The sequence below is a fragment of the Styela clava genome, chromosome 7 (assembly GCF_964204865.1).
Source record: "Styela clava chromosome 7, kaStyClav1.hap1.2, whole genome shotgun sequence".
NCBI lineage: Eukaryota > Metazoa > Chordata > Ascidiacea > Stolidobranchia > Styelidae > Styela > Styela clava.
In genome coordinates, this window is record NC_135256.1 from 2,091,487 (window position 1) to 2,235,665 (window position 144,179).

Below are 144,179 nucleotides of genomic sequence, written 5' to 3' on the forward strand. Positions count from 1 at the left end.
ATTTTTGCATTAGTCGTGGGGGCTTTGTACAAAACATCCGGATATTTTATTGTAAACCGAATATAGTTATGAAAAAGTCGAATACAAATAGAAGTATCTTCTAAAAGCGCGTAGCATATTCTCTCGTCTGGTAAGAGATAAAGCATTATTACTTATCGATCTTTAGATCGGTAAGTATGTTGATAGGTGTTTGTCTGTTTGTCTGTTAGATGCACGCGATATCTCACGAACGCGTGGTTGATTCTGCTCCAAATTCTGTATGCGCATTCATCATATCTCGGACCAGAAGCCTATTGATTTTGGATAAATTATGTCGTATAATTAGCGAGTTATTAATTAATTAGTGATGGGACACGCGGTGTCACTATAGAGTCATGAATCGGAACCGCAGTTTCGATCGATAAGTCTTCGGTCTCCGACCGATATTCTCGTTATTCTATTACAAGCAAATACCTATTCAGATTATATCTGTCTTACTGATACATTGTATTCAAATTGACAACTGGTAAGAGGCAAAGAATATAGCAGAACAAAATATTTCTTTCTCTGCCTAACGACTGCAGTTTGATGAAAACTTGCTCTTCAAATATCGGTTGAATAAATCGTTAACAGTTCTCGTATGGAACCCGGACTTCCGAACGAGACTATTGCCAGGATGAACCAAATACCCCCGGTGGCAAAATTTTCGCCGCTTTCTAAACGTCACTTACGTGAAATTCACAATCTCACGGCTTTTTTCCTGATTGTTTTGACTTTAATTAGAGTTTGCGTTAGGCGCTATTTTCTAGCGCGCAATTCTACGCTTTAATTCTTTATAGTCTCAGTCGCTCGTTTATTTCTGAGCTAGTGGCCTTGAGTCCTTGACTTGAGCTAAGTTTCCCTAAAAATGTATCTGGAATAAATTACTGATATTACTATCACCATATTACTATTCATATGGTGTAGGCCGTCTTGTCGGCGTTCCTTTCCCCGGGACAATTAAGAAAATCGTATCTTATCGTAATGATAACCTTGGAAGCACGCTGACCACGCTTTATACATACTGAACGTCTACCCTCTTGTAATTATAAAATACACTGCTCTATTCCCACTGTCAGTTTCAACTCTTTGAACGCACAGAACAATACTACAGTGTGGCAACTCATAGACAAGACACAAGCGGAAATTTCATCGATTAACGCAACCGCGTTGTAAAAACCTGTCGAATTTATTACCATTTTGGAGTTATTAAGTAAGAGCGATGCTCGAATATATATTGCCTTACGTTCCGAATAAAGCCACATACAAGCCCCCACTGATATCTAACCAGCGGTGGAATTTAAATTTTTTGTCAGCCGGTTCTATCACAAAATTCATATTTTTTAGCCGGTTCTGTTACAAACCGAATATTGACAGTAACCAGTAATGCTAACCGGTTCGCTTATCTCCTAAAATGAAATATGTGTGTTTTTAGTAGTCTTGGGGTCTAAAAAGCATTTCAAGCTACGGAAAATTGCTATCTATGACACGGAAAATTGATTTTTTTTTACATTACAAAGGGGGGTGGGTCGACCCGCAAAACCACCTCCTGGCTACGCCACTGGCCCTTGGCTCTGAAATATTTCTGGTACACGTGCCGGTTTCCTCTAAACAGCGAACAAAATCATGACGAAACACTTGTTAATTGAGAATATATGAAGAATGTTTGAACATTCAATTTGAACTAAAAAATATGATGAAGTGTTTGAACATTTAATTTGATCTAAAAATGTTGTTGCATAATAAATTGACGATCGCGCACCGACCCGCTGATAAGACGACTTAATAAATAATAGGGCGAACCACGGCCTCTCGCCCGGTTACCATCTCATGTCGGGTATATAATTTAGTTAACCAGCTAATTGTGCTGGTATGACGGCGCTTTTATATGACAAGTCACGGACTGTCGTCTCTGATACACGGACTTGCTGGTAGGAGGAAGCCGTAATCAACCAGCCCTTACGCGGCAAACCCAGCAATCTTCTCGCACATAATGATCCTTCCACGGGATTTGAACCCACGCAGGGTAATCAGAAGTGCCGCCTATTTTTAGCACATAGCACGGTGAGCCAACCCCCTAGCTCCGTGCTCTTCAACAGGGGTTCCGCGGAACACTAGGGTTTAGCAATACATGCAGTGGGGTTCCGTGTTTATATGTAAAACCTTTAGATTCTGATAAGCAAGTAAAAACGGAACTACAAAGCGTTTTGGATGTAGTTGTGAAAACTGTAAATTGCATAAAATGTGGTGGTAAAGGAAAATCCGCCAGAGTTTTTGAAAAACTGTGTAATGAAATGGATGCTGATAATGTCACTCTCTTGTTACAATGTACAATCTTGTTAATTGGGGTTCCATAATAACAAAAAGGTTGAAAAGCACTGTCCTAGCTTCACTAAACCCGCACAATTTGCCGTTCCTATCCAACTTCTGCGACCTTTGACCCCGCTCCCATCTCTGGCTCCGCACCACTGACAAAGCTGTTTGAACAATACATTTAAATTTTAAATATATATAATTAAAGGCAAACAAAGCCAAGATTGCATAGGATGTAAAAATTATGATACGAAAAATAGAAACAAGTCATTTGAGCGAAGAAAGTCATTTCCTGCCAGAGTGTGGGGAAAGCTAACCAGTTAGGATGGGATTTACTGACATATGTACGATTGGCCAATTTTTGTAAATTTGAATAAAAATCAAGGCATTTCTTCTGCGCAAGGCTTTGCAAAAGTTGCCACTTGAGAATATGTCAATGATATATTGACTTTGAACCGCTTCTAGGCTCACATCAATAGGCGTTTATTAGCACGAAATCACGTGGTATTGCGGTAACTTATTAAGCGGCTCTTGGAATTTCAGTGTGCCTGCAACAGTGCTCAGAGACGAGTCTCCTTTATTTATGAGCAAGTGAGCATTAACTTTTGGTTTTTCAGCCCAGATCTTTGCTTAGAGAGGAGTCTCCTTTACTTCTGAGTGAGTCCGTATAATGCATCACCACAATTCTATACAGTTTCAGTAACCATTGGCATTTCAGCGATTGCTCATTTTGTTATGGCCATAATTTTTAATCATTTGCAAGTTGAAAATCGAAATGGCAGACATTTTTATACTTGAAAACGTCTCCAGAACATGATAGTTAAATTTAAAGCACAAATGAACATAGGAATGTCATAAGGAAAGCGGTTAAGGCGGTATATCTAATCAAAATCAAGAGAGGTGATAAAACTGATTATTAGCAATTTTGCAAAAATGAAGACAAGCTAGGTGAATAATTGAACAGTGCAACCGACCCCCCCCCCCCCCCCTCCATATTTGGGGACAGATATATATTTGCCCCACAAGATTTCGGTCCTTTTCACTCATTGATATATATCAATGGCAGCTTGTACTTCTCTAGAATTTAGGAGAGCAAGCAAATCTTTTGAAAAAAACAAAAGTCTTGAGGAATATCATGCGCCAGCTCACTAGCACAGAGAATGAAGCAAAAAAACACAACCCGAGTTTGTGGTTGCCAACCTTTTTTCAAGCAACCAAAATTTAAAAAAATAAAAGAATTTTGTAAAATCTCGCGACACGAGAATAGCCACGTAGTTGCTTAGCTTTACATAAGCGAAATCGATGTTGCCACAAATACAATTACTACTGAGCAACACTACAATACAAACAATAGAATTTACCTGGAAATAAACTGAATAACTTTTAATTCTTTGTTTGAAACGAAGCAACCTAAGAGGAAACATCGATCCAGACAAACAGGAGATGGGACAGAAATAAATACAGCAAAGTTCGTTACTGTTAAACCACAACTCCTAGTTACCATTCCAGATACTTGAGGACTTGGATGAAAATACTATGAAGATAGCAGTATCAATAGCAATAACACTGTTACTAACTTCTATAGGATGTCCAATATCAAAAAGAAAAGATGGTAGAAATTAATGAGAACCTCAATCCATATTCTACAAGTTGTTAGTTCAAAAACTAAAATCCCACGCAGAATGTGTAAGTTATTCCATATCTTTCAAAAACTTAGATATTGAAGCCGTAAATCAGGGTGTGAAAGATTATTTGTCGTTGGGTCATATAACCAACTTCAGACATCTAGCTGGCCTGGGCCATACAAAAAATTCAGTTTTTCCATATTCACGGGTATTTCTACCCATGTGAGTACCTTCATGAATACAAACTGTCTAATAAGGATTTTAAGTTTGATTGAGGAAAATCTGAGTTTTGACAAGGGCCACACCAAATGGCTTGCCTGGCCGGGTTGTGGCCCACTGCCCGCCTGTTGCATACCCCTGCAGTAAAAAATAGGTATCCATAATCAGCATTATTGGATTAAATGTAATGACTCATAAATCAATTAACCGTTAATGAGACTTAGCTCAATGACAGACTCTACTTGGCTCACAACTTGGGATACCATTTCTGTGTGGCCTTCCACCTATCTCTATGAAAAAAACTTCCATAATTTGTTCGTTCCGCACCTTCCCTGCTTAACAAGGATTCCTACAAATTTTGGTACTCCTGAAGTGAGTGAACTAAAATGGCGGACACCGAAACGTAGGATGTGTACCAGGTTAGGGTTAGGCCCTAATTTCAGGTACAAATACTACGAGAGTCACTTGGCTAGTCCTCGAACTCGTAATAGAACTAAAATAGGGAGAATTGGAATAAAATTATGCCCTAACCTGATACACATATTACATTCCGGTGTCGGCCATCTTGGTTCACATATTACTAGAGTATCCAAATTTTTATCAGGAAAGCACATATATCGTCCCAAATTCAAGCAGACTTTAGTCTGTATTTCGAAATTGTTCACCAGACTGACAAATTATGGAAGTGCTCGATATAGCGTTAGGTGGGATTCACAACTTTGGGTTTCAGGGCTTCTACTTAACATTATGAAAATACGTTCCAAAGCATAGTGCAGGCATAAAACAGAACAGAACCCAGGGACAAGACAAATCTAATAAACACTATTATAAACTTGTATAGGATGTCTAATATCAATAATAAAACATGAAAGAAATTAGCGACAACATCAGGGCCGGATTTTACAACGGTATCCCAGACTCTTTCACACGCAACTAGTACATTGATGAAAGCGTCATATGCCCTGGGCGCGATTGCAATCACAATATCAGATATGTTCTCCCAAAGGTATGAGCATATGGACAAAAAATTATTTGCCAGAATAGAAGGAAACTGGGCAACCCTTGCAATGACCTTTGACCCTATTGTGATGAAATAATCGTAAATCACTGGAGCATAAACAGTGGTTATATCATTATAAATATTCATAGAAAAATTGTAAATATAACTAAACATTGAATAAAAAAAATTACAAATAAAATACATGATTTCATGAATACTTGGTAAATATGATAATAATTTTACACAAAGTGAAGAAAATTCATCAAGAAATAATTCCAAATATTCGATCATTGGATTGGTAATCGGTTTATCATCTATTGGATAGATGCCATGGTCTTCTTGATTTAAATTTTGATTTTTCGGAAGATGATAATTATTTAATAAAAAATATATGAAAAATGCTATAATTATAGAAAAAAGTACCCCCATTAATATGAAGAAATATCTATCAATAAAAGCAGCGACTCTGTTTAAGTTAATTCCATTTGGAACTTGCCTTGCAAGCTCTGGATTACCCTGCGGTTGTGGGTTAGTTGCTGGGTTTGCTGCTTCCGTCAGCTTTTGTGCTGGCACTCTTCTTCTTGTTGGATCACTTTCATAAGACTGTGTCAAAAGGAAAGTTGTGATTAGATTTATAGTTATCGTGGGGAGAGGAAAATTGATCCACATCCATATTACAGGCTAGGACAGGGATGGGCAACATACGGCCCGCGGGCCGGGTCCGACCCGGGACGAGATTTCGACCGGCCCACTGACTGTATCCAACCACACTCTGTAATGTCGTCCGACGCATCATTTCTGAAAGTTGCCGATCGCTCTACTCACACCACACTGTCAGTGCGAGCTGGTGAAATAAACAATAGCCTTAGTGAACAAACAATTGCGTTAGCACACTTGTTAAACAAACAATATAAGGTCAAAGCAGAGAGCGCTGTAAACATTCCCCGCTACTGTTATCAGTTATATTTGAATTCTAAATATAAATAGATTTTAGAAATTACATTTCGTATTAATATTAGGTTTTATTACCCATAAAATATTCCAAGAAACGTAAAGTTGTCAGAGAGTGTCGAGCATTTAACAGAGATTGGATACCGAGGTATTTTTTGTAATGATCCGGCCCGCCGAGGACTTCATTTTCCCACATCTGGCCCGCCGACTAGAGAAGTTGCCCACCCCTGGGCTAGGACCTTAATTTAGATTACCTGTCAGCTGCTGTTATTATATAATGCTATTATCGCGTGAAGCCAGGGATGGCCATTTCCGAATACTAAACTATTCCGAATACATTCTAAAATAATGTTTTCGAATTTGGAATTCCGAATACATTCTAAAATCAAAAATAACACATTTTTGTTTTAGTTGATTAAAACCCAGTAAATTAGGAAATAAGCTTCAATAAAAATATCAGAATGGAGCCACAGACCAACAGTATATGTACACAAAGTAATTGATAGTTTATAGCTATTAATAAAAAATAATAGCAACTTGTGACACAGTCAGTTTATTAAATTTATTCACTTTGTACAAATGACCATATGAAAAGATAGCCAAGGAGTTGTCTGACGCTTTCTATCATTGGTACCATGATATTACGATAATAGTCGAGTCTATTGACAAAAATACTACTTGTATTTAGATAATTGCCTTTAAAAATTCTAATATTTAAGCCTAGAGTATTCTACTACCTACCAGTATATTTGTATATAAATTTATGTGAACCCCATTGTTATTATGTGTAACATATTGTTGTGTTTGGAGTTAGAAATAAATTAGTAGAGAATAGATGACCACCACTGCCAGCGCGCAGCCAGGATTTTCGAAATCGGAAATTCTCATTGCCGCCTGTAACACCCACCGCGATTCCGCGCTCGTTAAAAGGGCCGTCTTGTCAGCGTATAAGGATCATTCTGTTACGTAAAATATTCAATTCATGACAACTACGAGATTCTAAAATATCTTTCGCGGTTGCTTCTTCTTACGCCAAAAAAAAAAAAACATTACTATTCGGTCCACGGCAATCTGTGACCTAAAATTACAAGATAAACTGCTTGATGTATTTAATTTTAATATGTATTTTTGCAATCTTCCCAACTCGTTATCGCCGTTAGAAAAATCTCAAATAATTATATAAAATCCTGTTGTGTGTAGATAATAATTAATTTCATACCATGAATATACATATAAAGTTTAGCAGTAAATTAAAAATACATATTCATCGCCACCTGTTAAAAGAGTTGACTTTTACAACAAATAATATAACAACGAATATATATTTTTCTGTTGTGCAAAGTGATGAATTCGTGACCGACACGGGCATATTTAAAATGTCTTGCTCTTATTAATTTAATTGTCTTCAATTTAACCTGCGGTTGCGTCGACAAAATAAAATCCTCACCACTCTTATATACCATTGCAATTCGCGGCCATGAAAATAAAAACGTGAGGTAAACTGTCCGATTAAATATTGTTCTTATCCGTATTTTGCGAATTCGGCAAATATTTAGTTGTACTTGTTATCAGTGACTCCGCTCGATCGAAATGCTAAGAGAAAAATTTATTTCATCACAATAAAATTGATTGAATATACTTTAGATTAATTATATTATATACATCCTCACAACCAGGGAAAAAGTCGCGTTTCAAACCTTGTATTGTGTTGACCCGAAAATATTTGACGGCATATTAAAGTAATGGATAATCAGGCAAATCCCGCCCTCAATTAGTGACGATATGTTTCTAAACGCCGACCAAACATAATTCACTGCCTAGAAGAGCGTTTTTTTAATTTTCGCGGGCCTCAATAAAACTTATGTTGTTTACGGTTTTATTTTCAGTATTTTAAATTGCCGCTTTTCAATCAAAAAGTTGCGTTGTCTTTAGAAATTCGCCGCCGATGAACGTATTTACCAGATTCTCAATTCCGTGCGCGTACAAAAATAAAATAAATGTTATCGTTATCGTGGAACAAATTTGTGGAAAATTTTCGTTTTAGAGAAAATAACACAATCGTAAAGGCGTTTGCGGGCCTAAATAACACGTTACGCTGACGAGTGATAAAACAATCACGCGCAAGTTTCTATCGAGAATGTTTTCATTCAACGGAAACGTCTTGAAAGCGGCGTCGAAAATGTGTGACGTCACACAAATATCCGATATTCTTATGAACGTGAATTCCGATATTCGAATGACGAGATATTCGAATACATTCGAATACTTTATTCGAATTGGCCATCCCTGCGTGAAGCCATAAAGGAGTACTTGCTTTTTAATCCGCATCAGACCTACTGCTGTTATAAACTCCAGCTTGAGCTCGCTATTGACAACGAGTTCCATTCTTTTTTTGCTTATTCATATTAATAAACAATTTTTTGATATGGTTCATGAATGCACAGTTCATATATTTTGGCCATTTCCCTCTAAATAATCAGGCTACAGGTGTCGCTGACCCAGAGACTTGTCACTGGCCTTCGTGACCTCTTATTGATTGCAATGAATCTTTGACGTTATTTGTTATGCGTATATCTACATTTTTAAATGCTGTTATACGCTCTTGTCACTTTTTCAAGCATTGATTTATGCATGATAGAATTGAAATACCTGAATCCGAGCCCAGCAAATATAACCAATTCAAATTTGTCAAGTACGTCTCATAGGTGACCGTACATTTGAACCCATGCGTATATCCACGGGTTCAATCTATATGCGGGTGCTAAAACCCATGGGTTAGGGTTAGTATGGGTTTAACTATCCGTGAAACAAAAAAAATTCCATAGGTGCAATAGCATACAGGTGCAATTGTCATGGGTTCAAATGTACGTGGGTTCAAATGTAATGGAACCGTCTCATAGCCTTGTTTAGAGCTGATAGATATATACATAGTATCTCACCTGTGTCAATGATATCGCTTTAGCAAGTTCTCTGTTTACAATCTCATCAATACATTTCTTGCAATAACTTCTCGGGTCATCTTTCTGTCTGTGACAAATCTGAAGAGTTGAATGATATTAAAGTGGCGCTTATTCACACTTTGGAGTGCGTTATCTCATTCACAGTTGTGCTAAAGCAGGAGTTCTCAACCTGGGGTTCGCAAACCTCCAGGGGTTCACACTAAGATTACCAGGGATACTTGGAAGGCAGTCGAGTTTTTGTGTGTTGCTGTTTTTCATTTCTTTTATTACTATCAGCGGAAAATGCGTGCCAATCGAAACGTACATTTTCACTGATCTTGCGTTGTTGTGATTGTGACGCAACAATGTGAAATTCAGGGCTTTGCAGACAAACTGAAATTTCTAAGACAGCGTTCTTATTCTTATTGAAACTTGGGAAATATTTTAAAATTCATTAGCTGGTGTTAGTCAATATTTCGCAACTTTGTTCGATGCCTGATTACGGGGGTTCCTGTTGATTGTTTCGTGACTCGGGGGGTACTTGAAGGAAAAAAGATTGAGAACCCCTGTGCTAGAGTATTCAAACACAGAGTACCGCATCATTTTTGACTAGAATTGTTTGAGTTGACTATCACTGTATGTACATGAGGATTGCTGGACTCATCATAGAGTGGTTCATGCAACCGTTGTTCAGATATGACTTTCTCCACCATCAAGTCCATGCATATGAAAATAAATAATCCCATACCTGACCTGACTGCTAACCGGACAAGAGGTCGTGGTTAGTCATATTATGAACCTGAAAACCTAATTCTAAATAACATTATCACGCTCATACATTTTATCTTATATGATGTAGGAGACCTACAAGATCATCTCACCTCACATTTTCTTTCACATCTTCCTTGTCTTCCCAGGAGTTGAATGAGAATCAAACTGTTTGGAATGTCATCAATGGCTTTGTAGTGGACTGCTCGACATGTTGGACAAACCAGACTGGGAAAAATAAATTACAAGATTATTATATTATAATTTGCTATTCTGAGTCATTGTTACTCAAGAAACTATTTTTTGCAAAGACCAGATTATTGTCCACCCAATTCACTTATTAATAATGGTTTATTACAAGGCTTTATAAAAGCAGCCAATGACATGCAATAGATATAGAAAGGACATAAATATCCACGATTCCTAATTGCTCACCGAAATTATTACATCTTGGCTGGTATTAAAACCGAGCACTTTAACATGTGTCATCAACAGTGCCCTAACAACCAACTAGGTCATCGTGTTCATAGTAGAAAGCATTTCAGACCACTGTAGGGTGGTTCACTTATCTTGCAAATAATTATCAAGCGACAAGTGGTTACGTAACCAACCATAGGACAGCGAGATGTCCAGCAATCCGAATTAAATTTGAATGGTAATTAAAGGCACCATGGAAAGAAGGTTCCTAATTCTTAGCACAATGCAACAACAGCCAAAGTAGACTATAAATTACAAAATAGTTTATCACCTACCGCCTTCTTTCGGCAATATTTTTGATACAATCCAAACAAAATACATGTTGGCAAGGAAGCATCTTTGGTGTCCTGGGACCAGATGCCTCGTAAGGATTCATACAGATTGTACATTCCAACAAGTCTTCCACTGCTTCCTGTGCTTGGACTAAATTCATTATCAAACTCTTGTGGATAACAGTTAATTTAACTGGAGAAGAAAAAAATTTTGAAGGCATAAAAGGATGCGACTGGGGGTAAATATATTGAGGGGATCGGTGTATAATGAGAAATTGGGTGTTGTGTAGTTTCGTACCTAAAGTACTTCTAGTGGGTGCACTACAACAATTATTGCATATGTTAATCCTAACCCCCACCTGACTGGGTCATCCAAAAAAACACTGCAACGTGAGAGTGACGTAATACAGCTCTTCAAACTATACGGACTGTCATCCAAGCCTTGCAGACGATTACCCAAAATTGAGCAATCTATTTCTATTGTTTTCTCGTCGCAACTATCGCAATATGAAAGAGAGATGGACAGTGCTGCTGCTGGTCAGTTCAATATCATTGACACAGATGCCATTTCGAGTGATCGTATGTATGCTTTGGCAAGCTCTATGACATGATTGTGACCTCATAACAGTCATAGTGACGGAAATTTTGGATTTTGGTCAGGTGGGGTTAGGATTATTATGTGAAAAAATTGTTATGCTACGCCCACTAGAAGTATGTTAGGTTCAAAACTACACAAGACCTGAGGAATTATATCCACATCCTGTGATGAAATTTAAAATATTAAGAACAGGTTCTGTGGTTTGAAAAAACTTGTAAATCGTTCTATAACAACAACAGAGCAACAAGCATAATCCAATATATAGATCTTGAAACTCTAAATACTGAAATACAAAAATGTCCGATGTCAGCTTTTGTGCAGTTTGACTTTTGGTCTAAAGTTTAAGATAAAAAAAAACAAGGAGGATGCATTCACCAATTAATCGGTGGAACTTTAATGAAATAATGTGGCGAGTACAAGGTAATAAGAATAGGATTTAGGATTTACATATTTATCCCGGGGGAGAGGAAAGTCGATAAGATGGCTTATCCATATGGCGAACCACGGCCTCTCGTCTGGTTACCATTCCAAGTCGGGTATGGGATTAGTTTTACTGTATTGTTTGTTTTCGGAAGCATGGACTTGGTGGTGGAGGAAGCCGTAACCGACCAGCGGTTATGTGAACCACCCAACGACGGCGAGGAGTCCAGCAATCCTCTCGCACATAACCATCCCTGCATGGGATTCGAACCTGCGAACCCACGCAGAGTAGTCAGAGGTGCGGTGGCGAGCGTATTACTAACGCTTAGCCCGTTGAGCCACACCGCCGCGAATATGCAAAGGACCAGTGCCAACAGGCCAAGGGAGCACTAGCACTAAAAACCTCAATTTATCTTACATGTTTATAATCAATGAACTAATGCTGTAATGATGATTGACACGAAATGCAGCGGTGGGCTGTGATTCTGTGAACATGGCCCGATTAATCGGACCTACTGAATTCGAGGACTGCTTATATCACATTACTCAAATGAACGAGAAGTCTTATCCACTCTACCCTTATTCAAGATATGACGTTATACTGGTCCCCTGTGGAACCGGCAATCCAGCAGTCGGCAATAAATGCAGAACTATTTCCGTCTTTCTGCTGTTTTCTCCCGATTACTTTACTGTCGGTACTCGCAGATTTATGCCAATTAACGCTGGACTAGGCTATACCTTATTTTAATTCCCAGTAACCCAAGTATTGCTTTTGCGCTAGCTACGGTAACTCAGTTTAATTACAAAAAGCAGCAACAATGCTAAGAGCAAAATCACGAAAAATACCGTATGACCTGGCTAATTATTGGTTATGTCGTCTCGGAGGGGATTTCCCCCTTTAGTAGTCTCGAAACAGAAAGCACTAGTATAAAATTAGAGAGGGTGGATGGGATAGGATTTACATATTTATCCCAGGGCAGAGGAAAGCCGATAAGACGGCTTATCCATATGGCATACCACGGCCTTGCTGGGACTTGATGGTGAAGAAAGCCGTAACCGACCAGCGGTTACGTGAACCACCCTACGGCGGCGAAGAGTTCAGCAATCCTCTCGCACATACCCATTCCTACATGAGATTTGAACCTGCGAACCCACGCAGAGTAATCAGAGGTGCGGTGGCGAGGGTATTTCTAACGCTTAGTCCGATGAGCCACACCGCCGCGCCAACATCCAATGATTAATAGGACTCTACGTAGAATAAGATTCTCTGTTTATTTGTATGAATTCTCTGCTATGATTACTCTTTTAAATGTACAGTACAAGAGATGGAAGCAGTTTCACTGAATTCACAAGAAAATGCCAGCTGAATCGTCATAGCTTGTGGAGGAAATTGGCCAACACGCCCAGTATTCATCTTAAAACAAATTAATATATATTATGAATATTAAATCATTAAAGATAAAATTAATATTCATCTCACCTGGCTTCGGATCTTCTTTTACAATCTACACTATTCTTCTAAAGGTGGGTTCAAACCACTCTGCATCTGAAAAATGGTGATATATCACCAGCGACCGGTCCTTAGTATCAAGCAACATGCGGCACTCGTACAACATAGCAACACGCTAGTCAGAGGGTTGTTTTTATTCGATGTTTTATTGAGAATGCTAATATACCTTGTTTCCCCTAAAATAAGACCTATCCCAAATTTTAAAAATGTTTCCAATATGGTCCCTCCACTTAAAATAGTTGACAGCGCGACCTAGTCCAGGGATGGCCAACCATTCAGAGACCAAGAGCCACAAATCTTACTTTATTACCGCGAAGAGCCACATTATAAACAACAACACACATGAACATCAGTTTACCTTTATTCAGCTCTGCTAGAATGCTAAACCCTATAATGCCTGGATGACACTATTTTGTAATATAAATATGGCTATAATATGATTGGTCAGTGAGAGTTAACATTCCCTATGTATACGTCTTATTCTGGACGTAACTCAAAACAAATGCAATAAGACATTTTCGCGCTGTTTTCAAGCATGATATAGGCTTGTCCGAGTGTTTGTGTTCCCGGTTGCGCGTCACTCCTTTTTGGCATATTTTCAATTCTACGAATTTTACATCTGTAAGTATTTGAAAGCTAGGAAATATACAGAGGAATATTTTATTACTTGAAAGAAAGTAATTTGAGCGACCGAGCCATCCTTTTCGGTCCGTAAACACGCTTGTAATCATCACCCGCACAATAATAAACAAACATAATTGCGCACGCTAGCGAAAACATGCTCTCTTTGTTTCTTCAATATTTCGCGCTGCGTTTCATTCCAGATGGCCATTCTTATCTCGTTTTGAAGATGACGTAAATGTCTAATTCTGTGATATTTGATGTCGAGTCCAACTGGCTTGTGTATATAGCTACGGTTTGAAATACAAAACTTTTTTCAAATTTTTTTTACATCTCTTGTTTAAACGCAACGGGGTCGATACATTCGTGCTGGTGTATCGAGAAACGGCTTGTATGAAGCGGCATAGATATTCTTTTAAAAGAAATATCAGTGAAGTCTTTCGCACGTTTGAAAAAAAAAGTTATGACATTTTTTTTTGAAGGAGTGTAGGTTCTGTAGGGTTTTAATGTAAAGGCCACGTACCAACATGATTATGACGGAAATTTTTTAGCCATTTATTGTAATGTTGGATACTCAGTGGAGTTCTTTGGATTGAAAAATCTTCTTCAAATTTGGCTTGTATGTCGCTGTTGCTAATCGAAGCACATGGGTTTTAGTCAGAACAGATCAATGCTATATTTTCACGTGTCTTAGGGTAGACACATCAGGCAGACCATGAACCAAATTTTGGGAAGACGCAACGCAATATGGAGGTAAACTTCCAGAAGTTGGACTGCAAACATTTATTAAAAGAAAATATTTATTTTAAATAAATTAATAATTTTGTATTAGTAAGGGATGCCAAACAAGTTTTACCAAAAGTCCTACTGAAAGATTATTATTCATATGGCGAGCCACGGCCTCTCGTCCAATTACCAGTCCATGTACCGTTGTGCCGTATGTTAGAACATCAATAGCACAAGAATCGATCACATTCTTTGGGCCTAAAGTATGGAACCCATTGTCTAATAGTATTAAAAGCTCGAAAACGACGTCCAAATTTAGATCCAAGCTTAAGAGACATTTATTGGAATTCTATTAGATTTAGTGAGTTAAGGACATCCTACTTTTCAGACATTATTTTTCAGATACAAAGGGTACAAGAACTGAGAAAAGAACTACAGAGATGAAAAATACCCGCAATCGATCAACAATGTCATCATGCAACAAACCTCCATTGATCGGAAAACAAGTTTCGAGACCCGCACGGATCTATTGTCTCTCTTTCCCGCGTAGATTCTGTTTATTTACTTCCTTCGCTGGATCGTCAATTATGCAAACTAGATCATTCAATAAAAATTTATAATTATCATGCTGAGACATGGCGACAATAAATTTCACACAATAGCGCTTATGAAAGTGGCCGCATTTTATGCTAGACTCTCTATAGTTCCCATATCTTTGGTCCAGTGCAAACTATGATTAATAACTCAAGTTTAAACAAAGGTTTTCCACATTTACCGTATCTTTTACAAATATTCTTTCGTGTCGTGGCCCCATTCAACGTTGGTTTCTGGCAAGTTTATATCCCGAACAAATCTTTACGTGTTTCGTGAAACATAGTGTAAAAACATATCAATTCAGCGACTCATACCCTATCTCCATCTTTTCACACCGAAACCTGGGATATGGACGTGCCCTATACTGACTAGTGTACATATTGTCGTTGTGCCGTACCTCTTTGTCTTGTGTATTTTACTAGAGTTTTATTTGTATATTTCATGTCTGTTGTCCTAGGGAGGGATCTTTTTTGAGTAATCTTAAGAACCCTATAAAAAAATCTCTTTTTCTTAGACCGACAACTGTTAATGAAATATATACCACTATAGCGAGCTTATCTGATGATAAAGCAGTTGGTTATGATAACATACCAGCAAAATTCTTAAAATATGCTGCTGATATAGTTTCTCCCATGATGTGTAAACTATTTAATGCTTCCATAGACTATGGTATATTCCCAAATTGTTTAAAAATTGCCAAAGTCTCACCTGTGTACAAGACAGGAGATAAAGAATGTGCATCAAATTATCGCCCAATATCGGTTCTTTCTACGATGACTATAGTTTTTGAAAAAATTATACATAGTAGGCTAATCCAATTTATAGACCAACATAGCATCATAAACAAATCACAGTTTGGATTTCAAAAAAAGCATTCTACTAACCATGCAATGCTCGATATGGTGACTCATATTTATGACAAGATAGAGAGAAAGGAATACATTAGTGCTATTTTCCTTGACCTCAAAAAGGCGTTCGACACTGTCGACCATAACATTCTAATAAGAAAGATGAGCCACTATGGTATTCGCGGTCACGCGTTGACTTTTTTCAGGAGCTATTTGAGTTCACGTCAGCAATGTGTTAAATTTGGTTCGAATTGCTCCAAACTCTCTACTGTACAATGCGGAATTCCACAAGGATCGATCATTGGACCGATAATGTTTATTCTATTTGTCAATGACCTTCCTCATGCCACTAAATTACTTGTCAAACTCTTCGCTGACGATACCGGTTTGTTTGGAAGTTCAGCTTCGCCAAACGACTTGGAATTGCGGATGAATTCTGAAATGCAAAAAATTGCAACCTGGATGACCATAAATAAACTCACCATAAATATTGAAAAATCAAAATGCTTATTAATTAGTCCCAGAATAAATGAAAAAAATAAAATTCGACTTCAAATTAATATTGACAAGGTTCCACTTGAAAATGTCAACTCATACAAATACCTAGGTATCCACATTGATGACCAATTGAAATGGACATCACACATTAATTACATTGCTGGAAAGTTGTCAAGTGCAACAGGTTTATTATTTAAACTAAGAAAATTCCTCACCATGCCAGCTCTCCGATTGGTTTATTTTTCTCTTTTCCAGTCGTATCTGCAGTATGGCATTATAACTTGGGGTAGTGCGTCATCGACTCTACTCCTCAGATTAGAAGTTTTGCAAAACAAAGCAATTAGAGCCATATGTAGTGCACCTTTCCGATCTAGACTAGATCCTTTGTACCACAGGTGTCGAATTATTAGGCTTGGTCATATCCATGAATTTGAGACACTGAAACTCATGCACCAGTACTTCGATAACAAGCTTCCCATGGCATTCGCGGGAATTTTCAGAATGCAGAGTAATATCCATTCATACTCTACTAGATCAGCTTCGTCAAGTTCATATTATGTCCCAAGATATTCATCAAGCAGGACACAGAAATCCATAAAATACACGGGTGTGAAACTGTGGAATGCCTTACCAAGTACCATTAAATCTTTAGGCTATTACGGTTTCAAATTATATCTAAAAAGTAAATATATTAGTTATTATCTCCCTTCCATCAGCCATTGATTGGAGTATTCAGTATGATTCGCCATCTTCTGTCCATAGCTCAGCAGTCGCATTTGTAGACTGTCGCCATGGCTACCCAAAAAGCCAGAGGAACTATAGGTGTAAGGAGTCTATTTCTAAAGTACCCGGTACTTTAACTTTACCAACCTTGGAGCAACCTCTACACTAAAATGCCAAAATTCGTTATATTTTAATTTATTGAGCAAGCATATGCCTACCATTCTTTCGTAAATTTTATGCCCACTTGCTGTGGAGCGTATTGTATATATATATATATATATATACATATCAACGTTTTATGATTTATTAGAGCTTACCAACTTCTATTCAATTAATCACTTACAATTTTGTCTTTGGTCTAACCATTTTCCCCTCGCTTGTCGTTTGTCTTTTATGTAACTTATATACATTTATTCAAATATGCCTTTTTTATAAATTTATAGTTGAGTTGTTTTTCTTTTTTTTTCTCTATTATATGATTTTAGTAAAGTTGCGTTTGCTGCGAATTTTTTCAATGATTCAAAATAGTTCATCATAACGACTATTGCATAGTCAATGTTTGTAGCAAATGTAGTTATTTTTTTACACTGAACCAGTAACAGCGCTTTAGGTGTCGCTGCTTGAAGACCTAATATGGTCCCTCGCGACTCCTGTCGCACAAATATCATTATTATTATATTTATTTATTGTACCAATTTTTTGTGCATTTGATGTTTTTGTGACGACGAATAAATGATTGATTGATTGATTGATAGTCCTAAACTGCTGTTATAATAGTGACGGGTACATGTCGCACACCTGTGTCTTAGGCCAGTAAGGTCTTGAACATGTATCTCGTCCCTGTTTTACTGTTTAATTATTATGCAGATACTGTTACATGTTTGAGGTAAATAAACATACATACATGTTGGGTATGGGATTAGCCAGTTATTTGTTTTGAATGCATGAACTTAATGATGGATGAGTTCGACCAACAACAGACAATTTATATGTTCATACAAAAACAGTTGTAAAATCTATTCAAATGGGCAACTATGTAAACGCCTTTGTAGCAGCGTCTCGATAACCAGTAACGCAGTTTAGTTTTCAACTTCTGGGATGCATTCCTTACAGTCAGAATATAATATGGAGTGAAGAATGATTTTCCAAGGCGAAGAAATGGACGAAAAACTATTATGGTTATTGAGCAGGGACACCAGTAATAAGGTATAGCAGTAATAAATACAAGGAGAAACTTTTTTAACAATATGCTCGCAAGAAATTTACATCAAAGACAAAGTTCGCTGAGGCGGCCTGATATATCCGGAAGATGCCCAACGCAGAAAAATAAAATCGACTCCGAGCACCAACAATCGAAATAACCACGGCAACAGAGATGCAGGTATGTACTGCCCGCTACCAACTTTTCAAGGACACGGTTTCGTTTGCTACTGTGCTAGTCTAGCGCATTTTTATCAACATTTAAGTTTCTTCTTAAGTTATTGTAATGAAAAATTTCATTTTATCTCATAACTCGATTTATTTTCAAAGTATACTTGAATGTTTCATAAGTACGGGTACCGGTAATCAGCACAACAGGTAATAAAATGATTGATAAAAACAAATAAATGAAAACTGATTATGAAATTAGAAGAGCATCATGGGTAAATATAATTCATATAATCTGCTCCGGGCCATCGCATACCGTGTCAATCATCGTTTAGTTCGTTAATTATTAACAGATAGACAAATTGTGTTTTTTTCTAACTCATAACCGTGGCACAGATTAGACCAGTACCGGTAGTTCCCAACCGCCGGTCCGCGGCCCAGTGCCGGTTGAATATTGAATATATTTTACCCATTTCAATTTTTGGCCAGCACATTATTTGATAGCTTTTCTCCGTGTGAAATGTTTTTAAGTGTGCCCTTTCTCGGCATTGCAATATATTACGCAAATATATGTTATTTTTTTCTGTTCTGGTCATTTCAATTTTTGCCGGTCCGCGAGTACATTTAATCTAAGTTTACCGGTTCACAAGGGTAGAAAGGTTGGGAAACACTGGATTAGACTACCTGGAACCCACCATTATTTTAAAAGATAAATGTATTTATTGAAATTGCGCCCCTTTTTCTGTGTCAGGGTTGCCATATTGGCTTTTTTACCGCCAAATTTGCCATTTTTGGCCTTTTACAAATGCGTTTGGCGTCAGAATTTCTGTTTGGCTTTTTGGCGTTTTTTTTTAGCTTTTTTTAAGTCTATTCCAGTGTCTATTATTAAAATCATATGGAATACAATATTTAGTGTGTAACAACGTACTTAGCTACTTAACATTAGGATTTCCTGGAGCATCGATTTCCTTGTTTGTTACATCAACTCTTAACCATATCCTACCCAATAAGAAATAATTGCAGTTTCTGCAGCTGCTCAGACAGATGTTCAAGCAGGGTTGTAAACATTGCCTCGTTTTTATAGTTCTGCCTGTTTGTCAGTTTTACATTCTGTTTCCAAAAAATAGTTGTATAACTTAATTTTCATTATGCCTGATATGGTTTATGTGAGCTTCAGTTTAATTTTGCAATTGCAGTAACGATGTGATTAAATACGCTAAAATCACTGAATTAGATATCAGTGGTCCAACTGTGAGCGGCAGGGGGTTAGATAATTTTTTAATAAAATTGGTTTATAAATTTTAAAAGTGAAAAAATTTTCAATAGTAAAGCATGATATACTGATATAGGGAGAATTTTTTTAAGGTATATCACAAGTTTAAGTAGAAGCATGTAGGTATATAACATACTGACATTGAATGGTAAAATGATGCTGTCCGCTTGATATTTATTCTACTTTCTACAGTTCTATAGGAACTTTACTTTCTATTTGTGTGCCTCATCGAATGAACTGATGGCTCTACATCATCATCAGTATGTTGCCAAGCGCTTAAAATCTGACAAATCATGAGACTTTTGTACTTAGTAAAATTGTTGGCCTTTTCTGGATTTTTTTATGTCTTGATTTGGCTTTTTTTGATCGCTGGGGTCTGGCAACCTTGTTCTGTGTAGTCTATACCGATAGGATACAGGGCATCGTCGCTGAGGCTGTGAAACATCATTTATTCTAGTTTTTGAACTTTCTCTTTCATTCTCAGTTTGATTAATAAACATAAAAGTCCACGTGCTGACCGAAACTAAATCCTCTGAAACACTTGAAGTGTTGAAGTTCCATTTCATCGCAATTGATGGTGAGTAATATATTCTGGAATTGTTTACTCAATGAGTTTATTTTTTTTATAAACAATTTTCTGAAAATTATAGGATTTTAGGGATTATGGTAATCTAATATTTTATCTGGAGAGAGAATAGAGAAGTTGTCTCGGCGGTATGGCAATCATGCTAAGCGTTAAGAATATGATCGCCACCGCACCTCTGATTACCCCACATCTGTCCGTGGGTTTGCAGGTTCAAATTCCATGTAAATTATGCGCTAGAGCAGGCCTGGGCAAGTTGTGGCCCGCGGCAACGTTTTATCCGGCCCGCGACCAGATTTCTAGATCTAGAAAAACGAGTTATTATATATTTATGAGCGACGACATGCTAAAGGTAAATGAAGGAGGGAAGCTGTAACCAACCTAAATCTAGATTAAAGAGCGACTATATAACATATATACTAAAAAATAAACAGAAGCAATATAGGTTTTGATCTAGGAGGCTTGCAACAGATTAAAAACGCTGTTGTAGATATTAGAAACTGAAAAATTTCATGTGCCCTCGAAACCATACTATGACTGAAATTAAAAGACAGTCAGTTGCACGCGTGATGTATCTTTTGACCCATTTTAAAACTATCAATTCTATCTATCTAAATTCTAAAATCACCGACGGGGCCTTACATATAAGATAATTAATGTGAATTGAATTCAATCGATGTTTATGGTAGCCTACTAAAATGAATTTTCATCGGCGTGGTTTTATCACAGACGTAAGAATTTTCCTAGCGGTAAAATTTTTAAAACAAAGCGAAGTCGGTTTTGTAAGAACAAATCAGATTTGGCAAATTCACGAAATCACAAAACACGAATAAAAATGATCTGGCAATTTTCGTCACATTATTATGTCCGCGGATTGCGGTGGTATTTTAGAGCAGTAATGCTTATACTTTATCAAAGCAGTCGCGGTTAAGTTGAGAATAATAAAGCAAGACATTATAAATGAGCCGTATAGCAAAAAAAAGGCATCCAAACCAAGTATATTCCGGTAGTCTATCTCACATTTTTATATCTGCAGATAGCCGCAGTACAATAGATATAGTACTTTGTTTTATTTAAATATGTAATAAAATACAACAAAAATGCGCAATCTATGTTGACTTTACTTAGTCTGGCCCGCTACTGCATTTTGAACATTCAATGTGGCCCGATACCAAAAATAATTGCTCGGCCCTGTGCTGGAGGATTGCTGGACTTTTTACTGTCGTAAGTTATTTCACGTAACCGCTTGCCGGTTACGACTTCCTCCAACATCAATCCCATGAATATTAATAACTGGCTAACTAACTAATTCCATACTTGACATAGACTGGTAACCGGACGAGAGGCTTTCCATATGATTGAGCTATCTTATCGACTTTTCTTCTGCCCCCAGTCAGTGATCAGTAGTTTATTTTCTCACCGTACTGAAAGCACACTTGATATACAAATTGCAATAAATAATTGAAAAGTTTGATTATCGAGCAGCGAGGCCCCCAAGAATGTCTAACAAGAAAATATTTAATTAATAAGAAAATAACAAAAGTCGAATTGTATATGTTATTTGAAAAAAAAAATGTGAACCAAGATGGCAGACACCGGAATGTAGTATGTGTACCAGGTTAGGGTTAGGCCATAATTTTAGTCTAATTTTCCTCATTTTAGTTCTATTACAAGTTCGGGGACTAGCCAAGTGGCTCACATGTATTGGTACCTGAAATTATGGCATCTTATTACTGGCAACACTATTTCCAATACATCTTGTTTTGTGACTTCATCGATAACTTTAGCAATGGATCAAAATGACCATTGTCTTAACATAGTTACGCTGTCTTATCACATGGATAGGAATTTTGAAAGTACCATATATACGCACATGATATAAGCCTTAAACGGCAAATGTTTGAATATTTAAAAAAAGGCCGACTCTACAAATCGTATAAGGCCATACGCACCTATCAAGGACAGGGATGTTCAATTTAAATCTAATATTCAAAATCGCTAGTCACTAGCCTACCTTCAGAATAGTGTTTTTAGTATATCAATATCGCGCACACATCCTAGCTCCCCTCCTCGGTCCACGTTTTGATTGAAAACATTTTTCGATTAGTATATTTTATGTTTTAACGTAATCGAAGACAGTCCATTGCGGCGTGACAAGTGACAATTAATTACTGCTGACATGAAAAGAAAACAGTGTCGACTTGAAGTGCTTATCACTCTTCAAAGATTTTTTTGATTGAAAATATTTAACAAATAATATTGTATACCGTATTTTTACATATTCGAGATATCCTGGGCGACAATGGCAATAAATCTAAAAGCAAATTATGTCGTAATTGTCTTCATACTTGGTTTTCGATAGTGACCGAAAATAACGGGGAATTTTTGCATTTCCAGCAATTTACAGAGCTCTTAAATATTATTTAGTATAATATCGCGGATTTTATTGTTAGACTCGTGTCGTTAATGATAAAATCGTTCAGTTTGGGTTTGTGGTATATGTCATTTTGTTCAAGTGCAATCAGGGGTATACGCATATGAGCCGAACCTTTATTATGATCATAATTATGCATGTATAAGCCGACCCCATTGTTTGGCAACTTTTTTTTAGTTTCAAACCCGGCATATATGCGAAGATATACGGTAATCAGGGATGGCCTTTTCCGAATACTGAACTATTCCGAATACATTCTAAAATCAGACATACACATTTTTGTTTTAGTATATTAATATCCAGTAAAATAGAGAATAAGCTTTAACAGAAATATTAGAATAAAGCCACAAATCAACAGTACACAAAGTATATGATAGTTTATAGCTTTCATTGGAAATGTTAGCAACTTGTGACAAAGTAAATTTATTGAAATTGTATACTTTGTATAATTGGCCACATGAAAAGATAGTCAAGGGTTTCTTTGATGCCCATTGTCCTTGGTACCATGATATTACCCAAGGGGGGCAGCCAGCGGGGGGGTTACATGGGTCTCATGTAGTTTCATACCTAATGTCCTTCTAGTGGGCATAGAATAACAATTTTTCCATGTGTCAATCCTAACCCCCACCTGACTACGCCATTCAAAAATTACGTCACAGTGACGTAATAGAGCCCTTCAAACTGTCAGCCAAGGCACGCAGACAATCACCCGAAATTGAACAGCTATTTCTCTCGTTTTCTCGTCGCAACAATCCTAGAGAGATCACTGACATTAGCCAGTTCTTTATCATCGCCACAAATGCCATTTCGGGCGATCATTAGTATAATTGGAGTCACAGTTTTTGCCACCTCATGACAGCTCCTGCCGAACGAACTGATGGCGACTCTTGCCATGTTCAAGATGCTATACCTGCTGACTGGTATATTCACAATGTCATGTACCAGATTTTAGTTTATCATGCGGAATCATATCTACTTAAACCTAACCCCAAATCAGTGGCGTAGCAAGACTCTCCCCCCCCCCCCCCCCCACAAAAATATTTCGTGGAAATGACCCTAAAACTCTCGGACATAACCTAAAACAACGTTTTTTTTATTTTGTCAAAAAGCATAACATGACGCTATAAAAAGGCTATGGTAACCTTTGGTTTTGGAAGAAAATTCATTCGCGCTGGCGTCATCACTTTTGGAGATTGAACACGCATCTGGTTTTCTACCGATACCACCGGTGCTAGGCTTAATTCATCCTCAGTTACGTTCGGTATTCCCAAGTCTACTTGTTTCAATTTTGGTTTAAATATTTCGTTTATCTTGGTTACTTTAATTTTTTTCAAACGTTCTTCCTCTTTTGCCCTTTTACTTCGTTTCTGTGCGCCACTGAGAGGTTTTTCTTTCGACATCATTCTGACAGCCTTCGTAATTGTGCCGGCGTGATCAAACCCCACGATGCCGAAAATCGGCGACTCCGGCATTGTGAAGTAACAAAACAATTTGAGCAGAACTAACATCAACGTTATAAGATGTGCATAACTGGTTTTGCAATGCAGCTTTTGGTTTTGCGGCTTAAATTTCCAAATTCTAACCGCTTGAGGCCCCTTTGCGCTGTGGGCCCCCCCGCGACCGAGGGGGTGGATGCCACGCCACTGCCCCAAATCCATCAAAACTGTAACCATAAGAAAAATGTTCCAACTTACCCAATATCTGTCACCATCAGGGGCAGCTTTGTTATTACTGCCAACAAGACTTGGTTACCGCAGTAAAATTTCATCCGCCATTAGTTCTCAATTTGCTGCCGTTACTCGCCATGGGTTTGTGGGAGCTAAAAAGTCAGTCGCCATGGGGTTTGGCCATAGTGGCCATGGTTTGGAAATCCCGCCATGGTTTTGCGGAAGCTTCAGACAAAGTATTTAAAATAGCCCTTGTTATCTAGCAAGCTCTATGGCCTGCTTGTGATGTCATAGTGACATAATTTTTGGATGGCGTAGTCAAATGGAAGTTAGGATTGAAATGTCAAAAAATTGTTATGCTCACTACTACAAGTACGTTAGGTAGGAAACTACAAGCCCCCCTAACACAAGTATTTCCAAAAAACTTGACTTCAACTTCTTGTTTACAAAGCATAATGAAACATATAGAGCTTAAGTACATTAATAAGATTTTAAAAATTTTTTTGAGCAATGTGAATAACATCATCCACAAGACCACAAATAATTACTAAATTTTCCGTGTATCAAATCTACCCGGCAAATAGGATGAAGTCCATTTTTTGCACCGAAATTTATTTTTTTTTGCTGGTTAGCAGAGCGCTCATAATTTTATATCGTTTCTCAAGTTAGGAATCATATTCACAGAAGAATCATACTCAAAGAATTAACTATTTTGAATATAAAAGCGCTAATTTAGGGTTAAAAAGGTAGCATTAATAATTTTGTACAACCCATTAACTGGAACATTAGAATACCCTTAAATATGGCGTGATTAGTAAATTGGGTTCAGAAAAGTGACCGAATAGTCAGAAATTATAACATGTTTGTCAAAACCAGGGTTGACGAACCCATTTGCTATTGTGGGCCATTTTTTAAGCCACCGCTGAGTGAGCGGGTCGCACAACTTTTAGTCATACTATGATACCAAAAACGAACAACTGCATCCATACAGCTGTATTTATTTAATGATAGCATAAAAATATAATTCAATGTATTTTATGCTCATTGAGATGGTATCACTGTACAATCAATTTATATTGCACTACTAATCTGCAGTCTTTGATATTTTATCACAGATCTAGGAATTTTTCTAACGTTGATACCTTGATATCTTGGGTGGTAGCATTTTGATGAATCAGTGTTGAAGGACACATCAAATTTGTATAAATCGTAACATCACAAAAATACGAATGAAAACTAAATATAATCACAGCTCACATTGAACACACAATTAAATTAATAAAGTGAGGCACTATAAATAGACTCGGATTAGTCGCCAATTGAATACTATGCGTACCTGCAAAAACATTACCTGACAACATACCAGAAAATCGTTATCCGTCGAAAAAGTGGGCTATTTTACAAGTCGCCTGCCTAATTGCGGTTCCATGGAAATTTTCGGATTTTTCCCGATTTACACCCCCTCCCTCAACCTAGGTCTTTTTGAACTTTCCATTATGACAATTTGTGACAGGTTACTATGCAAAATTCTAGGCAATAATGTTTCAGATAAGTATTTTGGGATCCTTTTTAAAAGAAAAATGCCAACGCCTCCGCTCAAAGATAAAAAAAAAATTAGAAATAACAGTTACGGTTTTAGGGCCAGGGTTAGGAATGCAGATTGCGCAGAAAATCCAAATTCTCAAAGCTTTTCTAACCCGAACCTGAACGGCAGCTAGATAATTACTAATTCAATATTTCAGAACGCGGTGTTCTTCTCAAATATCACATTAGTGGCGAGGGCTTCGTACAAAAAATCCATATTACGCCTCCGGATACATAAATTATAAATGAATCCATCCTTTGACAATTATCCGATTTTACAAACATTGGCATTTTACAAGATCTTTCATTATTTTAATCATTGAGCTGAAGTTATAAACTTTTTATTACTTTTATATGCCCCGTGTATCATGCACCGAAACAATACATTTTCACGAAGTAAGGTTATCTCTTCTCCATTAATGCTTATGCCCATGCGTTTGTCGATAAGACAGCGTGACTAGGCTTGGACAATGGTTATTTTTATCCATTGTTAAAGGTATCGATGATCAAACAAAACAAGATTTATTGGGAATAGCGTTGCCAGTAACCTAAGTAATACTGGCGCTCCCGTTTTCTCTGTATAGTCCCTAAAGGTTTACAACGAAGTCAAACATACACCGAAACGGCTGAATGCTGCGCGGGCCGCACGAAATTCCTTGGCGGGCCGCAGGTTTGTCATCTCTGGTCTAAACATATTGTTTTTGTATCAGGTGGTTTGTTGAATCTCAAACATGGCAGATCAAGGTCAACAACAAGAGGGAGCTAATATTGTGAACATCCAAGGTGAGATTTCATTCAAGGTATTACTTATCGATCTTGAGATCGGTAAGTATGTTGATAGGTATTTGTCTGTCTGTCTGTTAGATGCACGCCATATCTCACGAAAGCGAGGTTTAATCTCCACCAAATTTTGCATGTGCGTTCATCATATCTAGGACCAGATGGGTATTGATTTTGGATGAATTATGTCGTATAATTAGCGAGTTATCAATTAATTAGTGATTGGACACGCGGTGTCACTATGAAGTAAGACCACTGTTTCGGGGATCCCCCTATCCTTCGATCGATAAGTCTTTGGTTTCCAACCGATATTCCAGTTTCAGTATTATTCGGTGTCTACAAATTTGAAAATATGATAATGTAAAGAACTTTTGATAGTTATTGGGAATATTGAATCACTGTGCGAGATGCTAAATGCCTTGAAGTCCGATTTAAATTCACTTAGTTCATTTTGCTCATCAATAAAATTTCTGTTTCATTGAAAATTATAATTTGAATCAAGAATGTTCACATATTGTTTTAAAATATAGGAACTCTAGAGTTATGCAGAGATTGAACAACATTTTTGGGTACTCCCGTAGTATGTGAACCAAGATGGCAGACATGGGGACGTAGTATGTTTACCAGGTTAGGGTTAGGTCATAATTTCAAGTACAAATACTACGGGAGTCACTTGGCTAGTACTCAAACTTGTAATAGAACTAAAATTGAAATAAAGAAAATTGGTATAAAATTATGGCCAAACTCTAACCTGGTACACATACTACATTCCCATGTTCGCCATTTTGGTACGCATACTTCCAAAGGCATAAGTACCAAAATATATTTCTGGCAGGAAACCAGATTTCATAATATATGTAGATATTTATGATTCGAACAATAATTTTTCATGAAACAAATTAAAAAATTGTAGTTTATTCTTCATTTAAAGAAGATTGATTTGACTTTTTTCAGGCTCAAATATAAATGAAGTTCGTGGCGAAGTGATCCAAATCGATAACATTCAGCAAGCTCAGGCAGGAGTAATTCACACAGACAATATTCAGCACTTCCATGCGCATTATGACATTCATGGTATGTTTATTTTAGTTTCTCGGGCAATTTGCAACAACTATTTCTGTTGAAGGCAATTTGTTTGACTTTGTGACATGGCGAGAAAAAATAGGGGTTTGGTTATTATTTTATTAATTTTTCATTAAATCTTACTAATTAATTATTTCTAGCTGCTCCACCTCCGGTCGCACAACAACCTCAAGTACAAGCTGATGCAGGGTCTCCTGGGAATATGCAAGAAGAAATGCCGTCGACATCAGGTTAGAATCAAGGACGATATCAATTATTTTATATGAGAAATGAATTAAAAGCATTCATCCAGAAGTCATTCAAACAGCAATTGATTTAGTGTTTAGCTGTTTAAAAAACAACTCCTGAAGCTCAGATTAACCCACCATGCTTGTCTTATTAAAGGTCTCTTTGGAAAGTCAAATCCTGTTATCCTTTATACACGCTTTATGACCATAATAAATATGTTATGACCACTCACATAGTTTCGAAAATACCTGGAGCTTTGGACAGTTGTGTACGGTGTTTCTTTCATTGGGACAGTGTGAAACTTTGTTTTAACACTTGTTATATTTTTATCGGCCACATTTTTTGACATCTATATGTAGTTTCTGACAGTTTTGAATTGGCTTACTTCGATTTGAATATTTTCAAATGTAAAAGGGGTTGCACTTTAAAAACTTTGGGAGGAGCTGTCCTGGTTAAAAAGTTATTCAATCACCCTCACAATTCATTCGAAAAAATCAATCGTTAACTAAAATGACCTATTTTCAGTTGCTGCCACCTGGTGGCGGTGCTCTTCTTTTCTTCTGCTCTCGTAAAAAAGAATTGAAGAGAAACACTTTACAAAGCAATTAAATTATATTTAGAGTTGCCAAACAAAAAATTTCAGACTGGCAAAACCACCTGGTTGCAGACAAGGGTGGCTTTGTACATTTTTGTACCAACGGCAATGAAAGGAAATTCATCTTTTTTAATGATCATTTTTGTTCAAATAAACCCAATTTATTTGGGAAAATCAAAATAAACTAAGTTTAACGCTTTAACCATCGCGCACACCCATTATCGTATCCCCCTCTCTTACAGGATAGGTTTATTCGCATTCTATGAAAACTACTTTGTTAGCATATATTGCCGACCAAAATAATAGGAAGTTTAGCTAACAATTTAGGCTATGCAAGCACATTATTCAACTTTGCCAGTTGCCTCAGCTAACCATAACACTAGTCAATATAGTAACACTAGTGATGTAACAATTATGTCAAAAGTTTTTCTAGTTATTTCCATGACGAAACAACACCAAATACGATTTTTTGTTTACCCTCCAAAAAATGCAACGCGGGCCACGGATAATGAAGCTGCGTCCACATGTGGCCCACGGGCATGGGTTTGGACCACACTGATATAGGCAATGCCTTCCATATATTATGTTTATTATGTTTCTGTGCATTGATTATCTGTCCTGCAACAAAATGTTTTCATTCAAATGCAGGTTCTGCATCTCGTTTACAAACCAGAGAACGACTCAACGAAAGCAGAAAACGACGCAACGTTAACTTAGAAATTAGCAATCAAGATTTGCTTATGGCAGGTGAGTGTATTTATAATTTGTCCTGATATAATCAATGATTTCCATTTATTTGAAGTCTCGAATGTTTTTATACAACGCTTACTGGCGTCTTTCGCTCTGAACATGGCCACTGTATACACCACGGTACTCCAGTGGTATGTGTACCAGGTTACGGTTAGGACATAATTCTATTCGGATTTTCCTTTTTTTAGCTCTATTACGAGTTCGGGGGCTGTCCGTGTTATTCAAGAGAATACAGCCCCTGCCTATAGTCTTCCGTCTCTTTACACAACTTGATGTGAAGTAGGCAAACAAAATTAGTTATCTCCATATTGGTACACATACTACTCTGGTGACCAAGCAGCCACTGAAATATTATTTGGAAGGACTGGAATCTTTCTGGTTCTTCATTTCCTGCCCAATTTCTTTCACCCTGGGTAAGGTGGGGGCATGGGGGCTTGAACCCGAAATGAATAATTTGAGATGCAAACACAGTCGCACCTAACACTTCAATCGCTAAACCAGGTGTTTGCAACCCGCGTCCCACGAGTAAAAATCGTGCAGTCCGTCAAAATGTCCCAATTTTTATTAGTGTGCGGACTGCAAAATGAGTTTTTAGTGTAGTTCAATCCGGTATGAGCAAATAATTTCAATCTCTTTGTGTTGCAAAGACTATACATGAGTCCTAATTGGTAACTATGCCTATGACGTTACAATGCCCTGACAGGTAGCTTGTGCGAAGCAAACAACGCATGTCATAAGATCTATATCCAAAATTTTTAATGTACCGTATTTTCCCGAAATTACGCCTATATCGAGAATAGGCCGAATCCCTAAAAACGGCCTTAAAACAACGATTTTATAAAAAATCACACATAAGCCGGTCCTACGAATTGTGACACGCCGGACACCTCAAGAAAAACGTAAAAAGAGAACAAAATTACTGTAACGCAAACATTTCTCACGTTTATCATTTCTGCGTGTTAGCGAGGGCCGTAGGTGGAATATTACCGGTAATTTATGTTAAATAAAGTCTATATTGCTTTTCAGTGTGTCGTGATTGTGTCGGGAGTTTAAAATAGAGTTCCTGAATTAGCATAAAAGGGCGATTAATTTCGTATTGTCCGTTTCAAGGAAAGAAATAACGCTGTATTAACACATTCTTATAAATCGCTACGAATCTTAACACGCCAGACGCCTTATGAAAGGCGCAGAAAGAAAACAAAATTGCTGTAACACAAATATTTCTCAAGTTTATCATTTCTGTTTGTTAGCGACGGCCGTAGATTCTTATTCATAACTCTTACTTGTAAATTCATGTTAATAAAGTCTATATTGCTTTTCATGCGTCGTGATTCGTAATAATGGAAGGGATTGTTGTCGGGAGTTTAAGAGAGTCCCTGAGTCAGCATAAAAAAAAAATTTCCTTTGATCGTCCACAACGCGGTTAATTTTGATAAGAGTCTTTATCACCGCCCCTTAACGGATAACATATCGTATAGCTATTAAAAGTCGCGCGCCGTTAATTGCCTCTAGGGGCGATAGCGCACCAAATTATAACGTTTTCACCACGAAACAACTGGCTGTAAATCGACACTGTTGCTGTTATGTAAAAAAAACAAAATTCAAATTTAAAACTGGACTGAACAATAAATGACAAGACTATTTAATAGCGCAAACACGCAAGCGAAAGCGGTCAAGTGTGTGACAACCAATCACAGACTGTACAAGCGATCATGTGGGATCAGACAAGCACAAGCGAGCGACAATCAACCAATCACACACCGTACAAGCGGCATGTGCCGAACAAGCGATCAGCTGTATGATAAGACAATCACACCTGCACAAGCGAGCGAAAACAAACCAATCACAGACTGTACAAGCTATCAGCTGTATGATAAGACAATCCACCTTCACAAGCAATCGTGTGTGTGCGTGCACGCTTGTTATCGTGAGAACTTGGTATGGTTTGAAGCTTTTGGAATTACCGGCAAGTCAGCATAATATCATCTCGTTGCGTGATCAAATTCAGATGCGCGAATGAGCTGATTTTTTGGTGCAATCTGAGTTATACGCAGATAAGACGGTCCCTTAGTTTGGCAACTTTTTTTTTGAGTTTTAAACTCGGCCTATTTGCGATCATATACGGTAGTTCAATCTGGTACGTGCAAGTTAATCCAATTCCTTAGTGTCGCAAAGACTATACATTGGTCCAATTTTGTATTTATACCAATGACGTTACAATGTCCTAACAGCTAGCTTGTGCGAATCGAACAACATGTCATACAATCTTTTTCCAAAAATTTTTGTGTTTACAACTACTAGAAAGCCTATAATAAATCAAGGTGCGGCCCGCAGTTTCACCCACTTATTTGCATCTGGTCGTCCTGTATTGAAGGTTGCACACTCCTGCGCCAAGCCATTTTGTCGCCCAATTGCTACGTTTAGTTGCAGTGAAAGCAAATCTCTAAACTGTGTTGTGGCGTCTTTTTATATTGACCCATGTCATGATTTTTACATTACTACAACTTTTGATCGCAATGTTTTTTTTTTTTGTATAATCCTTCAAACTTAGAACATAAGGTATGTAATAGATTAAGTGTAACTATCTAGTCTGCCTATCTTTCAATATTAGATTTGAGTCTACTGGTTTTAGCTTTTGTTACTAGCAATAAATTGTTACTTATGCGTACATCTCTCTTCTATTAAGGTTCTGCATCATTATTACAAACAGAGAAACCTACGAATGTAAAAATTAAAGACTCAAGCATTGCTATTATGGGAGGTAAACTTGAAATTTATGTCTCATTGTATTGTAACCTAATTTTAATATCATTACTTTGCAAGCAAATGCATGAGTTCCACAAGTACTAGGCTTTAACTCACTTAAACGTTAGCAGCATCTCAAAGCAGTGCACGAACAAAACATGACTCAGCTAAAATCATGCCATGACTCAGCAGAAAATTACTGTTGCTAAACAAAGAATATGGAAATAAGCAGTATTGATTACATGAAATATACAATATAAATTACCACAAATGGTATTTGTAATGGCTTTGTTATTTCAGTTTTATACCATCATTGAAGTTTTATTAAACTTTGTAGTCATTTCAGCTTACTTGCCTTCTACAGTCTGTAGCATTGTTACATCTTGCTTATTCTGGCCAGATAATCACTGTCTCACGCCAGCTCCACTTATTGGGAAAAAAATTTTGATGACAAAAACTTTGACATTTGCAAGCTTTCTATTATTTTCTTATGAAAATGCAAGCTAGTGCTGAGTTTCCTTCAGAAATCATACCTTCAATTAATATCGTTTGAGTACTGACAGATTTGGCTCAACTCCAAGACTAATTTCGTTTCCAAGTGCAAGAGGCGCTTTTAAACAAGTTTGGTTATGCCCCTTCAGCAAAATTGGTATGCCCCTTTCTAAACAAGCCTTAGAAAAGGTTTTGTTCCTACTAATTAAGCCATGCCGATGCCCTAGAAAAAGGGTTTTGCCGTCCTAGGCAAGCTATGGCTCTAGGGCAGGCCTGGGCAAGTTGCGGCCCGCGGCAATGTTTCATCCAGCCCGCGAGCAGGTTTCTAGATTTAGACACTTTTTTTATTTGCTTATAAAATATACTTGAACTGTAAACAAAAGAAATTTTTAGGACAATGAAAAAGTCGGTAATAACGTTTGACTAAATTTGTTTTTAAAAAATCATTGTTTTCGTCATCGTGAGGTGTTATTTACACCGTGAACACCTTTAAGTCGGTGATTATTGTTCTCAAATCACAATTTTCTCGAAACATATATATGTCTTGTATTTATTAATATTTAATATTTTAAATATTAATAATATTTTAATATTTTAAACCAAGCTAAATATTGAGTAAAGAGCGGCAACACAAAATACTAAAAATTGAACATAAGCCAGTTTTAATTTAGAAGTCTCGATTAAAAACGATGTTGTAGAAATTGGGAGCTGAAAATTTTCATATGCCCTCGACACATTGGATGGCTTTCGAAACCATAGTCTGGCTGAATTCGAAACACTGTCAATTGTGCGTGCTATGTACCTTTTGATCAATTCTAAATCTAGCGACCAGGCCTGATATATAAGATAATTAATGTAAAGTAAATTCAATCAATTTTTATGGTACTAAAATGAATTTTACTTGATGATGTTTTATCGCAGACGTAGGGATTTTTCTAACGGTAAAATCTTTAAAACAGAGGGAAGTCAGTGTTGAACGAACAAATTTGTCGAATTTGCAAAATCGCAATAATATAGTAATCACATTTTTATATCCGCAGATAGCTGTAGTATTTTAGAGTAGTGCTTCCCAAACTTTTAAGCTCGCAATGCCTTCTAATGCAATACAAATTTTCTGTTCACATTAAAAATGCTATGATACCAGCAAAGTTTTATGAATCACGATGTTTGGCCATCGAAGGCATGGTCCTTATTCCGCATTGTTATTCTTCAGCATTTATGATCAAATTCGGCATTGTTATGGAAGCGTTCCTTTTATCTGATCCTATGTATTCTCTCGAAATTGTGAGGTTTAAGTTTTGAACTAGTTTTAATAATAAGCTTAGAATGAAAATTCTAACAAAGTACAATGTTGGGCCTTCTTTGTTTTATTTAAATGTGTAATAAAATACAATGTGCGTTGACTTTGCTTAGTCCGACCCGCCACTGCATTTTGAATATTCAATGTGGCCCGATAGCAAAAATAATTGCCCAGCCCTGTTCTAGGGTCATTCTAATTTGGTTATGCCCTTTAAATTATTATGCCCCTTGAAATTATTATGCCCCTTTTAAACAAGCTGCATGCCTTAGCTGTATGGTTTTGTTTCCACTAAACCCCAAGAAAAAGGTTCTGCATATCCCAGGCATGCTATGGTTGGCTAAAAACCAATTTAAACTGGCTAAACCGCTTTGATAAAGTTCATAACCATTTCAGTCCAACGGATAAGACCTCAAATATGATAGAATTGTGCACTTTTGGATGCAAGCATGAAACTTGGCACACATGTACAGTAGCATCTTCTGATTAATTTTGGATATGGTGCCATCCAAGAAAATACCTCGTTTCCATGGAAACGTGGCATCATCCGTATTGCTATTAAAGTGAAATAAACATTACTTTAGGAAAGGATATTTTCAGGATAAGTAAACCGATGTGTATTTAAGAAGTAAAGAATATGATCAGAAGTGCATTTTGACAATTGCACTTGATAACAGAATACCTGGTTACCATGGAAACGAGGTATCGTTATCGACCAAACACAATTATTAGTCGCACAACCTGTACACCTGTTATTGTCATGAATCACAAATTAAGCTACATTCACGTTCAAAATGTAATTCCTTTTGTGCTCAATCAACTGCCATTGTCAATGGTATACTTTCGAACTCATAGCCACGTAAAGTTGGTGAAAATATAAAATATATATCTCATAACTGACGGATTGTTGTTATCTTGGAGCTATCATATCGTCATCATATATATTAATAAAGATAAATTCATTCTCTTAACTATGGCATGGAGTATTTCAGCCAGATAAAAACGGACAACCTGCATTACATTGCAGCTCAAACTCAGCTGGAATTATTGTTGATTGTTGTAATCTATATCTAACGTCGCCTTATGTAAGTGCTACAATAGAAAAATAAATAGAAAAACGATTGAAATAATTAGAATTTCCAAAAATATATTCCCCAATAACTAGTGGGGGCAATTTTACTTTTTAGATATATACTTCAAACAAAGCACTTATAATGCATGAAATATATTGCTTAATTAAATTCAATTCTTGAAACAAACTTTTATGTACATTCTATTCTACTCTTCCATATATTGCCGTTGGCTATCTGTGTCGTGTGAAAATAGTAAATATCTATATAGCCCTTCTAATAATCAGAATTCAATTTACAGTAAACATTAATACTACTTTCCTCTCAAACATCGTGTGCACTAAGCTCCAACAAACCTCAATATTTTCACTACATTTCATAAGATTGCAATTTTATTGAATACCAGGCAACATACTGTTCTATATCTGTCACAAAGATTATAATCCTGGTGCTCAGGAAATGTGTTTTCAACACTGTTATTTAACGGTAATAAATTCGGCGGATCGATAATCGATATAATAAATAGGGGTTTAAGACCGTAATATGTATGGAAAAATATTATGTGTACAAAGATTGAGATTAGATTATGGGAATCCATATTTATAGCTTATATCTTGACAGGTTGGTGGACTGAAATAAGAAAAGGGGAATGTTTTCTACTCTGCGTGGTTTATCTTACCCCAGCAGGTGTGGGAAATCACTTTCCTGAGGGGGTCCAGTAATAATTTATAACCGTATCTGCTGCCCTGATTTTAAGCTCTTGTGTCGAAAATTGTTGGCGAAAGTCTTTATGTTTTGTTCAAAGTGGTTTGCAGTGGCTGGCAAATTACGGCAGCTGCAGAGAGAATGTTGGTAGAAAAATAAGTCCAAACCTAGACTACGGTTTATATAATAAACAGCATTATGTAGCAATCGGGTCATCTTAGATGATTTTTAGGTATATGTGGCTGGTTTTTCACAATATTTACAGGTGCAGATAATACATGTCTATATCTTAGCCGACGACTCGTTAGTTTCAACGTAAATTTATATCCATAAAAACTATATATATATATATATATATATACATAGTTCTACAGGCACAAGTGGGCCGGATGAAACACTTTGGCGAGCTGGAACCTGCCCGCGGGCTGTATTTTGCCCACCCTGTCTTAGTAGTACACCGTGGTACTTAAATCAATCGGACTTTAATCAATTATTGGAAACGAAGTGTATATATGGATCGTTTTGTTATTATTTTGCTCTTGTCGTGAAAAAAATCACTTTTCTCTTTAATTACTGAACCAATTGCTTTGAATTTTTGTTTCACTTTAATAGCAATACTGATGATGCCTCGTTTCCATGGCGACGAGGTATTTTCTTGGATGGCACCATATGCAAAATTGACCAGGGGATGCTACTGTACATGTGTGCCAAGTTTCATGCTTGCATCCAAAAGTGCATGATTTTACCTTTTATCCGCTGGACTATTTCTAAATTCTAAGAAAAAGTTTTGTTGCTACTAAGCAAGCTATGTCCTAGGAAAAAGGGTTATGCCCATATCATGCTAGTTATGGTCATAAGGTCAATGACCATTGTAAACTGGCCATGCGCCAAGCAGGGATGGCCACTGAGATACTTCATGTTTTAAACTTTTTTGTAGGTTTTGCTTGCCCTCCAGAATTCTCCATTTTAAATTTAGGTTTGTTATGGAGTTTTCGAAATAAACTATCTATCTATCATTTCCAAATTCGAAACTATTCCGAATACATTCTATAATGTTTTCGAATCTGGAATTCCGAATACATTCTAAAATCGAAAATAACACATTTTTGTTTTAGTTTATTAAAACCCACAAACCAACAGTATATGTGCACAATGTAATTGATAGTTTATAGCTATCAATAAAAATAATAGCAACTTGTGACAGTCAGTTTATTAGAATTGTACACTTTGTACAAATGACCATATGAAAAGATAGCGAAGGAGTTGTCTGAAGCTTTCTATCTTTGGTACCATGATATTACGATAATAGTCAAGTCTATTGACAAAAATACTACTTGTATTCAGATAACATTGTATATTTTTTGAGATTAAGAAAATTCATTAGCAATACAGGTAACTGAAGCAAGCAACAACAATCGAATATCCATTGTGCATTTACAAATCCTAATATTTATGCCTAGAGCAGGGGTGGCCAACCTTTCACATACCATGCGCCACGTTTTAAACATAATGTTTCAGATGCGCCGTAAATCTCTTGTATTTCCACGCTTAATGTCCGCTTCTTGTTGAAATTATATAAATTTATAATACACACACATATATACACACGTATATGTAGTTTTTACAATTTACAACTTCACATGAATAGAAATTAAGCAAGGAAGTATAAACTGATCAATTTTATTTAAGTACCGCCTTTATGAGACTTTTGCTGCTGTTTTACTTTCGCCAGTTTTTTTATTCTTGGAGTTAAGTTTGTTACTGAGAGGAGCAGTGCATTCTTCAATTTTAAATCTGTAAGTCTTGACCTCGCTTTGCTTTTAATTAGTTTCATGGCACTGAATTAAACACTGAATGAATAAATTACAATGACAGCCGCATATATATAGTTAACTCAACGAAAATTCTCGTATCCACGCAAAAATTCGAGCAATTTACGATAAACAGATTACGATTGATTACGAAACAGGGAACCATTGTGACGCCATGCTTCAAGTAAAAACTACAGCCTTCCGTGGAGCGACGTGGAGTAAGGAGAATAGATTTTAGGTACAATCAAAAGTCACCATGTAAATCGCAAAAAAACGGCTTGGCGTGGAGAAGCCAAGTGCAATTAACAATTTTGGCATGAAAAGGGTAAAGATGCAATGCGCCACCTCTAATCATGCAATGCGCCACGTTTAGCGTATGCGCCACGTTTAGTGCATGCGCCATAGGTTGGCCACCCCTGGCCTAGAGTATTCTACCACCTATCAGTACCTGTACCAGTATATTTGTTTATTAATTCATATCAACCATATTGTTATTATGTGTAGCATATTGTCATGTCTGAAATTAGCAATAAGTTAGAGGATGGATGACCACCACTGCCAGGCACACAGCCAGGAATTTCCAAATCGGAAATTCCCATTGCCGCATGTAACAGCCACCGCGATTTCGCGCTCGTTAAAGGAGCCGTCATCATGTAAAATATTCAATCCATGGCAACTACAAGATTCTAAAACATATATATTAATTTAATGTGTCTAACGTACCTTGCGGCTGCTATTTCTTACATCAAAACAAAAACATTACTATTCAGTCCATGGCGATCTGTGGCCTAAAAGTACGAGATACTCTGCCTAATGTATTTAATTTTAATACGTATTTTTGCAATTTTGCCAACTCGTTATTGCCGTTAGAAAAATATCAATACCTGATATAAAATCCTGTAGAGTACAACTTCATTTCATACAATGAATATACATATAGAATTTAGCAGTAAATTAAAAATACGTATTCATCGCGGCGATTATGCCACCTGTTGAAAGAGCCAACTTTTACAACAAATAATATAACAACGAATATATATTTTTCTGTTGTGCAAAGTGATGAATTCGTGACCATTACGGGCATTTTGAAATGTCATGCTTTATTAAATTATTGTCTTCAATTTAATCTGCGGTTGCGTCGACAAAATAAAATCCTCACCACTCTAATATACCATGGCAACTCGCGGACATAAAAGTTAAAATGTGTGGTGAACTGCACATGTTATATTTTGTTTTGATCGGTATTTTGCGAATTCTGCAAATTTCAGATGTACTCAATCGAAATGCTGCCACTCCAATTATTTTTAAGATAAAACGGTTCGAATAATCTATAAATCTGCTGTAAAATCTCAGAGTACAAATAATTTCAGCACAATAAACATTGATTGAATATACTTTAGATTCACAATTCCGTCCGAATACAAAAATAAAATAGTTGTCATCGTTACCGTGGAACAAATTTGTGGAAAATTTGCGTTTTAAAGAAAATAACACAAACGTGAAGGCGTTTACGGCTTGAATAACATGTCACGCTGATAAAAACACTCGAGCGTAAGTTTCTATTGAGGATGTTTTCATTCAACGGAAATGGAACTTGAAAGTGGCGTCGAAATGTGTGATGTCACACAAATATCCGATATTCTTATGAACGCTAATTCCGATATTCGAATACTTTATTCGAATTGGCCATCCCTGATTATTTGATTTTCCTAAGTACGGAAATAGGTATAAAAAATTAATTATAATTGGCCCGTTTACCACACCATTTATGTCCGCAGATTGCCGCGGTAATACTCTCATTTTTTCGTTAGTTGACGCAACCACGAGTTACGTTAATTAAACAAAATAAAATTAATACGGCAAGGCATTTTAAATGCTGACATTGTTCATGAATTTGAATATTTTGTCGCAACGGAAAATCATTATAATAAAAAATCAATACTTTTGTCTATCATTATCAAAATTATTTGACAAAAGCAGGAAAAGGTTAAATGATGTTTTCTAATAAATCAACTCGTTTTTCGGACTTAAGACAATTTTTTGTGTGTCGTAAATTGTAGCAAAGCGCACAACTTTATTTAACTTATTTAATATCTGACTATTTGTATTTATATGAGACCCGTGACTCAATACAAATGAATGCATAAATTGAAGATTTACAAGGGAATGGCGATAGTGCCAATCTCGCGACCGTGCAAATGCGTCACCACAATATGAGGCGCGCGCTCGCACAGAAGATAACGAACAATCAAAGTGCCGATACTACTTCACCGTCATTCCATTACGCGACAAAGCGCGGAAAATCATATGAAGATTTCTCTTTAAAATGAAACACCACGCTGACGACGAAAAGTGGCTATTATTCGGAATTATTCGAAAATCAGCCGAAAAGATATTCGAATATTCGAATCGTTTTGGACAACCCTGTTTATACCAACTTCAAACATATTAAATTTGTTCAAAGATAATAGTTAAATGCTGTAAGAAACAATGCTTTGGGAAACAATTGAATGAATGAAGAAACTATGAAAGTACTTATTCGTTTGCAACATATGCTAATAATAGGGCGTAATCTAGGAAGGGCGGCCTATGAGGGTTGGCCATGCATTTGAAGATTACTCGTTGGGTCGCCCTTATTTTTGCAAAGGTGCCCAGGTTTCTGTATGATAAATATTGTAAGATAATAATTATCATATAGAAACCTATTAATCATTTGTTCCCGCTGCGATTTGCAACTAAAGCATCTTGATAAATTTGTCAAAGTTATTGGCACAGTCACCCCTAGCTGGCAACTTTTCACATATATCATTTCATGACAATCCATGCCTGTATTTTTGGTAAACTACGTTTTTTCATCTAAATCTAAGTTATTTGTCAGGTAAAAATTTGCCCCGTTTAACAACTAAAGTTTGATAGATTGGCGATTTATCATCGTTAACTTGTGCCAGATTTCATAAATTTTGAATACGTTAGTCAGAACTCAAAAGTCCATTGTTTTAACAGTGGGAGAGGGAGCAAACATGCAACCAATGGCTTCAGGATTGGCACTTGAAAGCGTGTTGCCAACAAAGAAGAGGAAAAAGAAGAAGGGTGAGCATTGTTCCTTTTGGTATTTAGTTATTATTCCTTATTATTACCTACAATATTTAAACTCCACTTTAACTAAGCCACATAGGCATCTAAGATTTTCTGCCAACAGAAAGCAGATACATCAACATATTTTAGCTTTGGATCTGCCTGTTGAAGTCGGTCTACATTACAACCAAATCTTGTTCTTTTTGAAGCGAAATTCGCCTTTTTTTATAATAGAATATGATATGCATATTTTTCCTGGGGGAGAAGACACCCGATAAGATGGCTTAACCGTATGGCGAATCACGGCTTCTTATTCAGTTACCAGTCCAAATCAGGTATGGGATTAGTTAGTTAGTTGTTTTCGGAAGCATGGACTTGATGGCGGAGGAAGCCGTAACCGACCAGCAGTTACAACTTGGATGCTAAGAACCCCATGAACATGAATACTCAGCAGCAGACATTGAAATTTAATTTGCCTTCTTTGGAAAACTTTCTTTTATCAAGCCATGATAGTCTTATAATTATTTGGCCTCTAATATTTTTCCCTTGAACCGTTAAGTGTTTGAAATCATTGATGCAGCTGCATTGCGATCGTCTTTGGCTGAATAGGAAAATAGGGGTGCTCAATCGATCAATCATCATTATTCGTCAACACAATCAATATAAAAAGATATCACGGAAATATGGCAAGATATAATTAGAAAAAAGATGCACTTTATATGTGTGACAGGAGTCACGAATGACCACGAAAGGTCTTCGAGCAGCGACACCTACGATGCTGATTCAGCTTGATAAATTTATTTCGTCAACGCCTATGTTTCTAATTATTATTATTTACAAAACATAAAAAACAAGACAACAAAACAATTAAATAATATGTGTATATAACAAATTTGAAAAACATGAAAATCACCAAACGGCTATTACAAACTTTTTTGAAAGAAAACGTATATATATATATATGAAGGAAGAAAAAATCCAAATGCAAAGAGAAACTAAACACAAAAAGTAGATTAAAATCCAATTAACGTACAATTCTCACATTAGGTTTTTACTCAAACTGTGCTTACTCTAAAACAGTGTCCGCTTGGATCACTGTGTACCACAGTTGTTGACACTAAGAATAACGATTGGAAGCGGTATTTTTCTTATTATGCTCTGACGAAGACGACACCTTCAGGAACTGATATTACTGCCTGTGCTCTCCAAATCCCCATAAACAACAGTCTACTTGACTTGATACACTCAAATGTATTATTGACTTGGAAAACTTGTAACAGTCGCTCAAGGATTGCAAAATCACGTCGAAAAACACTAACACTCGCCAAAAAGTTGATTAGGTATGAAAAAGTCGGTAATCAATTTAGGGTCACTCGGGTATAAACAAATGCAGTACCACTAGATTTCGAAACAGTAAGATGGCAAATAATTATTTTACACAAACACGAATCAATTACAAATATAAGTCCCTGTTGAGCGAGTCAGAACTAACTAAACTGCAGACAGGGCAATTAGCCCAACGCGACAAAGTTCATGTATTATGCTCCAGCACACAGTAACCTTGGCTGGCTTATTTGCTAATACAAACAATTGCATATTCTACTGGTATGTAGAATTCTTGATATGTTCGGGGTCTGACAGTCCCTTCTGTTCGCGAATAGCGATCCAATGAAGCCGTAAGGACGCGCGATAATATTTTGCATTTCCGGGTAGGATTTTGATGACTGAATTCTGAACTGCTTTGAGTTATCTTCAGTTCATGTTGAATCGAAGATGGAATAATAGACGATATAGCACAGCAATGTTAAATGGGTCTTGTGTGGCCCTCATTCAACATGCACTTGGTTTATGCTTCTTCCGGTTTTACAGTTATTTTGCAAAAAGTTGATCATGTGGAACTGACGGCGTAGACCAGTATTTATTAGTTCTCTGTTCTGAACTACGGGAGACTACTAAGTAGTAGCGCAATGCCAGCTAGTTGATTAGGTGAATGATAGAAAATACATCAGTTAAAAAAAGCAGCGGATTAAAATTTTTACATCGCTTAATGAGCCTAATAATTTGTTACGCTAGTTATGCAGAAGACTTATTCATTCTGTCTTTGAAAGGGTCCTTAACTAGTGTTTAGTTTTGCACAGTTTAAATAGTTTATAATATGTCTATAAATATCAAAACAATAATTCTAAATATTGAATAATATTATTAAACTACACTGGTTATGAAATAATAATATGTTTAATTCCTCGAAAACAGCAAAATTCCTCCTCAGTTGGAACACGCTGGAATTTGCTCTTTTATTTCTGTAGCTATAGCGTTCCTTCATTGTGTTGCTTAGTTGGAGGAATTTGCGAAGCACAGGCTTTATGCACAGATGCGGAATATTGACATGGTTTTTGAGAATCTCTTTGCAAAATATCAAATCAATTGACATTTTAACTAACCGTCCGCTAGCTAATTACGGTTAACTCTGTCCGTCTATCGTACAGGAAACAACGCAAACAATAACACGTACAAAATTAAAAAAAAAGACAGAATACATTGAATCTAGCAATTGCTGAGGAATCGCGAAAGACTCGGTGAGTCATCCAGTCAGCGACAACTTATTGCTAAGTTTAAGCAGCAAATACAGTTTTTTTTAACTTAACCTAAGGTACACAATGGTGAAAAATTCAACAAAATAAGGAGAAAACCATTGTAATATATTTTGTATAGATCGGTACATATATGGGCTTTGGTATGGACCAGGGATGGCCAATTCCGAATAGTTCACTATTTCGAATACATTCGAAATTATTTTTTTCGAATATGAAATTTCGAATATCTCGAAATTAAAATGGGCAATTATAAGCTTTACTGGGCAGCAGGAAGATATTGCAAGCTATATACCCATTGCATCCTGTCAGGCTATCAGTATTCAATACATTTTCCACAGGTCTAGACGACTTTTCAACAAAAGTTTAGTCCGCGCCGTTTTGACATCCTTCGAGTACCCAACCAAGTCAACTGATGACAGGCAAGCCAAGTTCCCACCTATCTAGTTCAGTTTACCTGTCATTTTTTGCTTTTCATAACTATCATAATAACCACATATTGAGAAACACAAGGTTTATTAACAAGACACATATTTTAACATGACAGCAGTGAGAGAAATGCAGCACAGTGAAAAAAAAAATCTAAATACACATACACTAGTGTATTACATACAGTATAACACAGGATTGTATGAAGTAAAAATGAAAAAAAACAAGAACAGCAAAATCAGTATAAAAAGTATTCTCAGATATTAATGAATAAATGTTACATTTTGTCCATATTGCAGTGCAGAAAGTTAAGGTGCTCAACATGTTCGCCAGTCAATCGAGATCTTAAGCCCGCAGATGTTAATCCAGCACTGGAAAATGATCGCTCTGCAGGTGCAGATGTGGCTGGGGTAATCATGTATTTCTTCACACACTTGTATAGCAGAGGCGCATTAGCTTTATTTGCATTCCACCATGTTATGGTATCGGTCTCGGGGCACTTTTGTTTGTTGTACCACTCCATCTCTAAGGTACATCCACCCTGCTCATCTTCGCTGCTATGAGGTGAGTCACTGTCTCTTGGTTTTCCATATGCCAATATTGTGTCTAGGTTTGATAATGCTGAAGTGGAGGTTGAGGCTATATCGGATTGTTGACATTCAACAATTGGCCGGGCAGCCCGAGCTTCTCCCATGTCTTCTATTATCGCATTTCTGACCATAACTTTATTTTGGTGGGTAAAATATTTTCCCTTGTGATGGGGATCCATAAGTGTGGACTTGTGAAAAAGATTTGGTGTTTCGTTATTAAAATTCAGCACTTCGGCAAATCTTGTTTGGAGAGACGTATGCATGGATAGTTTGAAATTCTTCTCAAAAATGTCATCGGCAGCATCTATTTCGCTGTATTTCCCACATAAGCCTTTTACAACCGGATACACAGATGATATAGAAATGTACTTTTCTCCCTGGAGATATTTTGTTGATGTCTTCAATGGCTCAAGGAGGCCAATGAGTTTTTGTATAACGATCCAATGTCCATCCCGCAACTCTAGTATTGCTGCTCTCGTTCTTGGCAGGCTGCTGAGATACTGCCGTATTTTCCACTGGTGAGAACATAGTCTTTCCAACATGTCATGGGTGGAGTCCCATCTAGTTTGGCAGTCGATGATGAGGTCAAAATTTTGTGGTTCATTTTCAGTCCTTGTGCTTTGATGCAATTGCCTTATTTCAGACATTGCCTTGGTGGACTGTTTCACGTGTTGAACAAGCCTTCGTGCTGCACCTATCGCACGTTTTATTGGATCATTTTTTAGGCAGTCATGCACGCATAGCTGCAAAGTGTGTGCAACACAGCGAATGTGTTGCCAGTTGTAGGATGCAGAACATAAGCGCATTGCAGCAACTATATTTGCACCATTGTCCGTGACAACTGAAACAATTCGCTCCGGAGGTATTTCGTAATCTGCAAGCAGCAAGTCAACCCACAGGGCGATATTTTCTGCAGTATGCGATTCAGTGATTTGCTTAGTTGCAACAACTCTGCTTTGTATGGTATCATTTACCAAAAAGTGGGCTGTCACTCCGAAATAGCAGTCCATTCTGCAGCTCGACCATAAATCTTCAGTCAATGAAATATTGTCTGCTGCTGCCAATTCATTCTTCACTTTCACTTTTAGGATGCAGTAATTGTCCTCAATATTCCTGGTAAAAGACTGACGGCTAGGAACAGTGTAACCAGGTTCCAAGAAGTTGATTAATTTTACAAAATTTCGTCCTTGTACGAGATTTATTGGTCGCATGTCGCCAGTTATTACATTCGTTATTAGACTGGTGATTTTTGCAGCCCTGTGCTGATTCATCAGCGGCCTGCTGTAGTCCGAAATCATCCTCTGTGTCGTTTTAGTTTTTGCAGCGGACTGAGCAGACGGACCAACAGTGCTGGAGGTTGCTTGCTCATATCCTGAGCTTGTCAAATGAGAAGGATGTTTCGCCTTTAGGTGGACTGACAGATTGGTGGTTGTTCCATGAAAGCTGAGTTTTTCTTTACATAAGCAGCAAATCACTGTCTTTTTATTTTCATGATCTGGAGCAGATGGTGATGTGAAAAATGACCACACTTCCGACGATTTTCTACGACCTCTACGCATGTTTTTTAAGAATTCGATTTATCTGTATAGTTTATGCAGTAAGCTATAATGAAAAGTATATATATGCGTTAATTGTAAACTTGTACCTAAGGAGTTTTATTTAGCTTGATATGACATGATTGGACCTGCGCTAAGCTCGGAAAAACTTGGAAGCAGGGCAGCAGGCATACTTTTATTCTCGGATTCTCCTGTCCTGTGCTGGCTATGACAGATTTATTGAATCTAAAGTATGCCAATGCGCTCGCGTGCAAAACCGCTTTTGAGCGAGAGTTACAAATAAAAAAAGATAGATGCGCGCGCAATTTTAATCAACCAATCAGAGAAACGAGATAGCAAGCGCGAGAAACAAGCGAGAGTGTTGCAAGAAAAAAGAGATGCGCGCGCCGCTTTAACCAGCCAATCAGAGAAACGGGATAGAAAGCGCGAGAAACAAGCGAGAGCATTGCGAAAAAAGAAGATGCGCACACGACTTTAACCAACCAATCAGAGTAACGAGATAGCAAGCGTGCCAGAGAGTGCTGCAACGACAAACCAATCAAGCCGCTGGTTCGTTTCACCGTCAAAACAACACGTGATCTAACAAAGCGTGATCTAACAAAGCAAATCGTTTGTTTCCTGCGGAAAGTCCTGTCATGGCGAAAATGGGCATTATTCGAAATTATTCGAAAATGGACTGAAAAGATATTCGAATACCTTGATATTCGAATATTTTCGAATATTCGATTCGTTTTGGACAACCCTGCTATGGACAGGATATACCTCGATGAGTGCAAGCACAGCAAAGCTTTGTTTGCTAATACGACTAAGTCAGGGGTGCACAACCTTTTTGCTCTTGGTGGCCACATTTGCATTTATATGTATTCAATACGACCGCAAGGGGGTTGATGAGCGCGCCTAAGGTGCGCAAAATTTTTTTCGGCGTTTATGACGTCATAACCATGTATTTGACCCATGCGTGGTGCAGTCTGCCCAATTATAAAGTATGTAGGACTACTTGAAAGTATAATATTCGCATTTTAAACGGAGTTTTCTTTTCGGTAGACCTATTCTTGAGCAGATATATTGCAGCAAGTAGAATAATGGTTGCACCATTTAAAAAAATCGAAAGTCAGGGAGGGGAAGAGGGGCGGTCGCTCCCATTCTCTTGTCCCCAAAAAAATAATAAAATGTCAAATCTTGTAATGAATTTATTCTATAAAATTTTGCAAAGCATTGTAGAAATTTAATGACTCCCTTGGTCTTGCATGTGGGCAGATAAATTTGCAAAGTCAGGTAACTGGCTGGACACCATCAGCCTTAGTTCAGACTCAAGATTGACGTCTAGCAATCTGGTTCGGTACTCGTTCTTCAGATACGTAATTCTTGTAAAGCACGTGCTTCCAAAAAGAGCGACAGTTTATTTTGTCAATTCTTGTAGCACTGGATATTGGAACACTGGAACTGCGCCTTTTCACGTGTCCAGCAGATTTTCCTCGCCTTTAAACTTCTGCACAAGCTGTTCATCATTCTTTTTGCACCAGCATAGCCGCCAATTCCTATATTTTGAACTTCTTTTTTTGTTTATAGGATTTTGTATGTGGTCGGCCGCATTATTTTGTCACGACGGCAGCAGGTTGTGCACCGTTGGACCAAGTAATCAGTAATTTATTTTTCACCATACAGAAAACCCACTGGATATACAAAAAATTACAATAAATATGGAAATGCGTTTCAGGGCGAGGGAAACCGCGAAAAACCAATATAGGTTACCGAGAAGCGGCACCTTTAAAATAGTCTAACAGATACTATGACCAAGTTATTTGAAGAAACAATATATAGTCGAAGCAAACCTGGTGTTCCCAGGATTCGCGCGTTTTGACAACTACAAAAAACACGACTCTGGGTAACTATGGCAATAGCGTCTTTAGGCAAAGTCACAATGGTACCATTGTGAGGCGACTATGGTACAATATAGAACATTGTACTTTCGATTTTAAATGGCACAGGGTTACAGTAAAATGAGTTTTCGTAAGCACACGGCCTTCAGTTGCGAAGTGTGCATAAAGCAATACTAGTAACGAACTACGGTACCGTATACAGTACCTTTATGGTAGGAAGAAAATTGTACCGGGGGACGGTGAAATCAAAACATTGCACTAAAGGTGCAATTCACGACGGCGTAAGGCTTTTTATAAACTAAAATGTATGGTCGTTCACAGCGAAATTCCACAGTTACGTTTAGCTAGCCAGTCGCCTCCCTTTGTCTGACGGTTAAAGAATTAGACAATTTTCGTATTTGATTGTGCAATTGTACATAATGGGCCACAAAGAACTGCCCATTGTCTACTACACTGACCAAGTGCCAAGTACATAATGGATTACATAGAACTGCCCGTTGTCTTTTACGCAAATCGAATGCCCAGTACATAATGGCCCACATAGAACTGCACATCGTCTTCTACACAAATCGAGTGCCCAGTACACAATGGCCCACACCCACATAGAACTGCCCATCATCTTTTACACAGATCGAGTGCCCAGTACATAATGGCCCACATAGAACTGCCCATTGTCTTCTACACAGATCGAGTGTCCAGTACATAATGGCCCACATAGAATTGCCCATCGTTTACTACACAGATCGTGTGCCCAGTACATAATGGCCCACATAGAACTGCCCATCATCTTCTACACAGATCGAGTGCCCAGTACATAATGGCCCACATAGAACTGCCCATTGTTTTCTACACAGATCGAGTGCCCAGTACATAATGGCCCACATAGAACTGCCCATCGTTTACTACACAGATCGTGTGCCCAATACATAATGGCCCACATAGGACTGCCCATCATCTTCTACACAAATCGAGTGCCCAGTACATAACGACCCACATAGAACTGCCCATTGTTTTCTACACAGATCGAGTGCGCAGTACATAATGGTCCACATAGAACTGCCCATCATCTTCTACACAGATCGAGTGCCCAGTACATAATGGCCCACATAATAAGGCTGGCCTTATATCCAAATTGTATATTTCGAATAATTTTCAAATGAATGATGAAAATTTACTCCACTACAATTACAAAATCCAATTAACAAATTATTTGTAGCATGAAAAATATAAGCAGCGGTGAATTTTTTTGTATGGGTGTGTGTAATTATCTGCATATTCAGTACTCATTTGTTTTTCTGTATGACCTTATTACGATCAGTCGATCGCGAGCTACCATGAAGATTTTTTATTTGATCATGGTCGAAAACAGGTTGGCCATATCCGATATATCTCATATTTTTTGGAATAGCAAAACAGAAAGCTTGGGAAAAATATGTAGAAACTTTAGCGCAGGAGGGAAAACTAATTTTTTAAAAATTGCAGAGAAGTACGTGGCAGCATTTAAGAGAGATGTCAATCGTTATGCATGCCGCCAAGCAAAGGGTTCTGTTACCCACTTGTACAAAGATCAAAGGATGGCCGAACCAAAGTTTGAAGCAAATCCTCGCGTTCGAAAACTATCTTATTTCTACAGTGGTGAGATGGCACCGAAGATAAAAGAATATCAAAAAGAAGTTGGATTCAGTGTTTTAAAAGAGTTTGGCAGTGAAGGAAACTTGGTGGATTTGAAACAAATATTGCAAAGCTTCAACTCAAAGGAAAATTGGCACATAGCTATTGTTGGCCAGGCAGGCAGTGGTAAAACGACCTTTGTAGAACGAATGGTTCGTGAAGTTGCAGTAAGAAATAATCTATGGGGCGACCGCTCATCTCTCGATCAAACAGAAAGGCATTACGAAATCATCTACTTTGTCTACATTCGAGACCTTCTTGATTCGGAGTCAATTACTGCGAAAGATTTACTGTTTGGAAAAATCATCACTGATTCAAGTGAGAAAAGTCGAAAATATGGATACGAGTGGATCATTGAAAATCAGGAAAAGGTCGTATTTTTCTTCGATGGTTTGGATCAGGCGACTTGGTCTCTTGGCGGACATCATGGCAAGATAAATCACAAGGATAAGGCAAGTACAGCAACAGTGATGTACAACGTTTTCACTGGTCATCTTTTCCCCAGAGTTCAAAAAGTAACCTCCTCTCGCGAGCATTGCATAGCTCCTCTCACGGGTGAACCTCGCCCCCAGATAATCTACGCTTTGGTGGGTTTGAGTCCAAATGACGTCAAAAGTTTATTCATTGCACTCTTGGGTAAAATCGGCCAACAGCAATGGGATCGAGTGTGTTCAACCTCTCCTGCAATTATCCCGCTGTGTTCAGTCCCAGTATTTTTAATATACAACGCCATCGTTCAGAAGTTCAACCCGGAAAATCCACCAGATACCATGACAGGAGTTATGTTGGAGATCCTTGATATTCTTCTGCAATCTCCGCATGTCAGAGATAAGCAGGTTCTGCACAAGTTGAAAGAAATGGCTTTTCGAGCAATGAGCGAAGGTCGAGTTCTTTTTACAAAAGACGAATTACTGAAGTTTGGAATAGATTCGATTAAAGACCTGGTTATCGAAGTTCCAGGCCCCACAAAGTCGAGTCATTGCCTGCTTGAAGGAACACAACAAATATATTTCTCGCACCAAGTAATTGAAGAAAACCTTGCCGCCATGTTCGTATCAGAAATGGGAGTTGGAGATTTCGAAGTATTCTTGGAAAACTCCATTCATCAAGATCATTGGTCGGTTGTTCGGAAATTCGTGTGTGGAATTCTTCTCAACCCAGATTCGGCGAATGATTGGCCTCCGCAAATGCTTCAAAGTAAGATATTGTTGCATTTAACCCAAGCTGGATTTGGTCTCTTGTAAAACTAAGTTCCCAATTAGAGGCTTTTCAAGTTTCTAGCCTCCGTCTCCCGCCCATGCATTGGTAGTCAAGTATTGGTACTTGCTTCACACGATTGCACTTTTTAAAAATGTCTTCAAAATGTCATTGATATACTCCAATTTTTCTCTCTAACATCCTTAATATTTACTCTCAAACAAGCAGTGCAAACTTCAAAAGTTCAACTTGTGGTATTTTTTGTGTCGCATTGTTGGAAAACAGATTAACTATTGGTTGGCTATAAAAAAAGTCCCGCATTGCGTTTGTAATTGAATAACAAAATGCTGAACCTGGGAGATAGTACTGCTTGAGTAGCATAAATGTCGATTCGCTTCGTAACGACTGCATTAAGTCTAGTAGTTTCGAACGAGACCAACTCCAGATTTGTAGAACAAAATATGCATTTAAAAATAGCTACAAACTCATTAAAAGTAATGGTATAGAACCTATTTTTGTACAAACTTTTGATCATTTTTTAAGTTCTACATATTTATATTCGGTTTGATGTATTATTACATTGAATTTTTGATAGTGCATTGTTACTGAAATATTAATTTTTTTTCAATAAATTTCACTTCAAAACTCATGGTTGTATTGTGTCAGTGAAGGGGTGGCAAGACATTCTCAAAGCCTGTTTTATAGTTAAAGATAAGAAGGCAAAAGAAGAAATACTGAGACGTAGCATGAATGAACAACTGAAGGAAACAAACGATTCAACCGCTTTGATGGAATTGTTCGGAGCTTTGTACGAGTCGAATGATGCAGAATTGATTCGATCCCACGTTCATAATATCGATTTCAAGGAAGCAACAATCAACCCCAGTGGAATGCTGGCAATATCGTCAGTTATGCGTCGAAGTGGAAATCTAAATTTCCTGCGTTTCTCCGAATGCGAACTCACCACAGAGCTATTTGATATCATGATGTCGAATCTGAAGGATTTCCCGCTCAAGGTTTATTTATTTCAATCTTTGCAATGATCACGCCACCACTTGTTTGTTCTAATTGTTCATGCCTTTATAACTCATCGATCTTAAGATCGGTAAATATGTTGATGGGTATTTGTCTGTCTGTTTGTTTGTCTGTTAGATGAACGCGATATCTCACGAAGGCAAGGTTGAATCTGCTCCAAATTTTGCATGTGCATTCATAGATAATTTTATTTGGATACCTCATCAATTAATACTGCATTCTTTAATATCTCAAGTAACGACAACTTACCGAAGGATGACGAATAATAAAATATTTACTTGGAAGATTTTTTAATTTGACTTATGCAAATATGTTGTCTACAAATGATAAACTCCACGGGAGTATGGAGATTCAATTTAAACTTTGTAACCTTTTAAGATGAAAAATATTAGAATTGATTGTTTCAACCCGTAGCGAGGAGTCATTTTAAAACTTCTGTTCAGTAGCACTGAATTGAATACTGCCGTTATGTATACACAGGTCAAGAAGTTTGTCCTGTACAACAGATTCAATGCTGAATTATTCGCATCTGTTACAAAATTCACGGAATCTTACGTTGATGAAATGGTGTTAGAGGACTGCCAAGGAAAAGATGAAGTTGAAATCATCAGTAGAAGCGTTATTTCTAAAAAAGTGAGTTGAACTTACTAAATACTTTATCTAAAAGCGTTTCCAGAATTGAAACAAACTTGACTTGTTGGCAAAACCTACCAGTTATTGCTTGTATAAAATGGGATGAAATTAATAACGTTCGCCAAACTTAGAAAAAAACTCACAATTATATTTTGCATGTCATCATGGTTGTACGGCTTGTCATATCTAGGGCTGGGCATTTCGAATCGAATAGTGAATTATTCGAATCGGTTCAGAGATAAATTTCGAATCGCCGCCATCTTGTTTTTATCTTTCCGCTAATGGTCGAGGTGAATTCCCCAATTTTTTTCTCATTGGAGTCATATCTTTTCAACGAAATTCTAACATATGACTATTTTCTGTAGTGAGTTATTGATAAAACGTGTTTGTTATTCTGTGTGAACGCTCAGTAATCTATCTGGGTGATTTATTCTATGTCTTCAGTAATTCATTTGTTGAGAGGACCAATTACTATAATAAAGTCGCTTACAATTATATATTTTCAAGTAGGGTTGCCACTTCCGGATACATTTTTTTTCGAATCGAATCTCGAATCGAAAACTTTCGAATCGAATCTTTCCGAATCTGATTCCGGAAATGTTTTTTTTTTTTTTTTTTTTCATCGCTAAAAAATTACCCAAACTGAGTCACCTCTAATGCTGACATGGCACCCAAACAATACACTATTACAGCAAAAACAAAATGCCAGTGGAAAATGAAATATAATCTGTTATCTGAAATCAAATTCCAAAATAACATGCAAAACTTCAAATCGTGCCTAAAACATCACCCCCCCCCCCCCTGTCAGAACCTGCGATATTGTGTGTCAAGTTCGCGAAAAAGGCAAAATTTGAAGAAGATATTGTTTCACTCCAACAATTTCTTATTGCAGTAGAGAAAATTGAGTTCATTAACATGGGCACTCGTTAGTCGTGATCTCAACTGTGAAACAGTCAGTCCAGCAGAAGAAAAAGCCCTTTCTGAAGCAGCCGAGGTCGCTGGTACACTCAGATACTTCACTGCCATTCTCTTGAGCAAAGGGGCACAGGCTCCATTGTTATCCCACCAGGTCAATGGTGCAGGTGGTGACTCTTTATCATCAACCTTTCGTTTTAAGTACCAAGCTATTTCCTCTGACACAATATTTGAACTTTCCGAGTCTGAAGAACTGCCAGAGTTCTCTAGGCCTCTCTCAAAAAGTCCATGAATTTCACTAGATGAATTCACGGTTTCCATTTGCTCTTGACTATGATCCATTTGTGGCAGGGGTCCATGACGTGATTCATCCTGAGCCGTAGAAGTATCTGCTTCAGTTTCAACAGCTATCCGCACCTATGAAAAATGTTTCATCAGCATCAGAAATCGAAGTGAGATTAATTTGAAATTAGAACATTCAAAATTTAAATTACCGAGACTCGCATCTGTCTGCTGAAAAATTTGCCCTTGTGAAAGGGATTCAACCAGGTGGACTTGTGGTAAATGCTTACTCCTTCGCTTTGTACTGAAGTTGACATGACATCTGAGAATCTAGTGTGTAACGAACTGAGAATGGTCGAACAGAAGGTCTTTGATGCCGATAGCTGAAGCTCATCGACAAGGAGTTCTTCACACTGACCCACTACACCTTTTGCAATTGGTAGCAAAGATGACATCGTCACATAATTACTTCCTTCAAGGTGATCAGAGGCTGTCTAAAAATAAGATATTTTATTGCAAATTTTTGGACACTGAATTGTAAACCCAAGGACAAATAACCCTAGTCAATATAATTCAGTTCTCAAAAACTATCATTATGATGCAGCAAACACAGAGTTAGTAACCTTTTGAAATAAAATTCTGAGCTTGATTAGTTACCTTGAATGGTTTCAATATGATAGAAATTTCTCTCAGCAAGCTCCAGTGGTTGTCCTTTAGTTCAAGACTGACTGCTGTCGCTCGTGGGACAATTGTTGGATCAGCCAGTACCGAACGAATTATCCACTGGTTTTTCACAAGATTTGCTATCATAGCAAATGTGGAGTTCCACCTGGTTGAAACGTCTATCGGCATCTCAATGTTTTTTATTTCAGTGTCTGCCGACTGAGCATGGCGTCGCAACGCTGTCATGCATTTTGCTGACCTTCTAAAGTGTTGCACTAAGTGCCGCGCAGCACCTGAAATTTAAATTTTTATACATAAATACATCCAGTGAACATATTCTGACAAAAAGTGTTTCATTTAAATAGCATATGATTTCAAACTATCCATTTGTAGGCATTCCATAGATTTATCAGGCTTTCCCCTTATTTAGCATCACATACAGCCTCACTTACCTAGTGCCCTTGCTATTTCTGTATTTTTGATGGCATCTTTGATACACAGCTGGAGGGTGTGAGCAGCGCAACGAATGTGATGCCAGCCATGTTCAGTTTGTAAAATTTTACATGCAGAAACAACATTCGCCCCATTGTCTGTTACTATAGCAAATATGGAGGAAGGGGGAATAGAAAAATCATTCAGTACATATAGGATGTAACTTTTCAAGTTTATACCAGTTTGGTCCCCAACTATTTGTGTAGTGAACAATACATAGTTCTGTAGTTCTCCTGCCATGACAAAATGTGCTGTAACAGTTATATAAGCTTCCATCCGGATGCTTGTCCATGCATCTGTTGTGATAGATATCACATTTTGTTCTTTTAAAATAGACATGAGTTTGCATTTATACTGCGAATATGTAGTTTCAATCTGTTTTCCAAAAAAAGTTCTTCCAGGCATCTCGTATCCCGGCTCAAGATTTGATATTAAATTTCTAAAATGCTCCCCCTCTACGATATTGATCGGCCTCATGTCCCCTATTATAACATTGACTATTAATTTGTCTATATGATTCTGTCTTTGTCTGCTAATGGACTTTGATTTAAAAAAGGTTTCAAGTTTTTTCTGTTTTGTTCCACTTCCACTGCCTTCTGTCACTTGGCTCGCTGTTAAACTGAAAATAAAATGTATAAAATATAAACAGCAGCTACATAATCTTGTACACATTTAGTAAAATTTTCTGCTGGCTTGACCTGCTTTATTGATTAGACAGTATGAAATATGGTTTAGCAAACCATTGCTTATTTCATTTCCTAGATGAAACTGTTTTAAGTACCCGAGTTTAAGAACTATAATTCTGTAGTTACGTAAGCCCATATGGCGTTCTGGCTGTAGAAGAATTAATTAAAAAAAAGGTTTGGCTTACTTTGATGTATGCACTGAATCAGTGTTGATGAATGCATGTCTTCTTCTGAGGTGGTTCAAAAGATTGCCGGTAGACTCGCAGTATGACAACTTCTCTTTACAGAAGTTGCAAATCACATATGAATATCCCTCCTCTTTTGACGGGCGAGAAAAATGTTCCCAGACTAAGGAATTGGGGCGCCGTCCCTGCCGCCTAGGTGTTATTTTTTTAAAGCTACTACTGATATTAGACATTCTGAATAATAAAAATGCATTGCAAATAGTCATATAATTAAGTTATACTAGTAAGCTACCGATGCCTGGCCGCACATTTTGCAGTCCAATGAGTTTAACAGCAGCGCATGGCACCCTGTCAAGTACCACGTCCCGGTTCTCCTACAATTTGCAATGCAAACTTGTAACAATCAGTCCCCACTCAGTCTTGAACCACTGAATTGTTGAACCCAACACCTCAGAAGAACACTGAAAAACTTGTTGTAATATTCCGCTTGACAACACGACAGAACAATACGGCAATAACACTCGCAAATGGCACACAGAGTTTGTAGACTACCCCACGCTGAGTTTTACTGTTACCGGTAACAAATATTGATAGATTCCAGGATTAAATAACTAAATACAGAACAGTTAGTAAATATAACACGCAATAAGTCCCATCCTATCCTAACCTATTGATTCCCAACTAAATAATAACAATAGCAGAAATCTAATAACTCACACTCAACTAAATCCTAAAGGACCGGCAAAGCAGATGACTGCCGATTGCGCCATCACAGCTCGTCTCGCTCACGCACAACAGAGAGCAATACAAGATACTAACTAAAGAGCAAGGGTCGACGTCGGTCGATTGCAGCAGCCAATAGCGTGCAAGACAAACATATTGCGACATCGCTCAATACTCACTCTCAAATACAATAAAGAAATAAACCAATGTTCAGACCTGTTGAAAATTGTTGTCGTAAAATTACGCATCAAAGAAGCCCGGGCGATATGTGAATTCGACTTTGCGAGCGAGCAAAGAGTTTTGCAGACCACTAGCAGATGTCTCGCTGGTGTGTGTTCCCCACTGCAAAACTAACGCAAAACGAGAGCACTTCGCCGAAAAAAAGAAGGCAAATCACTCTCTAAAATATATCTTTCGTCGTTGAAATGAATGCTAATTTCATCAAACAAAGAACTGTATCCCATTATAAAGCGCAAATTCATTCGAGAGAGATAGCCGGACGAGCGCTTATTTGTTTGCTTTCGAGTGAAATCATATCCGTTCGCATAGCTGGAAGACAACCGCCGTTAATAAAATCGAGAGTCGGCGTTATTTTTTGTAAAGCCACGTTATCGTTTTTCGAATCGCCCGAGTGCGATTCGAATCGATTCGAAAAGGCAACGATTTGAATCGATTCGATTCGGAAATCCAAATGTGGCATCCCTATTTTCAAGTATTCGAGATTCGATTCGAAAAAATTTATTCGATTCGATTCTGAAATCACAAGGTATTCGAAAATGCCCAGCCCAAGTCATATCCCAATACTATCTCTTTAGCTTATTGATAAAACTAATTGATATATTAATTTAATTGTTAACTGATTTGCACGATATTTTATCTTTTACTGTAAGCCTAGTGGTTGGAGTAATACCACCCGATTAAAGTAGAGATGAAAGCATAAGGCAATATATATATAGTAGTATATACAGTAGTAAAACCACAGGATGTAGGTACGAGGGAGAGATAAAATCGATTTCATTGCGAACTTTTTGAAAGGCATTTTCTGCATTTATTTTCCGAATAAAGTGAGAAATATGATAAGGAATCACAGTCTCCGATTCAACATTGATCACACAATTTATTACATATGAAGGATGTGAATATCATGGGGTTTGAACCTGAGATATTTAACCTGCACAGCAAACACACTCAATGTACAAACAACCACTAGCTTTCATCTCTGTATATTTGCTGATGTTGCGGCTTGAAACATTTTCGTTTATTTTGTTTGAATTTTGCAAGCCCATTCCTTGTGACTGCTCTCTCAAATCACTAATTGAATATACAAAGTGTCTGATTTATCAGTTTCTAACATTTGACAATTACAACCCTGTTACACTCATATTAGCACCGTGAATGCTGAATGAACTTGATCTATTTTTATCCAGGTGTTTATCAACAAGATAGTTTTGCGGCTTGGCACGATTTCAGAACAACTCAGCATTGAAACTGGAATCGTTTGTTCCAAGTATAATGTTGAATGTCTACTTCTGCAGCATGTTGGCTTGAGAGAGATTCATCTTCGTAATTTCTTGAAACATGTTGGGAATGGTAAAGTGAGTCAATAACTTTGTGAAAATATAAAATGAGAAAAAATGTTGTGATTAAGTTGAACGGATTCCAATTAGATTTGCTCATAATATTATATCAATTAGGTTGCAAGTCACTATCTCGCATTGTAAAGTTTCACGTCATCATCAAACAAATTGAGTTAAATTAAAATAATTAAAGAAAATGGCGGACGTGGGGTTTGAACCCAGAATCTTCAAGCTGCAATGTTATGTGGCCTAATTTGCTAAATTTCAAAATTTGCTAAAATTAAAAACGATCCTTTTGGGTTAATTTGATGCTTAGTGGGTGAAATGTGCGACTGAACCACGCCGGCTCCCATTTCATAGTTAATTGAACTCAAAACATAGAAATGATGGAACTATCACGTATTCCGCTTTGATATCAATGATTTTCATCTATCAGCCAAGCATATCGCACCCACTTAAATTTTATCAGTGTCTCACACTTTGGCACCGAACAAGTCACCAGACAAGCAACCCCTAGTATGTGGGACACTATCAATTTCAGATTTGTGTAAGGCCTGCAAAATTTTTCACACACTAGATAGCGTGACTTGTAAGGGTTTGAACTCCTATGATTTGAATACAGTAAATACCGAGTTAACCACTACACCGAGTTAACCACCACTACACCATTGCGTTCACTGAACTCAATATCAATAGGAAAACCAGGTATTCCCCTAATAATATTGCCAAGTATGGCACACGGATATATCTCATGCCTATTATAATCGTTAATGTTATTATTCATTCAGTTGAAGGAACTCAATGTCGGCTGGAATGAAAATCCTGGTGTTGACGAGGCAGCAGTCACAGGTATTATTGTGTCACAATGTGAAGTAGAGAAAGTTCGAATGGTGAACTGCAATCTGACAGCGGAAGCAATGAAAGCATTCAAGGAAAATGTTCGGGATGCAAAGGTACAAATATTTTGAAATGAAACACTGGTTATTCAGAGATTAGTGTAACGGATCAAGCTAGGACCATATATAACTGATGGTATCGGATCTAGCGTGACTATGCTAATACGTAATTTATATCTAGTGACAAAAATCAAACTACATTGAGTTATTATTAAGGTATAAGAAATTATTCGGGTCATATCGTTCATTCAGTTCGTATTGTTTTAATACCATCACTCCGAACAAGGCTCAAAACAAGCAGCCAGTACGAAAGGAAAAGTCTTCGTTACTTCCAATCGCTTGTAACCTAAAACAATTAGGATATTTCAATTGTATATCAACCAGGTTGCAAGTCACTATTTACATTGTTAAGCTTTTCATCATTAACCCTTTCCATGCGATTTTTATTTTTTATTAAATAATCGTATTTGCTACGCCGACTTAATGCATTTGTACCCCCACAACTAATGATCGACTAACGAAAAAGTAATGATCTTCTGCTGCCCACTGACGGCTCGTTGGAAAGCTTATTTAAAGAGCTTGCAATTGGCGATTGAAAAAAAAAAATTTTTCAAAAGGGGTGGTCTGAGTCACAAACCGGATAGAAAAAAGGCATTTTTTTTTCTTGGGTGTTGAAACTTCAAACCGTGATAAAAAATAGAATTATTCGCAATATCCTTCACTGTTACTGCTTCTTGGTTGGCAAACAATAGCATAATATTGCTGTAGCAATTTCGTTATCTAACTCAAAATACTTTGGTAGATGGAAGGGATAATATGTCTTCTATTACCACCCAAAAAACACCGAAATTTGCATAAATTTCAAAAACACTCCCTCGATCCGTCGCTAATAAAATTCCCATGGTAAACGAAAGCGAGATTTACCGCCGCTTATGTTAATCTCGAAGAAGACTTCTTATCAATAAACTAAAACCCGGAAAAACTAGACCAACAGTTTGCGACCGATTGCTAAATAAAACAGTGGAGTACATCAACGTACCCACCGCAATCTAGCGAGTTTTGTCGTGGGTACGTATACGTGCCCACCGCACGGAAAGGGTGAATAAAAAGCATGAAATTCGGAAAATTCAGACTAAACTGCTGGTTACATTAAATATCGTTCTGCTCCATATGCCATATTATTTGTTACCAACATAGATTGTACAATGCTGAGCATTATTTCAACTTTTCATCCATTTCAAATAATAACTTGGTAAGCAATGCCGAACCAGATAGATTTTGGTCCTTGCTAAATATAGTAATACCTTGCCTTACAGTAGATGCATGTACAGAGCCTTGTTAGGAGTGGGGGGAGGTTGTAACACGCCGTATAAAAATATTGCGTAATGCAGTGTTATAAATGATTGGTTTATACTTGCGAAAAATAAAACTAAAAGTAACTGGCATTTCATGGTTATTTGAACTCAATACATAGAAATGATGGGACAATCAGCGTATTCCGCATTATTATCAATGATTATCATCTATGGGCCAAGCATATCGCACTCACTCATATTGCACGAGTTGTTTCACGCATTGGCCCAAAACAAGTCGCCAGGCAAGCAACCCCTAGTATGTGAGAAACTAATCAATTTCAGGTTTGTGTAGAATCTGTAAAACTTCTCACTCCCTGCATGGGGTTTGAACCCCAGACATTAGAATCTAATACAGATAATACTACCGAGTTAACCACTACACCACTGTGCTCACTGAACTCAATGATTATTCAGGGTATTTCCGTACTGCCATGGCCCAAGTATGGCACATGGATATATCTCATGCCTATTATAATCGTCAATATTATTATTCATTCAGTTGAAGAAACTCGATGTCAGCTACAATGAAAATCTTGGTGTTGACGGGGTCGCAGTCACAGGAATTATTGTGTCACAATGTGAAGTAGAGAAGGTTCGAATGCGGGGATGCAATCTGACGGCGGAAGCAATAAAAGCATTCAAGAAAAATGTTCGGGATGCAAAGGTACAAATATTTTGAAATAAAACATTGGTTATTCAGAGATTAGTGTAACGGATCAAGCTAGGACTATATATAACTGATGATATTGGATCTAGCGTGACTATAGCAATGTGTAATTTATATTGAATAACAAATATCAAACTGCATTGAGTTATTGAGGTATAAAATTTTATTCAGGGTCAAATCGTTCGTTCAGTTCGTATAGTTTCAATATTATCACTCCGAACAAGATTCAAATCAAGCAGCCAATACGAAAGGAAAAGTCTTCGTTACTTCCAATCGCTTGTAAACTAAAACAATTAGGATTATTTTGAACTGTATATCAATCAGGTTGCAATTCACTATTTGCATTGTAAAGCTAGTTTCTCATCATTAATAAAAAGCATGAAATTCGGGGAATTCAAATTAAACTGCTGGTTACATTAGATATCGTTCTGCTCTATATGCCACATTATTTGATGCCAAAAATCTAATGCTCGTGTAGATTGTACAATGTTGAGCATTATTTCAACTTTTTATCCATTTCAATTAATAACTTGGTAAGCAATGTCGAACCAGAAAGATTTTGATCCTTCCTGAATATAGTAATACCTTGCATAACAGTAGCTGCTTTTACAGGGCCTTGTTAGGAGTGGGAATTGTAATACGCCGTATAAAAATATTCAGTAATGCAGTGTTATAATGCCTGGGTTATACTTGCAAAAAAAACACTTAAGGTAACTGGAATTTTATGGTTAATTGAACTCGAAATGGAAATGATGGCAACGTATTCCGCTTTAATATCAATGACTCTCATCTATGGGCCAAGCATATCGCACTCACTTCTATTTAATGAGTGTCTCAAACATTGGCAACGAACAAGTCGTTAGGCAAGCAACCACTAGTACGTGAGAATCTATCAATTTCAGGTTTGTGTAGAATCTGTAAAACTTCTAACTCCCTGTATGACGTGACATGTATGGGGTTTGAACCCGGGTCCTGTGATTCTAATAAAGTTAATACTACCAAGTTACCCAATACAACACCTTTGCGCTCACTGAACTCAATGGTTATTCAGGGTATTTCACTACTGCTATGGTCCAAGTATGGCACATGGATATATCTCATGGCTATTATAATCGTCAATGTTATTATTCATTCAGTTCAAGGAACTCGATGTCGGCTACAATAATTATCTTGGTGTTGAAGGGGTGGCAGTCACAGGAATTATTGTGTCACAATGTGAAGTAGAGATAGTTGGAATGTGGGGATGCAATCTGACGGCGGAAGCAATAAAAGCATTCAAGGAAAATGTTCAGGATGCAAAGGTTCAAATCTTTTTAAAAAAATATTGGTTTTTTAAAGATTAGGGTAACGGACCAAGCTAGGACCATATATAACTGATGGTACTGAATCTAACGTGACTATGCTAATATGTAATATATATCTAATGACAAAAATCAAACTACATTGGGTTATTATTAAGGTATAAGAAATTATTCGGGGTCATATCGTTATTTCAGTTCGTATTCTTTTAACACCATCACTCCGAACAAGGCTCAAATCAAGCAGCCAATAGAAAAAGAAAAAAGTCTTCGTTACTTTCAATCGTTTATCAATCAGGTTACAAGTCACTATTTGCGTTCCGGGTTTCTCAGAGTGGTAAACTTTAACAAGCCATTCATGTGCATCAAGTACGGAGAATAGAAATTAATCAGTTGTAATCCACGACTAATAATATTTCTCTGAATAGATTTTGTATGATTGATTTATGTATGGACCTTACATGATTCAACACAATAATTCTTTTTATCTTCTTTCCTCAGCCGTGCATTTGCAAACCATGAAATATGTCTGAGTAACAAGTTTCATAATTTGTTTCAGATCAAATGGTTGGATTTGAGTCGGAACGATGTCAGCAAACTCGGAGATGAAGGATTAACTACAATCAGTGAAATTGTTCATCAATGTCAGGTTCAAACATTGCAGATGTTCCTATGCGGATTCAACTCTGATCAGTTGAAAAGATTCAAAGCATTGATTGCTGATACCGGGGTTGAGTTCAAATACAAATAATTCAAAACAGTGAATGTTGTAAAATGTCTTCGTAATAATTTTAGATTGTTAAGAAATTAATTTAAAAAGATTTTAACACGAAACTTAAATATATTTATTATAATGGTCAGTGACTCAAACGAAGATTTTATCCAGTTTGTGAATATTTCTGTTTATTGGTGTGTTTCTATATTCTTGGATTCATACTTATAGGATTAAACAATTATTGGTGTGCTTCTATATTCTTGTATTCATACTTATAGATTACACAATTATTGGTGTGCTTCTATATTCTTGTATTCATACTTATAGATTACACAATTATTGGTGTGCTTCTATATTCTTGGATTCATACTTATAAAATTAAACAAAAAGACTGTAAACTTTCACTGCAATGTCGAATCATGGCCCTTTTCGCTCCCAACAAGGTTTTCGATACTTCTGATGTCAAATTTTTCAATACCTTTCTCATTTAATTTGCGGACATGGGAATAAGTTTGAGCTTTCCAGAAATCAATTCCGAGATCTCAAACTCTAATTCAGGCTGAAATTCGACCTTTGCAGTGTAAATGAAACAGATATTTTTATGCCTATATACCAGTTATATTGTTGCATTTTCTTGATTTACTCAGACACAGAAGTAAACCAGTGTGTATATTTTGATCACAAAACATGATTATTTGATATTTGCGACTTGAGGAATTCAACTACATTTCTAATGTTTTACTGGGATCCCTTATACAAACACGGCTCTAGACAAGCTTGCCGTTTACATTGAGAACACTCTCAATATAACGAAGCTTTAGTAATTTTTCACTTTCTAGTGTTGCGTTGAAAGCGTTGAAATAAATGAGATACAGACGTAAGAAATCGCCATATTTGATCTTCTGACCAAGCCTATGCTTTTTCCTTGCTTGTTTGCCTTTTAGCTAAGCCCGTAGCAATTTTGCTTCTATTAATCGGAGCTCTTTCCAATGAATCCTTACTTAAACGTAATTCAAATAATTTCATGTATTTGTTGCATTGTACATAGTAGCGTTAGAATTGTGCCGGCATCCCTATCAGTTCATTGTCCGGGAATATTGTATTATTTACGTTGCTGATAGAAAACCATGATTGGTTATTTCGCGAATGCGAATTGTTTGATTTAGCTTTGAGCAAAGATTATCGCTAGTTTTTTTCTGGTGTGTAATTTCTGCTTAGTATTATATCATCTAGACATGGAAATAAATATATAATTTGTGTTCAGGTATTTTTATGTCATGGATGTTTGAAAAATTATATTTTGTATTTGTAACTATACGACAGAACAATATGCGAAGCATTAAATTGAACGATTGATTGGCTATCTGAATGTAATAAATTAGAAGTGTTTGAAATTGTTATTTTGTATTTTTTTTGTGTGTTTTCTTCTTAGAAGTGTTTGAATCAGATATTAAAGAACAAAGTAATCAATTTGGTTTGTGTTTGATTAACGGAATAAGGTTTTACAGATTTAGGAAACCTATATATTGTAGCCATCTTGCTTTATGTCCAACAAAATAAATAACCTTGGGCGTTTTTTGTATCTACACTGGAGCGCTCTTGAAAGAGTACCAATATGGAGGTAACTAATTTTGTTCGCCTACTCTACATCAAGTTGTATAAAGGGTTTGAAATCTATGAGTAGGGGGTATATTTACTTGGCTAACACTGACGGTCCCCGAACTAAATCATAGAACCAAATCAAGGAAAATTGGAATAAACTTATGGCCTAACCCTAACCTGATACGCATTCTTCGGGGGTATCCACCCTAGAGCTTAAACAAAATCTTTCGCTGCCACAGACGTTAGATCGCGAATAATATTATCACGATTCCTTGGAAACATTTTATCAATACTGCAAGAATGAAACCCGGGAAAAAACGAGGCCTGCTCAACCTTTTGAGTGTAGCGGATTTATTGCACACTGCAAACGTTTTTGCTAAACTAAATGCCAACCAAGTTCTGTTTTACGTCAGAACTTACATAAAAACACATAAAATAAATACGTCAATAATTACTATCGAATAATATAATAGCAGTATGTTAGGCAAATATTTATATTGGAATTTTCAAACGAGTATAGTGTTCGCTAATGTCGTTGCAAAATTTTCAACAAATTTTTAATTTGTAGGCCGTCTGTAAAACTCTAAACATTAAAGCAAGTACCTAATAAATATACGGTAATGCCATAAGGTCAATTTAATAGAAATTTTCATTGTGCGCACACAGTGGCGTCATATTATTGTGAAATACTAGGAAAGAGTTTTTCAAGAGAGAGTTGATCCAGGGAATTCCATTCATGGCAGAAAGAGAGGTCACGGTGTGTAATTTGAAAAGGCATACTAGGGAAAGCCATGTAGGAGAAGCTTTTCGAGAGCTTGTAGTATGAAAATACTGACACAAAGTCATACCGGAAGAAGACGGTATTCATTGTAAAACATGTGAAATGAGATTCGCGATAGAGGGTAATTTGAAAAAAAAATACACAAACTCATACCGCGGAGATGCCGTATTTTTATGACACATCTGTTTTTTGAGAGCGTCTAAAGGCTTATAGAAGGGAATATGACGAGCAATTCGAGAACGTGCAGTTTGAAAAGGCTTAGCCTTAAACGAATTCATAGAAATGAGAGAAATATGTGGGAATGGTGTAATATCATAAAAATTGTGGAATAGATTCAGGTGCAATTGGAAAAGCTATATTCAAACTCAAAGGGGAAAGATCATATTTTTGTTGAACATGCCAAAGAATCGTTGTGATAGCATGTAACGCTTCGAAAAAGGCAAAATCTTAAACTGGGGAGCAGTCGGATTTTTGCGAAAAATGTGGGAAAATATTTGCTACAGTGTGTAATTTGATTAGGCAAACACAAACTCATAATGTATAAAAGGCAATGATGTTGTGGAACATGTCGGAAGGATTTGATATAGTGTGTAATGTGAAAATAATAAAACAAACTGATTCTGAGGAGAGGACATATATGTGTGAAACATGTGGGAAGAGCTTTAGACAGCATGTAACATCAAAAAACTACGAATTCAAACTGGGAGTAGTCGTAATCTTTTGAAACAAGAGATATAGACTTTGCTATAGCGTGTAATTTGAAAAAACCAAACACAAACTTCCCATGGAAAGGCCATATTTTTGTTTAACATCTGGGAAACCAAAGTTATGTTAATCATGTGTGAAAAGATTTGCTATAGCGTGTAATTAGGGATAGCAGAAAATATCATTCTGGGGAGAGACCATATTCTTGTGAAACATGTTAAAAGAAATTCTTGATAACGTGTAATTTGAAAAGCTATATATTAAATCATAATGGGAAAAGTCTTGCTAAACATGTGGAAAAAGCTTCGTGATAGCATGAAAGATTAAGAATGAGATACAAACTTAAACTCGGGAGTAGCCGTTTTTTTATTAAAGACGCGGGAGGACATTCACAACAGCGTGTAATTTGAAAAAGGCATACACAAATTAGTAGGGAAAAGAGCATATTATTGTTGAACACGCAGAAATAGTTTCGTGACAGCATGTAACAACATTAGGACAAAGATACTAACATGGGAGTAACCATATTCGTGAATCATGTGGGAAGATATTTGCTCTGTGTGTAACTTGAATAGACAAACATTCATAATGGAACGAGCCTATAATGTTGTGAAACTTGTCAGAAGGGCTTCGCTATATTGTGTAATTCAAAAATTCATTGTAATTTAAGAAAACTTATTCTGAAAGAAGATATATTTGTGAAACATGTGGGAAGAGCTTGGTGATAGCATGTAACAGTGAAAAAGATAAAACTTAAACTGGGAATGGCCGTATTCTTCAAAAAGAGGAAAAATGAGCTCCGCTGTAGCGTGCAATTTGAAAAGACAAATGCAATGTGGCAAGAGCTTTGCTATATCGTATTATTAGAAAAGGCATGAACAATTTTATAGTGGAGAAGCCATAATATTGTGAAACATGTGGAAAGAGATTTGCAATAGTATGTAATTTGAAAAAAGCAAGGAATATACGAATTATTGTGAAATATGAAGCAAGAGTTTTGCCATAGCTTGTATGTGAAAATAAATACACCGACTCATACTAGGAAGAGACTGTATTATTGTGAAACGTGACAAAAGTTTATAAAGTGTATAATTTGAAAAGGCACGAACAAGCTTATCCTGGAGAAGTCATAATATTAGAGTTTCCCATAACAAAACAAATTTATACTGAAAAGAAGCCTCAATATTGTGAAATATTTGCTATACAGGTTCCGTTCTTGAGATGCGGTGTAACCCGAATTTCAGTGTAAGTCGGAACATTATAGATAAATAAATTACTCTATACATATCGTACTGTATTGTAAAGTATGGTAAAATGTACAAATAATGCAAAAAAGTATTATCAGAAAAACAGAAAACAATTCATAATCGTAATAGTTCGCAATTGTCCACGTCATTTACGATGTGAATACCGAAAACCAATAAACCCAAAGCACTGATTTTCTTGATCACAATGATCCAGTTTGAGGTATTATCTTAAGTATTATCTTTTATATTTTATGGAGTGCGTTCGTAACTGCAAAGAAGTGTAAGTCGGGACCGTCAACCTACAGCCCGCGACGCTTCACTGAATTATAGCAACAAAACAGCTGTTTTGACGATTATATTCCTTACGTAACAGAATTAATTTTGAGACACGTGTAGACTAAATTATATTATAACCTAACAAGTATATAATTCACAGTTACACGTTTATTAACCCTATAATTTAATTATAATTACACAAATGGCGGGGCTCCCGAAGTATGCGAATCTAAGATGACGGACATCGGAATGTAATATGTGTACTAGGTTAGGGTTAGGCCATAAATTTAGGTATAAATACTACAGGAGGCTCTTGGCTAGTCTTCGAACTGATAATAGGACTAAAATAAGGAAAATTGGAAAAAAAATATCGTCTAATCCGAACCTGTTACCCATGTTACGTTCCGATGTCCGCCATCTTGGTTCGCATACTTCGGGAGCACCAAAATGGCAATAAAACGCAGAAAAGTTGATACTAAGTACACATGGTCTAATGGCGCAGAAAATATTCAAATGGTCAGTCTTCACGCGTTGCTTAAAATTTAACTTCCTGTCTATGTGAAAAAGTGTGATTCATCGGCCATCCGATCGGCGTGCGGCCGACAATGACTTGCAACCTTTAATTTTGGCCCGCGAGCGACAAAATGTTGCCGACCCCCGACTTACTGCATAGTATAATTTTGGAAAGGCATGAACAAACTTATCCTGGAGAAGCCATAATATTGTGAAACATGTGGCAAGAGATTTGTTATAGAGTATAATTTGAAAAGTCATAAAAAAGTTATTCCAGAGAAGCCATAATATTGTGAAACATGTGGGAAGAGTTTCCCATAGCGTGTAATTCGAAAAAGCAGAAACAAATTTATACTGGCAAGAGGCCTCAATATTTTGAAACATGTGGCAAGTCATAATAAGAATTTTCTATAGAGTGCAATTTAGAAAAGCGTATAAAAATTTATACTGGGGAAAGGCAGTAGTATTGTGAAACATGAGGCAAGAGCTTTGTTATAGAGTATCATTCGAACAGGAACAAACTTATCCAAATTTTTGTGAACTATGTGAAAAATATTTTCAACAATGTGCAGTTTGGAAAAACTTACAGGAATTCATCTAGGTAATAGCCAAATTTTTGTGAAACATGTGGAATGAATTTTTCCATTTTCGGAAAAAAATTGGAAGAGCTATGCGGTGTGGCTCATCGTCCTAAGCGTTAGGAATACGCTCGCCACCGCACCTCTAATTAGTCTGCGTGGGGTTCGCAGGTTCGAATACGGCTTCCTCCACCATCAAGTCCATGCTTCCGAAAAAATAACTAACAAATCCCATACCCGACATGGAATGGTAACCGGACCAGAGGCCGTGGTTTGCCATATGGATAAGCCATATTATCGGCTTTCCTCTACCCCGGGATAAATATGTATATCCTATCCTATAATAGGGTGTATAAGTTAAAAAGGCATGCGCAAACTCATACCTAAAAGAGGCCAAACATAATATTGTGAAACATGTGAAAAGAAAATCGAAATAGTGTGTAATTAGAATAAAGAATTCATGCATTCATAAGGAACAGGTGCCGAATTAAAGTGAAACATGACGCAAGAGTTTCGCGATAGCGTGTATGTGAACAGGCTTACACTGGGGAGAGACCGTATTATTTAATATTGTGAAACATGAGGCAAGCGCTTTGCTATATGGTATAATTTGAAACGACATGAACAGGCTTATCCTGGAGAAGTCATAATATTGTGAAACATGTGGGAAGAGTTTCCGATAGCCTGTAATTTGAAAAAGCATAAACAAATTTATACTCGAAAAAACCCATAATAACCTGAAACAAACGGCAAGAGCTTTGCTACATCATGGGATTTGAAAAGGCATGAACAAACTTATCTTGAGGAAGCCATAATATTGTGAAACAAAATGGAAGAGTTTGACATAGCGTGTAATTCGAAAAAGCAGTAACAAATTTATATTGTAAAGAGGCCATAATATTGTGAAATATGTGGCAAGAGTTTTATTATAGAGTATAATTTGAAAAGACATATCGGGAGAGACCGTACTATTGTGGAACATGGGAAGAGTTTCCTGTAGCCTGTAATTTGGAAAATCCTAAACAAATTTATACTGGAAAGAGGCTTAATATTGTGGAACATGTGGCATGATCTATGTTATATAGCGTATAATTTGAAAATACATGAACAAACTTAACCTGAAAAAGCCGTAATATTGTGAAACATTTCACGAGTTTCCCATAGCCTGTGATTTGAAAAAGCGTAAACAAATTTATAATGTAAAAAAGCTATATTTGAAAGAGTATAATTTGAAAAGGCATGAACAAACTTATCCTGGAGAAGCCATAATATTGTGAAACATTCGGGAAGAGTTTGCCATAGCGTGTAATTGGAAAAAGCACAACCAAATTTATACTAGAAAAAGCCCATAATATCCTGAAACATGTGGCAAGAGCTTTGAGAGTATAATTTGAAAAGGCACGAACAAACTTATTCTGAAAAAGTTGTAATATTGTGAAACATGTGGGAAGAGTTTGCCATAGCGCGTAATTCGAAAAACCACAACCAAATTAATACTGGAAAGAGGCCATAATATTGTGAAACATGTGGTAAGAGTTTCCCATAACGTGTAATTTGAAAAGGCATAAACAAATTTATACTGAAAAGAGAACATGTGGTAAAAGCTTTGCTATATAGTATAATTTGAAATAGTATAATATTGTGAAACATGTGGTATGAGTTTCCCATAACGTGTAATTTGAAAAGGCATAAACAAATTTATACTGAAAAGAGAACATGTGGTTAAAGCTTTGCTATATAGTATAATTTGAAACGACATGACCAGACTTATTCTGGAAAGGCCATAATATTGCGAAACATGTGGGAAGAGTTTCCCACAGCATGTAATTTGAAAAATCATAAACAAATTTATACTTGAAAGAGGCCATATTATTGTGAAGCATGTGGCAATGGCTTTGCTACACCGTGCGACTTGAAAGATATGAACAAACTTATCCTGGAGAAGCCATAACATTGTGAAACATGTAGAAAGATACTGAGGCAGGTCATATTCTTGTCAATCAGCTTCATGACAGCCTGAGACAATAGGAATGACATACGAACTTATACTGGGGAGTAGCCATATTTTTGTGAAAGACATAGCGGGTAATTTGGAAAAAACACAAGCAAATTTACACTGGAAAGAGGCAATAATACTGTGGAACATTAGGCAAGAGCTTTTCTACATCGTTTGATTAGGAAAGGCATGAACAATTTTATACTTAGAAAGCCATGATTTTGTGAAACATATGGATAGGGTTATGCCCAGGGATGGCCAATACCGAATAGTTTACTATTTCGAATACATTCGAAAATATTTTTTTCGAATATGAAATTTCGAATACTTCGTAAATAAAATCCACTAATTGAAGCTTATCTAAATGTATGTAGGAATTTCCATACAATAAGCAATGGAATAACTGCTATCTACAAGTTACAACCTAGCTATATTACCAGGCATTTCATATTTGCAGATTATTGCAGCATATATTTTATATACCATGAGTCATGTTAACAGAATTAAATTAATACGACAATAGTGGTATCGATGATGGATTTGAATATTTGCGCAACACAAAATCACCCTAGTAAAACGGCCATACTTTTAAATACCAACCATTATCCAAATTATTTGTCGAAAAGCGGGATAAAGTATGAGGTATTTTTCCGACTTGTGACAATTTTTTCGTGAGTACAAAAATACGAATCAAAAATTAATTATATTTGGGAACTTTACCACACATTTTAAGTCCGCAGATCGCCGTTGTATGTTTGAGTAATAACTCTTTTATTATTTCATAAATTTGAAAATAGGAATCAAAAACTATTTATAATCGGGTAGTTTACCACACATTGTAAGTCCACAGATTGCCGTTGTATTTTGTAAATACGAAAATAGGAATATTAATCGCGAGTTTGCCACACAGTTTATGTCCACAGATTGCCGTGATATTGTGCCGAATATAATTAGTTTTGATTCTTATTTTCGTACTCACGAAAAATTGTCACAAGTCGGAAAAAGAATTTATATTTCATCCCGCTCTTGGAAACTAATTTGTATAATGGTTGCCATTGGTTTGTATTTAAAAGTATGGACTTTTTACTAGGATGATTTTGTGCTGCGCAAAATATTCGAATCCATGACCGATACCACTACTTAAAATGCCTTACCGTGTTAATTTAATTCTATTATCATAACTCAAATGTTGGTAAATCGGGCAGTTTACCACACATTTGAAGGCCACAGATCGCCGTTGCATTTTAGAATTATTAGTTTTATTATTTTGTAAACACGAATCCGAAATTAGTTATAATTGGGCAGTTTACCACGTATTTCATGTCCACAAATACCCGTTGTATTTGGCAATAATACTTTCATTATTTTATCAATATGAAAATAGGAATCAATATTCAATAATATCGGTCAGTTTACTACACATTTTATGTCCACAGATTGTCGATACAACCATGAGTTACATTGAACAGAATTAAATTAATACGGCATGACATTTTAAATGCTGGTACCAGTCATGGATTGGATTATTTTGCGCAACAAAAAATCATCCTGGAAAGGATCGATACTTTTAACTATCGTTATCAGAATTATTTGCCTAAAATTATTTTCTAATAAATCGACTTGTTTTTCCAACTTGTGACAATTTATTGGATATCGTAACAATTACGGCTATAAATACGGTATTTCCCGGCTAAAGAGTCCACATGGCAAATAGGACGATGTCTAATTTTGGCACTCAAAAAAGGGGATTTTCCATATAGGCCTCCAATAAGACGGGTAGAAAAATTCGCTAATAATTTTATATGTTTAGAACCAGATCATGTTAGTTTGGTAGAATCATACTCACAGAATTAACTATTTTTAACAATTGAGCGGTAAATTTAAGTTGTAAAGCGGCAATCATTTTGGACAACCTATTAACCCGAATGTTGAAATAATTTTGGAATGTGATAAGTACTACACTGTACGTCCACGGGTTATTTCACAGCTATGTTTTCCTGTCCCTGTCGTGTTTTGCTGAATCGGCAAAACGAAAGGGTCACAAATCACTTTATCTTGGTGGCCGTGTTTCTCTTTAAAGTAACGATAACCAGCCTGCGATTAAATATCATGATTGGCAGACCCTAAGACCCAAATATAAGGTTACACAAATCATGCTTGAGAAGACTCATGCGAATAAAAAGCAGGCCACATAGAAATAAAAGAAACATACTTTCTCAATTTTTCGACGTAATGGAAATGAATTTGTAAATTAAAAGCCTCGTACACGAATGTCGGCAATGTCCACCCACGCAAACGTGCAAATGTGTCGCAACACTATGCGACGTACGGTCGCACAGAATATAAACAATCAAAGTGCCGATTTAAAAAGTCGTTTAAAGATTCCCGTAAAACGAAACACCACGTTTACGGCGAAAAGTGGCTACTATTCGGAATTATTCGAAAATCAGCCGAAAAGGTATTCGAATACCTTGATATTCGAATACATTCGAATATTCGATTCGTTTTGGACAACCCTGGTTATGCCACATCGTATGATTAGAAAAGGCATAAACAATTTTATACTGGCAAAGCCATAACATTGACTCATACTAAGGAGAAACCATATTATTGTGAAACATGTAGCAAGAGTTACGCTAAAGTGTATTATTTGAAAAGCCATGAACAAACTTATATTGGAAAAGCCATAACATTGTGAAACATGAAGGAAGAGCTTCTCTATAGCAGTGGTCGGCAACCTTTTTCAAGTGACGGACCGGTAAAGCTTGACCAAACTTTTGGCGGACCACCTTTATACAAACGACCTAAGCCTATGCAATAAATTATACGCATTAGGAAATTTATGTTGACAATATACTGAAAATGACGGTGATGCAATTTTATATGAGATGTCTGTATTAGTTTGATGGCCATTAACTGTTCCCATATTCGAGATATGGTCGACATTGACACACGTAACGTGTTTCTTACTTCCAGCCTATTTCGTTTTTGTAGTTATTAATATTGAAAACCAGGCCTCACATTCAGATTTCGGTAAAGTTAACAATGTTTTGTTGGGGAGATCTTAGTCGGACTGATGAGAGACATTCTTATACGGGTGTAGAGAAAACAATTGACCCAGCATTATTGCGACATACTGACATGGCAATTGTTTATGAAATCAGACATGTTGCTCAATAGTGTTATGCAGTGGTCGGCAAACTTAATGTACTCGCGGGCCAAATATAAACATTTCTGGTAGCGCGCGGGGCGCAATATTTCCGCCTTCGAACAATCGCTACCATAATTAAACTTCAAATTATGGCGCATCCGCATTGCTACCCTTTTATTGCTGTGTTGAAAGTCTGTCCCAATGAGATGTATATGTGGCGTTTTTTTATTATCCAACAATACAAGTTTTTATTTACATGTTTTTATGGCAACTCGTCGTTCAAATGATGATCCGACAAGCGAGTTCGAAATTCAATCTAAGTGTAATGCATTTTAGATAAAGCTGTTCAAGGCCATATGTTCTTCCGAACGTGCACATTACACGTTTTGCACTGTCGCACAGATGATCTGTGGCGCAGTCGCGGGTGTCGGGGTCGAATTTTCGACGACTCGTTTCGTAACGAGTTTAACATTGAAACCCTTAACAACTGCGATGCTGACTGGGCATATCGAGCAAACTCGTTTTGGAATGCGCAAGAAAGGAAAATATTTTTCCCTTCAAGCACTTTGGAATGGTCGACCCGCGTCGCTCCGTTTTCCAGACATTTTCAAATTTCAAAAATCAAAATTAACTCGAACGACATACAACTGACGCTACTTGTTACATAAGAAGCGCCGTACAGCAGCACTTGTCACCGCATAAATCAGTGTAGAGACAATATTAAATTTGGGATTAATTTCTGTTTTATTTATTAAATGTCGGGTCGTTCAAGGGCCGCATTTTTTCCGACCCCTGGTGTTGTGTTTGTCTGGTTTACTGTTGGGTGCTGTTTTTAGTCGTAGGGTTTGTGGTGAGATTGTGAAGATTTTATTACGGCCTTGTCCGTTTTTGTGTCACCTCTCTGCGGACCGGCAGTAACCTATCCGCGGACCGGCAATGGGCCGCGGCCCGGTGGTTGCCGACCACTGCTCTATAGCATGTAATTTGAAAATGTGTAAACAAATTTATACTGGAATGAATATTCCTAATATTATGAAATATCTGGCAAGAGATTTGCTATAGAGTGTAATTTGAAAAGTCATGGGCAAACTTATCCTGGAAGAGCCATAATATTGTGAAACATGTAAGACGAACTTCTCTATACAGTGTAATTTAAAACTACTACAAAATTATCCTATGGCGAGGCAATAGTTTTGTAAAAACATGTGGGATGAGCTTCGTGACCGCTTGTAACAATGAATAAAAGATGCAAAAAACTTTCAAGATTTTCAAGTGAAATGGACTGTTAGAAAATGATGCAAGTTAGTCTTTCCTCCGCAATTGTGTAAGCCAGTCTGATTTTGTAGTAAGCCAGTCTGAGTTTGTACACTACTTAGGAACTGATGATAGAAATATCAAATTTTGAAAGACAGGAAGACAGTAGGTCTCGTTAACATTCCAGCACGTTTACTTAAATTAGTCGTTGATCTCATCATTGCACCTTGTTTAACAGAATTTTTTAAGTTGCTCCATCTTATTGGCCTTTTTCCATCATCTCTCAAAGTTGCTCGCGCAATCCCAATGTTCAAATCTGGCAATAAAAAGAATGTGTCAAATTATAGACCTATATCAATTCATTCAGCGTTGAGAGCTTGATTCACAAAAGACTTATTCATAAATAAATTTCAATTCATTTTTTGAACGTATGGTCTTATCGCTTTCTCCAGTCTTTACCAAAATACAGTGTCTATTTATTGTATGTATTCCTTCAATTATTTGTTTACGGTTTACGAATCGATAAATCTACGTACCGGTATTAATCTTTTCAGAACAATTCAACATCGCATGCCATTTCGGATACAATCTCAGTTTTGATAAAAAAAAAAAAACTTTTCTACATCTAAAGAAGGCCTTTGATACCGTATATCATAACATTCTGTTTTTTAAGCCGAGTTATTACGGTATTAGGGGTATACAAATAAACTCCAAGCCAATACCGGATAGGTTTAAAACAACATCTGCGGTAACCACCCCTACCCCATTTTGGCCCAGCACTTTTATAAAATTTCACTGAATCCAGGTTTTCTGAAACAGCGACTCTTCAGTCTTCTTCCCGGTGCCTCTTAAGGTTCCCCTGTAATGGGGTGACCACGTGTTTACCTGAGCCTCCTAGAAGTGAGAGTTGGGCAATCTCTTGGTAGTATTTCCAACTCTGCGGTAGCAAATACAAAATCCATTGAACCCTCTGCGAGGGGATGTGGTTTGAACACCAATGGTTCTTTAGAGAATCTACGGGCTTATTTCTGTGCCCTTGTAGGATACAATACAATAATACTACCACGGTTGTAGCTGTATATTGTTTATTGTAGTTCAGTTCAGTTGGATCAAACAATGTTAAAACATCATTGGTTGTCAAAGTAGATTTTTTATATGCTTATATACATTTTGTGAACGGTAAACTATGCTCTCCGGGATAATTTGACATGGGTACGTTAATAAGAGATTCTAAAAGAATTAAATCTATTATTTCTTGTAAGTAATTTATATGGACGTCATGAGCCAAATAATATTATTAAAATCGTTGTCCGCGAACAATTAAAACTGGAATTTTAAACTGATATTGCCTAAGGGTAATCTAAGTTGTCGTTTATCACTGTCGCGCTTGTTACGATCAGGGTAATTAATATATTATGCCGAAATACTTTTTCAAATTAGATGTTTGGGCTAATTTCAAGTTTGCCGAACTTTACTGTAAAAAATGCTGTCTAATTTACTACTATTCCCTAGCCTACGGCCTACCCCTGACTGCAGCTGTCGATTCACCACAAAATCCGCCTCAGATGCGCAAGAAATGATTATAGATGCAACATCGTTTCACCAACATCACGTCCCAGTACGTACGTAATCGGGGAAGGTAAGGTTCGAACTATAAGGGAGATCATCTGCTTGCACTAGAATACATCCGTCTTGACAAATTTGCTCACCACATTCGGGATGCAGAGATTCGGAGTTCAAAAACTACGATCGAAAATCTTCGATAACAATGAACGCAGGAAGAGGAACAAACTCCGTCGATTTCCTCCATAACACCTACAGGCGTTAAGCATCCGGATGTGGAAGTCCCGGTCATAAACTGAAAATATTTCATATGGAATTATGTTGTATCACCTTTAAGCCCCCAACAAGATTCGTGGTGCTTCAGTGTTCTCGACCAGGCAATCCGCCTCAATCTCGACAGTGACGAACTTATGTTTAGGTTCAAAGAACAGATACACCTGCGCTGAGATGGTGAGTCTATCACGGAATGAACCCTCAATCGTGAAATTAACAGAATTCCGAATAAAAGGATCTTTCTTTGAAACACCATATCAAACTTACAATATCAGCAGCTCGAATGAAATGTCAGGCCATAGAAATGTACATTCAGCTGAATCAGATTATTTCAAAGCAATGGCGTCTCATTAATTGTCAGTTTACAGAAATGAACATTCAGCAGGATCAGATTATTTCAAAGCAATACCGTCTCATGAAATGTCAGTTCACAGAAATGCACTTTCAGTTTGATCAGATTATCTCAAAGTAATGCATGCTTATTGCTGGAAACACGATGACGGTGAAGATATAACAACACTATCCTTTTATCACTACAATTCACGTTGATCTCCAACATGACAATTCGAAGCGAAAGGGAAGAGCATACACACTAACCGCTAAAAAAAACTATTGAAGAAATCGAAGGACAGTTGAGGTCTGCAAGGACGTATAAGAGGGCTTATGACAATCTCCAGGCGAAAACAAGCATCTTACCCGATCAAGCTCGAATGCCTGTTGATGGTCCAAGATACAGAAAACAGTGCGAAAACGTTCAACGATGTTGGTGACTGCCAGAAGATCCACTTGAAGATGGGCCTTCAGTAAATACGTTTTGGGATATATTACCGTTATGGACAAGAAATAGAAGGCAGGCTTCCGTGTGGAAAGCAAGCCATGAAAATGAACATTTATTCGATGTACGATCTCTCATAATAACCATGCTGTCCTAGTTACTGACAGAAATGGAACAAAATTTAGTAAATCCCCAGGTATGTCAATGGAATTACTTTGAGAATTTTAGGTGTTTTTATGCAGCGTAATTAAATATATACACTATCAAGCGTTAATAATTCATGTATGAAAAGTTTCGTGTCGCACATTGAAATATAGAAAATAGAATATCTATAAAACCTATAGAAAATTAGGCCAAATAAACATGATTGCAAAAGTATTAATTACTTTTAGTCCAAATGTTTAGGTTGTCAGAGCATCCAAGGAATGTAAACTCGACATATCAGATGGCCGGATTTCGCATGGACAAAGGAGCTTTTAGAAGAGTGTCATTTTGAAACAGATTCTCTGATTTATGCTTTGGGCACCAACAATTTCACCCGAATGTGCCACGAACAAACTTTCGACTTTGACACCTGTACATAATTCTGTACAAAAAATTTAAATGTATATCAGTTAATTGATGCTCATATTTATGCATTTCATTTAGATGTTAATATCATCCACAGCGAGTAGGGAGATTCTGGAAGATATTCCGACCCGTATTGTGTGGAAAAACGAACACGGCCTAATAAAACAACTACACTACCGTCATTGGATCTGCCAAACCGGATCAGGACCTGGATTAACACAGGATTTATCACAGAAAATCGGGCAAATTTTAAAACTAAGTATTTTCAATAGCAAGGCAAAATATTTTGCTAGTAGAACGCCCCGACACAAGTAGTGAGCAAGAATGTGTATATCTGAATTTGAAATCAGCCCTCCAGGCTTACAAAAACGTGTATTATTATTTTTTATTATCCATTGATAACTAGATTCGATTTTAATGTAAAATCTGTATTCATTATTCACTGAGTTTTACAGCAACTCTATGCCCTCAGGTCTAACTGTACTTCTAACGATTTGAGCATTGCTCTCTCGGCAAATTTATGGGTGGAAGGCAAATTCCTATGGTTGAAACAAACATAGACTGTTGTAATAGGTTGAAAAAACATGCTCGGAACAGGCCAACCCAACACGTTTTGGTTGATCCAACATGTTTCCACGAATCGCCAATTCTCAACACGCGATTCATCCATTCTGCCTGCAGCAGCTCCCCCGGTCCCTATTCTTCTTAATCTTCCAGAACATCGTTTAATTCTGATGTTGATTATTTCAAAATCATTAGTAACAAAACGAGCCCCGAAATTGAAGCGGCCAGCTCAAGTGTGTGCTCCCCAGAAAGTAACCGGTCACTTGAAGATAATTTGATAAAAAGAAACATGCGCAGAATTTGATGAAATCAATTTTCACTTTTCTCAGGGGAGGGATCCTCGGATGTCTACAAAATGAAAGCTGAATGGCCTCTCATTTCCACCAACATCGGCGTCTTAATAAGTTTTAAAAACAAGGAAAAGCACACCTCCAGGACGCGGTAATTGCCTACAGAATGTAAAGACATTTCAAATAGACAATGCGATGCAAACCTACCGAGGTAATAAGGTACCGAGTTCCTTATAGTATATTCAACTATTCTTCCACAGCAGATTATCGTTCAGTACATGCCGCTAGTACCATAACAGATCAATGCTACCAAAAACAAAACATAAAAACATCCTCCTTGCAGAACGTTTTCAACAACTGTTGGTTTAATTCCGCTTCACAGCTACTGATCGCTCATCAAGACCTAGTGAATAGGCTCACCAATAGAGCCCGACCCTCACGGCGGGGCAGTGGCTTGCAGGAGCAGTGGTGCGTTATCAACGAATCAACTTTGGTAATCTCCGCAATGTAGAGGTCGGATAAGATGACTCGTAAATGACAAGCACCAGAAGCCAGAAGAGAAAATGATTCTGCGGATGCTGTTGCGTCGACTGCTATTCGCATATATTTCAATGAAACGAGCCAATGGGCCGCATGTTCAACGCACAATGCCAGTTATTAATGATTCATAGAAGTTTATTAAGTTACAAATGATATATTTGGCTTATTGATTTGGTATCAAAGTTGAATAAAGGAACAACTCTGTACCGAACTAACCTCAGCGCTCACGATCCCTACTGCGTAGTAGTAACCTACTGTTAACCTGAGACCGTTATTAAGAGAGGTTTATAGGACTAGTTGGCTTCAAATTTTTATTAATTGGACGAAATTTGACAAAAGGACTAAGATATCACTCTCGTATCGCAGAAGCCTTCTATCTATAGTAAGATTCAAGTTTCTCAGTATCTCACCTGTTTTCTCTCATTGCAACTAGAAAATTTTTACTCACGAATATTATTTTATTGCAAACGAAATATTTACTCATATGAATCCATTTATGTTGTTTTCATAGCATATAATAATGATCGAACAGAAAGATACAGCATTGTACAATACCTAACCTTCCTCTCTCTGTACACCTAAGTTTTTCAAAAATCAAAGATTTCGTCATTATTCTTTGCAGGTAAGCAATCAAAATACCAACAAATACTAGCGGATTGAGGACGGTATATGTTGACGGTTATCAGGGAAGAAATGCATCAGTGCAGCAGACAATGTCGAAGTGGAAGTGAAAAACAAGGAGAATTAACTGGAGCATGCTTTAATGTTGATAATGTTAACGAAGACGTAAAACAACAATCTTAAGAATTTGTTTGCCCGACTTTGGTAGCTAAGTGCAAATTTCAAGCATGATATTATACAATATTAATTTCAAATGTTTGAACCAGAAAATTATCTATAACATATCAGAAAATTAGAAAACGTTACATTGTTTAACTCAACGTAAACACAGAATCATACTCCTCACCAAAAAAAATACTTGGAATTAAATCAGAGAAGGAACCAACATTGTAGAAAGAGTCATATAGCCTAATGTTCTTCAGCCATAAATCCTTCAAGAAATGCTTGCTAGTCCAAACTTACGACAAAATGGATATGCCAGGAAAATGCTTAGAAACCATAGCTAGGATCAAAAACTGAACGATAAACCGAAACCGCTATAGCGCATCACTATTCCCTATGTTAGAATTTTAAGACATGAGAATCAAAATTCGTTTCAATACATAATAGCATAATGCCTTTTTAGTCATCAAATCCTTCAAGAGATACTTGCTAGTCTTATATCACTACATGAATTTGGCAAACTTCTAATCATTCGTCAATTGAAAAAGCTACGAACACTAGTCCGCTGTTCTAATGCTGCTGTGTATAAAGATGTCTATTAGTGTCTACTTAAACGCAACTTATTACTGCGTCAGTGGAGCTGGCAAATAGTTTAAGTAATAACTGAATTTCCTGTTGTTAGGGTTGCAGCTATGACTGGTCGTACACAAGCGACCATCACAAAGTGCGCGACAAATATTCTTATTCAAAAAGCGACTTAACAAACCAACGTTGTCAACAAGAGAGAAATATTATTTTGCATTTAACCCAAACTTCTTCCAGGTTCGCCAAAAAGATAAAATGGTCAGTATTTGATGTAGAAATTAAGACAAATAATCCTTTGGGGAGGTTTATACAGATGTTTCAATATCATAGCGCAAAAACTTTTGCACTTTTGCAAAATGTACGAGTGTGTGGTAAGCGTCAAAACAGAGATGTTGTGTTGGAATTTGACATCATAACTCAACAATAACACGAAGACATTTTAAAATAAGGATAAAAAAAATAGTTCTAATTATCTTACACGCCACGAGCAAAGTGGTCAGAGCGAGTATCTTTTTTTCGCTTCCAGGTGCCAAGATAGAATACAAAGATGACTAAGTTATGTCATGTAAACAGAAAACAGAACAAATCAAAATAATAGAGAATAATTCTGCATTGATTTATTCATGCAATGATTATGCTCAATAGTTAAACGCAGCGACTTAAATGGTCCTTATCTTAAATGGTGTTATCTACTTGTGGCCTCACCGTGAGGTATTTTACAACCAATGGTTAGATCAAAAAAGGTTAAAAGCGAGTTGTCCCCTTTCCATTTGAGCACTAATACGAGTCATCTACCGTAAGTCAAATATCTAAAACCGGTACACAGCATCATACCAGGTAATTAACGACCCGAAAGGCATCGTTGCCATTGTGCGCGTGAGACAAACGTGTTCGGATGTTAACATTTAAGCTTGAATATATTGAAATAAAATAATACTAAACACTAAATCTCATTCTAATAATGAAATGTTTACCTTATCTCATTTGTCACTCTCCTCTCTGCATCTGGAGGAAGTCGTGTTTCTATAATTCTTTTTGCTCCGAATCTGCATCACCAGTAGGCTATCTCTTGTCAGCTTCAAGCTCCTAGGATGAAAAATATGAGCGGATATGTTGAACTGGAATTTGACATCATAACTCAAAAATAACATCAATACATTTTAAAATAAAAAGCATAAATTAATCCGCCTAATTACCTGACATGTTACGAGCAAAGTGATCATATCGAATATTCTTTTTCGCCTTCCAGCTCCCAGGATAGAAAACAAGGACGATTAAGCTATGTCAGAAAAACAGAACAAATCAAAGTAACAGAAAATACAAGTATAGTATAATAGCTTAATTACCCGAACATGTCCCATACAAATGCCACACGAAAGTTGTAGATACGAAACATGAAACAGACTGAAATGGACGTCTGCCGGCACGGTCGCAACCGAAGAGACGGAACACGTGTACCGATGGAATTATGGGTAATTGTGGTCGCCGGAGTCAACGAGGATGGCTGCTTGATTTCGATCGCATATAATAAATCATTCCACTATCTGATTGGGGGGCATTTTTATCAATCGGCGTCACTGCGCAAACTGAAACATAGTGAGGGTACTTGATAGCATGTCTGTTTAAAAAATAGGGTCTAAAATCTACGTTCACCGTCAACCCATCATCGTGTAGGCCAGGAAAGGCTAACCACCAACCACGTTTTTTGCTGACCCGGCAAGCCACAAAATGAATGTCGCAAAAACATACTGACATTTCAGTTATACTGTAATAATGCCGGCTTTAATTCAATCCAACAATGAACTACTATACTATGGTAGACTATGTATGTAGCCTTAGCAACAACGCTGCGACGAGGTTATGACATAACAATATAATTGGTTCGTTCATTCTCGACACCCGATATAACAAAGGGCATTGTCATTAGATGTTAACCGTCAGAGTACAGGCAGTGGATTAATATAAAAGTTTTTATTATACCAATTTCACGAATATGGCAACCCGATTCAGTTTTTCTACATTTTTGCAAAAGAGTTGGAGTGTAGATCGCGAAGGTGTATTACTTGTCGCTCGAACTGGTTTGTTTTTGTAGAGCCTAGCATTCGAAAAACTGCTAACGATCCGATTATGACTGAAGAGCTGGGAAATAAAAATTTATGAGATAACCTGCTGAGACATTTTAAAAATTCAAATAATATTTTTGATATAGGCTAATTACCTGCAATAACAATTGATATGTTTGGTTGATTTGAACTGATTACAAATGTGAATACCTGAATAATTCAGTATATTTAAAGGTTCTAAATGTGAACGGACTATACGCAACATTTACGCCTTCTTATTAATGGTGGTCTGTTTGCATAAGGTTTTATTGATTTGCTCGGCTGCAAATTCAACCGAAAACCCTCGCAATAAAACGCACGACTGGCGTGTTTACAGGATTCCAAACTGGTCAATTGATTGTTAAAGAAACAACTGGGCAGTGTATCGCGGGCTCAGCTCTGACTTGAAGTAAAGTTATGGGCGACGACTGGAGGGCTAACAGATACTGAGACAATTCAGGTCATTATAATTCTGAAAGTTTGAAGTGTTGCCTCAAAATGTTTGCTTACTATTTTGAATAGATTTCTGAATTTTTATGATAAATTAATTCCCTTAACTCGAAATGCGGGGTTCCCACTTTTAAACAATGATATGAAATAGTGGTTGCTTTCCTTCTACGATATTGGATTTTGATTGAAAACTCGAAATCTTTTTTAATTAAAGTAAACGACAGAATTACTATTTCTTGTATTCAATCTTGTGTTTGGAAGACTGTGTCTGTTTTGATATTTGCGTGGCACAATCTGGATGTTTTTTACACATCCACCAACCTGCGAATCGCCATTCCAGTAATGATAGAGTACTAATACCCAAAACCTTACCCGTGATCATCACGACTGGTAGGATCTGTCGGTGTTTTAAAAATGAAATAAATATTTGCAAATTCGGTTCGTATTTTTTGAGGCGCAGGCGGATTATTTTAAAGGCATGGTTAGGACTTCGAATACTGAGAGATTATCAAACATTTTGGTCGCCTCTGATGTCGAAATCGCTAAAACCAGTAAAATAGACTCATTTGAAAATTCCTCTAAACACGACTAGACAATTTGGAAATGAAATCTTAATTCAAAAGGTTGATCGAACAATAACTCTGAAACACCATTTAAGTCAATCATTTTTCGAAACCCAACTCTTTTCTAGTCCAGCAGTACATTGTGTTGTTTGAATTTAAGTAAATCATTTTTCGAAACCCAACTCTTTTATAGAATTTCGATTTCAATAAATGACCAAGCAATACACTGTGTTGTTTGAATTCTTATTTTATAACTAGCTCAGTAATCTAATACATGGATTGACTCAATTTCCTGTCCCATACATTCCCATCTATAGCTTCGACGCGTTTGAGCGAAACCTGAAACATAAGGAAACGCGGCGCAGTTTACGTTAAAGTTCTGTATGTATATCGATCAGTAGTTTAGCATACAGTAAGTAATGCAGTAGCATAAAATAATTTAGTTTTTTATACATTTGTGAGTGTTTGAATATCTACGTCAGGCAGGCTATGATAGATTTGTTAACAGAGGCTTTGGTAATAATGTATATTGTCAAAAGCTTAACCAACAAAATGAGTGAAGAGAGTTTAAACCAGAACTATGCAAAGTAAAAAAACCAAATATATTTTCAGCATGAGGTGGATATATATGGACGTTTTGACTGATTGTGTTATCGCGTATTATTTGAGATGCATCCAATCTCACTTTTAATTACGATATGAATCGCCCGAAAGTTTGTAAACTCTGGCAGAGGTCAAGACCTGATATATCTCCGTTTTAAAAGATTGACGGAGGTGTCATCCCAGATATTTAGCGCTTCAATTTTGTTGTCACTTTCAATAATACTAAAATCAAAAAATTGGTGGCATTTCGTGGGTGTAAATACTAAAACTATCTCAAATTCTAAGAATTCATAAAAATGCCGTATTATATATATACACTAAGTATACTTCAAAAAATTATACCAAACTTTGGTATACTGAATGTGCTACATTTTGTCGCTTCTTAGGAGAATAGCGCTCATTTTGTCAGACATAGGGAACACACATATGTATAATAGGCTTATTACTTATCGATCTTAAGATCGGTAAGTATGTTGATAGGTATTTGTCTGTATGTATGTCTGTCTGTGTGTCTGTCTGTTAGATGCACGCGATATCTCACGAAAGCGAGATTGAATCTGCTCCAGATTTTGCATGTGCATTCATCTTATCTCGAACCAGAAGCCTATTGATTTTGGGCGAATTATGTCGTATAATTAGCGAGTTATCAATCTATTATTGATATAGTGATCTAGATTTTTGTAAAGCGAGAGAATTTTGAAACCCGCCGAGTGTGTGTGTGCGATGCGCAGTGCGCAAGTTACAAGAGCGGATGAATCGAAACTGCAGTTTCTGTTTTGGGGGATCCCCTAACTATCGATCGATAAGTCTTCGGTTTCCAACCGATATTCTCGTTTGAGTGTTGATGTATACGTTGTGCTATGTTATTCCATTGGTTCTTAACCTTTTACTGGCTGCGTACCACTTTAGTGTTTTTAGTCTCGCTGTATACCAGCGACAATGCCATATGAAGTGCGCTATGGAAGTATTTTATAATACAGTATGGCTCTACATCCATTTTTAGACCTTCGGCTGCAAGATCGCAAGAGAACTTGGGTCATTTGCCGTCAAAGCTGTGGGGCTATAATCATCGCTATCGTTCAATTATCGCAAAACTCGAACGAATACACTTTGATCGCAAACGGCTTACCCTAGTCTCCAGATTAATTAGCTTTAAAACTTAAGATTATGTCGACCAATCAACACATACACAAGGTGACAATAGTAACATTCGTATGATGTACCAAGGTACCATTAGGATATCTCGACCCGTGTGGGCCACCCCCGCTGAACGCTCTCTTCGTTCCCGCTTTCTCAATGCAGATGCATTGTGTATTTAATCCGTAAAACCCGCCTCGTTTTGTTTTAGGTGGGAAGTAGCGAGGGCGATCTCTAATGACATGGAATGGTAGTGCTTTATACCCGTTCAGCAAATACATGCAGTATGAAAGATAAAGAGAATGGGCTAGCCTAGCACTACATATTTTAGCCCCCTTAAATGTTAATTGTTGTTAATAATTCAATGCTGCTCGCGCACCACTTGAAAGGATGCCGCGTACCACTTGTACTGCAGGTTGAGAAAACCGATCTATTCTCTAAACGTAGCAATATGTGTCGCAATATTTTTGCATGTAGGACTAGGGGTATCAATCGTCCCGGAATGGCCGGGACGTCCTGGAATTGACATCTGGTGTAATAAGACATAATAATAACAATTGCAATTACGTCTTTAAATATTACAATTACTCCGTGCAAAAAATACCAAATTACAATTAAATTTAAAATTACAATAGAGCAATGCTCAAATTTATGGACACGTTACATAGAGAGAAGCGGTCCTTGCTCTTGACGTTGGGCTACCCTAAAAAAACCGAGTTTCGCGTAGCAAGAATTTACAAAATAAAACCAGACAGCTATTGTTCCCATGGATTTAGCCTATTTTATAAAAGCTATTTCTGAACAAATTTTTGATTACTACTATTAATTAAACTACAACTCCTAAGAGGGCAATATGATGATTCACTTTTTTGATTCAAAATTAAATTCCGAAACACAACTGAAAACTGACGAATAGCATTCGAAATCGCAAAATGAGGTATTGTTTACAACCACGACTGAAAATCCTAACGGATGCGAAACAGATTGTTACGTCACTTTTTCGCATTTTGTTGATTGGCTAAAGTTACGAAATGAAAAAGTAAGGCGATTCTCGGAAAACGCCCCTTGGAAAAATATTTCGCCCTTTTTCGTGTTATTGCGGGCCAAATGAAAGGACGCCGTAGATTGGTGACCCCTGGTGTAATCGAAAGTGTAATTGAGCCAAAATTTTAGCAAATTACAATTACATTACAGTTACATGAAAAACTGTAATTAATTACATCAATTACAAATTACAATTGATCCAACTCTGAGGCTATGTAAACTTGTTGGCTTTGTTTGAAACTGCAAAGGGATGTAATTCTTCACGCGAACATCTGTATGGGTCATTTAAATAGAAGTGAGTGTCTTCCTAGTGAGATAACAATCAAATAAGTTGAACAATTGCTAAATGGATGATAAAATTACTGTACAATGTACATATTTTTGTCACCTTAATTTGAGAGGATCATTCAACTTGGTACAACAATTGAAAAAACGCAGGTAGTTTTAAAACGGTTCTGTAGATAAGTGGAGGTGAACATAGGATTAGATCTGTGGTCCCCAGACGGTGAGACCCGGCCCACAAGGAAGGCGTAGGCCATTTTTGAGCGGGCGTGAATTTAATTAAAAATAAAAATATTTGTTAAATTTGATCTTGCCCGCCTTATTTTGGATATTAACATTTCTTATTTTGTCATTTAAATCTATTTACGTTCCGATCATGCATTTTCAACTTGTTGGACACGTAGTGGACATAACGATCGTTTCAATATTATGTTGATCTTGTTGTTGTTGTTTTTTGACACTTTTTGGACATCTAGTGGAAAATCTAAAAAAACGCTTCTCTCTTTCATTACTGGACCGATTGCTTCGAAATTTTTACTGGTTAAAGATGAAATTTTTCTCCAGAGGGCTATTACTTTTATTTATGAGATTTTTTTTGTTTGCTATGACGTCACCGAACATTCTGCGGACGCATAGCCGACACTCCTCTTCTTTTTGATCACGTGTCATCGAACGTTGATGGTTCGTAACGAAGTCCTTACGGTACTTTGCTACGATTTTTTCCTTACGCTGATCGACGGTACGGTAAACCGTACTGTACTGCGAACAGACGTGTCTAAATATTTGGGCGTAGCTCTCTTGTTGTATAAATCATACTTTCGCCTCACTATTTGATATTTGTAGCTTATTGCTAGGCTAGTTGTTTTTGAGGTGGGGCGCTAGACTTGATAAATTCTAAAAAGGGGGCGCGGCTTAAAAAGCTTGAGAGCCACAGGACTAGATTGATTAGTTTGTACTTATGCCTCAAACATTCAACATTTTACAAGTTTTTTGGTTATGATAAAATTATTTAGAGGCTTGAATGTGTGAAAGTAACGCTGCACGGCCATCACTCTTTTCGACTCTAAGCGCACAATGTTGCTTTTGATATGTCTTTCGTATTTCACAGGCATTTGTTGCATCAATTTTTCAATTTTATACATTAAGGTGTCCCGGAATGCACAAAGTTGGCAACCCTATGTACGACTCATCAATATCAAATGTACATTTGAACCACGTACATTTGAACCTATGTGTATATCCGCAGGTTCAATCTATATGCGGGTTTTAAAACCCATGAGTTAGGGTTAGTTAGTTTAGTGGGTTCAAATATCCGTAGAACAAAAAAATTTCCATAGATGCAAAAGTATGCAGGTGCAATTGTCGTGGGTTCAAATGTGATGGAACCATAATTTGTAAATGTTAGAATTAAAGCGTAAAGTTAGTTCGACTAGTCCCCAATTGTTTTCGATCAAGCCTCATTCCTTTTACCTTGAAGTTGGGCATTCCAAGTTTTATTTACATACTGTTCAGTTGTCAGCTGCCCTATTTTCCAATACAAAATTATTCATACTTTGGTTACAAAAATAAGGAACAGAAGCAGAACATTCATCAAGTTATATGCCAAATAATGACTGTAGACAATATTAGGTACAGGTGACTAAATGAACGGATGCAAACTATTTTTTTATCAGATCGAGATAGCAACAATTGTAGAACTGTATGAATATTGACAAAGACCACAAGACATTCCCATGCTGTCAACTCCATATTTGAGTTTAAGTTTCCTAATAAAGAAACGTGCACAATATTCATTGTAGTGCGTTGGTATTTTAACAAATACTACTAACAAATACACTGTCCATGCATCTGAGCCAGAGATATCTATTCGAAAAAGCTCTTGTCAGCAAAGATTCAGCTGGAATGAATAGTACAGTAGGTGTGTTGAAGATTTTATCTCGACAGAATCTTATCTAGACTGAATATTACCTGGTTATCAGCTATTGAATGTAACACTCATGGCAACACGTAGAATATTATATCCATTACCTCAAACTGCGAAACTCCATACCAACAGCGGAAATTATTCCAGCTGAGAGCAGTGTCAGCTGTAGCAACGTTCATTCACTAAGTTTTAAGTAGTGTTTATTGCCCAAGAATTTTTTACTGTGTAAATTGTTTTACAAGGATTCAGCAATAATTCCAAAACTATATCAACTAGAAAAATTTGTTTTGCACACATCCTTCTTTGTCGATACCTCACTGAACCTATGAACTATTTGCAACCCCAATTTATTATCTCTCGAACCTCATTTGGGGTCGCGCAAGTCCTTCCCTAAAACAAGACACTCTGCCAATGCGCTGTACCTGTGCCTCAAGTATTGTGATATATTTTAGCATTGAACAGAAGAAGCTACTTAAGTATATAATGTATTTAGGGGTGCCGTCTGTATCATTTCATTCTCTCCTGTTCACTAGATTTACTCGTTTCCTGCTAATACAGCGAGTAGCCATCGTCTGAAGACATGCCGAAATGGTATTTCAACCACTTGCAGCTTCCACAGGCCACAGCGCGTTGACAGAATGACATGGCCTAATACAGGGGCGTGTATGGTGGCCCATCGTTGTCACGTGTAAAATTTAAAAAAAAAGGAAAAAATAAAATGAAAAAGCGAAAAGAAAAAAATAGTTGTGAAAAAACATAAAAATAATTGAAAAAAAAAAAATAAAAAGGTTGACAACGATGGTCCGCCTCGTGGCCCATCGTTGTCACGCGTTTTTATTTTTAGAAAATTTGATGCTGCTCGGGACCAACGTTGTCAGGCTTGATCCTACACGCACAAATGTGTTTCCTGGGTTTCTAACTCACTACTGATTTTCATGAGCAATATCCAATAAATTCAAAACGAAAATGTTCTATAAATTCTCCATGCTACAAATTCAACCACAAGCAATATATTTATAATAATGATAAGAGAATATAGAATTGAATACGAAAATTTGTTTTTACGTGTAGAAGGTAATTGAATTGGAAAATGCTGCTTAACTGCTCAGTTGCCTGGACACTCGTGCGATGACCGTAAGGTACCGTCTGACCGTACCGTTACCCATGCAATCACTCATGAAAGAATGGGAGATACGGATAGTCTCGTAGAATATAGACTACTGAAACACTCTCTGCGCCTGCCCCATACCGTACGCGAGTGTTCAGACCACTTAGTAGTTAAGCAGCATTCTCCAATTAAATTACCTTCTACACGTAAAAACAAATTTTCCGAATTTTCGTATTCAATTCTATATTCTCTTATCATTATTATAAATATATTACTTCTTGTTGAACTTGTAGCATAGAGAATTTATAGAACATTTTCATATTGAATATTGCTCAAGAAAATCAGTAGTGAGTTGAAAACCCAGGGAACACATTCGTGCGCGTAGGATTATACCTGACAGCGTTGGTCCCAAGCAGAAGCAAATTTTTTAAAAATTAAAACGCGTTGTCAACCTTTTTATTTTCTTTTTATTCAATTTTATTTATTTATTTTTTTCGTTTTCATTTTTAATTTTTTTTTTTAATTTTTTTTTTATTATTTTTATGTTTTTTCACAACTATTTTTTTATTTTCGGTTTTTTATTTTATTTTTCATTTTTATTTTCAATTTTACGCGTGACAACGATGGGCCACCATAGGCGTGCAACGTTTATTACACAGGAGGGCCAGCTACAAGTAACTAGGTGAAGCCGCGGGCCGCATCTTCATTTAATATAGCCTTTCTAGTAGTCGTAGGTAGAAAAAATTGTTTCTTTTCGTTATTGATCTTACACCATTGTTAGGGTCCTTGCAGAAATGGTGAGTTTAGACGCATAAATTTCTAAAGAAACTTGCTATTCAAATTCAAGGTCGACGAGTTGTACAAAAGATTTCTAAATTACTTCAAGTTTCGTGTTTGAATTCATTGGCATTAAATTTTCACAGAAAAATTTGATCATTGGTTTTGACGCGTAAAAATTACTCAAAGGCTATTGCTGCAATACATTGTGTTGTAGGAATTCCCATTTTATGACTAGCTCAGTAATCCAATACACGGATTGACTCAATTTCCTGTCCCATATATTCCCATCTAAAGCTTCGACGCGTTTGAGCGCAACCTGAAACAAAAGGAAACGCGGCGCAGTTTACGTTCAATCTATGTGTGTATTAGCGGCTAATTATTTCAAGCATACAGCAATTTATTTAGTTTACTATATATTTGCGAGTGAGAACACGAAACGAGTAAATTATCTAGAGTAAAATTTTAAATCTGTTTTCCGCATTAGATGGAGTTGTACGTTTGCATATTATTCATGAAATGACTCTTTTTGAACCTTGAAACAGGTTGCCACGTTTTTTTAATCATAATTTTAACTGAATTTATATATTCTAGCCAATATATATATACATATCAATATCGAACGATTCGGCATCCCTGAGTGTTTGCGATTTAAATCCGTTTGCCATATTTATTCTAACCAAGGCGGCAATGCAGTGTTGATGAAAATATTAAATTATCATACACCAAGTCTAATTAGGGTTACCATATTTTTGTGACATCAAAGCGGGACGCCTCCAAAGACGAAAGTCTAACTAATTTAGCGAGTTTACAGTAGGAACTTACATTTAACCACCCCGGCTGTCTTCATTGGCCATATTGTCGTCGAGAGTTCATGAGCTGTCTGTCTAATTATCGGTTTTAGTTTGAAAATAGAAAAAAAATTTACGTTAAGGTTAAGCACCCCTTTTGGCGTACGGGGCTTGTACGCAACAAATTGTAAAAACAATCGACTAACAATGTTAGCGTAAAACAACGAAACATAAAAATACACGCATTCACCTTCAGTAAGTAGGCTACACAGCAACAACGGTATCGAGAATATGCCAATTGGTAATGTTCGTGTACTATGTTGACTGGCTGAACGCCAAAGCGGGACATTTAGTTGACCGGGCGGGAAGCCGGGACAAGACGTTGGAATGCGGGACTGTCCCGTCTAAAGCGGGACGTATGGTAAGCCTAAGTATAATATTAAAAAGTTGATGTTTACGTTGTCTGAGTTTTCGGCGGTATTTACATACTACAGTTGCCATCTTCTTCATCAACTTGACTTCGATTCCAATTTATGTTTTCAATATTTTCGTATTTTATGCTTTTGCAATTTACCGATACCAATTTATCAAGTTTCTATTTCCTCCCCAAAGATATTATTATAATAAAATTTGCTTCGACGCCCTTCAAGATTCATTTTATAATTAAAGTCCTGTCTATAATGATAAACAAGAGAGTGATGCTTGATTGTATGTTTATGAAAGTATGTTTTATTCAAAAAAAGTTGAAAATACGTGGATGGAACGTAAATATCCAAAATATAGAAATGTAAATATCGAAAAAGGCGGACAAGATTAAATACTAAAATATCGGTTGGAAACCGAAGACTTATCGATCGAATGTTAGGGATCCACCCAAACAGTGGTCTTACTCTATAGTGACAACCGTGTGTCCCATCACTAATCAATTATTAACTCGCTGATTATACGACATAATCCATTCAAAATCAATAGGCTTGTGATCTAGGCGCTATGATAAATGTACATGCAAAATTTGGAGAAGATTCACCCTCGCTTTCGTGAGATATCGCGTGCATCAGACAAACAAACAGACAAATGCCTATCAACATTCTTATCGAGCTTAAGATCGATAAGTAATAACTAATATTTTTAATTTGCTTCACACCCCCTCAAAAAAGTATCTACGCCCTTCTTGTCAGGCCCGCCCCACCATTTGGGAACCACTTTAGAGTAAAAATCTTTATTTATTTTTTGTGTATTTGCATATTATTCAAGAGATAGTTTTGAACCGGGATGAGTTTCGACGTGTTTTTGTTACTCACAATCTCACCTGAATTTATTTATACTAAGCGAGAGGTGATATATTCAATATCGCCCGATTAATATTGGTATCCCAAAGTGTTAGCGCTTTGAATCGATTTGCTTTATTTAATATAACCATGCCAAAACATAGAGCTGTGAATACGATTATCATGCTATCCATTGTATATACTTTGATGTTAATTACATATTATGGGAATGTCATTATTTTTGAAATATCAACGCGTTTTCATTGGTATCAGATCGGCATCGGCAGAAAAGTGATGTTGATACGTCTCTAATTAAGAGTTCCATCTAACTTTTAAAACCTAATTAATTATGATTTATTCCTATATGAACAACACTCACCTCGGCATCGACACGACTTTTTTCGAGATATTGTAACAAGCGCGTAATTTTAATATAAATCCACGGGGCGAATCCTATTTTACGGCAATTGTTATGCAGTCACTATATATATGATGCTGTAATACCCAATATCGGCAGCGGAAGTTATGCGGCTAAAGTCATATCGTATTTTAGTAATTTTACGGTTTATATCGTATTTGGTTTTATTTATTTAATTGAAGCCTGATGTTCAAGGTTCAAAAAAAATTGTAAAACAAAACAGAGGTTTAAAATATGAGTCTAGTCTAGTTTAAGGTGTTGTTAACGTACGTACGGATTGATAGAAAAAAATATTTCAAGCATACATTGATTTAGGTATTTAGTTTTATTTATATATTCGTGAGTGCAAAGTGTTTTAATATTCAAGTCTGGCGGGGCTGAGATAGATTTGTCATTGAAGGCTCTGGTGAGAATGTATGTGGCCAGAAGCTCAACCTACAAATTGGGCAAAAAGAGTTTAAATCGAAATTATTTGAAGATTCTGAAGTAAAAATCTTACTTTATTGTCAGCATTAGATGTAGATACACTGGCGTTACTGCTGGTTACTGATACTGATTTTTCATTCGTAATTCTGACTCAGAGTTAAAAGTATAATTTATACTTTAGTTTACCAGCAGATCAGTTTGCTTTGATCGTTTTTATTGCTTCATTCATACTTACCGTCTCATACTTTTGATAGGTATTGGGTCATCGTATGATTTTTTTAATTAAATCTTGTCTGATGTATCAGTCTGGCATGCTGGAATCCCAGATAGACTTGATAAGTTGGGAAAAGTTACGGTACCAACTGTTTTCATCCCCGAGAAGTGCTAAATTACTGTGCTATAATCCTGGAAACTTTACCAATCATTACCCTTTAACTGCAAACACTAGGCCAATGCTTCACTAAAAGCCTAAGTTATGCTTCTTGGTGCGGAAGTAGGAATTACGACATGGTAAATTTTTTTGCGCCTTCCCGAAGTGTGTGCACTAAAATGGCGCACAACCTAAACCCTAACCTGGAATACATAATATGTTCAGGTTGTGCGCCATCTTGGTGCACATGATTCTGGAGCTCCTTTTTTGATCTTAAAATAAATCTGTGAGTTCGGTCAGGATTGTTCGAATGGGTGTCTAGGACATCGTTGTTTATAAAATACATAAAAAATCTACACATAAATACCAGAGACAAGCCGCTTTCCTAAGATTCAAGACATAGCGAAACGATGACATAATTCAGCAGCACTCAAGAGTAGAGAAGCAGCTGTGGGAAAACTATAGTCGAGTAATATAACTGTTTACTATAATGTTGTGGAACATGACACCAATAGCGGAAATTATTCGGGTCAATGAATCAGTTGCTTTGGCGTTCATTCATAAAATGGTTTATCGTTCAGTGAAATCTATTGCTCTAAATATTTTTAATCGTTCTGTGCAAGGTTATTTATGGTATATGATTAAATGGCCGCCTTGAAATGGAATTACCATTCACACCACCAATGTTGGAACTGAATGTTATCACAAGTAATTGCTTTACGTTTGTTTTTATTGTATCTTCAGAGCATGGTAACGCCATATGCATAGCTAGTTAATTGAATTCGGGTATAGGAGATTGGAATTACTCGCATATACCAGAACTAAATTGAAAACTCGTTTCCCAATATATTTTCAATTGCAACACTTCAAGGGTCATTGTGACGGCACATTTGTCAAAGTCGATCTGTAACCGGAATAGCCTGGTTTGAATTGGAATGTGATGTCACAATATTATCACAAGCACCTGACTAATTCTTTGTTTCGAACCACCCCCAATAAAATTGAACATTTTAGGGTTTGAAAACAGATTATTCAAATTAATATTTTAGTTCTTGAATTCTTGTCATTTTTCGTTGGTTTAAGCTTCAACTGATGAAAGTAATATACTTTGGGTTTTGCTGATCGATTATGACTATAATGTTGTAAAAATATTTTTCAGAAATATTTGAAATTCTATATCGATGCTGTTCTATATTAACGCTCATAAAGAATGTTTTGTTGAAAGAAACCAAAGGTAGATTTAACGAATTTATGATGACACGAATCTCATGAGATATTTGATAAAACAAAGGAGTACAAACTCCAACACTTGCAGTATGTATTCTGTCCTAACTAATGTTATTCATTCTTTGTGATTCAGTTGTCCAATGCTGAAAACTTCTCTGTCGTGAAATCTGTTGTAACTTCCACTTTGTCATTCTCAGTTATTTTAATAAACATAAAACTCTACCTGAAGTAAATCCTCTGAAACACATGAAGTCAGGAAGTGTCGAAGTTTCATTGCAATTGACGGTGAGTAATACATTCTGAAATTGTTTACTCACTGAACATTATTTTGTGAAATATTCTTGAAAACTGTAGGATAGAAATTCAATATTTATCCCGAGTAGAGAAATCCAAAAGAGAGCTTTATCATACAGCAAACCACGGCCTCTGTAGTCACAGTCCATGTCGGTTATGGGAACAGATAAGGTCCACGTCGGGTATAAATATCAATAATATGAGAGGCCGATAACACATCATAATCACGTGGTAGAATATGATCCAGTCGCCTTATCGACTTTCTTCAGAATAAATATTAAATTTATATCCTTATTATATTCTTGTCCCTACCGGTGTTGTGCTGATTTCCATTTGTTAGAAAAGATTTCTTCCCAATACCCCTCTTATCACAGTTTTATGGATATAGTCTTTCAATATTCTCAGTGTAACATTTCTTTCATTATTTCTTTTTATTATGATATATCTGGCAACCCCAAATCTGATGTATTATAGGTTTAAAAATGGAACAGGAGATCGAACCAGCTGTGTCGGTGTCAGAGACAAACATAACCGATTCCGTTGTGCAAGACTTGAGCGTGAATGCCGCTGCAGAAGTCTTCGTGACAGCAGAACGTTCAGATATCGCACATGTAGACGAAGCATCTGTGATAGCAGAACAAGCGACTGTAACAGCTAGAGATGCCGTCATTTCTGCGGAACAATGCAACATCGGTAGGAGAATTTTTTCGGGAACTTATTCGGTCCAACTTATAAGGAAATACAAATAATAAATTCTACTTGCATCAGTTAATTGCAAAATTCAGGACTTTGGATGTGGATTCGGGATCATGGTCCTGAGCCATTTAATAAAATCTGTTATTTTTATTTCCAGAAACCAGCATTACCGGGGCCGCTGTTCAAGATATGAGCATTGAAACTGCGAAAGATGTTTCGGTGATCTCTGAACATACAGAAATAGCGTCGCAGAAGGCAACTGTCCAAACAGTAGAGGCAACTCTCTCTGCAGCAAAAGCTCATATCTCGGCAGAGACTTTGCAACAAACCAACATAACTGGTATGATTTTAGAAGATTTCTATTTTTACGAAAAGGGGTCTTAAACCAGTAATTCGCCACCTTTTTTGATATATTCCTTATCTTGTCTATTACTTCCTCCCTATTCCTGGAGATATTCATATTTTTGAAGGAAATTTAGCTGATGTAACTTTCCCTTTGTATGGTTTGATTGGTTGAAAAACTTTGGATAACTATATATTGCAATGATCCTAGAAAACTAAATGATATTAGTAAAATCGCACCAGATAATTTAAATAAAAAGTAACATTTCTGTTTTCTTCTATGTGAAAAACTCCTCCTTGGTTGGGAAATGCTGATGTAATCTACTTGTTTCTAGAAACCAGCATCACCGGGGCTGCTGTTCAAGATATGAGCATAGAAAGTGCGAAAGATGTTTCGGTGATCTCTGAACATACAGAAATAGCGTCGCAAAAGGCAACTGTCCAAACAGTAGAGGCAGCTCTCTCAGTAGCAGAAGCTCATATCTCAGCAGAGACTTTGCAACAAACCAACATAACTGGTATGATTGTTTGAAAATTGCTACTCAATTTACAGAAAAGGGTTCCAGACCAGTGATATGCCATCTTTTCGATTTATTTTTTCTCTTGCCCATACCTTCCTCCCTATTCATGGAAACTCTGTTTACCACACTCGATAAATTTTCAACGGATATTTAGCTCATGCAACTTGCATTTTGAATTTTGCACGATTTGAATATTTGAAAAATTGTGAATAAATATGTATTGCAATAGTCATATAAATTAAACAATATCAGTAAAATTGCACTAAATTTCATTTTTTTTCTGAAAAATAACACCTCGGTTGGGAAACACTGGTCTATTGAGTGACTCAGAACTTTTTTTACTTCTGGAAAATCACTCAAAGTTATCTTATCCCGTACAAGTTTTCTTGTTACTTATCGATTTCAATCGGTAAGTGTGTTTATAGGTATTTGTCTGTCTCGATATCTCACGAAAGCGAGGTTGACCCTGCTTCAAATTTTGCATGTGCATTCATCATATCTCGGACCGGAAGCCTACTGATATTGGATAAATTTTGTCGAATAATTACAGAGTTTTATTTAATTAGTGATGGAACACGTGGTGTCGCTATTGAGTCAAAGCGAATGATACACGCCACTAGATCGATAAGTCGGCGCACTCCGATTGTTATCTCGTTTGAATATGAATTAGTCAAAAAATAAAATTTTATTCGTCGTGTTTCTTGTGTTTTAATTATAAAATGTAGTAGTCATAAATTATAGCAACAATCAGCGCTGTGGATTCGTAGTCATGATATGATTGGAATAAACGTTTCTACCGTGCTCTAGTTATTAATCAGTAGTTTATTTCTCCAACATGCTTGAATACGCAATAGCATAAAAAAAAATCGAATAAGGTCAGATTGCAAAAACTGATTGTAACTTTTATTCGAGAAATCTTTTTTTTTTCATTTCCAGAAACCAGTATTACCGGGGCCGCTGTTCAAGATATGGGCATAGAAAGTGCGAAAGATGTTTCAGTGATCTCTGAACATACAAAAATAGTGTCGCAGAAGGCAACTGTCCAAACAGTAGAGGCAACTCTCTCTGCAGCAGAAGCTCATATCTCTGCAGAGACTTTGCAACAAACCAACATAACTGGTATGATTGTTTGAAAATTTCTACTCATTACAGAACAGGGTTCCAGACCAGTGGTATACCATCTTTTTGATTTATTCTTTCTCTTGCCCATAACTTCCTCCCTATTCATGAAAACTCTGTTTACCACATTCGATAAATTTTTAAAGGGTATTTAGCTCATGCAACTTGCATTTTGAATTTTGCACGATTTGAATATTTGAAAAATTGTGAATAAATATGTATTGCAATAGTCATATAAATTAAACAATATTAGTAGTAAAGTTGCGCTAAATTTTTTTTTTTGTCTGGAAAAAACTCCTCGGTTGGGAAACACTGGTATAAACTATCGTACCTTCATAATTAAACTATATTTATTAAGTGACTCAGAACTTCTTCCATTTCTGGAAAATTACCCAAAACACTTCGAATTTTGCACGAATTGATAGTTGAAAATTTGTGAATAAATATGGAATGTAATAATCGTATCAATTAAACAATAATAGTAACTGTTTATCACATTCGATAAATTTTTAAAGAATATTTAGCTAATGCAACTTGCACTTTGGATTTTGCACGATTTGAATATTTGAAAAATTCTGAATAAATATGTATTGCAATAATCATATAAATTAAACAATATTAGTAAAATTGCATTAAATTTCTGTTGTTGTTTTTTTATCTGGAAAAAACTCCTCGGTTGGGAAACACTGGTCTAAACTATCGTACCTTCATAATTAAACTATATTTATTAAGAGACTCAGAACTTTTTCCATTTCTGGAAAATAACCCAAAGTAATCATACTACGTAGAAGTTTTCTTGTATAATTTTTAATTGGGCGGAAAATAAATTTTTAATCGTTATATTTCTTTGGTATTATATATAAATGTATTATCAATAAAGTATAGAAACGATCGGGGCTGTGGATTCGGTGTCTTGGTTTGGTTGGAATAAACGTTTCTACTGAGTTAAGTTAGTAATTTATTTCTCCAGCATGCTTGAATACGAAGGCATTCATGTGTCTTCGACGTAAAAAAAAATTCGCGATGAATCATAATATGTTTAATCGAAACATGATAAACCATGTTTGCAAGTTATTTTTTCTTATAATAACGGCTAAATAAGCCGTATGAGCCGTATTCACAGCTGTCTGGAAATGGTTTGTCAAATGTAGTTGACAACATAACAGCTAACCTTTCCGGCCTCATTATTTGAAAAAGATCTCATATGGGTTATTTGTGGAATAACTAAAGATATGAGTTCAATGTAGATATTGATTAAATATAAAACTTACTTTTCTAGAAACCAGCATAATCGATGCTGTTGTTGGAGAAATGAAGACAGAAAACATTTATGCCGAAAAAATATTTGTGCAATACGTTGTATCCGGTATGTTGGATTCATTTATCTTGTATAATTTATTCTACTAATTTCAGATAGGATTCCGTTATCATTGGTTTAAGTAATAAAACACACCGATGGGGGGATTGGTGTTAAAAAATAAGTATAATTATGTACAAGTTCAAATCAGAAATGGTGAGGTTCCAATTTCAGAGAGTGTATTAATTAATATTGAATGTTGGTTCATATTTTTGTAGGAAAAGCTGAGACATCAGCCGACTCCTTAGCACCATCCACATCGGGATGGATTGGTCAGGCACAGCAGACCCCAGTTCCGTCAATGGCAGCAGCAGATGATGCCGGGCAGGCAGTCACTCTTCGGGAAGAAATGAAGATTTCAGGTGATTTTGACTCCTAATTATTTGTTATTATTTCTGTTTCAGTTATATCAATTTCTTATCAGTCCGTCAGGGTAGAAAGATTGCGAACCAATGATTCGGAGCATGGATAAAGTTTGCTTCAAAGTGAAACAAGTTTGCGAGTCCCAATGTGCTCTCTTTTCAATTTGGCCAGATCAGTTACCACGATACTATCACAGATATTCATCCAGTCGTAGACGTGCCGTTCCAGCTGTTTATTATGCTTAGGCTATGTGAAAATTATTACTCAGTTTCATTGAGTGCATAACAGATAATAGTTGCCTCATTATCAACAGTTCCTTCAAATTCTACCATAATGCAAGATTAAATAAAATTTTGTCATTTTTCATCTAGGTTCAGGAAAATCATTGAACTTCTTCCAAAAACGTGAGTCTGGTTTTAGTTTTATATTTACATTGTGTGGAATAAAAACTGCCGATGCAGGTCTTTGATCAAATCTCAATTGTGGATCGCGGACTCTGCCCACATGTGGTGTTCGGATAGAGATAGACCGATAACAATACTTTTGACGACTTAGGGCCCATGAACCTATACACAGACTAACTCAAAGTAGCAATAGGTACCGGTACTAACATCCAATATCGAATTACAATAATTCTTGGCAATCCATCTATTTTATGTCTGTTACAAAAGTAGTTCGCAATATGTAACTCAGCATTTATTTCATGCATGAACAGAAGACTGCTTTTTGACCCAAATTTCAAAACACAGGATGCAAAAAGTAAAGCAGTGAAAGCCTACAGGCCGTCGCAAAATATGCTCGGCCTCTCCGTACGGTAGGCGGCGGTGATACTGCTGAGTGATCAGATAACGGTTTTGTTTAACGACGATTGTGCGTGAACGCACGTGACCGCGGATCAAGTGTTTACCAGATCTTTCGTGAATCGCACGTAACGAGATTTCGCTGTTGCATTTTGAGAGACAAGTTTACGTGTTCGTAAACCCGGCATTTTAATAAGTTTGACGAATGGGGCTCCAGAATGCACTTCCAAAAAGACGCATACTATCGCTGTATCTGCATTAGATGTTTTCATTCCTGGTGTGTTGCAAACAGAACGTCAGTACGATTTTCTGAAATACTCAGAAAACTAATAAATACACAAATTTCAATGAGGATGAGGCAGGATCGTATCTTTTGGCTTACACTAGCCTACATACTAGCACCTCAACACCTGACAGTTAAACAAATACAGACTGATACATTATGATGACAAATAACTTATAAAATTGCACATATAAACTTACCTGACGCTGTGTCATCAAGAGTCGTGAAGCATCAACCTGAACTATGAATCACAACAACCCGAATGAATAATTAGAAATATTACAATCACCAATTTCAGAAATATCAATGACACACTGTTAATCATTAGTACAAGTAAATACTTGGTACAAACAAATATAAATACATATTATTAACACCAAGCACATAAGTCGCCCAATTATTTATAAAACCCAAAACAACACTAATTGGCCGATGTCAAAACTGAGGTCACATATAGATAAATTTAAGGCGCTTCGTAAGTAAGTGTAAGAAGATGACGCGCAGCCTGAACCCCTGCCTGTACACGCACTATGTTCAGGTTGTGCGCCATCTTGGTGCACATACTTCGGGAGCACCAAAGGTAATCATTACAAAAATTGATAAATTGTTTTTTGTAGTTCTTAGCTAAGTGTGATTTGAGGAAGAAAAGCAAAAATAAAATTAAAGCTCACTGATAAACGCCACTATTTAAGTTAATTTCGCACTTAAAGCATATACCCAGCGCCATATACAAAATCTTTGTTTGCATGGAGTTAACGACAAGCTGTTTATCATTTGCTTGTTCATCTGCTATACTCCGCAAAATTGCAGAATTCGAAAATCCAGGCCGGCGATGCAGAATGTTTTTGAAGCAGCCTGATTAATTCCAAGTTAGGCACACTCACTCTTCTAAAATACCGTTCATATAGAAGATGAAAATTCAAACTATTATTTGCCACCCCATGTGCATTCATTCATTACTGTCCGCCTGGTGTACATACTCCTTGCTTATTCTCTAGCGACAGTCAACAAGGGATTAATTTCTCTAGGTGGCAAACAACGAAAATGTCAAATCAAAATTAGACAGTTATATCTTCGTTGAGTTGGCATCGAATTTTCTATTTTTTGATAGAGGTATGCTAGATATTTCTGATCGTGAAATACATAGCTGATTTCGTGAAATACATAGCTGAAACTTTGTTTTGTACATTAAAATTTTGTGTCGTTAATTAAAGATAGCAGAATGCAAATGCTGTATTTGAATAAAACACAATTTACGAAAACTAATTCGTTAAATCGGAAAGAAATTGGACATAAACTTTCATTCGGATTTTACCAATAAATAACAAATAAAAACAAATGATTTCACAAACATTGATATTAACATTGATATTATTGCCAGCTAACTTTAGCTTTCACATGTTTATGTTCTTTGCCATGTTTATTCTAATCGCATAGGAAATCAAAGAAATATAAATCAGAATGCCGGATATCTGGCATATACGTACAATTCGATGGCATGTCATATTGCCAAAAATTGAAACTCTAAGAAAAATTCTGAGTTTTATTATACACAACATTCCGTTTATGAGAATTTGCACTATCTTTACTACCTTACTTCACTTCCTTGCTTGGAAGGTTTGCCTAAATGCAAATATTGAACATATGGAGAGAACATTAAGCAATATTTGTTGTATTCTCAACTATTTCCATTTACAACTATTTGCAGGAAAACATTTGGCCAAATTTAAAAAAGTAGTCAATAGCGATGCGTATAGGAAATCAGAGGATTCAGTTACTGGATTGTACAAGGATCAAAGGCTGGTTGAACCTGAGTTTAAAGCAAATCCACGCATAAGAGAATTGTCGCATTTCTTTGGAGGTGAAATGTCGCCAAAGATACAAGAATATCGTAAAGATGCCGAATTTAGTGTTTTGCTGGATAACATTAGCGAAGGGAAGTTTGTTACCATGAACCAATTGATCCAAAGTTTCCATTCAAAGAAAAATCGGTTAATTGCAATTGTCGGACAGGCCGGAAGTGGAAAAACGACATTTACAAAACGTTTAGTCCACATTTCGTGCGAATATTCATCAGGTTTAAAAAGATTGTTCAAGAATAGTTTTGACGTTATTTACTTTGTCAACATTCGCGATCTCCTCGAATCGGATTCAATTACTGCGATGGAATTACTTTTTGGAGGTATCACTGATTTGAGTGAGGAAAGTCAAAAATACGGATATGAATGGATCATTGAAAATCAGGAAAAAGTCATTTTTTTCTTTGATGGATTAGATCAGGCGAATTGGTCTCTTGGCGGACATCATCGCAAAATAAATCACAAGGAAAAGGCCATTACACCGACGGTTATGTACAACGTTTTCACTGGTCATCTTTTCCCAAACGTTCAAAAAGTCATCTCTTCTCGCGAGCATTGCATAGCTTCTCTCACTGGTGATCTTCGCCCCCAGCTAATCTACGCTTTGGTAGGTTTGGGCCCGGATGACGTCAAGCGGTTATTCATCACACTCCTTGGGGATATCGGACAACCGCAATGGGATCAGATGTGTTCAACCTCTCCTGCAATTATCCCTTTGTCGTCAGTCCCAGTATTTTTAATATACAACGCCATCGTCCAGAAGTTCAACCCGAAAAATTCACCAGATACCATGACAGGAGTTATGTTGGAGATCCTTGATATTCTTCTGCAATCTCAGCATGTCAGAGATAAGCAGGTTCTGCACAAGTTGAAAGAAATGGCATTCCGAGCAATGAGCGAAGGTCGGGTCGTTTTTACAAAAGACGAATTACTGAAGTTTGGAATAGATCCGGATTCGATTCAAGACCTGGTTATCAAAGTTCCAGGCCGCACAAGGGCAAGTCATTGCTTGCTTGAAGGAACCCAACAAATATATTTTTCGCATCAAGTAATTGAAGAAAACCTTGCCGCCATGTTCGTGTCAGAAATGGGAGTTGGAGATTTTGAAGAATTCGTGAGAGAGTTCATTCATCAAGATCATTGGTCGGTTGTTCGCAAATTCTTGTGCGGAATTCTTCTCAACCCAGCTTTGGGAATAGATTGGCCTACACAAATGCTTCAAAGTAAGATATTGTTGCATTTAACCATTAGTACAAAACTAGATTTAGTCTCGTATATATTAAAATCCCAGTTTGAAGTAATTAGGACTGGTTCGATTTGTGTCCCTTCCATGTCAGATATTGACAACTGTCACGTTACGCTCATTTCAGCTAAGATGGCTAAACTTTCGACGCGCGCTATGTTTTTCAATAATACGTTTGACACGTTGGCATATTTGTGTGGCATTGTCAGAAAAAGATTATATATTGGTTGCAAAGTTGCGGAATAGAAATAGTCTGAAGTGAGTTTGTAATTGAGCAATATAACAAACATACCTGATTGATAGGACTGTCGATGTAAAATAAATGTTTATTTGATCTTAGAAACTTCAGGGTATCATTACTACTGCGTTGGATTTTAAGTTTGAACGAGACAAAATCCAGCTTTGTACTACTACAACACGAGTTACAACAAAAAAATAGTAATGAAAAATTAAATTAATAGAAGTCGCTATTTGTAATTACTTTTTGTTTTGTAAAATTCAAAAGCAAAATTGTGTTGTGCAAAATATCATATTCGATTTAATGCATTATCACTTAAAAAAACTTTTTTACAGTGCATACCTATTTATCTGTATCAAACTAATATTCATTTATTTTCAATAAATCGAATTGAAAACTTATTTTTCGTATGGAGTCATTCAAGGGTCGACAAGACATTTTCAAAGCCTGTTTTATAGTTAAAGATAAAAAAGCAAAAGAAGAAATACTGAGACGTAGCATGAATGAACAACTGAAGAAAAGAAACGATTCAACCGCTTTGATGGAATTGTTCGGAGCTTTATACGAGTCGAATGACGCTGAATTGATTCGATCCCACGTTCGTGTGATCAATTTCAAATACGCAACAATCAACCCCAGTGGAATGCTGGCAATATCGTCAGTTATGCGTCGAAGTGGAAATCTAAATCTTCTGCGTTTCTCTGAATGCGATCTCACGACGGAGCTATTTGATATCATGATTTCGAATCTGAAGGATTCCCAGCTCAAGGTTCGTTTATTTCAATGTTGCTAAAATTTATCAACACTGCGTTATTTTCCATTGTTACAATTAATAATGGCAGTCATCAGATTAACGGGAACACTACCTCGTTTGTCTTACTTTTGTTGACGCTTTTCATTTGTTCCATTTATTTTTAGTTGTGAAGGGTTGCATAGAATCATAGAATATATTTAGCTGGTCTCGAACCGTCGTCACCACTTGTTCAGTTTAATAATTCAGGTCTTTATTTTATTCGAACATTTAATTTTCATAGACAGCTTCTTTTATTCACACATTTCATCAATTAATATTGCAATCGATACAATACTCCTAGGCCAAGACAACTCATCTATGGATGGCGCACAATAAAATATACGTGACTGATGTAAATAAGATCGATTCGTTTTGAATCCATCACATAGCACCGCTGCATTTTTTATCAACTCGATAAAATTATTTCAGTTTGTGATTCGCAGAACTGCGATGTTTGTTGGTGTTGGATTCTGGGTTTTATTTTTAATTTCCTGCTGTCTACGACCTTCGAATTATGGAAATAATTGTAACTGCAAAACCTTTCGAGATAGAAAATATGAAATCGATTGTCAACCCGTAGTGAGGAGTCATTTTAAGAATTTTGTTTAGTAGCACTGAATTGAATATTGTCATTATGTATACATAGATCAAGAAGTTTGTCCTGAACAACAGATTCAATGCTGAATTATTTGCATCTGTTACAAAATTCACGGAATCTTACGTTGATGAAATGGTGTTGGAGAGTTGCATGGGAAAGGATGAAGTTGGAATCATGAGTAGAAGCGTTATTTCTAAGAAAGTGAGTTGAAGTTACTAGTTAGGATACTCTGTCTAAAAGCATTTCAGACTTGAAACAAGTTTGACTTGTTGGCAAAAACTACCAGTATAAAGGGGGAGGGAGATGAAATCAATAACCTTTGCCCAACTTGAAAAAAAATTCACGATTCTATTTTACTTGTCATGATTGTAGAGCTTGCCATATCCCAATGCTAATTTTTTAGCTTATTGACAAAACGAAATGACATAATATTTAAACTAATAACTCATTTGCACGGTGTTTTATCATTTACTGTAGGCCTCCCGCTTGGCGTATTAACGCCCGATTAAAGTAAAGATGAAGATATGAGAAGCAGATAAGACTTTGGTGTTTGCAAACCTTTGCATATGCAATCCGCAAACCTCATCAATATATAATAGGCAATGCATACATAACAGTGGTAAAACAACAGAATGTAGATACAGTCTGAGGAGATAGACCAAATTAATCTGATTGCGAACTTTTTGTAATGTTCTACCCGCATTTATGTTCCGAATAAAGTGAGGAGTATTATATGGAATCAGACTTTCCGATCCAGCATTGACTACGCAATTTATCACACAAGAAAGAGGTGAATAGCAAGGGGTTCGAAGCTGAGATATTTAACCTGCTCCGCAAACATACTAAATGCACAACCACTAGCTTTTAAATCGGTATATTTGCTGATGTTGCGCTGAGGTCCCCATACAGTAAAATATTTGAAAAATTTTCATTTTATTTTTATAATTAAATAAACAAATTGTCTGATTCAAGTGTTTCAATTTTTTTAAATGATGAAAAAACTTGATCTATCTTCATCTAGGTGTTTATCAACAAGCTAACTCTGAACAATATCAAGATGTCAAAACAACTCAGCATTGAAACTGGAATCGTTTTTTCCAAGTATAATGTTGAATGTCTGAGTTTGTGGAATATTGACTTCATGAGAGAGATTCATCTTCGTAATTTCTTGAAACATTTTGGGAATGGTAAAGTAAGTGAATAACTTTGTAAAAATATAAAACGAGAACAAAAGTTGTGTTTAAGTTGATTGGGTTGAGTTAAATTGTAAGAATTAGTTTTGTTTATAATATGTATATAAATTATGTTGTAAGTAACTATTCATATTATAAAGTAAGTAAATACCTTTGTAAAAATTGTTTCTATAAAACGAGAACGAAAGTTTTGATTAATTTGTGGATCTATTATTTCAACCCATAGCAAGGAGTCATTTAAGAAATTCTGTTTAGCAGCACTGAATTGAATATTTCCGTTATGTTTACATAGGTCAAGAAGTTTGTCCTGAGCGATAGATTCAATGCTGAATTATTTGCTTCTGTTACAAAATTCACAGAATCTTACGTTGATGAAATCGTGTTGAGAGAGTGCATGGGAAAGGATGAAGTTGGAATCATTAGTAGAAGCGTTATTTCTAAGAAAGTGAGTTGAAGTTACTAGATACGTTGGCTAAAAGCATTTCAGACTTGAAACAAATTTGACTTGTTGGCAAATCCTACCAGTTCTTTCTTGAATAGAGATGAATAACATCAATAATGTTCACCAGGCATAAAAAAAAATAGATTGATTCTATTATGCTTGGAATTTGCGTGCTTCGATTTTGCATAGAATTGAAGTGCTTCAGAACAGAGCCGTTAAAATTCTCTATGGTTTTTCCGCTCTTTTAAACCTCAATATGATATATAATAAAACCAACATTCTAAAGCTTGAAGATATTTACTAATTAGAAGTTTGTAAGCTCATGCACAGATATCAAAATCATTGCCTGCCCACAGCATTTGATGACTATTTTACCAGACAAATTAACATCCATATATACAACACACCATCAACACTCTCTTTTTATTTACCACGTTTGTCACGATCCAAAACTCAAAATTGCCTCAGATATAAGGAAGTAAAAGGTGGAATGAGATACCAAGTGAGTTAAAAAGCATGCCTCGCCATCTATTCAAATATAAGTTAAAAAAAACATTTAATATCCCAATATATATTGTAGAATGGAATACTTGTGATCAACCAAAATGCCCTTATCAATTTTGATAAGTTTCATGGTTTAACCGTAAAAATCCTAATTTCTACATTTGAATTAATACTGTAATATGCAATGCTGCAATGACACACTACTGCACTACGGTACTCCAGAACTTCAATGATTATCAAATGACGGTTTTCCAATAAATGTATTTCTAGAATACTCGAATTTTGCCTTATTTAGGTACCTGGTGTTTTGCTTGTTCATTCCTGTCATTCAGTGTTTTTTTTACTGTTTTTTCAATTTTTATAATTATGTTTAGGTTGGTTTATAGTATTTATATAAATTATGTTGCAAGTCACTATTCATATGGTAAAGTAAGTAAATAACTTTGTAAAAATTGTTTGTATAAAACGAGAACGAAAGTTTTGATTAATTTGTGCATCTATTATTTCAACCCTTGACGAGGAGTCATTTGAAAAATTCTGTTTAGTAGCACTGAATTGAATATTGCCGTTATGTTTACATAGGTCATTACAGTAAATACTGAATAAACTTAATCTATCTTTATCCAGGTGTTTATCAACAGGATAACTTTGTCATATTCCAATATGTCAGAACAACTCTGCATTGAAACTGGGATCATTTGTTCCAAGTATAATGTTGAATGTCTGAGTCTGCAGCATGTTAACTTGAGAGAGATTCATCTTCGTAAATTCTTGAAACATGTTGGCAGTGGTAAAGTAAGTGAATAACTTTGTAAAAATGTAAAATGCGAACAAAACTTGTCATTGTGTTGATATTATTTGAGTTAAAGAATTACCGTAGGTTTGTTTATAATAGGTTTATACATTAGGTTTCAATCACTATTCGCATTGTGAAGTAAGTGAATAACTTAGTAAAAATTGTTTCTATAAAACGAGAACAAAAGTTTTGATTATTTTGTGAATCGATTAGAAAAAAAAAAATTCGGTTTATTATTAATGGCATAACACATAGGTTGCAAGTCCCTATTTACATTATGTAGTGAAGAGCATTATTTTAAAATGGAAATTTAGAAAGAACAAAATGGTTTTGCTCGCGGCACACTTAGGATATAAAAAAATTCGACACACCTGTAAAACATAAAGTTAGCTTTAAACAAATTTATTCTGTAAATGGTAATGTGAAGTGTGCACTTGTTTTGAAAAACTTCGTCGGTTCCATTTCGCTTTTATAAATTTCAGTCAAGCAGAAAATCCATGTTCACAGATCCATGGATATTCAAATGTCTAGAATATTTTGATAGCTTTTGCAACGATGGTTGAATGGAATTTGTAAGCAGATGGGGGTGTCATAGATGTCGTACTTGTGTTTTCTGTCCTACTTAACCAATTTAGACATCCAGACAGTGGCGTATCTAGGGTATGGCAGCGATGGCTCGTGTTATAGGCGCCGTTTGGACTTAGGGGCAGAAACGCGATCGTTTTAATCTTGTAATGTTTCAATAAAACTTGAAAATAACTGAAGCTCAAATTTTTTTGATGTTTAGCATTTTCATGAGCGATCATCCTTTTGGGTGCTTTTCACTGACTAAATCCAGCTTCCTGTTGCAAAGAAGATTGTTGATCTGATTGACAATAGAGCAGACAGTAAATGCAATAAGTGGCTTTTTTAGAAGGCGAATTCATCAGCCAAGAACATGTTACTTCTTCGCCATTTGCTAATTTTTCCTTGAACTAGTTACCACTGCTCATTGCACGATTATCTCGGGGCAAAAAAGGTCCATGACTGTTCTGAAAATATTTTGAACCAAGCTTGGTGATTTCTGCTCTCATTCCATTTGACAAAATAGATCTTTCCTGTAGTTTCACCGAATTTGTATAAGTCCGAATCGCGTTTTAAAATAAGGTCCGGCACATCAGATCCAGCGTTCTTGTTCACGTTAATAAATCCTTTTGTAATTGGGTAATCTCAAGGACTTTTGACACCTTTTATATAAACATTTTTTCCTTCCCGTTCAAACGTGCTAGAATTACCAATCAAGTAAGGGTTTTTATGCCCCTTTTTGCGAGATGCTGCCAAATCGTGACAATAATTCTCTCAACCTTGTGTAGACAGATATGTTTTCCTTTCTTGAGATCATTATTAACTCAACTATTTCCCCCGTTCTACGCAACGTTGGGAAAAGCTAAAGGATGCCATCCAGTTGTTTTCAAGAGCCGAGGCCGAAACTCGTTTGAATTCTAGAACAGAAGCAGTATATTGAGGGTTGAACGCAGTAAAACTAATAGAGTCGTAAATAGTACTCCTGTCTGCTTGAGAACATGGTTGAAAAAAGGCCGAGGCGGAATAAAAGAATGGCTGGTGATGCAGGTTTATCGGCGACTGAAAAAAAAATAGAGCGCGTCATGAAAACAGTTCTCGAAAGAAATGATTGACCGTTTTTCTCGGTTATTCGACATCAATGTCAAGTTTGGATTTTTGTTCGATGTCTAAAGACTTTGTTGTAGCCGTGACTGTGTACACTTACAGTGGCTGTGTGATAACTTAGCTTCTGTTTACAGTGACGACCTTGACGGCAAGCAATTATATGGATACATTATTGATCGTAAAATGTTGATTTCAAGTAGTACCAGCGTCAGGTTTTTGCGACCTGAAGATCTTCTTACCACCATAGTTGAATATGGGGATGAAAGCGTATTTCCCAATCTCCGGATAGCTTTGCAAATTTTGCTGACAGTGGCAGTATCCATAGAAAGTTGCGAGCGATCGTTTAGTAAACTAAAATTAATTCTGTCATACCTTCGATCCTCAATGAGCCATGAAAGGTTGTGTGATCTAGTATAGAGAGGTGAAAAAAAAATCAAGTTTTGATGAAATCACTGACGAATTTACGTCAAGAAAGGCACGAAAAGTACCATTCTATTAAATAATTGAATTACTTATTTTGTATATTGCGTGGTCGAGAGCAATCAATTTCATATAAAGAAAAAAGCGAAGTGGGGGACGCATTTTTATACACATTATAACATAACAATACAATTAAAACGTGACGATCACCTTCACTATCGACAAGGCAAATGCAAAAATATTATCAACCTTACACCGGATACTCAAGTCTCACCCGTTGTATGCATGCATATGTGCAACACAAATAGCTTATTTTCTGAAATTCCAAAAAGCTCCGCGGCACATCTGAGAATTTCGAGTGGCTAAAGGGTAAAATTAAATATATCCGACATCGCAGTTTACAAATCTCTCGCTCAAATCCCATTTTTATTGGCGTAAGCTTCCCTTCTCACCCGGGTGTAATAACTTGGTAAGCAATGCCGAACCAGAAAGATTTTGGTCCTTCCTAAATGTAGTAATACCTTGCATAACAGTATCTGCTTGCACAGAGCCTTGTTATGATTAGGAGGTTGTAACACGCCATATAAAAATATTTGAGTAATGCAATGTTATAAAAGATTGGTTTATTCTTACAAAAATAACAAAAAGGTCAACTGGCATTTCATGGTTAATTGAACTCACTACATAGGAATGATGAAACTGACAGCTTATTCCGCTATGATATCAATAGTTTTAATTTATGAACCAGGCACCGAACAAGTTGCCGGGCAAGCAACCCCCAGGCCTAGTATGTAAAAAAGCTATCAATTTCAGGTTTGTATACAGTCTGTGAAACTTCTCACTCTCTGGATGACGTTACATTTAAGGGGTTTGAACCCGATACCAATAAAGTTAATACTAAGCAGTTAACCACAACTACACCATTGCGCTCACCGAACCCAATGATTATGCAGGGCATTCCCCTACTTCTAAGCTTGAGTATGGTACATGGGTATTTCTCATGACTATTATATTCGTCAATGTTATTATTCATTTAGTTACGGAAACTCGATGTGGGCTTCAATGAAAATCTTGGTGCTGAGGGATATGCAGTCACAGGTATTATTGTGTCACAATGTGAAGTAGAGATTGTTGGAATGCAAGGCTGCAATCTGACAGCGAAGGAAATGATAGCATTCAAGGAGAATGTTCGGGATGCAAAGGTACGAATATCTAAAAAAAACATTGATTATTCAAAGATTAGTGTAATGGACCAAGCTAGGACTATATGTAATTGATTGTATTGGATCTGAAGTGACTGTGCCAATATGTAATTTATATCGAGTGACAAAAATCAAACTGCATTGAGCTATTATTGAAGTAAACGCCCCATATCAACAGAAGCATTGCCTCATAGTAGCAATCATTTCTTCTGTTCTTCCTCATTCAAATTTGCAAATCATGATTTTTTTGTCTGATTAACAAGTTTCATAATTTTTTCAGATCAAATATTGGGATCTGAGGGGCAACAAACTCGACAAACTTGGAGATGAAGGATTATCTACAATCAGTGGAATTGTTCGTCAATGCCAAGTGCATACATCGGTGTTGACGAGATGCCACTTCGACGATGATCAGTTGGAAAGATTCAAAGCATTGATTGCTGATACCGGCGTTCAGTTAGAATACCAATACCTTTTTCGAATATAAATATCCGGAAATATTAACATCCAAACAATTTTCTGAATTATCACGAAACTACTCCAACATGATTTTATTAGGAAACTCAAATTTTCTTCAGAATAATGATTGGAAACAAAGTGCTTTTTCACCTACTTCAAACTACAATGCCATAACTTGAATGCACATATGTTGTAAGCTTGTAATTAATCTTCTAGTGCGATTTCCTTCAACTATATTCAATTCATTACTGTTCGGAATATTCTTTTGTATTTATAATTATAAGATAATGAAATACGAAAAGGCTGAAACCGACAATAATTCATAATTTTTTTTAAAACACTTTGATCTGGACTGCAGGTTTAAACTCTCATGCCTTCTACTTCAGATTTCAGCTGTGAAATAATTTACAAAAGCTTAGACTTCAGCATTGACAAACCTTATTTTATTGTAATTCACAATTTCGATCTCAACTCCTGACTACAAGAAGCTCGAAAAATAAACTCTGCACCAATACTCAACAAACGCTAATAAGCAGCCCCTAATAAATTTGTAAAATGCATTCGTTTTCGCTCATACCCTTTCGAGGCTCCTGCTGTTTCACATTTGGATTTTCAAATGAATTCTCATTTAATTTGAACAGATACAGATTTTAACTACATTTCTAATGTTCCACTTGAATCCCTTTAATAAACAGGACCCTAGACAAGCTTCCCGTTTAGATACGAGAACACTCATATGTAACGCAGCTTCCGCAAATTTCCACTTTCTGGTAATCTTTTGACAATGCTTATGCTTTTTCATTGTTTGTTTGCATCTTAGCTAAGCCTTTAGCAGATGTTACATTTTGTTTGCATTTGACGTTTGCCAGAATGTGAGAATTATTTTCAATCTATTATAAAACACAATTCACATATTTTTATTAGTTGCATTGTACATAGTAGCGTTGAAATTGTGCCGGCCTTCCTATCACTTTATTGAACGGAAATATTTTGTTATTCACATTGCTGATGAAAAACTATGATTGGTTATATCTGTAATAAATTGTTTGAATTCGCTTTGAGCTAGTTTTTTTTTTCTGTGTATCTGTTTTTTGCTTAGAATTATATTAACTAGATATAAGGAATAGTAATTAAATTTGTGTTCTGTATCTTCATATGCGTGTTTCTGCAACGCACGATTGGCTGGCTGAATGTAATTCAGAAGTGTTTGAAATTATGCTATTTTGTACAAATTTTTTTTTGTGTGTTTTCTTAGAAGTGTTTGAATCAGGTATTAAAGAACAAAGTATTCAAATTGGTTTGTGTTTAGATAGCCAAATGAGGTTTTGCAGATTTAGGAAACCCCTCGCAATCAAATGTTCAACAAAATAAGCACCTTGGGCGTTGTTCGTTTCCACCTTGGAGCCTATCTTTACAAAATCTCTCGCTGCCACGAACGTTTGATCGTGAATAATATTACTACGATACCTTGGAAACAATTTTCTAAATCAATAATATGGGAACAAGAGAGCTACGCCCAAATATATGGACAATTCTGACTCGCAAATGTAGCAACACAAGCGATCCGAGTCACCACTATATTATAACACCAGGCACCGGTACCGCGTCGTTCACTCTACAAACAAATCTTACGAAGCAAGAATTACGTTCGCTTCTCAGCTGATATGGCTTGGCGGAATTGCCACAAGGTGCGGCTATTTTTTATCCTGATCACCTCTTCTCACTCATAAAACGAATTTTTGAAAGTTCACAGAAATTTTTGAAATAAATGAAAGTAACAGCCTTCTGGCAAAAAAAAATCAATCTTTAAACACTAAAATTTTCAAAGCAATTAGTCCAGTAATCAGAGAGAAAGGCGACTTTTTGAAACGTGTCAAAGAACAACATATTATTGAAACGATCGTTATGTCCACTGACGTGTCCAATAAAAGCGAGGCCTGCCCAACCTTTGTAGCGAATTTATTGTAAACTGCTAACGTTTTTACTAAACTAAATACTAGCCAAGTTCTGACTCAAGTTAGAGTTTGCACAAAACGAGTTTAGTCACATAAAATCAATCAAGTCAATAATTACCATCGAATATTAGAATAGCAGTATACTATTCGAATTTTATAATGTGCTCTAATGTCGCAAGAGTTTTAACAAATTATTAGTGAGTCGTCTTTTTTATAATTAGAAACATCAATGCAAGTCCCTCTTGAAGTAAAGTTTTTAAAATTTTCGAACGGTTATGTTTTTTTAATATGTAGAAATGCCATTTTAACTGGCATTCTGTGACGACATTTCCGCAGTGTTTTAGCATACAAAGAACACGTTGAACTTGTTGTAGATGTAGTTTAATGTTATAGATATACACGGAGAACAAACGATGAAGACAACATTAGAACATAGAGAGACGAGACGACATAGAGACTTGACTTCCAAATACAAGACCTTTTTCAATACCTCCCCCTAAATATCGAATTGAAACCTTATATATATATATACCTATGCGCGTATGGTGATATCGATTCCATTAGGATTAGGGTTATCGATTCGGGTTGGAATACTAATTAGCATCTGGTGTCATCGATTCAATTATATTTTTGGTTGTCATCTGTTTGTCTAATTGCAACGGGCCCTATATCGATCCAATTCATGAATTTGGCGAAATTCGAAATTAGCAATTTCCAGTCTTTTCAATGTATTTTACCTGAAATAACGAATTTATCCCTAAAGTGTCATGAATAGAGACATATTTATTCGGATGTCGATGGCCGGAACGATCTCACCAAAATTACGTGTAATATGAAAAAGCAAATTGATCCCGGAAAGAAGCCATAATATTGTGAGACATGTGGGAACAGCTTCGCGATGGCGTATAATTTGGGAGAGCACAAACAAACTGGATACTGGGGAGAGACCTGAAAATGTGCAAAGAGCTCTTTGAGAGCATGTAGTTTAAAAAGGCTTATAATGATTTAAGAGAAAGGAAAGCCAAATTATTGTGGGACATGTGAGATGAGCTTTTTCGAAGCGTGTAATATAATAAGACACACACTAATTCATAAAAAAGGGAAAGTCATATTGATGAGAAACATGTGGGAAGAGCTTTATGAGAGCGATTCATTTAAAAACGCATAAACAAATCCATACTGGCGTGGTGCTTTTCTAGAGCGCGTAATATGAAAGGATAAACACATGCTCACACTGAAGGAAAGCCCTATTTTCGTTAAGCATGTCAAAAATGATTCGCTATGGCGTGTAATTTGTGAGGGCATAAACAAAATAATTATGGGAAAAAAACAAATTCGTGTGAAACATGTTGGAAGAGATTGTCCATAACGTGCAATTTGAGAAGTCAATGTGCAAACTCATACTGGAAAAGAGACATTCTTGTTAAATTTGTATAAAAAGCTGCGTGACAGCATGTAACATTAACAAGAATATACAAACTTGAACTGGGAATGACCGTATTCTTGTTGAACATGTGGGATGAGCTTTTTTACAGCATGAAATACAAAAAAGCGAACACATACTCATACTGCAAAAAAGCATTTTTGTGAAGCTCGTAGGTAGAGCTTTTTGAGAGCATTTATTTTTTAAATGTGGGAAGAGTAACAATTTTTAATTTGGAAAGGGCATATACAATTCATTCCGAACAGAGCCCTTATTATGATGAAACATGAAGCAAGAGATTCGAGATAGCATGAATTTGAAAACACAAACTGGAGAGAGGCCTTATTTTCGTGAAGCATGTGAGAATAGATTCGCTATGGTGTGTAATATGGTAGAGCATAAACAAAGTTATACTGGGAAGAGACCATATTCTTGTGAAAGATAAAGCAACAACTTCGAGATAGCATGTATTTGAAAATAAAAACACAAACTCATACTGGAGAAAGGCCTTATTTTCGTGAAGCATGTGAGAATAGATACGCTATGACGTCTAATATGGTAGAGCAAGGGCGTGCAACTGTTTAGCACAATGGGCCAAAAACTACAAGTATAGTCATACCGGGGGCCAGGCCATCGAACAAATCATCATTTGCTTATCCTGTCTTTTAAAAAAACTTCGATGTTTTCCGATAGATCGTCTATTCGCAAGACAGACTATTTGCTCCACTAATATTTTCTTCTCTGAGGGTATATTTTAGAATAATATCTCCATACAATTTTCGATGAATTTACCATCTCTGTATGGCTTTCCTTTTTCGGCAATTGCTTCAGCTATCTTAAAGCTCAGTTTTGTAACTAACTTAGTGTCCTTCTTGTAACCATGAAATACCTCCCGTTGTTTGCTCAAAGACTTTTTCAATAGTTAGCTATCAAAGTGTTTTGAACAATAGTCATGACTGCTATAGGGCTTTGGCAAATCAGGCAAACTACATCTTGATTGTGTTGCACAATGAAGTACTTTACACGTCAATCATTGTTGAACTTTCATCTTTAATAATCAACTTTCCTTTTCTTACTGGTAGACATTTGAACTTTGTTAAACTTTTTCGTATAATAACCTGCAACCATAAAGTGAGATCACGTACAACTGCCAGAACAAGGCAGTTTTTATTCAATGCACATAATGCTACAACAATGGAAGGTCGCCACAGAACTGTGGACGGAATTGAATCTTAGTGTGAGGTAGTCTTATAGACTTATACTGTAGTCAAAAATGCCCATGATGCCGTTACAATTCCGAAAAAGTTTTTGAATTATTAGGTTATGAAGTCTGTAGCGGGCCACGTAAATAGGTACCGCGGGCCGTGCTGTGGCCCGCGGGTCGTATGTTGCACGCCTCTGGTCTAGACTCTAAGAGGTCGGTAACGTACAGCGCTCCAGGCCAGTTTGAAATAACCTTTTTCGGAAGTAACCTATGAAGTTGGAATTCGTGCTATCTATGTTCAGGGTTGGAATAAATTAAAAATTTGGAAAAAAATCAAAGTATTTTCTCAAAATGAGATGCATACAACCGGTACAAGTTTGTGATGAGTGTGAAACAAGCAGGACACGGAGACAATTAATTAATAGACATATAGTTTCATTAATATTTGCCCGGCTTACATATTCTGTAGAAGAACGCAAAAAAAAAAACCGATTCGCTGACGTGTTTATCTAATTCTAAACTGGTCATATGACTGCTACCAATATTAGCTGAGCAATAAAATATAGTTTTCAATGCGATTGGAATGTTTCACTTCGACAGCAGGCACGATTACAATTGCCTGATCAGCTACAAACTACTATTAGTTGAATAGTGAGTACATCTCAGCACGGTAGTTTAACCTATGTATTTTTTTCCAATTGAGTACGTATAAAGCTATTTAATGGACACAACAACTATAACTGGGTTACAAATATCAATCTGTATGTTACCGGTAATTCAGGATACACACTACAATAATTTCACTCGGCCATACTTTCTCTACAATCAAAGTTTCTTCACTTTTAGACATTAAGGTTTCCCGGAATGGTTTAACACAGGAGTGTGCAACCTTTTTTATTGGCGGGCCAAATACAAGTAACTGGGTGAAGCCGCGGGCCGCACCTTTATTTAATTTAGGCTTTCTGGTAGTTGCAAGCACAAAAATTGCCTATATTTGCTATTGATCTTACGGCATTATTAAGGGGTTTTGCAGAAATAGTAGATTTAAAACGCATAAACTTCTGAAGAAATTGCTATTTAAATTTTTTGTCACACCGACTTCAACAAATGCAGTGAGAAACACGTTTTTGTAATATAAATCGTGTATTTTGCAACATAATTTTGCTAGCTTGATTTGCTAATATGACTGGTATGGGATTTGCGACGAAAAAGAATAAATACTCGTTTTGCGGGTACACCATTCGAAATTGTTATTTCTCCGCGGGCCGCACAACTTTTTTTTGCGGGCCGCATTTGGCCCGCGGGCCGCAGTTTGCACACCCCTGGTAACATAAAGTCGGCAAGTCCACATGGACGATACATTCGCTACGAAACTAATGTTTTATTCCATGATTGCAGGTTATTAGACACGTAAGTGGACCGACCCTTGGATCGTTTTGGTATTTTTGTTGTTGTGCTTGTTGTTATTTTTATTCATAATTACAATATCGCCTTTCTTCTCGAATACTGCACCAGTTTCGAAAATTTCAGTGGTTAAAGATTGATTATTTTGCCAGAAGGGTATTACTTTTATTCATTTCCAAATTTTCTATGAGATCTGATATTTTATTCAAAATTTCGCTGTACTAACTTTCACGCATGGGAACACTGTTTTAAAACTTATTTCAAGCGTGATGGCTGATTTTAAAAATTCTTGCTACTTAAAACTTTTTGAGGGTACTGGTAACGTCAAAGCTAAGGACTGCTTTGCTATGGTCTACTTCAGGGGACGGGAAGCTTTTTGGTCAAGGGAGCCCTAAAATATACTCATTTTCAGTTGCATTTCCGTGCCAACCATATAAGATTTATTCTCCTAATCAGGCCTGAAATGCTTACTCAAAAGTCAACACATATAATACCAATATACTTTCTAATTTGACTCCTGATGCTGCATGTTGTCGCTGTGGGCCTTCAACGGTTGCTCACATGCAGCTTGTGATGTCACAAAATATGTTCCTGAATCCCCTTGTTCTGTCACAATGCCTGTCTGGTAATTCTCTTACATAACTTAGGCATACGCTGGGCGCGCGTTCTCAAACGTATTGGGAATTTTCTGCCAAAATAGGCTATAAAAGAATTTGAAATCGCGTAACAATAGTAAGCTTAGTCTTAGAATAATAGTTTTTTCTGAGAGCCATATGCCGCCAACAAAAGAGCCATATATGGCTCGCGAGCCATAGGTTCCCGACCCCTGGTCTACTTTTACATATATTTAAGCATTGCTCACTTGTTTTTTATATTAATATTCCGAAGCCCTCGTTCTACTATTTTACATTAGACATTGCTTGATCACACAACTGTTCAAAAAATCCTATACCTACTAATCGTGCAACTTGGAATAGTTACAAAAAATTCTGGTACTACAGTGGGTGGATATATTAGGAGAATGAAAATTCAGGACTCTACTGTATCATCAAAAAGTCATTTCATGCTGTGGTCAAATTTGCTGTCGATGTTTTCAAAAATAAGTCGATTTCATGGAAACAGTGAAGGCCAAAAGTTCTCAAAACATTTACGTGCCAACGACCCTTTGAATGACCGAGTACAGTGTTTTCCCGAAAAATGAGACCTAGCCTGAATTTAAAAAATGATTTTAATATAAGCCCTCCCATTAAAATAAGACATACCGTATTTTCTCGTTTTATAGCCCGGGCTCATATTTTTTTCAACCAACTCACTAACCGGGCCCTTATTCAAGAACGGGCGCTTGTTATTATCGATCGTTACAATAATTAATTAACACAATATATATATATATATTGTTATTTCCAGTTCTCAGGTATGTTTTAAACGAGAATAACAAAGATTTTGACTTTTTCTACGCACCGCAGGTACAAATCCGCAAAAGAAGAAAAGTTTTACGTCCGCCCTGATTTCGGAGAAACACGGTATAGTCATTATAATTTTAAACGAAATATTTTTCTGGCATTGGAAAACAATGTAAATCTATTGAACAATTTATAGTGAATTTATTTTAAATTAATGTCATCAGCACGAACCTCTTGGGAAGGCCTTTGGTAGTTTCCATCAGAAAACTGATACAACGTTCTCTACTCTCTAGGGCAGTGGTTCTCAACCTTTTTCAGTAAAAATTTCAGGTAAAATTTCAAAACAAATTTCGCGGACCGGCGGACCTTCAAAATTACCCAAAAATGTCATGAACACAAAACATAATCAAAAGATTGCAATTACGACAAAAGTAGACGGTGCAAAATAATACAATCCAATTTAATAAGACGTAGTTGTTGTACCAAGTTAGGGTTAGGGAATAATTTTATTCCAATTTTCCATATTTTAGTCTTATTACAAGTTCGACGACCAGTCAAGTGACTCCCGTAGTATTTGTATACCTGAAAATTATGGCCCAACCCAAACCTGGTACACATACTACTTTCTGGTGTCCGCCGTCTTGGCTCCCATACTTTGGAAGTTCCGATATTTTTTGTATTAAATAGGTTAAAGAAAAATGGAGGTAAAAACATGCCAAGCGCCTCTTATTCGCAATAAATCCTTTGAAACGCCACAAATGTCGTTGAAGGCCCATACACACCCTCTCAAGCCTTAGTTCACTGCGTCCGCAAAAGTGGTTGGCGCAGGAAGACGCAACCGATAGACATTACGTGAACGACCCTGCCGCAAAATCACCTTGCGAAAATTGAAATACGACCGAATAAATGAATTTGTATAATTTTTAAAAACTTTATCACTTTAACCTTAAGAACAAAGTATGCTAAGCATAAACTAACCGAATAGTTTTAGCCGTAATAATGCCTTTATTTTATGAGAAAAAGATCAATAAATGAACTCGAAATCACTATTATGGGGTGATAAAAGATTAGTTTTGACATCATTGCATCAGAGGGGTCATACAATTAGCATAGCCTGTCTCATCTTTTAAATCAGGTTGCCTTCGATGTAAGTACATTCTTCATTATCGTACGTACCGCACCTTGTTTTGCCGAAGGCTGCCCTTGATGAAATAGGTTTCATGATTTTTCTTACTTAAAACGTCTTTCTGGTATTTCGGATATATATTCCTGTTAAAATCGTATGGCTTTGACATAGATACAAACTTGGCGGTATATGTACGCAATAGAAGTGAAATACAAAGCAAGAATTTTTACTTACATTTTTGAAAATATAATTTCGGCAGCTTATTATGCGGCTGATAGAACGCAACGTTCTGACGTAGTTTCAAGAAGATGCAAGTGGTATTTTGAAAAAAATAAAAATAAAGGGAAAAAATGATTTAAAACAAGCCATTGTTTCAAAACGGGATATTTTTTAGAATTGATAAAAACAAAACCATAACTGTGTGCTTTCAAACTCCTCCGTTATGACGTTAGCCGCCATTATGGGGTCATAGACTTTACGAATATCCGGCCGTTCAGGATTTAAATGGCCAGATGTCTTCTCACTAAGTTCGGTTGTTAGACGAATACCGGTGCTACAAATACATAAGAGTTAAGAGTTAAATATCATAAAACTAACGGACACGCCGTCAATACTTTGTATTTTACAATTTGCTTATAATATATATAATAATATTGGCAAAATATTTGGCGGACCGGCGGTTGACAACCACTGCTCTAGGGAGTCATGGGCCCCAATTACAAAATCGAATACAGAAAATTAACGCATTTCATTCGCGCGATTCAATTCGAAATGTCTGAAGCAGAGGTCAGCAACTCTGTGCCTTCAAACTCCAAGTCGCCAGTAAGGACCACATGAGTCGCAGGTAGGTATGTTCTGAATTTATTCTAAACAACGGCGGCGTATATTAATTCTATTCTGTTTAAAACAGTTCCAATTATGACATCACACACACACACACACTGGGCAAGCTTGAGCCATGTGTAGCCCCCTTTAGTCCTTCCATGAACAAGTGCATCAAACATTGCTTAGCAATGTTCGCCCTGATGCTGATGAAGCTTGAAATTGTAACATTGCAAAATGACTACGGTCACGAAGCCTATCGGGGTGTGCCAATCTTTTGAGACCTAGTTGACACAGAAAGCTACAGTGGTATATGGACAGCAGCTTTGGAGGTCGCAAGCTTGTTTGGTTCAATCTGTCTTTGTGAATCAGTCTAATCTGATACGAACTTCATCAGAAAACAAACACAGGACGACGAACATCTGCAAGACTCATTCTGAGTTACACATCAGAGTGCAGCACACTGGTGGAAAGGACATGCAATGCCAGCCTCGCTACAGACGAGGAACTAGCCATTTTTAATCCCGGTTAAAAATAGAGGTATTTATGATTAGTTGAAAATGTAACATTTGACAGTAGTACTAGGCTACTACTATCCTACTACTAAGTGCATTTTATTTTAGGCTTGTGCAAGGTGTTTGTTGAAAATACATGTATATTGTGATTTCCTATGCCAGAGATGGGCAACCCCTGGAACGCGTGCCAAATTTGAAATATAAGTGTTTTTCATGGTAATTTATAATTCCTGATAATTTCAGGTAAAATCATCAAAACTATCAGTGTCTCCTTACGGCTGAATGACATTAATAGTATTAATAATTAAAGCTTGATAGAGAAAATCGGCTTTCGGAAGTGTGCATACAACTGGCAGTTCTGGCTTAATGACCCACTACATTTAACGCACGTAAAGAGGTTGATTAATCTGGCCAATCGCAAACACACTCGACTGTTTGCTAAAACATAACAATTTGCTAACAAAGTACCAGTGCTGGTGCATGAGATTTTAATGCCTCAAATTCATGAATATTATTAATACATCTTTGGTCTGTAAAAGTATACTGCTCATACCCTATAACTCGAATTTATTGTTCGAACCCCCAGCACGGAAGTTAATATTATTCTTCATGCCAATATGGCTGAAACAAGAAGAAAAAAATCAAATGGGTGACGTGATGAAAACTTTCTCTCAGTTCAAATAATTTTCAATTTTTGGTAATTTCAACTAGTAGTTATTATTGTAGTGCGTTATCTCAGTTTTTAGCTGCAACGGCCCCCATGAAATGAGTTATGTTTGAACAGATTGTCATTTATTTGAGTATTTCTCACACCAAATTCATTGAAATGTTTTATAACCAACGCAATTGGTCTCATTACATTAATCCATCACAGTTATAAATGTACAATTTGACAAAACCCATATTTTGTTAGTTTATAGACTCCACGATTCAGGGCGGCAACTAAGGACAATTGTACGGGGAAAGTGGTCAAGACATTTTGTGATGCCTATCCACATCATGTGACGAATGTAAAAAGTAAGACTCTACGTGAGTAAGTCGGTTAGTAACAGGACTAACGGAGTTCAGAAATGTGACAAAATGTAACATTCGTCATATAGTTCTCATATAAGTCCGCACACATTTTGTAAATAAATTTCTATACGCCCAAAATACATCATATGTATTCTTATCAAAGCGTTCGATAAACGGACTGACAATATACGCCATTAGCATGATTTTTTACAATACAAGACGTTTTCATGTTTACATTGAGTTTTATTATATTTGTTCGAGTCGCGGGAATAGGAAGACTCACGCAATAAATCGATAAAATGACGTGATCAACGCATTCGACTACCTATTGGATTGTTCTTAACACCACTGAGCAGTTTATAATACAACGGCGATGCTGGATTAGTTAGATATGTTCAGCTTATACCTCGTGGTTTGCCATTTATTACGAATGTCAGATCAGCTTTTGAGTGTTCAACGTGGAGGCTGTTTGTTCAGTTTTTTGTTTGTTAATTCATCTGATCGAAATGTTTCGTCACAAGTTGGATTATTAAAATAAAAGAACTTGTTTAAAGCCATGCGCATTTACAGATAAGGTGAATAGACTCATCTTCTGGCGCAAAGTTTCGAGCGCCCCTTGGAATGCCAAAGGCTACCGAAACTATATAGAATGAAGGTTGTGCGTTATGCGTCAGAAAATTCTCTGTGTGAAGAAGCAATAAAACCAAACACAACAGAAATTTAACGAATTTCAAAATCGGAAATTTGCCGCAATTACGCGTTCGTTAGAAGATCCGACTTTTTTGGTGTATAATCTAATGTACTTTTCTGTCGCATAGTATTTAATCGATGACAACGACGAGTATTTAAAATGTCTTTCTATTTTAATTTAATTGTGCTCATGGTAACTAGCGGTTGCCATTTACTTGTCGACTTACGACAAGATAAAAGCATTAGTTTTTTATAATGCCACAGCAATCTGCAAACATAATAATGAGAGGATATATTGCGCGATTATATTCAGCTTTGATAGATATTTTTTGCGATCTTGCGAATTTGTTATCGCCGTTAGAAAAAATCCTACTATCTGCTATAAATTTCCAGAATGTACAACTTGATTTAGTACTCATTAAAAATATATTTGAAGTATAAAAGTAAATCAAAAATACATATTCATCGCTTTGTTTGCTTCACTATTAATTTAGTTGTGATGATTTTAATCTGCAGTTTTCCGTCGGAAATCCGCAAGTGAGTTGTGAAATCCAATCGTTTGATCAGGCGACGCGTCACCTGTTACCAAATTTTCGAATAGTAAATTGCTGATCTGATAGTTGAGTTTTCGGATATATGCCCAGTCCTACTCCTCAACCAGTAATTATTGTCTCGAATTTTGTTATGTGAATAAATTTGTCTTTTATATGTTTTATGTAAATTCCAACTTAAATTGTAACTTGGCTGATAGTTAAGTTTCGCAAAACGTTTGCAGTCCGCAGTGAATTTCTGGCTTGTTGCGGACTCATCCAAACGCTCCGCGGACTCATTGGAGACCGCGGACTCGGGTTGGGAAACACTGCAATAGATCAATAAGAGACTGTTTTCATTATGAAACAAATAAGATTAAATGTTCGAAAAAGGCGCGTTTAAAAAAAATGTAATTCACTAGATCTAAAACATTTTTTTTTCATGGACTCTGGGTTAGAACGCTTCCCGAACTGAATAGTCATATACGCGTCCTGGGCTTAGTAAAAAGAGTAAGATTTAGCTGTCAACAATCTAATTGCTCATTTACAAAGAGCGTTGTATTCAGAAATTCGACGTGCTTGTCTCATGAAATGTCATTTCACAAACATGCACTTTCAGTTGGATAAGATTATTTCAAGAAAATGTCGTCTCATGAAATGTAAGTTCACAGAAATGCACTTTCAGCTGGATAAGATTATTTCAAGGCAATGTCGTCTCATGAAATGTAAGTTCACAAAAATGCACTTTCAGCTGGATCAGAATATTTCAAAGCAATGTTGTCTCATGAAATGTCAGTTCACTGAAATGCACTTTCAGCTGGATCAGATAATTTCAAAGCAGTGCCGTCTCATGAAATGTCAGTTCACTGAAATGCACTTTCAGCTGGATCAGATAATTTCAAAGCAGTGCCGTCTCAGGAAATGCCAGTTCACTGAAATGAACTTTCAGCTGGATCAGATTACTTTGAAACAACGCCATCACACAAAATGTCAGTTCACAGAAATGTACTTTCAGTTGGATCAGATAATTTCAAAGCAGTGCATGCCTATTGCTGGAAACACGATGACGGTGAAGATATAACATCACTATCCTTTTATCACTACAACTCACGTTGATCTCCCACATGACAATTCGAAGCGAAAGGGAAGAGCATACACACTAACCGCTAAAAACTATTGACAAAATCGAAGGACAGTTGAGGTCTGGAAAGACGTCGAAGAGGGCTTATGGCAATCTTCAGGCGAAAACAAGCATTTCACCCGATCAAGCTCGAATGCCTGTTGATAAACCAAGATACAGAAAACAGTGCGAAAACGTTCAACGATGTTAGTGACTGCCAGAAGATCCACTTGGAGATGGGCCTTCAGTAAATACATTTGGGGATATATTACCGATATGGACAGGTAAATGAAGGCAGGCTTCAGTGTGAAAAGCAAGCCATGGAGAATAGGGTCAAGCGGGAAGTAGACTGAACATTTATTCGATGTACGATTCTAATAATAACCATGCTCTCCTAGTTACTGACAGCAATGGAACAAAATTTAGGAAATACCTTGTATGTCAATAGAATTACTTCGAGTATTTTAGGTGTCTTCATGCAGCGTAATTAAATATATTCACTATCAAGCGTTAAATTCATGTATGTAAAGGTTTGTGTCGCACATTGTTATACGCCGTCAAATATAGAACCTATAGAAAGTTAGGCCAAATGAACATGATTGCAAAAGTATTGATTACTTTTAGTCAAAACTAGGTTGTCCGAGCACCCGAGGAATGTAAACTCGACCTATCAGATGGCCGGATTTCGCATGTGCAAAGGAGCTTTTAGAAGAGTGTCATTTTGAAAGAGATTTTTTGATTGCTTTGGGCACTAACAATTTCACCCGAATGTGCCACGAATAAACGTTCGACTTTGACACTTGCACATAATTCTGTACCAAAATTTAAATGTATATCATCAATTAATTGATGCTCATATTTATTCATTTCATTCCGTTGTAGATATCATCCACAGCAAGTCGGGAGATTCCCAAACTTTTTGTACCATCGCCCCCCTACACTAGTTTATACAACTTCATCGCCCCCGGCACTGCAAAATAAAATTGAAAATCTGAAACGAATATATTATAACCAAATAAGAAGACAAATCATAGTTTATAGTGTTTTTTAATGAGATGGATGAGCTTGGTGTTCTTCGGCGAGTTTTTTATTACATCTAAAATTACCCCGTTTACTGATGGAAAGGCAATTTAGTTGTTTTGATAGCAATAGTTTCACGACTGAAAACCCCCTTTTCATCATATCAGAGGTCGGATATGGAAGAATCCAGGTTTCTACCTCCTCAAAAACCGCCGTGTACTCTTGCCTTATAGCATTTAACTCCCTAAATCCACCCCGTTTCACATTAAAATAATGAAAACAAAATTAAATTTTCAAAACTTATAATAATGATTTAGGTACATGTCATTCATCCCTACGGCCTGACGACCTTCACCAAAATACATGATATATACAGGGTCTTCGGTAAAATTCATCCCCCTCATCCTACCACGTCCTCCAGTCCGATCACCAGAGAAGAATATAGAATATAATAAAATTCAGTCTAAACGTGTCTCACGATAAATTCTGTTACGTAAAGAGAAATGTAATTTACTCCTCGAGCGTAGATAATAAATAAAATTAATTTATAGTTAAAACGTTCGGATGTTTCCCCTGGGAAAGACTTCCTTCTTTACTTGGCCAATCAGCAAGATGCAAAAATAAATGTAACAATGCCACCTTTCGCATCCGCTCAGACACATCCTCACTTAAACAGACTTTCAGGCGTGGTCGTGAACATTACCTCATTTTCGCGATTTTGAATTATATTCGTTAGTTTTTAGTTGTTTTTCGGAAATTTAAATAAAATAAGTCAATGAACACTTTGTCCTCCTAGGAGTTTAAGTTTAATTACAGTAATCAAAAATTAGTGTAGAAATAGCTGTGAAAGACTGGGCTAAAATTCTTTACTACCGGTACAACAGATTGTTGAATGGTATGAATTAGAATGATAATTTGAAACAAATACTTCATTTTATAGGCAACAACTCGCAAAACCACTCTTAAAATAAACACCGAAAATTTCAGAATGGGAAAAATTTGCGGGGTCAAAGGTCGGCGAAAGATCCATTTAGTGAAGCGTCCCGGGCCAGATTACTACAGATTTCCCGACCACTAGGATACGCAAACTACCGTACCTTACTGCGAAGACGAGTCCAGCAATCCTTTCGCGTCTGATATTCGCCCACGTGATTCAAACCTACGAAAGCACGCAGAGTACAGTAATCAAGTGCACGATGCGCCGACTAAAAACAGTTTTCGTGAAATCGCCCCCTTCGACTTTTTTGCCCCCCTCTGTATCGTTTTCGCCCACCGGGGGGCGATATCGCCCACTTTGGGAATCACTGTTCTAGAAGACCTTCCTACTCGTATAAAAACAAACACGGCATTATAAAACCACTACACCACCATCATTGGATCTGCCAAACCGGATCAGGACCTGGTTAAACACAGGATTTATCACAGAAAATCGGGATAATTCTAAAAGTAAGGATTTTCAATAGCAATGCAAAATACTTTGCTAGTGAAACGCTGTGGCACAACTCACAAGTATTGTGCAAGCATGTGTATCTCTGAATCTGAAATCAGCCCTCCAGGCTTACAAAAACGTCCATTATTTTTTTCATTCAATGTTTACGAAGCTATTGTAGTTCGGAAGTACAGAAGCTTTTGCATTTTACTGATAATATATGATCTAACGCTTTAATCACAAGGCCACTGATATAGCTGAAGATGAGAATCCATTTTTATTCAGGTCCTGAATAAGGTCCCTTTCAATCTACCTGAAGTAATTATACTTTGAGGTAAAATTTTTGTTTTAGACTCTCAATCACCAGAGACAAAAAAAATGGCCCCCTCAAAATCAGGACGAATATTTGGATCGAGAAAACGAAATTATTCGCTGGGAAATACGGTAATACAAGCTTTTAAAAATAATTTACTTGTGAGTTTCAAATTGATGCTATTTATCTTTTATCTATTTACTTTAAATATTAGTCTTTTAGCTTCGAATAGGACCCCAGACAAGCATCCACTGATAACTTTAAAGATGTGTAAGGAGGTATTATTTTTGAAAAATAAAACAGAATTTGCTCTTTACTGCTTGGATCCACAATTTTCTTTATTCTGGTTGAGATGATGAGCAAGGGATCAGAACCCGAGATGTATAACTTGCGATGTGGTTTCGACTCGGTTGATTTTAGCACTTGTATCGCTAGGCTTGACCATCACTTTCATGTTCATATCCTTTTCCAAAATAAACCAATACATTTATGATTGTATACATTCAGTATTTGCTTTCGTTAAATTATGTATATTATGCACAAATCATAAATTTAATCATAGATTTAAAACTAGTTTACAACTAATGAATCAAAATGTCAGTACTTGGATAAAAGAGTCTGCTAGAAAGCCAGTATTTTATCAAACTCAGACACCAAAATTCTAACAAAAGTATAGATTCAATTTTAATGTAAAATCTGTATTCATTATTCACTGAACTTTACAGCAACTCTATGCCCTCAGGTCTAACTGTACTTCTAACGATTTGAGCATTGTTCTCTCGGCAAATTCCTATGGTTGAAACGAACATAGACTGTTGTAATAGGTCGGGAAAACATGCACGGAACAGGCCAACACGTCTTCGTTGATCCAACATGGTTCAACGAATAGCGATGTTCGCTTGTTAATAACACGCGATTCATTCATTCTGCCTGCAACAGATGCCCAGGTCCCTATTCTTTTTTATCTTCCAATACAGCGTTTAATAATGAAGGTAATCATATCAAAATCCTTAGTAACAAATCAGTCCAAAGTTGAAACGGCCAGCTAGAGGGTGTGCTCCCCAGAAAGTAACCGGTCACTTGATGACATCACTAACTTTAAAAAAAATCCAGACCATGATAGAAGATGAATTTGATAAAAAAAAAACGCGCAGAATCTAATAAATTCAATTTAACTTTTTTCAGGGGAGGGATCCTTGTAGATCTTCAAATTGGAAGCTGAATGGCCTCTCATTTCCACGAGATCGGCTTCGAATATGCTTATGAACTAACCCCTAAAAAATCATTAGAATCTATAAAAACTGACATGCTCGCTAGTTAACAAAAATTCTAACAAACAATAAACTCAAGAGAAAAGAACAGGGTTCAGTTTTAACTCTCTTCGCCACGAATCCTACCTAAAATAAATTTTTAACGCCTTTGTTACTGTCGTATTCCGTTTGCGACCAAACGTGCCAGACAGAGTCGTATGTAACAACAATAACTTGATTTACAATAGAACTTCGAGGAAAAGGATGCCAAAAAAGAAAATGGAAAACAATGTATAATTTAGAGCTCTTGCTGGAGTTAGCAACTGCCATCTGAAAAATGGCACAAAGTTGTCGTGTGCCACGTTTCACCTGCGACAATAGGAGTCGGAAAAAGGGGAAATGAATCGATTCTCGAAGAGTTAAAGATGTGACTGACGCTGAGTAAAAACTCCTAAATACATTTAAAAAAATGTACCAGGGTGGAAAAGGCACCAATCGCATGGTACCTGATTTGGTGCCGACTGACTAGAAGGTGCCGATGGTGCTAGAAGATGGCATAGCCATAGAACAGAGTGCATAACCTGCGGCTATACACGTTGAGGCCGTGTTAACGTGTTTATAAATGATAATTGTACTTTCACTCTTCGCATGAATGGCAAGGACATTTCGATTATATTGTTACGTCATTGAAAGCATCGGTAACTCATTGTGGCGTGATACTTCTCTTCCATGGCTACACGAGTTCGTCTTGGGGTCTAACGTTCTTCTGGTAGGCGTAGAATAACAATTTTTGCACGTGTCAATCCTAACCCCGACCTGACTATGCCATCCAAAATTTACGTCACTACAACGTCACAGTGACGTAATATAGCCCTTCAAACTATATCTTACCTAACGTTCTTCTAGTAGGCGTAGAATAACAATTTTTGCACGTGTCAATCCTAACCCCGACCTGACTATGCCATCCAAAAATTACGTCACTACGATGTCACAGTTGATATGTCCCAAAAGATTCACATCACCCTAAAATACAGTGTGACTCAGTTTACTGTAAACTGCTTTATTGTGCTAATATTGTGTACAGTGTTTTAATTAACCTGATTCAGACGATCAATCTTGCCCAATTTGTATACCCATTTTTATTTAAGTCTAAAGACCCCAAAATTTATCAAATATATCGATTATTATATATCATTGCAAAGGTCTTTTCAAGATCTATACGCTACATGTCACTGGAGGACCGTAAACGCGAAGCCATTCCGATGACGTCGCTTCAAACGCGGAAAATTGAAGAGAAAAATTTACATGCCTGGTATTCAGTCAACTGTGAACAGCGTATTCTCGCATCTTACTTGTTTATGTCTTTACAGTTCGCTGCGCTTTGTTACTACGATTCTGTCAACACAAGACTGGTGTGTTTTGAGCGAGTAATACGCCTGTCGTGAACGAAATTGTCATTCGGCTCAGTTGAGTCTGAGCGATCGATTAGACCTAACGCTGCCTTATCGTCTGTGATAATATCACTCCCTTATATTTCGTGTATAAAAACATTGCTATTTTGCTGGCATAACATATATTTTATTTACAAATACGATAACGGACAAACAAAATAACAAAAACTGTACATGAAATTATAAAGGTTACAAATACGATAACTGAAAAACAAATACTTTACATAAAATTATAAAGGTTTGCTCTGTGAAGGTATCACATGGAAGAGAAAGGGCGTGATTATCGCCAAAATTCTTTTTTTGTGTGCCATTGCGTAAAGCCACATAAAGATGTACGCCACATTCTCGACAAATTACGCGCGATCTCGTAACATATTTAGGGCCACCCCTTCTCTGCTTATGGGATTCTTTCACAGAGCAAACCTTGCAGATTCGCAAGGCATTTTGGAAAGACGGCAAATGAAGCCCTACATTTTGGAGTCTTAGTTCAAGTTGTTCACTAGAGCGACGTGGTGGCACGCCACAGTCCTGAAATCACCCAACAATTTCGTGACCAAATCTTTTCGCCATTCTAATGGCACGAATTTTTTCCTTTCATTTTCAGGCAAAATAGCCTTCGCCACCACGATACTGTTATGTAACGCTACTTCGATTAGGTAAAAAAAAATACGTCTGTACCATGTTTTGGAACGTCTTCCAATGTTATAGTACTTTCGCATAGCGTCATTGAAATCCACCCCGCCCATATAATTATTATAATCATGTAGAAGAGGTGGACATGGCATGTCTTGCGATGGCATGCCACGCCCACCCCTTCTTTTCACAGTTCTGAGTTCCATTGGAACATCTGGCTCGTAATCAGGCTTGTGAATTGTTGATAAAAAATATACCGGCCTGTTGTCAAGCCACGATTGACAGAGAAGCTCGTGGGCCATTGTCCATTCACTGTCACCTCTTGTATGAGTTCTTTTAGTAAGTACAACTTCGCTTGGAAAGTTTTTTCTTCCCAAGCGCATTGTACCACATGCATAAACATTGTTTTCGTATAACTTTCTAAAAAGTTCTGTTGACGTATAAAAGTAATCTACATATAGGAACGGATCAATTAGATCGTATACCACCCTAGATGCTAATCCCACTTCTTGAACTCGTGGATCCTTGCCAGTATAAATTTGGAAACATACCCTGTTTTCGATTCTGCCAAAACCCAGACTTTTATTCTAAATCTAACACGTTTTGAGGGTATAAATTGCCGAAAGCTTATTCTACCTTTGAATGGTATCATTGATTCATCAATTGCTATATATTTGTCTGGGGTATAAACTGAAAGTAACGTGGGTTCCACAAGTTCAAGAAGTGGACGAATCTTATAGAGTCTATCTCTTAGTGGGTCCTGCGGCGATGGGGATTTGGATTCATCACAGAAGTGAAGGTATTTCCATAAAAGTTTGAAGCGATCTCTTGGTATTATTTTGTTTGGTGTGGGCCAGTCGAAAATCCAGTTCTTCTTCTGCCAGTACATGGTCAATTGTGGCATTCTTATTAGGCCCATGATAATAATTAGGCCAAGGAATGCTTTCTCCAGAAGCTGCAATCTTCCGCTCGGCATTGAGATTTGTCATCTCGACAATTAGGGCGATTACATTTGCGGTAATAAATTGTGAAAAGACATCCAAACTTGTAGTGTGAGGGGGAAATCGTTTTTGTACCCCTATTCTCTCGGAAAATGGACGCATCACACGGGGAGTTACCACCTTCTGCCAGTTTAGTTGTGGACCTGATGGGGTTGTGGTTCTTGTTCTTCCTCGCTGTCGACCTGCCACTGCTCTTCTTCGACGGCTTCTCTGCGAACCACGAACATTGCGGGCTGGCGCATTCGAAGGGCCGGGTACGTCTGAATCTGAGCTCTCCTCATATTCGCTCTCAGGTTGTGCCTCTAATACATCGACTTCGTCCCCTGAACTTCCCATTTCACCAATGACTTCATCGTCATCCTCTATTTCGTCTAAGCGTCTCAAAGCTTCAATAGAATCGAAAAATCGTCTAGTCGTCATCGTTGCAAGTAATGTAATACTTTGTTATAAGTTTCTCATCATTTTATCTTGACTCGTAAACAATGCTCTGCTTTTTACGAGATGAGCACCCGCTGTTTTACTAAAGCTAAATGTGTCGTCAATCAATAGTGTCTTGCTGAGTGTAATGTCTTCGCTTCATCACTTTCTGATGTCATATGTAGGCCATTGTTTATTTTGAGGTCATAGAGAATTAGTTTCCATGTTCGTGCAACAATAGAACGAACATGAATCATGTAAGGACATTCACGGCATAGAGCCACATTTCCGTCAGTCGCGCTAGATAGTGCCTTTTGCCGTATATATGTCATGAAACGGAAGAACAGACACTATAGTAACCCATCTCAGACATCACAACAGATAATCCTGACTGTAGTTTTGAATTGGAACAATGGCTACTGAACAATTTGAATCACCATCCAGGTCCAGCGGAAAGTTTGACCCAGAGATGCACACCACGAATGTGCATGACGCATTCTGTGACTTTGTCAACCAGTTTCATTACGAATATGAGGCTATTGCGAGGGATCCCCCTCAAGGCACGGATGACACAAATGCATGGGTCCAGATCAACAAAAGAAAAATATTTCTTGGCCGATTTGCATCTCGCAACTTTCAAAAAGACTTTGAAGACACTGTCGCAGAGACTGATCGTTCACTTCTCACATTCACAAACCTCATTGCAAGAATGAAGGCCAGATATGAGCCCACTCGCAACTATACCTTGACCAATCATGAGTTTCATCGCTTAAATCAAGATCAGGACGAGAGCTTCAATAACTTTGTCCATCGTTTGCAGCATGAAGCTCGATCTTGCAAATTCAGCTGCAGCAATGAAGGCTGCGACATCCCAGATATCATGGTACGCGACCAAATTATAGTTGGAACGAGACATGATGACATTAGAAGGAATGCTCTAAAAAATCAGTGGGGGCTTAAGGACCTGATAAAAAATGGGCGCAAGATAGAGGCTGCATCCCACACAGCACAACGCCTCCTGAAAAACTCGACAACTGAGGAAGACTTCACCAGCATATCCAGGATGAGACCAGGGAAATACTCTCGTAAAACAAAGAAATCCAAAGCTGATTCACGGCCAAAATATCCTCTTCCCCAGTGCACCACGTGTTCTTCGAACTTCGACATGTCAGGGTGGAAAAACATGTCAGGCACGCCATTCAAACTGCTTCGCTTGTGGTAGAAAAGGCCACTTCAAAGGGTAAAAAATATGTAGAGGGAAACCAGCAGCAAGAGCACACAGGGTGAAGCCAAGAACTAGATCCTCAGAGCCACATTCGGAAACTGACAGCTCCTCCGAGAATGATACAGAGGAAGAAAGCAGTTCACCCAGCTCCAAAGAAGGAGTGCGCAGAATGAGACGCATACATAGAGTCCAATGTAAGAAGGGAGTATCAAAGAACAGCCGTTCGAAGAAGCCTGCCTTCACTCCAGCCAATCCGCACGAAACAGGATCTACTATTCGCAACATAACAAAACCTCGATACAGAGTGGAGATAATTGTAGCCGAGAGACGCATCAAAGGTTTCGCGAACACGCGAGCAGACATCAATGTGATGTCAGAGACTTCTGCATCCAAACCAATCAGATGTGCTGGATATTATGAAGGTAGTATCATGTTCAAAAACGCAGCGACCACAGCTCGATTTTACATAGTCCCAGGTGATTCAGAAACACTACTCAGTGGCCAGCTTTGTGAAGAACTTGGAATCATCAAATTCAACAACTGCACAAAGGAATGTTCAGGCAAATTACGAGCTGTAAGAAAGCTCCATTCATCTGAATCAGACATTTTTGCAAAATACCCAGAGGTCTTCATGGGTGTGGGAACACTGATCGATCATGAAGTGCATTTCTATATGAACAATAAAATACCTCCTGTTGCTCAGGCAGCGCGTCCAATTCCATTTCATCTCCGGGAGAGATTCCAACAGGCTATTGTACAAATGGAAGAACAAGGAATCATCGAAGAGCACAGCGGTCCAGCACCTTGGGTCTCAAACCCGGTGCTCACACCAAAAGACAATGGTAATATCAGAGTAACCATAGATCTTAGAGCTGTAAACAAAGCAATCAAAGCGAAAGCAATCAAGCAAGCACAGCCCTGAACATATTACCAGTGACGTAATATAGGCCTTCAAACTATACGAACCGACATCCGAGACGAGCACCCGAAATCGAACAGCTGTTTCTCTCGTTTTCTCGTCGCAACGATCTCTATATGAGAGAGCTCGCTGACGTCAGTCAGTTCTTTATCGTCGTCGCCGATGCCATTTCGGGTGATCGTACATATATTTGGCAAGCTCTATGACGTGGATTGTGATGTCGTAGTAACGTAATTTTTGGATGGCATAGTCAGGTGGGGGTTAGGATTGATACGTGCAAAATTGTTAGTCTACGCCCACTAGAAGTACGTTAGGTAAGAAACTACACGAGACCCAACGACTTGTATCTCAACTTTTGTAAAGTCTAGCAATAGTCGCATCAAAGCTTCTTACAAGGGGGCGTATAATCTTGATGTTGCTGGGATGCCCAATTCCGCCGGGGAACTCATGAAGCAATGTATCGTGGACGCTGTTATCTGCGTTCATCTTGGCAAGGAAACAGAATATTTATCGATTGCTCTCTAACGATCTACAGTCCAACGTCGATAGTATGACATTGCCCTGCAGTTGATGCTCTCTATGCAAGTAGTTAAAAAGCATTCAAGTTTTTTTTGCGCTGGCTGTCGATGAGTCACCGGACATTGGCGACTCGGCACATCTCCTAGTCTTCGCTCGTCGTCTGTCGGGGCGGTTTGAATTACGCGAGGATACTCTTCTGATTAAAACATATTCGTTGCAGTTACAATGCCTGCATTCGTTCCGGATTTAAGAGATCTGGTACTTGGAGTCAAGTCGTGTGTTCTAACCAAAGACAAGGAAGCATGAGCCTCGTCTCTAGATGTGTCGTTACGTCATGACTTAATTCATCGTTTGTTGTCCGTGTATATCTACATTATTAAACAACTTCAAAAACGTTCAACACTGTCTTCATTGCTATACATAAACAAAGAAGAATTCTATGAATGATAGCGAACCGAACAAAACATTTTTACAACAACAACTATTCAACCGAAAAGCAAGAAAACGTGTCATACCACTATCAGGACAATTATTATCGCATGATGTATCATAGATTGGGAATAAACATTACCACACAGAAAAAAAACATTCAAAAACTTGACTACATACGATCAACGAGAAGTGAGCTATTTGTTAACTATTTAGAATTTAGAAGAACCTGTTGTAAACGATGAGAAAGACCACGCTCGCAATTTCACAAATTTGCCGCTTGTTTTAGTGGAGTGTTTCCGAACCAAAAAAAATATTGTGAACAGCGATTGTTCAAACAATATTAATATATCGACCAACAATCATATATTTGAAATAGAAATGGCCGTTCTCATGGTTGACGGAAATATGAACCCTGTTTTACAGAAAAACATGCTTACACCCTATCGTAGTTGATTCAACATGTCACAACAAATAGCGAGGTTTGCCGATAAACTGCACACAATTCATCCTATCTGCCTGAAACAGCTCCCCTGGTCCCTTCTTGATCTTCCACTTGGACGACTATCAACAACTAATACGACAGCGTTTTATTGCAAGGTTGATCATATGAAAATCATTAGTGATAATTGTTTAGAAAGCTGGGTTTACACGTATTGCGATGGTCGTTATGGGATTGATTGCCCAGACAGCTTCGTAGCATAGAAAATGGGTGTTGCCACAATTGACAGTATTTATCGTGTGGTTTTGGGATGAAAATTTTATTCGAAGGTACAAAAAAAGAAGAAAGTTGTTTTTACAACTGATTTCGAGGATTCAAAAAGATGATGTTGGTAATATTTGGTAAGCACCAAATCGACTACAGATCAATACGTTTCCGACGGGGTAAGAGGGATGAAATCGTCGCGACAATCATCGAAATTTATTGTATCATCACAACAGTTTTCTGCAATCACAACAATAACAAAAAACAGAAACTCCACAGAGAAATTACAAGTATCAATGATACCAAAAAGAAAACGGGAAACAATCAACCAGAGGTTTTTGGCCTCTTCGCTTTTATTGGACACGTAGTAGACATAACGATCGTTTCAATATTATGTTGTTGTTCTTGTTCTTTGACACGTTTTTAAAAAGTCGCTTTTCTCTTTGATTACTGGACTAATTGCTTTGAAATTTTCAGTGGTTGAAGATGAAATTTTTCTCCAGAAGGCTATTACTTTTATTTATTTCAAATATTTCTGTTAGCTCTGTAAGATTTGTTTTTGTTTGCTATGACGTCACTAAACGTTCTGCGGATATCGGACGCCATTTTGTGTCCAACGGACCATCTTGCAATTTCAATTCACGCTGTCACAAGACAGGAGTTCTGGTACCGTAACACAGCGCGGTGACACTGAACTAACTCGTAGCTGACAAAAGCTTGAAAATCCGTACAAATATGAGAAATAAAAAGATGAAATTTGGCAGGTGGGTAGAGTTGTGTTTTGTTTAACCATATTTGAAAGTTTAGCGTTTCTACATTCGAAGGAGGGGGAATAGGGGGTGTGCGTTTCCGATACGTCGATAATATCTTTGTCAACCAATTTGCGGCCACCGTGTTTTCGTCTGTTTGATTGCTGTGATGTGGTGCTTTGTTTATAATTTAACGAGTTTTGTTCGAAATAACCGTGTTCTTGAAATATATGACGGTCACAAATGCAATTAGAAGCCCAATGTTTTCACGCTGTCACAAGACCAACAATTGTCAACCAATTTGCGACCACCGTGTTTCGTCTGTTTGATTGCTGTATGGCTGCGTATGCGATTGTCTCGACGCAGCAGAAACGATGATCAAGGCTTGAAATCCGTGGTCGCACACCGGTCGTTCGGTCGGAAATACGTCTTTCGAGTCGAGTGCCGTACTTTGGGGATTTGTATAGCTTTAACCCTTTGTCGTAGAAAGTTAATACGAGGTTTAGCGTGTAGAATAAATGCCGCCAATGCACCCACGGTGAAAAAATTAACGGGTTAGATATATTGGTTTTTGTTTTATAGCGGTTTGAATGAAATTGTTCGCAGACTGGCTACACCACCCTAGGCCTGGTGAGTTGTCCGTGTAGTCGAATTGTCCATCAGCCCTAAACGGCTATGACAGTCACTGTACCAAAAATTGTACCCCGATTCGGCTGGTGTTAAGTTGACGCATGTTATTTAGTAACGTTTTTATGTGAAATGTTTGACTGTGGTTCGGTACCTGATCCGATAATACGGCACATAATTGACTCATATCACGAGATATTTCAACTGATGTTTCAATTGTCACAGGACCTAAAATATCTATGACAGTCCCTGTACCGTCACGGTACCCCGATACAGGTACTGGTAAGTCACCGCCGGTATGTTAGTCGTTGGTCACCGCATATGATTTTTGGGGAATTGTTCTGCGTGTCCATATATTTGAGCATTGCTCCCTTGTTTGTAAGAGATTTAGGGAGAATCCCAACTGAGTTAATGAAAAGGGTAGGATTTTTAAGGTTCTATTACATTTAAATCACGTACATCTGAACCCACGACAATTGCACCTGCATACTAATGCACCTATGGGAATTTTCTTTGTTTTGCGGATATTTGAACCCACACTAACCCTAACCCATGGATTTTAGCACCCGCATATAGATTGAACCCGCGGATATACACATGGGTTCAAATGTACGGTCACCGATTTTTAATGCTGTCTTCAATAGTTCAGGTGAGGCGGATTAACTTTTACTGGCGCATGGGACACAGCAGAAGGTAACATATAACTATATGTGAACGGGATTGCTGTACACATACAGCAATAGCGTTATCAGCAATTGGCACAAGTTTAGAAAATAGCAATGTAACGCTAATATCATCGCCAGAATATTAGTAATCTCGTTATATTTTACCATGCTGAAAACAGGTTGTTTTGAACACAAGGATGTCAACAAGGTAAAATGTCTTTACTTTGTAGTGAAATTTCAAGTTGCTACGCGGATAACTTTTTGAGTCTTAAGTGGTAAAGGAAAGAATACATACATGGCATTCAATATAATCAACGTCAACAACATTTGCAAGAATAAAGTTTCAAGCAAGAAAAATGGTTCATCCGCGTAGCTTGAGCAACAATTGATTTGAAGACCGTATTTTCTATTGAATGACTTGCTGAAGAATGTGTCGTTTTCAGTGGGCTATTTTCTGCTTTGCTTATGACGATGCGACAAATAACATTAACGAAGTATGTCCATTGAAATTTGAAGAATTATCTCGGTATATCTTGTTCATGGCTTTAGGAAACGTTCGCAAGATATCAATGTACGATTACAATTTTAACAGAGCGGCATCTGAAAGATGGATTCACTCAAATGACACGTCATCTTACTGAAGTAAATCTTTACAATAATTGTAAACAATGAAAACTTGCTTGAGAGAAAGCAGATCAACATGAGTAGTAGTACGACTAGTTTCTACAAAATTACTGATAGTATTATGTAATCGATTTTTTTTAAAAACGAGCAAGGTTTGTTACAGAAAGTCTGTGCCGACAAACGAACATTGAACTCCTACACATGCAACAGAGGGAAGATATTTCAAATAATTTTTATGAAAACCTTACCTAGTAATGAACAACTACTCGCAATCCCCTGGCGAGACAAGAGACCCATTTCAAAGCTATCAACGATACGATTTTTTAGAAAAGTAATTGCGAGAAACATCTGAAATCATCCAGAAACCGTCATGCATTAAACTGCACTACAACTTTATGGATGATAACGATTTAGCAGATCAATCTACTCTAGTTATTACAACGTGAAATGACGGAATAAAATCTTTCTGGCTAATTGCAAAGCCGTTTGAGATTAGGATACCTTTCAAATCAAAATTGAGCGAGTTTTACACAAATAAAAAATAATAAACAGTTTCTGAAGAAAGTTCATTCAAGTGAAAAATACGAAAGGTCAAACACAAAAGCCAATGGTTTCTGAATGTATCGCCGTATAGATGTTTGATTTGTGAGTTAGTGCTGCTTAAATTAACATGTATTTTCCTTTAAATAAAGTAATAAATTTTTTTATCAATTCAAGTAGAATACTTTATTATGCAATATTAAAGCTTATAAATATAAATACGGAATAAAAATTTGCTAAGCTCAGGCCTCCGGCCTTTCGCCCAGTTATTTCATTCATAGTTTTGAGTTTGTCCCTGATTATGCCCAAGAAATTATGGTAAGTCTTATATATATATAATAAATTGATATAAATAATATAATAATAACAGACAGGTCAATCGATAAATGGTTCTTCACAATAAAATTTTGTAGGAAATTTATTCGATGTTTTATTCATCTACGCTTTTTCTTTTAGAGCTCGGTATGTAAAAAAGAACGGTGTAGAATGTAGATGAAATAAAAGCATTTCTTGGGCTGGTTGTAGTGACATCATTCGTCTTCCCAATGTTCGTCTGTATTGACAAAAAAAGAATTGGGTATTTGATATACGGAGTTCCAACAAAATTATGCCTGGAGACCGATTTATCGACATATACAAATATATTCACTTCTGCGACGAGACATTGGCGCCGAGGTCTGCTGATGCAAACAAAGACAAACTGCACAAAATTCGTGGTCTTCTATATCTTTGATCTTGGCCCTATTTTAAAACAGTTATCCCAGGAAAAGATCTATTAATTGATGAAACATTGATACTTTTTAAAGGAAGAATTGGTTTCCGTCAATTTAAAGAATCGGAAAAGGGCAAGATTAGGCATCAAAGTCTGGGTACTAGCTAAATCTGACACGGGCTACGTGTCCAGAGTAAAGATCCATTGCGGAAAATAACAGGCAGCTGATTCATAAGCTGGACTGTCGTCTCGAGTGGTAAAAAGATTTGATCAGTCCTTTTGAGGGGCTGCATCACCGTCTATACGTAGACAACTTTTATACAAGCCTGAACTTCGAGTATTTACTCTCGAAAGGCGTTTATACCTGTGGCACATTCAGGAGCACTCGGGTGGGGTTCCCGAAGGAACTTATTGCGACGGGCGTGAGTTCCTCGAGGTACCACCGATTGGCGTATGACCAACCAATTGCTCGCCCAATCGTGGGTGCTGCCGTCAATTTCTTCTCCGCCAGTCAGAATATGATGCAACTGATGACGGCAAAAAGACAGTGAGGAAAAGAGGCGGGCGGGGAAAAAAAGGGCACTGTCGAAGTGCCATGCCCGTCTCTACTACGAGGTTACAACACTCATATAGGAGGAGGTAATTTGTCTGGCCAGATGCGCAAATATTACAATTTGACTAGACGTCACGAGTATGGTGCCGCAGAATATTTTCGTATCTGTTAGAAGTGGCTGTGCGCAATTGCAGGGTGGTGTCGAGAAATCTATCCGGAAGTCAGTCGTCGGGTTCGGAATTCCTAGTAGAATTGGTCACTGCCCTGATAGGCAGCCACAGAGCATCTCGACGACTCTCAGGTTCATCAACCTCATCTCCGAAAAGACTCCAAAATACGGGGGCACATTTTTCCGTTTTCACTGGGCAGATAAAATTGTGTGTAGTCCGTTTCAAAAATGTCCGCGTTGCCAACGAAAAATCCACCATTCCGCGGAGCACAATAAAGTGTGATAAATGTGATGTTCTTCTCAGTGTACGCGAAGGAAGGAACTACCGGTACTTTCGCGACTGGCATCACAAGGTGGAATATTGCCGATAAAATTTTCGTATTGTATATTTCGGGTTATTACTTATCGATTTTAATCGGTAAGTATGTAGATAGGTATTTGTCTGTATGTCTGTCTGTCTGTTAGATGCACGCGATATCTCACGAAGGCGTGGTTAAATCTGCTCCAAATTTTGCATGTGCATTCATCGTATCTCGGACCAGTAGCCCATAGATTTTGGATGAATTATGTTGTATAATTAGCGAGTTAACAATTAATTAGTGATGAAGAGATCTGGATTTTTACAAAGCGAGAGATTTTCGAGACGCGCTGAATGTGTGTGTGCGTGTCCGATGCGCAAGTTTTCACGCTAGTGAGTCAGAGCGAAGGATACACACCGCTAGATCGTATCTCGTGATTAATCTTTAAGTTTTGTCCATATCTCTCTTGTAACTTTGACGTCGTCGCGATGCGCAAGTTTCCTTCGGGAAATTTTCCACGCTATTGAGTCAAAGCAAAGGATACACGCCGCGAGATCGCATCTCGTTACTTATATTTACTCTTTAAAGTTTATGCAATGTCCATATTCCTCTCAGGTTCGGGGTTGCAGAATTCCTCACCAAAATATCGCTAGGCTGTGTTTGAATAGCCTTCGCAACCCGGGTTACCGCCGTTGTATTTGACACAAAATATAGGATTGGTAAATAGGCTATTGGCTGAAAACTATTTAAAACAATCTAGTTCGGGTTTGCAGAATTTTTCAAATCGAAACCGCAGTTTCTGTTTTGGGGATCCCCTAACTTTCGATCGATAAGTCTTCGGTCTCTAACCGATATTCTCGTTTTTTATTTTGTGACTGTATTTTTCAATACGCATTCTGACTTCTTATGCCTTTCCGTTGTAATGAAACAATATAAAAGTAATGTTCTATGGCATAAGCCATAAAGCATTACTTGTTATTAAATGAAAAAAGAAGGTCATTCTAGTAGTGGTCAGTAGGGCACAACGCCGATTGAAAACCTATTACGAACAAGTACGCGGAACCAACCCACTGCAGTGATTATTAGCATATTCTGTAACATATTAGTCTGATGTTCTTTGGTCATCAAATCCTTTGGTAAAAGAAAAAAAGTAGGGTACAACGCCGATTGAAAACCTATTACGAACAAGTACGCGGTACCAACCCACTGCAGTGATTATTAGCATATTCTGTAACATATTAGTCTGATGTTCTTTGGTCATCAAATTCTTCAAGTAATGCTTACTAGTCTGGACTTACGACAAAATGGCTTTCCCATGAAATTGTTTAGAAACCAAAGCAACAATTAAAACTGAATGATGAACCAAAATTGATCGTGCGCATTACTATATCGCATGTTCAAGAGCCCGGTGAAAAAAGTCGGAAGATTTTATTGAGAATTTAAGGTTGACCCAACATGTCACAACGAATAGCGAAATTTCCCGGTTAACAAACAACACTTGCTTCATATTATTTTGCAGTTTCTTCTCCACCTGCCAGTCGGACAGTTACCAATGGCTAATGTGACAGTATTTTATTATTAAGTTGAAGCATAACATTTTTCCAGAGATGTACTATTGAATAAAAATATAAAAGAACGTACAGAACCTCAAATCGAGCCATTACTCATAGAATCGTACAGTAAATAAATGGGAGATCCAGACATGTCTGAACATAATACCTCCTACTACAAGTGTGCTATAAAATCACAATAGTGTAAGTAACTTTATTCTTTGGCTTTTAGGTGTCCATTTAAATAGTTACATCCTCTACGTCAGTAAGTTTGTACCTCAAAGTCAGAAAACAACTGTCACTATCCAAATTTAGAGACGAACTTAGTATCAGCTCTATTATCCCCCAACAAAAAAGAGCAGGTTGTCCTTATTCCCATTAATGGTTGGATGTTTCCATAAGAATAGGAAGGTGGAAGAACAAAAATGCAGCCAAAAATGAAGGGGGGGGGAGGGGGAGGGGCGAAAGAACTCGTTATATTACTGTGAAACCTGTTACAGTACGCCAGGGCTACATTTTGGCGAATTTTTTATGAAGTAGACGGAACATAACAAGGAAAAAAGCCGTAGATACGGACAATGTTCGAGTTAATGTGCAACAGTGTTCTTTCTGAAGGAGAACCGTAAAGTTTTTCTTATTATTGTAAGGGACACCACGGACTGGGTGAAGTCTGGGGAATTATTGCCATTGTTTTGGATTTACAACAGGGCTGTTTATTTTCCTACCAACAATTCACAAACTAGAATATAAT

At 36.9% G+C, this 144,179-nt stretch overlaps 6 protein-coding genes and 1 long non-coding RNA gene across 8 annotated transcripts; 3 read left to right on the plus strand and 4 right to left on the minus strand.

Annotated features, from left to right (window-relative positions):
- Positions 1-3,453: 3,453 nt before the first annotated feature.
- LOC120327809 (uncharacterized) lies at positions 3,454-10,784 on the minus strand. The gene is made up of 4 exons (XM_078114459.1): positions 10,586-10,784; positions 9,947-10,061; positions 9,066-9,164; positions 3,454-5,778 (listed from the first exon to the last, which is right to left on the minus strand). Exons 1-4 carry the CDS (start codon positions 10,741-10,743, stop codon positions 4,921-4,923), a joined length of 1,230 nt encoding a protein of 409 aa, XP_077970585.1. The 5' UTR covers positions 10,744-10,784; the 3' UTR covers positions 3,454-4,920.
- A 7,351-nt stretch (positions 10,785-18,135) lies between these two features.
- On the plus strand, positions 18,136-64,149 carry LOC120328939 (NACHT, LRR and PYD domains-containing protein 4C-like). The gene is made up of 16 exons (XM_078114575.1): positions 18,136-18,501; positions 20,246-20,338; positions 26,740-26,812; positions 27,764-27,883; positions 28,033-28,122; positions 29,364-29,462; positions 32,152-32,226; positions 40,589-40,675; positions 49,189-50,574; positions 51,280-51,590; positions 52,090-52,242; positions 57,616-57,783; positions 58,554-58,718; positions 60,516-60,680; positions 61,820-61,984; positions 62,541-64,149. The coding sequence occupies exons 3-16, from the start codon at positions 26,761-26,763 to the stop codon at positions 62,730-62,732; spliced, it is 3,228 nt and encodes a 1,075-aa protein (XP_077970701.1). The 5' UTR covers positions 18,136-18,501; positions 20,246-20,338; positions 26,740-26,760; the 3' UTR covers positions 62,733-64,149.
- LOC120335212 (E3 SUMO-protein ligase ZBED1-like) lies at positions 43,426-46,565 on the minus strand. Its single transcript, XM_039402695.2, has one exon. It carries the CDS (start codon positions 45,827-45,829, stop codon positions 43,958-43,960), a length of 1,872 nt encoding a protein of 623 aa, XP_039258629.2. The 5' UTR covers positions 45,830-46,565; the 3' UTR covers positions 43,426-43,957.
- LOC120337150 (E3 SUMO-protein ligase ZBED1-like) lies at positions 52,743-56,875 on the minus strand. The gene is made up of 4 exons (XM_078114484.1): positions 55,466-56,875; positions 54,097-54,395; positions 53,652-53,933; positions 52,743-53,574 (listed from the first exon to the last, which is right to left on the minus strand). Exons 1-4 carry the CDS (start codon positions 55,500-55,502, stop codon positions 53,110-53,112), a joined length of 1,083 nt encoding a protein of 360 aa, XP_077970610.1. The 5' UTR covers positions 55,503-56,875; the 3' UTR covers positions 52,743-53,109.
- A 10,560-nt stretch (positions 64,150-74,709) lies between the features above and the next one.
- LOC144425024 (uncharacterized) lies at positions 74,710-82,175 on the minus strand. 2 transcript variants are annotated; one of them, XR_013477191.1, is made up of 3 exons: positions 82,089-82,175; positions 81,717-81,828; positions 74,710-75,115 (listed from the first exon to the last, which is right to left on the minus strand). It is a non-coding gene; the product is annotated as an uncharacterized LOC144425024 (long non-coding RNA). The 2 variants fall into 2 exon arrangements; XR_013477192.1 differs by having other exon boundaries at positions 81,939-82,160.
- A 14,748-nt stretch (positions 82,176-96,923) lies between these two features.
- On the plus strand, positions 96,924-100,433 carry LOC120337407 (uncharacterized). Its single transcript, XM_078114195.1, has 5 exons — positions 96,924-97,082; positions 98,022-98,204; positions 99,484-99,570; positions 99,780-99,923; positions 100,296-100,433. The coding sequence occupies exons 1-5, from the start codon at positions 96,932-96,934 to the stop codon at positions 100,391-100,393; spliced, it is 663 nt and encodes a 220-aa protein (XP_077970321.1). The 5' UTR covers positions 96,924-96,931; the 3' UTR covers positions 100,394-100,433.
- Positions 100,434-102,651: 2,218 nt separating this feature from the next.
- Positions 102,652-113,656, plus strand: LOC144425082 (protein NLRC5-like). Its single transcript, XM_078114352.1, has 8 exons — positions 102,652-104,089; positions 104,806-105,116; positions 105,787-105,939; positions 106,760-106,930; positions 107,224-107,376; positions 108,505-108,672; positions 111,799-111,963; positions 112,244-113,656. The coding sequence occupies exons 1-8, from the start codon at positions 102,652-102,654 to the stop codon at positions 112,448-112,450; spliced, it is 2,766 nt and encodes a 921-aa protein (XP_077970478.1). The 3' UTR covers positions 112,451-113,656.
- Positions 113,657-144,179: the final 30,523 nt, after the last annotated feature.

Excerpts from the sequence above, each read along its gene's own strand:
- LOC120337407 (XM_078114195.1), top strand. The coding sequence starts at position 96,932 with ATGAGCATAGAAAGTGCGAAAGATGTTTCGGTGATCTCTGAACATACA. Across the intron at positions 97,083-98,021 it reads GCAACAAACCAACATAACTG|AAACCAGTATTACCGGGGCC; the intron begins GTATGATTGTTT and ends TTTCATTTCCAG. Across the intron at positions 99,571-99,779 it reads TGTGCAATACGTTGTATCCG|GAAAAGCTGAGACATCAGCC; the intron begins GTATGTTGGATT and ends ATATTTTTGTAG.
- LOC120327809 (XM_078114459.1), bottom strand. The coding sequence starts at position 10,743 with ATGAATTTAGTCCAAGCACAGGAAGCAGTGGAAGACTTGTTGGAATGT. Across the intron at positions 9,165-9,946 it reads GATGTGAAAGAAAATGTGAG|ATTTGTCACAGACAGAAAGA; the intron begins GTGAGATGATCT and ends TCAACTCTTCAG. Across the intron at positions 5,779-9,065 it reads AAGCGATATCATTGACACAG|TCTTATGAAAGTGATCCAAC; the intron begins GTGAGATACTAT and ends CTTTTGACACAG.
- LOC120335212 (XM_039402695.2), bottom strand. The coding sequence starts at position 45,829 with ATGCGTAGAGGTCGTAGAAAATCGTCGGAAGTGTGGTCATTTTTCACA.
- LOC144425082 (XM_078114352.1), top strand. The coding sequence starts at position 102,652 with ATGGAGAGAACATTAAGCAATATTTGTTGTATTCTCAACTATTTCCAT. Across the intron at positions 105,117-105,786 it reads TGAAGGATTCCCAGCTCAAG|ATCAAGAAGTTTGTCCTGAA; the intron begins GTTCGTTTATTT and ends ATGTATACATAG. Across the intron at positions 106,931-107,223 it reads AACATTTTGGGAATGGTAAA|GTCAAGAAGTTTGTCCTGAG; the intron begins GTAAGTGAATAA and ends ATGTTTACATAG.
- LOC120328939 (XM_078114575.1), top strand. The coding sequence starts at position 26,761 with ATGGCAGATCAAGGTCAACAACAAGAGGGAGCTAATATTGTGAACATC. Across the intron at positions 50,575-51,279 it reads GCCTCCGCAAATGCTTCAAA|TTAAAGATAAGAAGGCAAAA; the intron begins GTAAGATATTGT and ends CCTGTTTTATAG. Across the intron at positions 58,719-60,515 it reads AAAATGTTCGGGATGCAAAG|TTGAAGAAACTCGATGTCAG; the intron begins GTACAAATATTT and ends TTATTCATTCAG.
- LOC120337150 (XM_078114484.1), bottom strand. The coding sequence starts at position 55,502 with ATGCATTCATCAACACTGATTCAGTGCATACATCAAA. Across the intron at positions 54,396-55,465 it reads GATTCAGTGCATACATCAAA|GTGCTGCGCGGCACTTAGTG; the intron begins GTAAGCCAAACC and ends TTTAAATTTCAG. Across the intron at positions 53,575-53,651 it reads GCAGACAGATGCGAGTCTCG|GTGCGGATAGCTGTTGAAAC; the intron begins GTAATTTAAATT and ends CATTTTTCATAG.